The sequence below is a fragment of the Hydra vulgaris genome, chromosome 14, assembly GCF_038396675.1.
Source record: "Hydra vulgaris chromosome 14, alternate assembly HydraT2T_AEP".
Taxonomy (NCBI): Eukaryota; Metazoa; Cnidaria; class Hydrozoa; order Anthoathecata; family Hydridae; genus Hydra; species Hydra vulgaris.
The window spans coordinates 34,102,095-34,246,273 of NC_088933.1; the positions used below are offsets into that span (position 1 = coordinate 34,102,095).

The following is a 144,179-nucleotide window of genomic DNA, read 5'->3' on the forward strand; positions in this document are numbered from 1 at the left end:
TTATCTGGCTCATGAGCAAATGAAATAGCTGTGCTATAATACGCTCCACAAGCTGTTGTTATTGTGGGGTTGTGGTCAATATTATTGACAGCTGCAACAGTAAATAGTTGTTTTCGCAGTTTCAGAAGACACACAACTTGATCACTGTTATATTGATTAAACACTTCCTTTCCGAGTTCAGTTGTCAGTGCAAGTATTGGATCATATGATACACTTAAACCAAGTTTAAATAGCTCATCAATAAGCGATCGTTTTCTTGTAGCTCCATGCACAAGCGAACTAACATACAGAGGTAATGAAGTTTCTTGTGATTGAATATTAAAAGTAAGCAGCTGACTTATTGTTATTGCAGCAGGAGTGTTATTTGGCATGGTTTGTATGTCAATTCTGGGACTTTCTAGTATCATATTGACGAGTGCAAGCAGGTTTTGTGATACTGACCTTTACTGACACCCTGACTGTAATATACCTGCAAAAGGTTCAATGGTGTCAAATATAGTTTGGCATATAATCTGCGCAGCCTTTGACAAACACTGCATCACTACCACAGTCATATTGACAGGCTCTATGAAGTGCTGGACTAATGTCACAATTAAAAACTAGTAAAACATTTCGACTATCTTGTGGCGCATGCATGTTAGGAAAATGGGCTTGTAGTCTTTCTTTCAAACGTGTGCTAGTTTGAAGATGGGTGTGATACCATTCTCTGACCTTGTTTCTTCAATGTATGTTGAGTAAAAACAACACTATGTACAGAGTCGACTTTGTTATTTACTAGCTGCGTTTCAGCACGCATGCGTCAATCCAAACTACGTTTTTTGTTGTATAGGTCATTGAGACACTTATGATACTTAGCCTCTTGAGCAATTAAATCAGTGTCGCTTAGCTTGGTCAATAATGTGGAATCACGCAAAGTAATAGCACACTCGCGGACTTTAATATCCGGAATTTAATATCTTTATTCATAATGAGATCTCATTGTGATTAAAGTTTTTTCAAAGAAGACAAAACTTTTTAGAATCGTGTTTAGGTTTTAATGTACTGAAGTGGATGTTTGCTCTGATGTAACACTCAGCGATATTTTATGTTATCGAGACTTTAACCCAAATGAGATTTTCATTGAGCTTTCATTAAGCTTGTCAATTTTTTAAGCGGGAAATATCAAGTTTCATCTCAAAACGGCATTCAGCAACTATATCAAACAAAGGGTAGCTTAATATAAAATTGTTGTAAATTATTGTACAAACAATATTATTGTCTCCTAAAACTATGCAAATAGGGACTTTTTACTCGACTCCCAGTCTAGATAAAAGTCCCTGTACAAGTTAAACTAAAGAAACCTGTTTCAAATGGTTTTTAAAACAATTTCAAAAATGATAAAATTACTTTTCTTTTTTAAACAATCTTGATCAAACAATGACAGTTTTTAGACATTCTAATTCTCCGTCAATAACAAAACATGTTCTAGAATTTAAAAGATTTAATTTTTCTGAGGAACAAACTTTATTTACAAAAGTATATAGGTCAGTGCAACAAACTAAATTGTTTTAAAAAAGGGTTTTACTACTAATAATATACCATTTATAGAAATAATAAAAATTATCTAAGTAATGTGATTTTTTTATTATGATACCATAATCTTTATGATATCATTTATATTATGAAATTCATTTTTATAAATTTACCAAACGTGTTAATATAAACAATATTACTTTATTAGTTTTATTAGTAGCGGTCCGGACCTGCAAAAAATCGGCTTTTGGTATATTTATTCAACACCGATCATTTCTATACTTATTTTCTACTTTATATTTTAAAGTACCCAGCCAACATTGACAGACGGGTACCGTATGGTTTTTGTCTGGGCTTACGGGAACGGGATTTTAACGGGTAAGTGCTTTGGTTTCCGGACGGGTCCCATATGGTTAAAAAATAAAGCAAATTTGCTTGATTGGGTTTTACCTGCTTTTTATCGGGGCGGAATGATCTGGGGATTTGACGGGTTTCCCATAAGTAGGGCTACCATATTCCTGATTTTCATTTGGTCTGTCCTGATTTTCATCAGAACTGTCCTGATTTGAAGGGTCTGTCCTGACTGTCCTGATCAGGTGCCAAAATGTCCTGATTTTAAAAAACCATAACAAAAAAGAAAAAAATATCATTTTGACAAAAACTAAAAAATAAAGCAAAGAGAAAAATGTTGACTTGGCAACTACAACTTCTCCATTCAATTTTTACTATTTTCTTGCAATTTTAGGCAGTGCTGGCAGAAATGGCAGTGGTAGCAGACATGATAAGGCATGGTCAGCTTCAGACATTCAACAAAACAACTCTGAGAATTGAAAAAACAAGAGCAAGCGCATGTGATATTGTTAATGAGATAAAAGTATTGCAGAATAATCTGAAGGAGAGATTTGAGAATAAGTTTATGGAAGCTAAAAAGATACTTGCAAAACTATTTGAAGACGGAATTATTGACGAAATTGCTGTCATTGACAGCATTGTCATTTGACAGTGTCAAAAAAGAATTTACTGGTTTTTACGAGAGATGTCTTTCTTATATTGACCTTTGGAAAGATAGCTTTGCTGATGCTGAAAAGTTCATGTGGATTCAAAACAGTGCAATAACATTTCCAGAGTTGGAAGAAGCTGCAGAAAGAATTAACCGAAAAATTGGATGTACAGCAATAAATACTGATGAACTATTTGATGAAGTTGTTTTGGTCAATGCATACTTGTCAACTAATTCTGAAACTTGGAAATCTGATGATATGAGTTGTGAAGAAAAATGGGTCCTGATGATGAAACATTTTGGAGAAAAGGGCATTTCAGTAGCAATTTTTTCACTGGTGTTGGAATACATTTTCAGTCTTCCTGGAACTTCAGCTGCTGTGGAAAGGGTGTTTTCAATGATGAACAATATTTGGTCTCCTGAAAGAGGTTCTTTGCTAGTTTCTACTGTGATAAGTTTGCTTTTTTGTAAGTTAAATATTGATCTCAATTGCTCACAGTTCTATGCAAAGATAAAAAATGACCAGTTGTTCCTGAAAAAAGTACACTCTAGTGAAGAAAAGAAATATTTCTTGTAGCCATTACAAAAATGTAAAATAAAGCTGGTTTTTAATGTTGTATTTTTTGTCATTTTCACTTTTAGTGTGATGAGCTTTTGTTCTGATTTAGACTTTCTGCTTATTTATATTTGTCCTGATTTGACAGGTTAAAAAAGACATGATGTCCTGATTTTTCCAAAATTTCGTATGGTAGCCCTTCTCATAAGGTTCCCAAAAGGTTTAAACTGATAATTAAAAAAATCCTAACAAAGCTTACTCGATGGTTGCCATTTATAATTTGTATTGTGCGTGAAATAAATTTAATAATTTAACTTATGCATTATATTTTCTGTATATATTATATTTACATTGTAATTAAAAAGAAATATTTTTTTTCGATGTATTTTTTCACTGTAAAACTCCATTAAAAAGACGTCGTTTTTAAATTTCATTTATTACTATTATAAAAGAATTTTTTTATATTTTTTTTATAAATTTACTAAGTTTAACATATATGTTTAACATATGTTCCAGTAACTATTAAACAATGGAAGTAACTATTCCATTGAGACACTGTTTGCTTTTTTAAAATGATCAAAATATAAAGTTTTGTTTCTGCTAGTGATGGTAATAACTGCTTTGAGTTTAACTAAAAAATATTATTATATATATCATGACCATATGCTTATTTATTATAACTGAGTTATAGTAAGTTGAACACTGTTTTGATATGTATCTTATGTATATCTTGTATTTTGCAGCATGTTTAAGAGTATTTCTGCTTGGTGCACTCCGACTGTAAACAATATTTGCATACTGATATGAGTAAAAGTGACTTCAACAACCAGAATGTATTTTTGATAAATATTAGTAATGACAGGTTAGTAAATATAATTATAATAGTAATGGTAATAACTTTTATTTATTAAAATTAGTGAAAGACTTATGTATGATAGAATTGCATGAACTTTGAGGGACAAATGTAATGAAGTAAATATTACCTTTGTTTATTACCACGATTAGAGTAATGTAAGAAAATATAATTTTTATCTGTAGAATATTCTGCAAAAATCAATATTTTCTTAAGTATTAAATATTGTAAAAAAATACGTATTAAAAAAAAACATGTATTATAAAATAAAAAAATAAGTATTCAAGTATAAAAAAAAACAAATATATTATGATAAAGTATATACATCACATTAACTATGTTGTCTGTAAGTTAGGGGTTACAGCTGATATTTCAGCTTCAGCTTTAAACTCATAAGCTTCAAATTAAAGCTGAAGCTGATTCAAGTTAAAGCTGAAGTCAGTTCAATCAGCTTGATAGCTGATAGTAAAAGAGAATAATACTCCATAAATATTTTATATTAAAAATACATGTAGGAAAATATTCAATGAAAATCTAAAATAGTGACAAAATTAAAACATGCATGTAAAAAATTTTAAATAAAATTTGCAAAAAGTTTTTGCTGCTTATAAATGTTGCTGTTAGAGCCTAGGCCTAGGATTCGCAATTTTGGGCGGCCCTAATTGGATTTTTAAAGATTTGTTTAAAAAGTGGTGCCCAAAAACCTAATTCCATTTTTTATTATTATAAGATGCTTTTATCTGTTAAAATATTGAGTATGAAATCAATCTTGCTGTTATCATATGTGATACACCAGCTAGAGCATTTGTTAAGTGTATTAGGGGCAAAATGGTTATAACTGATGTAAGCATTGTGTTCAGAAAGGAGAGTGGTGTGGCAAGATAATACTCCCACATATTTCATCAATTTTAAGGACTGATTCAGATTTTTGTCATCAATAGCATTCTGAATATCTTAGTCGTGTGTTAAATGGAATTAAATTTTGACATGGTGACAAAGTTTCCTTTAGACTTTATGCATCTAGTGTTGTAAATAGTCTCAGATTACAGTCAATACTTTATCTGGGGAATTGTTCCAGATATGTTGTTACATTCCAAGAAAACCAAGGTCTTAATTAGATATTAAATAATGGAAAGCAACTGAACTTAGACTTTCTTTAGTATACACTGGGTTATTTAAATGGGACGATTTAGCCAAAAATTTATACAAACTTTTTAGTACTTTTAGTTGCAGTTCTAATTTATAATGTGTTATTTTGTTGAAAAAATATGTTGATTTTGCTTGTCAGTTACTAACTTATTTTGTGCAGTTATTTGGTGAACTTTATGGTAAGAATCAACTAGTTTACAATGTCCATTTTTTAATACATATAGGAAATGATACTGTTAAATTTTGAGTACTTGATAGATATCCCTCATTCAAATACAAAACTTTTTCACATCAATTAAAAAAGCTTGTTCAAAGAACAAAAGGTTGCTCAAATAAACACGTACAAGGATATAAACAGAAGTTTAGTATTCCTAATTTTGATGGATCAGTAACCATTGCATTGAGACACTGTTTACAATTAAAAATTATCAAGTTAAAGAATGTTTTTTTCTGATAATGAAGGTGATAATTGTTTTGAAATTGCAAAAAAAAGAAAGGTTTAGTTAAAAAGGTTTTAAAAAGCAAACGAATCCTGTGACGAATAGGTTATGTTTGAGGAATTTGCAGGTTTTTAATTGTTTTATATATATATATATATATATATATATATATATATATATATATATATATATATATATATATATACAGTGGGTTGCATAAATATAGTCACTACTTTGTTTGTGTGAAATTTTTGTTTTTTTCACAATTATCTTTGAAACCAACTAATTAATACAATTAAAATGTATTAAATGTCTAAATTAATTGATTCTCTATCGAATGGTCTATAATTGGAACTCGTCAGGTTAACCAGTCTTGAGAAATTATTAATTTAATTATAACATATCTGTATCTCTAATGTAGCAAAAATATAGAGTCAACTAAAGTTTAGCAACTTAAGTTGAAATATCTCAACAAAATGTTATCTGAGCGATCTAAAATTTGGTGGTTGATTTCTTTCCAACTATATAAACGTTTTCGTGAAAATAAAATAAAATTATCATTTTTATATCTTGAGTTATTCGCATTGGTAATTATTTGGTAAAGTAAAAAGACAAAAATGGGCAGAAAAGCTGATTCAGACAAGGTACGATGGCAAATTGTAGGTCTACTAAAAGATTAAACAAAAAAAAGTTGGAATATGGGGATGTTTCTCCCATTAAGAAACAGGGTCATACAACTTTTTTAACGGCAAAATTTACCAGTACAACTACAAAGAGATCCTCGAAAGTAAACTTTTTCCAACAACCAGAGATATTTCAGCACGATGGTGCTATGGCTCACACTGCAATCTTGGTTAAAGAGTGGCTTGATTGGAAAAACATTACGGTCATGACTTGTCTAGCTTGTTCTCCAGATCTCAATCCCATCGATAACATTTGGGGTTGGATAGACAAGAGATTGGTCAAAGAGAGCATAGCCAGTGTTGCTCAATTACAGCAGGCATTAGAAAAGCTTTGGAAAGAATTTCCAAGAGAGTTATGCATCCGACTAGTTTAATCTATACCTAGATGTGTTTGTGCATGTGTGAAAGTTTTTTGTTTTTTTTTTGAAAAATTTTTTTGTCTTATTTTGTTTATAAAATCACTGTTAATAAAATTTAAAACAATCTTAATTATTAACTTTTTTGTTTCCTTTAAATTTTCAAAAAACATAAAAAAAATCATATTAAAAATTCACTGACTATATTTATGCAACCCAATATATATATATATATATATATATATATATATATATATATATATATATATATATATATATATATATATATATATATAGACTATTATACTTAGAGTAGATTATATATCTTAAAAATTTTTTTTTTCTAAACCTAAATTACAAATAATTGTGTTTATGTTAGGAAAATGCTGATTGAATACATTTGTATTTGAATTTGTATTTAGAAATCTAGAGTTAACGCATTTGTATAAGATATATATATATATATAAATATACAAATATATATATTTATATATATATATATATATATATATATATATATATATATATATATATAAAGTTATAAAAAATATGTATATATATATAAAGTTATATACAATATGTATATATATATAAAGTTATAAACAGTATGTATCAAATTATATTCAATATAAATATAAGATTATATTTATATAATAGTTTTATATAAGTTATTTATCAGTAACTAAAGGAACGTTATCAATTTATCATATGAATCACAAGTATGTGCTTATTTTTTATAAGTACATTTTTAAACGTTTAAATAAATGTTGATTATAAAATTAAAGATTATATTTTTCTAGCTTTGATGGTGAAAATTACATTTTTTTATCTGAAGAGTTTTAAGAGAAATCGTAAGAGTTTTTTAACATATTAAAAATAATTTATGTTACCTATAAAATTTAAGACTAACAGTTAACTTTAATCTTTTTACACGTCATATTAAAATAAGATATTGTGTAAAGAGGTTTTCAAAGAAGTCGTTTAAACAACAATGGAAAAGCTTCCAGTTGGCGCGATAACCGTGAAAGCATTCACTACGCGATTAAAGAATTGTTTAAGTTTGCTTAGTTTCGACTGTAATTTTAATTATTTTTTTAAAAATAAATCAATAAAGTTATATATAAATTTGATTTTGCTGTAAATTTTAATCATTTAAACATAGTTTTTCAAGATTTGCAATGGGTAAACCTCGTGGGACCCTTACAGGATACCCGGCGTGCATACCCATACGGTTTTAAAGTATGGGATTTGACTGGGATGCATACAAAATACCCGGCGGACATACCCATATGGGCCCCATATGGAAACCGCAGCCAAGATCCGGCAGGATATCATTGGTCTTCCCATATTGGACCCAGTTGACGACCCGTATGGGTCCCGTGCAGTACCTGTATGTCAAGGTTGGCTGGGAAAGTAATAGAAAAATAATTTTATAAATATATAGAAAAACTTTACATTTTGTCTAACTTTTAAAGACTTAAATTCTAGAGCTTTATATATTGTTAAATTGTAGAGGTTTATATTTATTCTAAAGTAATTACGTTTGACTATTATATTTACATTCCAGCCAACATTGACATACAGGTACTGTACGATGTCAACTGTCAACTGGAACCTGTATGGGAAGACCAACGGTATCCCGCCGGATATCCTACAAGGCCATACATTATCCATTGTAAATCTTGCAAAACTATGTTTAAAATGTTTAAAATTTACAGAAAAAGCAAATTTATATAGCTTGATTGGTGTATTTCAAACCAAATAATTAAAATTACACTGTAGCAATGAAGAAAACTTTCAAACTATTCTTTAATTGACTGATGTATTGATTGGTTTCACTGTTATCTTGCAAATTGGAAGCTTTTCCATTGTTGTTAAAACAACTTCTTTGAAAATCTCTATCTTTAATCAATATCTCGTTTAAATATGAGCTGTAAAAAAATTAAAGTTAACTGTTAGTCTTAAATTTTATAGTTATCACATATTGTATATAAGAAGAGCTGAAAGAATATATTATTTTGAATAAATAAACAAAATTGATGAGGAAACATGAGGGATTTGTTTGTTTATTTATTAAAATGATGTGTCATAACTAGATCCAAAACAGGATATTTGAAGACTGCTGTTACAGAAATCATTAAAAAGTTTAGAGAACCTGGCTCGGTTGAAGATAGAAAGAAAAGTGGTAGACCTCCTAAGCTAACAAAAGGTGACAATAAATATTTAAAAACCCTATCTTTAAGAAATACAAAATAAGTATCAATTGAGCTGGCAAAAGACATTGACACAGCAACTGGGAAAAATGCCAGCTCTTCTTTTATTTGGTGGCACCTACTCAAATTGGGATTAAGAGGGTGTTTTGCAATTCGAAAACCATATTACGGTGTGGCAATAAGGAAAAACAACTTAAATATGCAAAACAACACAAAGAAATATTTAATCGGGTTCTGTACACCGATGAGTCAAAATTCAAAATTTTTGGAATGAAAGGACGCCAATATATTTGAAGAAGCCTATCATCAGTGTGCAAACCCTACTATTAAACACAGAGGAGGCTCTTTATAAGTTTGAGGCTGTTTATCTTCATATGGAGTAGATGACTCACCGGCGAACGTTATGTGGATATCTTAAGGCACCATGCTGTATCATCCGGAATGAGACTAATAGGTCATAATTTTATTCTGCAGCAGAAAAATGACCCAAAACATTGTTCCCGAGTGGCAAAAATTTATTTAAATGAAATGGCAGAGGAAGGAGTACTGGAATTGATGACCTGGCCTCCCCAGAGTCCAGTTTTGAATATAGTTGAGCATACGTGGGATTACATGGACAGAAAGAAGGTTGAACATGCTCCCTGAAATGCTGAAGAATGTTTCGAAGTACTTCAAAGAGAATGACACAACATACCCCAGGATTTTATAACTAATTTGTATGAATCTATTCCCCGGCGAGTATTGGCTGAGATTGAGGCAAAAGAAGGACATAGTAGATATTAAGAGTTTTTTATGAAGTTTGACATTAAAAAGTTTGCAATTGTTCCATATTTTGTGTGAAACACATGTGTTTTAATAAGTTTATAATTTAGAACTACAAACGTGAATATTGAAGAAGAATTTTCCAGGATTTTTTGAAAAAATGTAAGTGGTTTCAAAAACTTATTCACAGCACTGTATATTGTGTGTATATATATATATATATATATATATATATATATATATATATATATATATATATATATATATATATATATATATATATATATACTAATAATAATTTTAAATTTGCAGTAAATCATTGATCAAACTTTTTTCATTTTACACTGAGGTTTCATCAATTAAGACTCATGTCTTAAAGACAACCGCTGTACTTGTAAAACTAAAGCAAGGACTTAAGTAACACAATTTTTTAAATTTAGCTAATTTCAGAATTACTAACAAATTAAACTTAATGAAACTCTGAAGGGTCAGTCATAACAATGGCTGAAGCACACATTTAAGCAATTAACTTTAAAAAAAAGCTAAAAACAAAAAAAAAATGTTTATGACAGCTAACAAATAACTATTTAAAATAAAGAAACTACTTGTAAGCTTACCAAGTTTCTAGTTATTATATCAAAAATACTCTTATGGAAGGCACAATCCATTGAAAGCATTTTTTTTAATCTTAGTTAGGACTAATAAATTGCAAAATTTCTCAATCAATCACAAAATAAGAAAACTTTAAAGGAGAAATGACTTAAGATAGTAATAACAGTAAGATATACTAAAACAAAATAAGACATTTATCTATGAACTGAAACTCTTGTTTAGTTTCAATACTTTTTCTTTTTAATCCATTCTTTTTCTTAATGTAACTCAGGTCACTTTTTTCTGTGCAAGTTCCATACACTGTAACCATCATTAAAATAGTTTTATTTTTAACCTTAACTTTTGGCGAATTGTTTTAAAGGGGTTGATTTAGATTTTAAACTCAATCAACCCCTTTAAAACAACTGACTGAGTGTATATTAAAAAAGTCTAAGTTCAGTCACTTTCCACTTTTTAATATCTAATAAAGACCTTGGTTTTCCGGAAAATTCTCTTGGAATGCAATGATGTATCTGGAACAATTGGTCACATATTAGTATTGACTGTAATCTGAGACAACTTACATCATTTGGGCCACTTAACCATATGTTAATGAGTCTTCGCATTACCCCTTAGCATGCTAGATGCATAAATGCTAAAGGAAACTTCGTCACCACGTCAAAATTTAATTCACTTAAAGTCATCATTTAATTCAATTTATCACACAACTAAACTGTTCAGAATGCTTTTGATGACAAAAATCTGAATCAGTCCTTAAAATTGATAAAATATGTCGAAGTATTACCTTGCCACACTACTCTACCTTCTAAACACAACGCTCACATCAGTTATAACCATTGTGTCTTTTAATACACTTAACAAATACCCTAGCTGGTGCATCACATATAATAACAGCAAGATTGATTTTGTACTCAATATTTTCATAGATACAACCATCTTTTGCAAGAACTTTAAACTCTACCAAAAAATCTTTTTTTTATGATGGATGATTACATTTTACCGTTAAACTCCAGCAGTACTTGCTGAGCAAACAGGCCTAATAATTTTTTCAATTAGCTTTATTTATGAGTTCATATATATGTAAAAAATGTATAATTTTTTATATTACTCTTTATTGTTTTTTTAATTAAATACTAATAATATTTTGTCAATAATTAATAGCAACTATATAGTTGTACTTACCTCTATATATATATATATATATATATATATATATATATATATATATATATATATATATATATATATATATATATATATATATATATATATATAGTTCTATAGTTTGTTGGCTTTAGGAAGAGCGGAAGGAAAAAAGTGATTCTTACGCCAACACATACGTCACTTTTAATTACTTTTGACTTTCGTCCAACATTTCCATGTTGGACGAAAGTAAAAACCATTAATTTAATTACAAATTAATCGTTTTTTAAAAAAACCACAAAAACGCAAATTTAATTGACCAGAATGTTTTTAAAACATTCTGAATGTTTTTATAACATTTCGAATGTTTTTAACAATATAAACAATGTTTTTATTTTTATTTTTTTTAATAAAATGTTTTTATTTTTATTTTTTTTAATAAAATGTTTTTATTTTTATTTTTTTTACTGTAAATCATGCGCGGAGTGTTGCTACATCGACTATCTTATAGCCAGACTCGCAAGGGAGTGCTGCTACATCGACTGACAAATAGCCTGACTCGCAAGGGAGTGCTGCTACATCGACTGACAAATAGCCTGACTCGCAAGGGAGTGCTGCTACATCGACTGACAAATAGCCTGACCCGCAAGGGAGTGCTGCTACATCGACTGAGGGTTTGGTTGGGGCAGGCAGTCTATCATTATTAAAAAAAAAAATTCCGGTATTGCATTTTAGTTTTTACTTTTTGTCAACAAAATATCGAAAAAACTTTCGGACAACATCTAAGGGTTCTATATATATATATATATATATATATATATATATATATATATATATATATATATATATATATATATATATATATATTTTATATACAGTGATCTGTAAGTTGTTGTACTGACTTATACTTGACTTATTACATTGATTGGTTGGTTTTATTCCTTTTTTAATTTTTCTATGTAGTTTTAGTTGCTGCATTTTCAAATACAATAAGTAAGTTTTTGTACTTGCCAATAATTAATTTATATTACATTGATTGATTGCTTTTTTTGTACCTTTTAGTTTTTAATATAGCTGCAAATGTGTCTTCCAGTTTAATCAGTTAATGTAATAAGTCAAGTACAAATGAGTATAATAAATAAGTTGTTGTACTCACTTACACTTGATTTATTACATTGATTAATTACTTTTATTGTTTTTATAGTAGATTTTATGTAAGTATCATCTCAGTAGATATATATATATATATACATATATATATATATATATATATATATATATATATATATATATATATATATATATATATATATATATGTACATATATATATATATATATATATATATATATGTAAATATATATATATATATATATATATTTTTTTTTTTTTGTTGATAAGAAGACGTGGCTCAAATGTTGTAAAATACTTTACATTTTAGAGCAATTTACAACTTTGGAGCCACTTTTCATTTTTTTTTTTGTAATAATTTTTTTAATATATTTTTGTTTATTAATTTTTGTGTTAATTTTAATGCTATCAGTTAAATCATCTAAATAAAGACACTTTTATTAACAATACTCAATGACAATAAATAAAAGTCACGGTCAAACATTTGTTTAAGTTAATGTTAATCTCAAAAAGCCTTGGTTTTTACACAACCAAGTTCTATGTAGAACGTTCCAAAACCAAGACATTTTATAATTTGTTGTATAACTTTGATAAACATGCACTACAAGGTATGTCATTGAAAGTATATTACACAAATAATATTTTATTTTTAAAATAAGATATTTGTAATGGTTTTTGATAAGTATTATTATGTCACATGATGTAATAATCGCTTATAATATGTTATTTATTATATGTTAATATTAATATGTGTTATATAAAGTTATAGATTTATACTTTTTAAATATTTATGTATGTTTTTCTAATTACGTATATTTTTTAAATGTTTATGTATGTTTTTCTAATTATGTATATTTTTTAAATGTTTATTTATGTTTTTCTAATTATGTATATTTTTTAAATGTTTATGTATGTTTTTCTAAGTGTGTGCTGTTAATAGTTAAAATATGTACAATAATAAATATGAATAACTCAATAACCCTCAACAATTCGAACAAATTTTGAAGTTTTAGTTAAGCTTTTTTTTATGTATACACTTTTTTATGTTATACTCCCAATAACTCTAATATTCTTTAAAAAACTAATTTCTTTGTCCCTTGGAGGTGTGAGTTAGAGTTAACTGTAAAATCTTATGCTATTTGATTAATTGTTGTGATGTTTTATGCTAATAGACATAACTCACATTCACGTTGGTCTTAAAAGTGAGAAAAATGAAAAGTAAGTTTCTTAACTACTTATTTACATTTTTGAGTTTTAAAATAAGTTAAGTGACTGCATAACACGTTAATTTATACTTAATGTAGGTACGTGGAAATCGCGATTTACGGAACCGATTTTTATGCTAAAATTTTGGTTCTCGTTTTTTTAACTCTTTTTTAAGCAGCGTGAGACAGACGTAGTTTTGTGGAGTTTCTTTTTAGAAACATATATACACATAGACACTTTTTGGAAAGAAGAAAAGCTAATCTTGATTTTTTAAAGACTTTTATGCATGGTTACTAAACATTTTATGGGATATTTTGCTCCTGGATATTAGGTTGATATTCTCTTATGAATTTGTGGTCGAAGAAATGTAGAGTCCGCTTTTTTTATTATTAAAATAGTTTATTTCATGCATTTTCTATGCACATGCCAAATTTCAGCGAAAAATAGTTATAAGCAATTAGTTTAATTAGTGTTATACCAAGTGTACCACTTTTTTCAGGTAGCCTTAGGCAAACGGTTTTTTGAGGTGGTTTTTTTTAGAAACATATATAAACCTTGACAACTTTTGAAAAGAAGAAAGGTTTGGATTTTTATATAACTATTATGTATCGCTACCATACTTTTATATGGAGTATTTTGATTAGAATTTTGCATGAAAATTTGGTTGATGTTGTCACGTGGATTTGTAGTCGAAGAATTATAGAGTCCGCTTTTTTTATTGTTAAAATAGTTTGCTTCATGCATTTTCTATGAACATGCCAAATTTCAACGAAAAATAATTATAAGCAATTAGTCTAACTGGTGTTGGACTTTAGGTACCTTATTTCGGTTTTTCTGTTGTTGTTGTTTTTTTGGTAAGCGAAATCTGGGTGGGGCCGAAATCCGTATAAGTGGGCAATTCAAATAAAAATCTCATTTTGAATTATTTTGATTTATATTATTAGATTTAATTGAATCAGGACAAGCTTAATAAAACTGTTTTAGATGCATTAACAGATAGTAAGTTTAATTTTTTTATTCATGATAATAGTATTAAAAAATATTTTCAAATCCAAAAAATAATGATTAATGTTAAAAGTTTTTTTATGGAGCATAAAAAAAGAATAATGTTTCAGATTAAAACTGTTGGTATTCAATAGCAACAGTTTTAATATTTTAAAACACTAACATTTAATATTTTAAAAACACAAAGAAGTTTTTTGTTAAGATTAAACTAATGAAGTATGTAATATACTTATTTATATGTGGTTTATAATAGCCTATTAAACTATTGAATTGATTGTTAACTGTTAGTATCAGTAGCAATTTTATTAAGATATCACATATAAATAAAAGTATTTCATACTTCATTAGTTTAATCTTAACAAAAAAACTTCCTAGTGTTTTTAAAATATAACAAAAGATATCATTATTATTGTCTTTTATTATATTTGGATTATATTCTTCTTTATCTGTGGATTAGTGTTTAAATCATTATACAAGCATGTCTAATATTTATTTCTTGTTTAGATCCTACCTAGGTTTTGTAGATTTTTTAAGATTTCATAAGTATAAATCACATAAATTTTGGGTTTATTCATGAAAAAAGCATTTACATAATCACAAAGAGAAAATAGTATACAATAAGTAAATGTTAATAAACATTTATAATATCTTCCTAATATAGAAACACTTAAAAAACTTAAGGTAATGTTTTTTACTTATTGTATACTATCTTTATCTGTGCTTATTGTTTACATAAGTTTATAACTATTCCTAATGTTATCTTGTTGCTTATAAATATATTATCTTTATATTTTAATAGTTATATTTTATTTTCATTTTGTTAATATCGTTGTTGCACTTTAAGCAGTACAGCTTTGAAGATTGTTACATTTGTAACTTACTGTTGATAATTTCAAATTATTTTGTGTACAATTTTTTTTTGTTACTTTTAGTCGAATCTACACAGCCTATCGCTGGTAAGTTTGTATCAGTTCGTATATGTTAATGATTATAAAATTTGCTAAATTTTTTTAATCTGTGAATAGATTTTAGAGATTACTAATTTTAAAGTCATTATTAGCAATATTTATTTTTTATTACAAATTTTGAATTTTAGTTGCATCTTTGTCTTCAACGAATCGTAAGTTTGCCAATTATTACTTTTTAATATGTGTATATATTTTCGACGACTGAAATATAAATATTTTATTAAATATTTTTTAACCTTAGTTCTTTCTACATCTGCTATAAGTGGTATGTTTACAAATTTTTACTTTTCAATATGTCTATGCATATCTTGGCAATTAAAGTATTTATTTTTAATTACAACTTTGAAATCATTAGTTACATATTCAGCGACTACTATGACTAGTAAGTTTAAAAAACTATTTGCAAACATGTACACTCCTTTCTTATCAGTTGCAAGTTTTTATAAAAACTTTTTTTATCTTTAGTTCCATGTGCACAACCTTCTGCTGGTAAATTTATGATTTAGAAAAGTTTCTGAAAGATTATTGAATTTATGTTTCTATTTATATACACTATTTAATGCATTAGTATTGTGTTATCCCTTAAAGTGCAGTAGAACGAAATTTTTACTCTCGTTAACATTTTTTAAGCTATCATTGATTAATACGTTGTTCATATTAATTATTAATATTATTAAATATTAACATTATTCAGTCTATCACTTTCACAATTAATTTTTTATATTAAATTTTATATTAAATTGTTTTATATAAAGTTGTTTTATATTTAATTGTGTTATATTACATTTTAAAGCAGAACAGCTTTGACAATTGTTAAATTTGTAATTTACAGTTGACAATTTCAAATTATTTTGTGTAAAAGTTTTTTGTTATTTTTAGTCAAATCTAGACAGCCTATCACTGGTAAGTTTGTATCAGTTTGTATATGTTAATGATTATAGAATATAGAATATTTCAAATGTTGATAAATGTGAAGAGTATTTTGCATACTTATTTACTATTCTTGTTTTAGTTTATTTAAACTGTTTGTTTGACTTTGTTAATAGTTATTTGATTTTAAATTAGTTTACCTTATGTTTAAAGTTCCTAAAAATTATATTTGCATTATTGATGTTGAAATACTAGTTTCTTGTAACCGTTACTTGTTTATAGAAGGTATAAGATTTTAAAATTATTTGAAATTTTTTTGGTTTATTTAATTTAGTAAATTTTTTACATTATTTATAACGTTATTAATTTCTAATAAATTATTATATATTATTTCTTTGTTTAGGCAAATTGAATTGAAACTATAATATATTAAGTCTTTATATATACTTTTTAGAGGCATTTTAGGGTGGATACTCCAACTTGCATCTTGTAATGTGTAAGATTTGTGAAGTTATTTCTCCCTTTTCAAATTAACACAATTAAATTTTTTTTTTCAATTTTTATTGACATTTTTTTTTAAGTTTGAAAAAGGTAGGGGGGGTCATTGGGTGTGGCACACGCCGCTCCCCAGGCACATGTCCCACCTCTAATGTCAATTTATACACCACTTGTATATGCTGTAAAATAAGAAAATGTAGTTAAAACTTTTTAACAAAAAATATAATCAATGTTTTTAAGGTTATAATGTTTATAAGAAATTAGCATTTCGCTACGAGGGTGTTAAAACGTAACAAAGACACCCACCCTTCAATCTATAATAGACCACTAATATTTGGAAATGGAATGGAAGCAAATTAGATTAACTTTTTATGTATAAAGATAACATATTTTATCAGAAAAACACTCTTTCGTGTGAAAAACTTGTATTTTTTTAAGGTTACTATGGAGTTCCGGTACCCCCTCTGGCCCTCTAGACACCCCTTTTATCTATAGAGTTATGTAAACTTGTAACCTACTCTTACATCTAACTTTTGATACCAAGTTATAGGCATTTGGATAAGATTTGACAAAGTTATAACAATTTCAGTGAAAAAAAAAGAAATTTTGGAACCGGTTTCTTCAATAAATCCATATATCGAAAATTTGCTACTAAAAACGTCATAACTTTTTTTAAAATTGTTCGTTTTTAATAATTTTTTCACCATTAAAATACTGTATTGAAGGGCTTTCGAAGGATATATAACATTCTAGTATATGCTCAATTTATAAAAATCAGTCCACGTACCTACTTAATGTGTAATAAGTGTTTAAAATAATTTTGTTCCATTTTTAGATTGAGTTCCTGCTCTAATGGCTGATTAAAAAATTTTACTACAGAGAATAATTTATATGTTCTAAATGTTGATCGTTTTTTAAAAGCTCTAATAGTGTTACATTAATCTTGATAGCATTTACCAAAATCAATAGAATAATGAAACTGTTAATATTTAAGTTTCTTTTATAATTACTTTTGATGTTTTTTTATGTTAACTATGTTTTTTTTTTAGTTTTTTTTACCAAAAAATTTTTTTATTTTACTTCAAGAAAAATGTTTTTTGTTTCTCAAAAATTTTTATATTTTTTCACTCTGAAATAATTTTAGTATGGATGTATTGCCATTTTTGCTTTGGTTTTATATTTTTCCGTTATTTGATATATGGATGGAATACATTGATACTTTAATCACTTAGGTGATTACGGACCTAGATATTTCCATTCCCATTAAGAATGTTTTTGTACCGAGATTCGGTACAAATAATAGCTATAATAATTTAACAATTCGCAAAACCCGCTACTAAAAACAGCTTAATTCAAAGAATATGTTATGAGTTGCAGAAAAGTTTCTATAAGAAATGCCAAACAAATAAAACTAACTTATATGACATAACTAGGATCCGTGACCCGTTTCTGTGTCTTCCTTTGCTTTTTGAAGAAATCTTAATGAAAGGCCTTTAAAATATTAGTCTATAAAAAATTTTATTACACCCTTAAAATTAATCACAGCCTCCAAAAACACTTGAAGCAATATTACGCAAATGTAATCTCTCCTAAAGATACTTTAGTTATGTAAACGATGTTAAAGTAAATTGTTAACCAAAAGATAAGAGTTTTAGATTAAGATTTATTGAAGTAAAGACCATATTAAGTATAGATATAGTTAGTTGTGGAATGTAGTTATAATTGTACCGGCTTTGACAGCGCTTTGTAAGGAATAATGACTTCGTCATTTTATATTTTAAAAAGTGTATAAGTATTTTTTTTTATCTCAAGAAAAATATTTTTTGTTTCTCCTCAAATTTCATATTTTTTTCTCTTTGAAATTATTACTCCGTATAGATATATTCTTTACAAAAGAGTTTTTATAAAATAAAATCAAACCGATAGAGCTAACTTATTTGATAAAATTAGGAATCGTGACCCGTTTTCTGTGTCCTTTTTTTGTATTTTTAATAAATTTTAATGAGGGGATAAAAAACATTCGCTTATAAATCTTTTTGTTAAAACATTAAGATTCCAAAAACACCGGAAGAAACATTAAGTAACTGTCATCTATGGTAGAATTAAATAATTATAGTTTTAAAGTATAGTAAATTTATTGTTAACCGAAAGCCAAGAGTTTTATATTGATTGATTATCTGCTGTTTATTAAAGTTCATTAATTGATGTAAGAAGACCAAGTTAAAACAAGTTTAGATATAATCGGGTGTGGAACAGATTTACAATGACCCGTATCGTACGGGTCATGATAGCTAGTTATTATTATAGTTATATTTACGAACCTGTCATTACTAATATTTCTCACTTTTACTCGTATCAGTAAGCAATAATCGTCAGTGTGCACTAAGCAAAAATATTATTAAACATTCTGCAAAATACAAGATATGCATAAAATACATATCATATGGGACTTATTTTTGTTCCTATAACTTGGAACCTAATATTTTTATTCCAACATTTTAAAATTAAGTTACGGAAAACAAAAAGAGTTTTTAACTTATACAACTCAGTTATAATAAATAAGCATATGGTCATGATCTATATAACAACTATTGTCTTCTGTTAGTTATCGTTATTTATGTTAAAGTTATCAAGAAAAATTAAAGTTTTATAATTATAAGTATTTAAAAGTATTGTATAAGTTATTATTATATTATTATGATATTATTGTTGGTATTACAAGCGTACAATTTTAAATCAAAATCAAAAAATATCAATGATTTAAAAATGCAGTTAATACACAACAATAAAGCTACTTTCAGATTTATTTTTAAACACTTGATATTTTGGAATATCAAGATTATATCTGATATTCATATCATAAGTGACTTAAGTGATGATATCATAAGTGCTAATCTAAAAATAAAAACAGATCGGAATCTCTAAAGACGTAATCATTGAAAGAGCTCACCGCATTGGGAAAACTAATGAAGATAAATCTCCAAGAACTATAATTATTAAACTACTAGACTTTCAAAACAAAAATAAAATCTTAACGCTTTCAAAAAAAAACTCAAAGTAACCGGAATATTCATTAATGAAGACTATGCGAACGAAACGATGGAAATAAGAAAAAAGCTTTGGGAAGATGTAAAAAGATTTCGAAAGGAAGGTAAATTTGCTATTATCAAATATGATAAAATATTCGTCAGAGATTTTCGTAAATAATTTTAATTTTAACTAAGCCGAGATATGTGAAATAGTTCTGTACATTTTTTATTATGCTAGCACGTTTTAATTTACCGCACTTTACACAATGACTAACGAAAACAAAAACAAAACAAAAGATTTTGAAACGCTGCGTTGCAACGTCTTCAAAACTGCTAATAATATTTTACTAAATGATTTTTACGACTCTGATGCGCAAATTTTTCACAGAAATAATTTTGATTCGAGAAACTTTGAAATAGAAACTTTTAAAATTGAACCCGAAACTTTAAAAAATAATTTTACTGCAATACACATAAGTATAAGAAGTATAAATAAAAATTTTGATAAACTAAAACACTTTCTAATAGATTGCAATTACTCATTTAGTATGATTTGCATAACTGAAACGTGGTGTTCTGATGAATCCCAGTCGGCATATCTAGTATTGTAAATACTCGGAGTATTGATCACGTATAACATACCGCCATTGATACCAGAAAAATACGCATTTAGTTTTAAGTTTCGAACTCGAGTTCAATACCACTTATTTATCAAAAATACGTATTTATAATATTTGATCAAAATTGGATATGATATCGAACCCAATTTTGATCAAATATTAACAAAAAATGGAAAAACGAAAATCTTGGCTTTTAAAGCGCATGCTTAATCTGAAATCGCGAAAACAAAATCTAAATTAAAAAGGTCTCTCGAGAAATTTAGTAAATTATCTCTAGTACAGTTACAGTGCTTTATTGCACTAAAAGAGTTACTAAAACTTTATCATAAAAATATTTACTACTACTTTTAAATTTATTAATTTAGTTTAATGAAGTCCTAAATTAATATAGTTCAAATATATTTTAAATCCTATCATTTCATACCTTGCTTATGTTGATTATTATTTTATTGACATTTCTGTTATGCTATTATCTTTTTTTGTTCTGTTTTAGAAAATTTAGAAAAATAAGTTAAAATTTTGAGCCAACACTGACATTTTAATTGTTGCTAAACGTTAAATTTTGTTATTAGGATTGCAGTTCTTTTATCTGTTTTTTTGTTCTTTATTCAATAAGTATTTGACTTAAATTAAATATGATTATAATTTGATATTTTATTACGAGATATATGTCTTTATATATAAATTAATATGAATCTTTTTAGATTTTTTAATGTTATTTTTAAATTTTTTGTTCACGCAATTCAATTTATATATGTTTATAGTTTGCATATTTGTTTATATTATGTTCAAAATTAAAACGTTTTTGATAAATATATGTATGTGGTAATATGTGTTATATAATTGTTTTCTAAATGTATTTTTAAAGTAGTATAAAATGTATCTATTGTGTATATAAATATTATAAGAGGTGTTTATATATGTTTCATAAATTTAAATAAATATATTGTGTTTAATAGTTCGTATATATGTTTATATTATGTTGTTTCCATGTTTTCAAAGTTTAAGTAAAGTCTTTGATTAGAAAAGATCACAATTTGTAAGATTCTTTTACATTCATTTATTCAGTTATAGTAATAGTAAGATTACTGGTAATATGTTTAATGGTAATAGTTAAATTGAAATAGATAGTATTAGGCTCAGCGAAGTTATTAATGTAAATGCTTTTGCATTTACATTAATAACTTCGTTGAGCCTACTTGCAGGCAACTTGAAAATAGTAGTCAAATGAAAAAAAATAGATCTAGGCAGGATGAAATTAATAATTGTTGAAATACTAGAAATGTTGCTCGGCTAGCAGAAAACTTGACAGAATTCAGTGTCAAGCAGTGTTAATGTCTGTTAATTTGGTTTTACTTTAGAACAAAGCAAAGTATGAGTTTAACTATTTATAGTATCAATTAACACTTTTAAATTTAAATAATTTTAATTTTTTTATAATTTTTAACATAGTTATGTTCTTTTTTTCATTTTTAGTTTGTCTTCCCTTTGTCGTACGACGATGTACCAACATGAATTGTTTTCTAAAAGCTAACATGAAATAACAATATTTAACAACTACTACTCTCTTATCATGACATCTTATCTCTATCTGATATTTTGATTTGCGATTCATATATGATGTTTTTCTTTATATTTACTTATCCATTACATTTTTTCATTTCAGATTTATCATATGATGGATTTATGCGATATAAAAGAACGAATATATGTAAATCTTTATGAATTTTTTAAAAACATCTTCTAATAATTAGTCCAGTCAACGTTCAAACTTCAATTTTGCATATGTCATCTTTAAGTAGTTTCTAGGCTTTTCTAAATGTGTTTCTTATTCACATGGTTTTGCAAGCAAGGTATGCAAGCAAATTTGAGCTAAAAATTTTTTTTTTTTAGCCTTTAAGGAGAATTGGTGTTACACTTTTTTAAATTTAATTTGTTTAAATATAGTAGTTTTTTACAAATAAATGTTTGTTTGTTCTTTGTTTTTTTACTTATTTGTTTTCAGATTCTTAAGAACTTGGCAACTTATCTAAGTAAGTTTTTTTTTTCTTTTTAGTGCAATTGGAAAGAGCTGAAAGTTATTTTTTAGAGCAATTGAAAAGAACTGAAGTGTTTTTTAGTTACTTCACACGGTATAACTGATCCTGATTTGAGTAAGTTTACTATTTTGTTTTATTTTATATTGGATTTATTTGATATTTGATATATGTTATATTTGATATATATTTTATGTATTTAACATGGAAAACTGACTGTAATTTGTTGACACAAAAGTTTATAAACATAAATCTGCCTATATTTCAGTATATTTTATATTTCTCTGTATCTTTATAAATATTCTTTCTTAGAAAAAATAACAGACTGGAAAAAATAAATAAATTCGTTGAAAGTAGTTGAAAAAAATGATGATGTATTTCCATATTTCATTGTGTAAAGTGTAATACCACTTTTTAAAGGTATGTGAATAGATATATATAGGGTTGCCAGATGTCCCGATTTTACGAAGGAGAACTAAGTAAAAAAAATATTTTTACATATATGGCGCAGAATTCTCCTTCGTAAAATCGGGACATCTGGTAACCCTAGACATATAGGGGAACATGGGGCAAGATGACAACTGTTTCGAAAAACGCCTGTATCTTAGTCTCTCCCAAAAATTAAAACTTACCTTTAGCTGGTGATGTAGCGATGTAATAAATCAAGTCAAACAAGGATAAAAAGTTTTTTTCTCAATGTTGGAAAAACTTTTTTAATACTTAGCTTTCGTCACAAAAATAATATTTAAAAAGAAACCATTGATAAATCTAGTGAAATTAATCTACTTCCCTTTCAGCTAAAGTCAACTGTTATATTTAGTTTTGCTTAAGAGATAACTGTAGGTCGTCATCTTGTTCCATTCGTCATCTTGCCCCATTTGTCATTTTGCCCCATTCGTCATTTTACCCCATTTTCCCCTATATATATATATATATATATATATATATATATATATATATATATATATATATATATATATATATATATATATATATATATATATATATATATATATATATATATTTAAATAATTAATTTAGAGTAAAATATATTGATTGACATTGCTTCATTTTTTTATACAAGATTGTGCATTTATTATTTTTGTGCATTAAGGTAAAAATAATTTTGTGCATTTTAGTCTAGATTCTTTTTTAATTAAAAATCATTGATGTAAATTAATGTTGTTTAATATTTTTAATAAATGACTAATGTATGTAAACATATAAAAAGATATGGATTTCAATAAATCTTTAGTTTAAATAAAGTCTTTGATTAGAAAAGATCACAATTTGTAAGATTCTTTTACGTTCATTTATTCAGTTGCAGCAATAGTAAGATTACTGGTAATATGTTTAATGATAATAGTTAAATTGAAATAGATAGTATTAGGCTCAACGAAGTTATTAATGTAAATGCTTATAGGCAACTTGAAAATAGTAGTCAAATGAAAAAAATAGATCATTTTTAAGAAATATTTTACGATTTGCTTGCTATTTTATGGTATAATTGTTTAAATTGTTTAACTATAATTGTCCCTCGATTGTTCAAATATTGTAATAAATAAAATCTTTTCAGTCCAAGTATTTAAGTTAATAAAATATTTTATTAAGTTGTGGTATTATTTGTCAGTGTTACTACATTGTATTGTCTAGCCTTTTTATAATCTTTTTTAATTATACTGTAGTTACAGAATATATACTTTCTGTTATTATTATCCTAATTCTACTAACAATAAAATGCAAATAGTACTTTTGTAATTAAAAATTGTAATTTTTTTTTTAATTTCATTTTTTAGGTATTTGCAGGCTTTACTTGACTTTCCGTTTCTGGTACCTGTGTTGTGACAGATTTTAAAAAGAACTCGACTGATGTTAATGCGGTCTTCGTCGTTAACTATAAGCAATGACGTTGCTGATAGGGAGTCAAAGTTAAAATATTTATAGATAAATTTGTATTAAATTTTTTAGATAATATATCAAGTTATTAATGTGTTTTTATTGTTATTAAAGATTTAATAACTCATAACCCGTATTACGGGTTGCTTACTGCTAGTCATTATCATTATGTTATGAATTCATATTAGTTAATAAAATTGTATTGAATATTTTCTGGTTATCGTGTTTTATACGTGTTCAAATGTGAGTTTGATACTCAATAGGCGTCGTATTGTATACCTGTCTTTATACGCATCTGACGTCTATTTTTAATGCGCGTTTGACACGATAAAATGGCTAACAAATATTCGTAAATAATGCGTATTCTGGAAAGTTTTAAATGCGCATGTAATACCAGGGAAATATCGTATTGAATATTCTCTGGTTATCGTGTTTTATACGTGTTTACAAGAGTTTCAAATGCGAGTTTGATACTCAGTAGGCGTCGTATTGTATACCCGTCTTTATACGCATCTAATGCGTATTTCTAATGCGTATTCGACACGATAAAATGGCTAACATACATACCACATCGATACGTATTTAAATGAGTTTCTAATGCGCATTTACAACTAAATTTGCCGACTGGGATCATTTCAAACGAACTCAAATTTTCAAATTCCAAATGATAAACCTTTTTAAATTATAAATCTTTTGAAAGAAAAACAATCAAAAGGGGAGGAGGGATCGCAACGTATATCCGAGATAATCAAGTGTTTAAAGTAAGACAAGACATCTCCACCTCTGACACTAATAGCGAAGTCTTTACTATTGAGATAACAGGTGATAAATCAAAAAATATTATAATTTCCACTTGCTATAGACCTCCAGAAGGTGATATAACTAAATTTTCAAATTTTAAATGAAATCTTTCTTAAAATAAATGACAAGGGAAAAAATATTTTCTTTATAGGGGATTTAAATATTAACAGTCTAAACTACAAAGAAAATGCGGTTACTAATCTCTTTTTTGATAATCTGTTTCAATTATGTATCCTTCCTATCATCAATAAACCTACTCGGATAACCCTAACCCCCGTCTCTGCAATAGACAATGTATTAACAAATACATTTCTTTAAAAGCAGGAATTATCAAAACCGATTTATCAGACCATTTTTCTATTTATTTTTCATTATCTCAAGATTTAGGAATCTATAACAATCCTAAAACTAAAATTTATAAAAAAAAAATCAATCAGTTCTCTATTAAAATTTTTAAAGACTCGCTATCGATAGTAAATTGGGATGAAGTGTATCAAGAATGTAACCTTGGACAAATTCCGCATACAATTTATTTATAAATATTTTTCTAGATCACTACAATAATCATTTCCCTGAAGAAGAGAAAGAAATAAAGCTTAAGTATTTAAACTGCCCATGGATAACTAACGGGATTAGAAAATCATCAAAAACAAAGCAAAAACTCTATATCAAGTATTTAAAAAACAGAAACGAAACTGACTTAACTACATACAAGGAATACAAAAATCTATTTGAAAAAATTGGAAAGAATTCAAAAAAAAGTATATACTTTTTAACCCTAACCCTGACAAAAAAAAGTATATACTTGATGCATTTACACTAAATAACTACAGACCTATCTCAGTGCTTCCTGTATTTTCAAAACTTTTGGAGAGAGTAATATACAATAAACTGTATAAATATCTAACAAATAACAAAATCCTAAATGAAAAACAGTGTGTTGCGTGTGCGGTTGAATGTTGCCTTTGGCTTCCAAAGGCAACATTCAACCGAACACGCAATTCTTGATCTTATAAATAATATAAATGACTCCTTTGAAAACAATACGTCCTTGTGTCCAAAAATACGTCCTTGTGTCCAAAAAATAAGTCTTTGTTGATTTATCTAAGGCATTTGACACGGTAGATACACGCTATCTTAATTAGGAAAATGGAAAAATATAGGATAAAAGGTGTTGCACTAAACTGGGTTAAAACTAGACAGAAAACAATGCGTTATTGCTCATGGAAAAAAAATTTCAAAATTACTCAAAATAAAATGCGGTGTCCCCCAAGGTTCCATTTTTGCATCTCTTTTGTTTTTAATATACATAAACGATCTTCCTAAAGCCTTAAGTAAATTGGATTTCATAATGTTCGCGGACAACACCAATTTATTTTATGCATCCTCATTAATTACAGAACTTTATGAAACTACAAATACTGAACTTGAAAAAATAAACAATTGGTTAAAATCTAACAAATTATCGCTAAACACAGAAAAAACCAAATACATTCTTTTTCATTCTAACCATATAAAAATACCAACCGATTTACCTTCGCTAAATATAGATACTAAAGAAATAGAGAGAACCCAAGAAACTAAATTTCTAGGGATACTTATTGATGAGAACATCTCATGGAAATCACATAAAGATATATTAAATACCAAAATATCAAAAAATATTGGTATCCTCTACAAAGCTAGTCCTATACTGTCTCCTGATAATTTAAAGTTTCTATACTTCTCGTTTATACAAAGCTACTACATATACGCTAATGTTGCATGGGCGAGTACTCATAGATCCAAACTAACCACACTATATCGAAAACAAAAACATGCTGCAAGAGTAGTTTTTAATAAGGATAGACTCTCGCATGCTGAGCCACTTTTAAAAAATTTGAAAGCATTAAATGTATATCAAATCGAGGAGGCTGAATAAGTGCGAATTTCATAACTGCGAATCTGCATAAGTGCGAAGCAGTTGCAAAGACTGGCATAAGTGCGAACTGGCACAAGCGCGAACTGGCATAAATGCGCCGAAAGAATTTTCAAACATTGGCATAAGTGCGAACTGGCATAAGTGCGAACTGACATATGTGCGAATCAATTGCAAAAACTGGCATAAGTGCGAACTGGCACAAGCGCGAACTGGCATAAGTGCGCCGAAAGATTTTGCAAACATTGGCATAAGTGCGAATTGGCATAAGTGCGAACTGGCATAAGTGCAAACTTGCCATATCGCCACTTATGCTAATTTGCACTTATGCCAATGTTTGCAAATTCTTTCGGCGCACTTATGCCAGTTCGCGCTTGTGCCAGTTCGCACTTATGCCAGTTTTTGCAATTGATTCGCACATATGCCAGTTCGCACTTATTCCAGCTCGCACTTATGCCAATGTTTGCAAATTCTTTTGGCGCACTTATGCCAGTTCGCGCTTGTGCTAGTTCGCACTTATGCCAGTTTTTGCAAGTGATTCGCACTTATGCCAGTTCGCGCTTGTGCCAGTTCGCACTTATGCCAGTTCGCACTTATGCCAGTCGCACTTATGCAGATTCGCAGTTATGAAATTCGCACTTATTCAGTCGCCCCATCAAATCAATATATTCCAAAATTTGTTATTTATGCTCAAATATAAACTTGGACTTGTTCCTTCTTACTTTTCAAATAATTTCTTCCAAAATAGCAAAAATAGATACCATACCAGAGGAACGGGAAACTTCAACGTTCCTTTTAAAAAAACCAATCTCTCGCACTTTTCCATTTTGTTCAGTGGTCCTTATCTATAGGGTAAAGTAGGGTAATTTCGGCGTATTGATATATCTATTAAATAATAGTTAAAAAATTGTTTTAAACTTACAAAGTTTTATGTAAAATTTGTTTTACAAAATACTCAAAAATGACGAAATTAGCGACCTAGTATGGTATTTTCGGCACTATGATATCGTAAATTCGGCATACTTGAGAAAATTAAGACGTTTGTTGAAAACGCATTTATATAATTAAAATATTATAAACAGCTATAAATCTCCATTGTATAAAGTAATTGTCTCTTAAATGGAATTTGTTATGTAAATAAAAGTATGAATATATCACCCAAAACAGAAACCTTATTAGAAAAATGTGCTTCCAAAGCAAAATTGTAAATGAAATGATTACTAATTTCTATGATTTCGATGATTATTTCTAAATTCTGTTTAAATAAGAATTCTTGTTTATAAGCTCATATGAAGTAAAATATTTTACATAACTTCTATAGTTAAACACAAAAAAATATTTTACATAACTTCTATAGTTAAACATAAAAAAATAATATTTTACATAACTTCTATAGTTAAACATAAAAAAATATTTTACATAACTTCTATAGTTAAACAATAAAATACAAAATTCAAAGAAGACTTTATAAAAAGAAATTTTTTTAAGAAAGTTAAAAAACAGTTTATCAATATATGACATATAACTTTTTTTTAAAGAATCAGTGTTTCATACAATCATCTCAAGTAAATACTTTTTTAGCATAAAAACCACATATAGCAGCACATGTTTCATGCCACCATCTAGAGCATTTATGGCATTTATCCCAATTATCCTTTAAATACGGATCGACAAGATCACCATAACTGTATTGACACATTGCACAAAGTTGTTTATTATTCGCACCTTTTGCATCAAGGTTATTCAAATGTGCCTTTTGATGTGTAGATATATCTTTTTTAATACACTTTTTACGTGGCTGCCTGTTCTTATATTTCAAAGTTAAAGATTCCTCTAGCTGAGATTTATATGGTGATCCAGTAATTTTTTCAGCATGATTTACCCTCCTTTTTATACCTGTTCGTTTTGTATTTTTAATTTCAAGTCCAGCTCGTGATCCAAATGTAACACCATGAGGTTGTGAGGTTTCATTAGAGGTGGCTAATTCTAATGACTTCTGAAGTGTAAATGATAGGTTTGGTGAAACAGATTTTAAATAGAAATATTTAACTAAAAAAGATGAGTAAAATTAGTTTATAAAATGTAAATTAAAAAAAATAGTTAAAATGTTTTAAAAAAATTTAAAAAATTTTTTAGGCTAATAAAACAACAGAAAAATTATTAATTTGCTTGATATAAAACAAATTAAATTTGTGTTTAAAATATATGGTGGAAGATGGTAAAAATAATACACCTTTTAAAATGATTTACCTTTTTGAGAAGCAATAATACATTCTGTGACAAAATCAACATGATCTAAATCTTTAGCAGAGTCTAACCCATTGTCGAGAGTAGGATGCATTTCAGAGGTAATATTTGGTTTTGAAATTTTTGATAAAATATATGAGTGATCAGTAGCCTTAGCTGCAGCAAAGTCTTCTTCAGTAAACACATTTCTATCAAATGGATATATTCCACATTTTTTAAACCCTGACTGACAATTTTGAACAGTTGCAGCTTTCCCATAAGCTATTCCAAATAATTCACTAACCTCTAATTCAGTTACAGGACGACCTGGATGATGACGAAGCCAAGTACCAACTTCTTGACCATAGAATATTTTGAGGCTTTTAAAAAATGAAACATCAAGTGGTTGCAGTTAGTGTGTGCAATGAGACGGAAGTGATAATATAATAACATTTGTCTCGCGAGTTTTTATAATAACACTAAGATTTTTTTTATGACTTGAATGTCCATCTAAAATTAGAAGAACTGGTTGGTTTCTTGACTGTGACTGGACTGCTAGTAAAAAATGATCAAACCATTTTTCAAACAAACCAGTTGTTATCTACCCATTTTTGCTGCCACCAGAATTAGAACCAACTGGGGCTTTATCTAAAAATTCAGGTCTCCCTCGAATACGTGGATAAATCAGCATTAGAGGGACATAAAATCCGCTTGCTGATTGGCAACAAACTATTGTGATTATTTTTGCTCTTTCCGAGCTTGTTAAGCCACCAACACTAACGGGTAATGCGGAAGTTATCGGACAAAATAAAAACGTCAGTAACTTATTTATAAATAAAAAAACAAACTACTATTACATTTTTTTTAAATAAAGCATTTATCTTTTGATAAAAATATATTATTTTTTATATGAAAAAACACCACCATCTGCAATTGATCTCAATTTTGCTCTGACGCCTTTCATATGCGACTGTAAAAAGTTTAAATCAATTTCTTGTAGTTTTAGTTTAACGCGATCAATCAAAACTTGCTCTGTTGAAGCTTGCCAATCTCCCTCGTAAACCATCTGTGCCAAATGTCCCCAAAACTTTTCAATTGGTCGTGCTTGAGGCACATTTGGGGATTGGATTCTTTATCAACGTAATAGACATATTGGTCCATCCAATTTAGAGAATCTTTAAAATAATGAGAACTTGCTAAATCTGGCCAAAATAAATAGTTAAAGTCTCCATGATACTTGTGAATAAATGGAAGAAGTCGTTTTTCTAAACATTCATTAATATAGATTGATGAATTGATCGCTACAGCCTTGGAAGTGCGAAACAATGGCTCGGACATACCATGGTCAGATATGGCTATCCACATTAATAATATTTTTGGAAATTTCTCTTTTCCTATAAAACGAACACTTTCTGGGCATGTCTTTTTGTTGTTTGTGTAGTATCCAGAATTTCCAGGCATGTTGTCCCCTGCAAAACAAAAGTATTTTTCGTCATCGATGACTAGAAGCGATTTCGTGTTATAGAGTTGGTTAGCTAGTTTCCTGCTTCTTTTCTTTGCCTTTATTTGTTGTTCTATAGTGTATTTTGGAGTCTTTTCACGTTTTCTATATTTAATATTCATTTTTTTTAACTGACGACCAATTGTCGATTGATTTACACCGAATTTATTACCTATTTTTCTCTGACTGACCCCTTTTCGATTGTTGACAAGTCTCGTTAATTCGGCTTTCTTTTCTCTAGTCCAGGATGTCGGACGACCAGGGTGCTTTCTATCAGAAAACGATTGAACAGTTTCAAGTCTTTTAGTTATCATATATTGTACTTCGAGAAAATCCTTCCTTTTCAAAATGATTTACAATTTTTTTTTATTTTATATTAGGTTTATTTACAAAAAACATTTTTAGTCGCTTTCGAAAAGATTCTCGTTCAGCTGCATTTAACCTCATTTTAAATAATTGTGTTTCAAATAATAAAGTTTATATTTTATAGAATGTTTATCTCTACGCATAAAACCACAAAAGCTAATTATTATGCTCAAATAATAAAATTAGGATTTGTCCGATAACTTCCGCATCACCCGTTATGCTTTCCCTTCAGGGCAACAACTTTTCCTGGTTTATGGCATATAGACAATCCGGATTCGTCTACGTTGAATAAGTTTGATGGTGGAATAATCTGCATTCCATTGGCATTAAACATTATTTTTTCTAGTTCATCATAAAAACGAATATTTTTTATTCTATTAAATCCAATGGCTTGATGCAATGACGTTGATTCAGCATAATAAACTTTTTGAAACGTCATAATAAACTCTTACGGAGAGTTTATTATGACGTTTCAAAAAACCCCTAAACCATTCTTTTTCCTGCTGACTTAGTTAGCTGCCACAATTAAACTTGTGAATAATACCATTTTCTTCACAAAACTGGAATTCCATTTGTTTCACATCTTTTGGAGACAGGCCAAATAATCTCTGTGACATGGTCAGAAGAACTTCTACAAGCTCTTTTTTTTGAAAAGCTGAGAGTGTTGTTGGTGTCCTGCACTTAACTTTTTAACACAATTATCAACAGAGGCTCGTTTTATATAGTCATGTAGTGTTTGCCTTGGTATTTTATACTGTTTAGCAGCAGAATATTTCGAGCAACCATCGACTAAAACTGCATGTACTGCTAGTTTTAACGATTCATTTGACCAATTACCATATTTTACACGTTTTGAACCCATTATATGATGCTGTAAAATAATGTTTATATATATATATATATATATATATATATATATATATATATATATATATATATATATATATATATATATATATATATATATATATATATATATATATATATATATATATATATATATATATATATATACATATATATTATATACATTTATTACAAATGTATTATTAATATCTTAATAATAATATACACAATATAAATTAATTTTATGACATATAATATATATAATAACGTATATATATAACAAAAATAATACATATATTAATTAAATTATATATATATATATATATATATATATATATATATATATATATATATATATATATATATATATATATATATATATATAATATGTATATAATAAATTATTAACTTTTATATACATGTTATTAAAATAATTTATATTGTGGGGAACTAATATTTTATCAAGTTTCACAAAGACACTAACGAATTCACTTTTTTACTAACTCGTTATTATTTTATTACTATCTGAATTACTAAAATCAACTTCTATACATAATAGTTCAAACGTTTATTTCCATTTTGGTTTCAAAGAAAGAACAGGTCGGCAAATTCGGCACTGCCGAAATTAAAAACTATTCATAAGCCGAAATTATCTCCTTAAAGCAGTCCTTGGGGAAACTTTAATCTTGTAACATTCTCTGTTTCATCTTATTGTTACTCACATTTTATTCAGTTTATATTTTTGAATAAAATAAATAACAACTTTTGGTAAAAATTTCAGAGAAAAAATCATTTATCCTACATTTAAAAATAGGTAAAAATGTGAGGAAAAAGCTAATAATCATAAATTAACGTACTGTAATGTAAAAATAAAAGTTTAAACTAATATTTTTAGAAAAATTGTTTATCTTACTACAATACCCAACTGTAATTTTAATATTCCAATAAATAAATATTTTTAGGTATCTTTTTTTTTTTTTTTTTTTTCATATAGTTATTTTAGGTGCTCCCAGAAGTCCTTACGGTCTTATCACAGAGCACCGCGGGAGAGCATTTAACAAGAAGTTCACGCCTCCTTCCGTACCAATGTCGCTTATATGGCTAGAGCTGGCATCGAACCTCGGACCTCTGGGTTCTGAGCCAGAACTCTAACCACTGCACCACGGCTGCTTTTGAAGGGGTGCCTAAATTATCTCCCTGCCGAAATTACCCTACTTTACCCTATAACAAATTAATATCCAAAAATACTCAACTGAAAAAATCGAATAACTTAAATACTCCGAAAACGTTATTAAAAGATCTCATTTTAAACACTAACAACTTTATGAATTGTTCCGAAACCAGTGCAAACTCTTATAACTCAAAAAACTCTAAATAACTTAAAAACAACAGCAAAAACAAAAACAAATAATAGGCTTATTTATCAACACTTGAACGACTATATATTACCTTTTTAACAAATTGTGTACCTACCTATATTTATGTGTATTGAAATAAAATTAAAAAATTAAAAACTTCTTTTTGTCTGCATTCTTTGTTTTTTGCATTTTGGATTTTTATTCTCATTCTGCCGAAAACCGATAACATTTTTTTTTTTTTTTATATATAAACTTACTTTAAATAAAAGCATCCAAAAATATTAGTAACGCATAGCGGTTTCTTGATGACAAGACCGTCGGTCTTCTGCAAGTTTTCCGCGTTCTTTGAAGTAATTTCTAATACTTTACAGTTTTATTTTATATATTTTTTTGTATAACGTAACTTTGTAATTTTTTTTTTTTTTTCTAAAATTTTACTTAATCTGTAAAGATTCTATTATATTTTACGAATTTGTAAGGATTAAAGTACAAAAAATTTAAACTAAAAAAAAAAGAAAAAGAAAGTAATTTTTTAAAGAGATTACACCCAAACAAACATGTGGTCTAAAAAAGACGTCTTTTATGCGTATAAAAAACGTCTAATACGTTTAAAATACATATTAAAAACGTCTTTTTTAATCTTAATGTTTGCTAGGCAATCTCTAAGGTTCTTTTACGTTTATTTTTCACTACAGTAGTAATACTACTGGTAAATAAATTTTTAAGAGAAATCACATTTTTCATGTTGCCAAAATCACATTTTGTATGTAACCATAATGGGAAGGTAGTTTTCATTACAGTAGTAATACTACTGGTAAATAAATTTTTAAGAGAAATCACATTTTTCATGTTGCCAAAATCACATTTTGTATGTAACCATAATGGGAAGGTAGTTTTGCCTCCATTTTCACTGTTTTCACGGTGTTATATAAATCATAGTTCTAATATGAATTTTTTTTTAAACGTTAAATGTTATTAATTTTGTCTTTCTTTTGCTTCATTTACAGTTAATGTGGTTCAACCTATGAAACATGGGCCGCCATGTTTTAGAATAAAATACATTATATGCTTGAGTCTCCGATTCTGTTTCAAAGTGTGGCAATCCGATAATAAAATTTTTTTTTAATTTTAAAATCCTCAAAATGTATAAGTACGCACCAATGCTCTTATTCAATGAACCTTTAAAGTAAAAAAAAATGAATAAGTATAACTTTTATAAATAAAAAATAAGTATAACTAATCAACTGTTATAGGAAATATAGAAATGTTACCTCATAAAGTAGACTTTGAGACGTCTAGTGATCTACACAATCTTTAATTCAGATTTATTTTTGATTAATTTTATTTAATATTAACTTTATTTGTTGCAGCCATTTCAAATGCTGAAAAAATTTACTCGTTGAAAGTTTGTTGTTTTAATTGTAAAACTTTGACCCACTCATTTATTGAGATCCTTCCATATACTTGGCAGACGAAAGTAATAATTTTTTGTTATATTTCAAACAGAAATTTTAGGCTTAAGTCAAAATAATGCTAATATAAATTTCCTTTCAACATAAACCATATTAAAAACCGTTAAAAAAGATAAGCCAATGATGACATTATAAAAAATTTTAAAATTTTAATTAAAAATTGTCCCCAACTGTTGCCTCGTATCTTATTTCGTTTTCCCTGTTTAAAAATACTGCGGGCTGCTTTATTTTTGAAATGTTTAATATTCCGAGTTTCCATTTATTAGAATTCCCCTGTTTGTTAGAATTTATATTTATATTTCTGACCCGTCCTGTTTATTAAGATCCTTCCTCTTTTTAACAAAAAATTATCAATTTACTTGTTATATTTCTAACTGAACAGTTTAAACTTTCATCAGAACAAAACAAATGCCAAAATAAAAGCCGTTTTAGCATAAAGTGTGTATAACGTTTAGCATCTTAAAATACATAACATAAAGTTTGTATAACGTTTACCATCTTAAAATACATAACATAAAGTTTGTATAACGTTTAGCACATAAAGCTTAAACATTCGTAAGCAAGATCTCAGGAAAAAGGTTACTTTTTTAAAAAAAACCATTCTTATTACTTGCTATGAATGAAATCTTCTGTTACCAAATTGTAAAGATTGTAAAATAATGATATATATGCATTTAACCACAATGATAAAATCGTTATTATAGTAGTAATTATCAAATAAAATTAGTTTAAAATCTTAAGGACTAATAGTTGTATGTAGTTATGAATATAATACTGTTTGTAAACCGTATATGAAAAATATTTACAGTATATCAATTATTTCATTTGCGAAAAAAAGGGTATATATTTAGAAACAGGGCCGCCAAGAGGAGGGGGGAAAAGGGGCAGTTTCTTCCGGGCGGCAGATATCCAAGGGGCGCTAAATAAAAAGTAGGTTCCTAAAACCTGCTTTTAAAATGTTCCTTTATTTGTAATATAAGGAAATTTTCATAAATAAGGGCGCCAATCAGAGTTGCTGCCCCAGGCGGCGTGACGGCTCTCGGCGGCCCTGTCTGTAAATATATATATATATATATATATATATATATATATATATATATATATATATATATATATATATATATATATATATATATATATATATATATATATATATTAGGATCAAGAGTTAATTGTTATACAAAAAGATGAAATAAACAATCAAAATGTCAAAGTTGATAAAAAAAAACAAAAAAACATATAATAGTTACCATTTTAAAAGGTGGCTACTTAATCTTGGCGATTATCTTAAAGGTGTAGCATTATTTTACATTACGAGACTCTTAAATTAAAGTTTTACAATATTTTCATAATGGAATGAATCTCATAATAGATTTAAAAGTTTGAAATACAATATTGTCTATGGTGACACAATAAAAAAAAATTTAAAAATCCTAAACTAGTATTTTTTCATAAAAACTTTTTTATGGTAAATATTAAGAAGCCATATGCTGTAGTGTGAGGTTGATAATGAAATAATAGAAATTAGGTGCATTGAAGAATTCAGTAATATTGACTAAAAAAAAAAAAAAAAGCAATAAAAGGTATTTGATAAATCCAGTAATAAAATTTTTATGAAAAAGGACCATAGCTATTATGATCAGATTCAAATGCAAATTAAATCAAAAACTCAAACATGGTGTGATTTTGTGTTTTACACTCCAAAAGGATTGTTTGTTGTATCTAATTTGAGAAAGTACATTGGGAGAAACTAACGAAAACAGTAATAGACTTTAATTTTAACTATATGTTGGACAAATTAATTCAATGTATATCGTGAGCTCAGAATTTTTTTTTTCGGCTCTTATCAAAAATTTATCAAAGTTATATAAAAATATGTAATTATCTGATATATGTAAATTTAACATTATTTTAATGAAAAATGTTTTTTTATATAACCTTATATTGTAACTATATATAAAAATAGTTTTTTATATTTACATAACTTTAAATTTACATAAATTACGTTATTACATAATTATGTATAATTTTAATAAATTACGACACATGCATTCCGAGCTGACAATATATATATATATATATATATATATATATATATATATATATATATATATATATATATATATATATATATATATATATATATATATATATATATATGGACGTCATACTATTGGACGTTTTTGGACATTTATTGGACGTCCAAAGACGTACCATTTTGGACTTAAATGAAAGTCCAAGGACGTCCTGTGCCCATTGGATTGACAAATATTTTTTTCTATAAGTTTCAGTGTTTATTATTATCGCTATATAAAAATTAGTTAAAATTCCACAAAGATTGTTTGATTGAGAGAACCAATCAGGTTTAGTAGAATAACACGATCTAATATATGAAAACATATTATATCGTGTTACAAGACTTTGAATTATTCTAATAATATAAATGCGTTCACTTGCGATTTGCTGACTTTGAATTACCTAAGCTTTAGTGAATTATTTGCAACTTCAAGAAATGGTGGAATAATTAGTTTAACTCCTAGAGAGCTTAAAAAATCTTGTATTGTCAATCCTCTTTCTGCCATAAATTATTCTTCGTGATTGTATAAATCTTAAGAACAGATTTAAAAGTAAAACTACCACCTTGGGCAGTGCCAACTAAAACCTTTACAGTAGTAGGACTTTTATTATCAAAACTAATGCATTATTAATAAATGAGGTACAGCTACTTTTATATCTACACAATTGATGATACTTAACATTGGAAATGTTTAATTTGTATCTATTTTAATAAAGAACATAAGCTTAGGCTAAACAGCTTTATCTACATAAAATTCAACCAAGTTATAATATGACTCTTAAGTGCTTTACATGCAGGAAAAAGTTACATTAATAATATTTCTTCCTAATTGTGCTAGTTTGCTTATAATGGTAACAGAAATTATAATTGAACTATTTATGCTTATTAGCTAAAAAATAGTACACGTTTACCAAAATAGTAAACAGAATTCAATATTCTACTTTCATTCTCTTACACTTTCACTTTCATTCTCTTGTAAATGCTTGCTATCCTATTAAAAAATTTTCTCCAAAATCAAAATGTATGAAAACTGCACTAAATTTTTTTCTACTGGAAATTCTGTGAAATATCAATAAATTTAATGTCTTCATTTGACATTGTTGCTTTGTTTTTCTTGTTGTCATTTTGAAACTTATTTAATTTATAAATTGTTGTTGATGAACGATTCCCTATTTAAGCAACTACTTGTTTTTAAGATGTAGCCAGTCGAAACTTTTATTTTAGGTGGAGGATATTGTCAAAAAGCTTTGGTTTCCTTTCTTTTCCACTAGCTTTAAAGTTATTCCTGTCATGAATAAATAATGTAACATCTTTTTGTAAAGAGTATTTAGTAATTTCAGCCTCATATTAAACTCCTCTGGCTTAAAATACAAGTACAAATAATATGATGAGCCATTAATTTAAAACCATCTAATTTTTTTTTTTCACTTTATCAAATTGCGCTAAGCAGAAACTTCATTTTTATATTTTGGAAAAAGTAAAAACTTACTGCCAGAAACCTTTAGTTTTTTGCATTCAATTTTATATAATATAAGTTATAATTATAACTTCGGTTGCAGCACAATTAAAGGCAGCACAATGTTTTTCAAAATAATTTTTTATAGATATTTTTTATTAGAAGTCATATGGTTTGTTTATCAACGGTACTTAACGGTAACTTAAGCCTCGTTTAGAGTCTTTGGAACGTTTATTTATGAAAAGGTCTATAGCGACAAAAATTTACAATTTTGTCTGCATAATAGGTTTTATTTGTTTACATAAAATTTAATTACTATAGAAAAAGCGTGAGAATTTTAGGAAGTCGCATTTACAATTTTATATTTTAATTTCATCTGCTTTTTTTGTTATAAAAGTTTAACAATTAAAGCTCTAAAACTAACAATTAATAACAATAACAGACAACTTAAAAACAATACAAATAATATTATATGCTTAATCATTAAGCATAAATAACAATTAACTGCGTATATTTTATAATTATATAAAATCAGCGCCGTGGCTAGTAGTTCGGAGGCCCCCCTAAATTTTTTCTTTGTTAAGTTTTCAGACCACCCGCCCTCTTGGACGAAGGGTCAACAATTTGGGGGGTTTGGGGGAGCCTAGCCACGGCTCTGTATAGAATAACAGCAGTGAAACAGTTTATCGATGGATTATCGAAACTGAAGTTGTTAAATAATGAAAAATGTCTTATATTTAGGAAACACTTTCCACAATTAATCAGAAAAGAAACTTGTTTCTTAAGTACTTTTTTCCAGATTAAGCTACCTTTCTAATAGTAAAAAAATTGAAAAAGTAAATTGTTCAACTTGCCCCGCCCTACATAAAAATATAAAATATTTATGTGCAGTACGGTTCAATATGTTTTTAAATACTTAAATATTTTAAGAAAGTGTTTATCTGTTGCACTTCAACAAAAAAGTCAATTCATACGAATTTAAATTGATATATTGTAACATCCTATTATAACATAAAGTCATAGTAATAATAATCGTTGTTGTAATACAATTTGTTTTATCCTAATGAATGAACATTAAAAAAAAATTATTCTGAAAGTTTTTACGCAGTTCCACGCTTATTCACGCAAGTTTACTCACAATCCCTTTAAGTCGGTTGATATTATAAGTATGCAATTATGAGCTTGGCAACGAAAAGAACTTCGTCAATTCCAATAATTTTTTTAGAAAATGAAAACTTTATAAAAAAGACTCGAAAAAAGTTTTAATTTTTGCACCGTGTGCATAAGGCAGATATTTCAATATTTGAATTAAATTCGTTGCCGCGTTGCCATAACAAAAAAAAAGACATGTTAAATTTTGTTACAGATAGATAATCCGAAAAATTAACGACGATTTGTCTGCGTACGTTTCGTCAAGTTATAAGTTTTAACAAGATGTTTTTTCATCTACAGCTAAGTTTGAAAAAAAATAATTTGATTTTATTTCCGATCCGAAAACGAAATTCATGAGTATCAAATATAGTTTTAAAAATGGTACTGGGAACAAACGGATCAATAATTATAGGAGTTATAATTGGAACGTTGGTCTTGGTTGTTGTAGGAATTTTAATATTTTTTGTTCGAAGGAGAAAATCTAAGTTAGTTTAACTTTAGAAGTTTTGTAACGCGTTGTACGATTGTCGTCTATAGTTACTTTTGTTGCATATCGAGTTTATTTGTTCGTATAAATATTATTTTATATTGATTCCTATAAATGCTACTTTTAATTTGTTTTTATTTTACTAGAAAAGCTGTAAGTCCAAAAAGCTTTGTCGAAATAGCGGTATGTTTTTTTTATTATGGTTTATTTCTACTTTGCTAGTTTATTTGAATACAATTTAGTTTTTAATGATGATAGGTTATGGCGTATTGATTTGATTCTTAAATAAGATAACAAAATTCGTAAAAAGTATCTGTTTTTTTACTTTAGCTTATTTTTACTATATAAAATTCAATGTAAACTTTAATGCATTTTTTTTTATTAATTCAAATAAAACTATTTAATGAACAAATGATGAGCCAAAAATATAAAAGTTTTGACAAACGACAGTTTAAACTAATGAGATAAAAGATATGCATCAATTAATCAAAATAAAATGTTTTATTTCATTTAAACACGCGTTACGTAAACCATAAAGTTAGAAATAATTAAAATAGCTTAAACATGATAACAAATAAAAAAAATTCTTTTATTCGTGAAATATTTAGTTGTTTTAATTTACAACCATTTTTATTTTATGTATGTAAAAATATCGACATCATAACCACCAATTATTGATGGTGACAAATTATTTTCTGCGAGGTCTTCATAATTGTAACAGAGTTTCTTTTAGACACTTTTAGAAATTTTTTTAAAGAAGAGAGATTATCTTCAACCATATATTTTTTAATGATAGTTTTTTGTAAGTTGATTTTTTTGATGATAAAACATTTTATTCTGGATAAAATGTTTTCTTGATGAAGATAAATGGTGTCTTCTTGATGTCTGCCTTAAAGATCATGTTTATACATTTTATTATGGATAAAGATGTCTTCTTGATAAAGATGAGCAACATCTTGTTGATAAAGATAAACTTTCCTTTAAGGAAAGTTAAAACCTTAATTTTCTTTTCGGATATTAATTTTGGATATTAACAATAGCGTATGCAGAGTTTTTTTGATGTTACAGATATGATAAAAAGAATTGCAGCCAATTGGAGCCTAAAAATAAAACAACTTTAAAAGTTTGCTTTCTTTGCCCCAAACATGTGTGCAATTAGTTATTAAGACATTTTTTTACTAAATTATAGTAAATTTAGTTTTATCGACAGGCTTTCAATTTCATCTAATATTCTTTTAACGCTCAAAATTTTATGACCATGAGAAGATTCCCCAAAATTTCCTTTTGGGGAAGTTCTCTCATGGTCATAAAATTTTGAAAAAGGGGAAAATTTAACATGGTTATAATTTTTGAAAGTTACATGTTATAAGGTAAAATTTAAAACCAGTTGATGAAATTAAATTTAGTATAATTAAGTAAAAAATATTTCATTAATTCATTGCCTTTGTTCCCAGGCTCCGATCGGCGCAATACTTTTGAAAAAATGTTCTCATTTGACATAAGTATATAAATAAGTATATTTGAAGTGTGCGCTCTGTCTAAAAGTGACATATATGAAGAATAAATCCCGCCTACACCACTAGATGTTGATGGAATATTTTCTTCAATGACAATTTTAAATGTTTTTTGTAATAAGAGATTCTTTTCTCGAAACTTTTTGTTGTTAAAAATGAAATAAGAATTTTTTTTTTTATGTCTTAACTATACATTTGTAGTAACTATATATTTGTAGTCTGTCATTGTACTAGCAAACGGTGTTTTTTTAATAAGACTTGCTGTGGTAACGTTTGTAAAAAACTACGAAGAAAAAGCACTTTTTTTTATAGAAAAAAGTGAACAATAATGTATGCAAATACCTAATAATAATGTAATAATGTAAGTTTCAAATTATGTAATGGTAAAAATTATTTCAAGTTTTACAGTTAAACTTTTACTTAAAAATTGCATAGCCGCAATATCTTTTTTATAATATTTAATTTATAACATCTCCTGTTTTATGAAGTTATAGTTTTTTGCTAATACCATTATTAAATAATGTTAGAAACCTTTAAAAAGTAAAGTATGCCTGAGTGACCGAAGTAGTTAGCTCGCTGCGCAACGCGGGGGTTCAAATCCTTTTGCTGGCACATATAGTTTTTTTTAAATCTTTTTAAAATTTATAAAATACAAAGCAAAATATTCTTAAAGTTATATATATATCACTCACATATATATATATATATATATATATATATATATATATATATATATATATATATATGTATATATATATGTATATATATATATATATATATATATATATATATATATATATATATATATATATATACACATTTTTTTTTTGCCTTTAAATAATATATACAGTTTCGAAGCTTATAAATAAAAATTAATATTGGCGGGGCAAGAAAAAAACTAATTTAGCCTTATCACCGAGCCTTATAAAGTTGCAAAAAACATTTGAATTCTATACAAATGTAGAGGTTTTTTAAACAAAAAGCAATTAAAACAATTATATTACTCTTTTATTCACTGTCATATTAATTATGCAAATATTATATGGGGAAGTACACATAAAACTAAACTTAAATCTCTTTATCGGCATCAGAAACACGCAATAAATTTAAAAAATCGTTTTTCAAACTCTGAACCGCTTTTTAAAGAAATGGGCGCCTTAAATGTTTATCAACTAAATCTATTTATAATATTTTGTGTTTTATGTACAAATGTAAAGAACTTCTGTCCCCCGATGTTTTTATAAACCTTTACAAAATTAAACCCAAAAACAAAGATTACCCACGTAATAATAGCATTTTAGAAAAACCTTTTTGCAATAATAAACAAGCTCAATTTTGTATATCTTATCGTCGAATTTTTCTCTGGAATGAAATAGTACGGCCTAATTTTGTTTTTTCATCTAAATTGACCTATTTCTTTTTCAAACAATCTATGAAAAAAACCATTTTTTCAACCAAAAATATTCTTGATTTTTTTTGATTTTTTAAAAAATATTTTCAGTTGCTATACTGCATATGGATTTGTTGTGTTTTATTTTGAGTTTCACCTCTGAAGTATGTAGAGTATTAATTTATGACATATTTAGTGATTATATATTCTCGGTATATATTTATTTCATATATAGATGTTTTTATTGTAGAAGAATATAGAGTTTTGTTTAGGGCTTCGTGATAAGTTCATTACGATCTTCTGGAAGTACTGCCCGTATAATATTAAAAATCTTAGTGAAAATAATATTATACGGCAAATAAAATAAAAATAAAACAAAAAAAAAAAGTAAATAAAAAATAAAGTTATCATTAAAGATATTTTAAAAATTTGATACATCAATATTAAGTACATCAATAGTAAATGTTTGATAACTCATGTAAAAAGATAAAAAAAAAATTAATAATATTTTCTTTACTAGTAAGGCACACATTGTGGCAAACACTTTCCCTCTTGATTTTAACAAAGTTAGTCCTTCTTGAGTAATTGGTTTATAAAAGTGGGCTAATTCTACTGACTTTTTAAAAAAATTTTCAAAATTTTAATTAATGGTGTTTTAAAAATTAGAACGTCTCAACTTTTTTTAAGATTAATATAAGATTAGTGCTTTTTTAAAGGTATCAGTAAAAATATTTTTAATTTAATTGTGCCTTTATATACTTTGAAGTATATAATTCAGCAACTATTTTACATTGTAACTACTCAAGATAGCAAATCTACTTTTTTTTTTTTTTATAGGTTTATAATAATAACTTATTTCTCGCTGTTGATAGTTTTATGAGATCAACAGCTAAAATAAGGTATGGCAGGTGCCAAAACTTCTTTAATATGTTCTAGAAAAAGATCTATAATTCGACAGGCAGAAAAATTCCGAAGTATGACTTCACATTATCTATATATCTATGTATAAGAATCACTTTTTTTTCAAAGTATTAAGTTAAAATGATTTTTTTCAAAACTTTTTCTTATTAAGATTCGAATTATACTCTAAAAATAAACATTCTACAGCTTTGTTGGACTCTTATTTTTTTCTTGCTAATTTTACAACTTCCTTTCCATTTCACTTTTTTCCATTAAAACTGGTCTGGTAATCTCTTTTTTAGAATGATTCAATTTTCTCAAACATAAAAAAATAATTTTGAACAACCTCAGGGACATAAAAAGAGCTTTGGTTGTAAGCCACGAATTTTATTAAATTTATGAAATACTCCATTCCAATTATGAAATACTCCATTCCAATTATGAAATACTCCATTCAAATTATGAATTACTCCATTCAAATTATGAAATACTCCATTCCAATTATGAAATACTCCATTCCAATTATGAAATACTCTATTCCAATTATGAAATACTCCATACCAATAATGGGCGTAGAGCTCAGGATTCTTTAAGAGGAAATTTTTCCCAGATTGGGAAAGACATAATTGATAAGGATATTATATATATTATAAACATAAGACTTAGAAATTGAATATATTTTTTTATTATTCTTTGAGTCCAATTTAATTAAAGAAAACACGCGTTTCGGTTTAAAAATAAAGTAGTAAAATAATTTTTCAAATGTAACATGTTGGCCAATCACATTGACGCAAATGCAGCAAAATCGATATAAAATACAAGTTTTATTCAATTATCATACTTTTTTCAATTTCTATTTATTAGTTCATGCGACTTCCTTATAACTATAATGTAGTGAATAGTAATAAAACAATAACAACTAACTAACATTACATAATAAAATAACAACTAAATAACATTTATTGCTTCACGGGGGTAAACACAAAGCTTTGTTGATGAAAAATCAAACAATGAACTTATGTAAACGCTTTCAAAAATTCCCCAATGGACAAAAAAAAACTTTCAGTCCTTTTAGTCCACTATATGACTTAGTACTAAGTAATACTACTTAGTGCGATCTAGACTACTACTGGGCTACAAATACTAGACAGCATAGACACCACCTTTAACTATTTTCAAAACACTTATTGAAATAAATGATCGAATGAATCAAATAAACCAGCAGCTCTCAACCTTTACATTGCCGCGACCCTTTTAATACAACCCCTATGATATAGCGACCCCAACCGTAAAATTATTTACGCTCGTAGGCCTAAGTAACTGTACTTTTGCTATTGTTATAATATAAAATTATATATCGCAATATATATTTCCGCATATACAGGAATTATTTTCATTGTGAAAAACTGAACATAGCAAAATTTTTATTTTTAATCACAAAACAATATGTAATTACATTTTGTTCAAAATAGATTTCTAACTATAATTAAATTACAAGATAATGAATTTTACCTTTATGACTTGCATTTATATTTACTTTTCTATATCACGTATTCACCATATTCATGTTGCATACTTATGTGAAAATTTGAAAAGCATGACGTATAATGGATAACAGTCTCATTTATAATACATTGCAAATGACTACATTCCTACAATATTCTTGCGACAGTATGTGCACAAAATGTCAATGTCATTGCGAAGGTTGAGCTTGTTTTTGTTTCACCAGATCAGAAATTCTTGGGGCAGTCTTTGCAAGAGCACAACGAAGGTCATCTTCTGCATTAAATCTATTTGTGTATTTAGACTTGATAACTAACAGGCTGGAAAACCCTGTTTCGCAAAGATATGTTGTTGGAAATGGAAGAAGAAGGCGCAACACAATCTCAGACAGAACAGGATATGGTTGCAAACACTTGATCCAAAACTGTGTAACTGACATTAAAGAGAAATCATTTTTTGCTGCATCGCTATTTATGAGTTTAATAAACTTTTCCTACGATGTCTCAGGAACATCTTCAATTTTAACTGTGAATGGATTTCTGGCAAGTGCAAACGGGATGTTAGGTAGATTTGGAAAGTATGATGAAATTTCGTCCGCAAGCATGTGCAAATGTTCTTTCACAGAAATTATCATTATACTCCGTTTGTCAGGCTCAATGCCGTTTTCCTCATAGAAAGCAGATAAGGTTGGCAACATGTAATTTTTATTTTCATTCAATTTTGTTTGCCAAAGCTGAAGTTTCATTTGGAAGGATCGGAATTTTTCAGACAAATTAAGGCATGTTGCATTTGGTCCTTGCACTGATAAATTTAACTCATTCAAGATGGAATAAATTTAAATGTGATTGGTTAACTTTAAACCTAATAACTACGCGGTGTTTTATAGAAAAACATTTTGTGTCCGGACAAACAGACAAACAGACAAGAAAACAAGTTAAGAAAAACGTGGTAAAAATAGTAACTACTGTCATACCTCATACTCGCGAGGGTGCCCACCAAGAAGTTAATATATATAGATCGTAAATTTCTAACACTTTTATTGAAACTTCTCTTGTAATTCTCCATCCCCTCAATAATTCTGTCATATTTATATTTTGAATAATCGGGTCTAGTTATATATAGATCTCTTAATTATTTTCTTTCAAGTATGATTGCATTAATTAGCCTCCTCATGATTATATTATTCAGTATTAGCCTATTCAATCAGTCCCATTAAGTTTGTCGAGTGATTATTTTCGACAAGTACCACAGAAAAAAATTTGTACAATAACATCATGTTTTATCCTTAACATTTTCACAAATATTACGTTCAGCAAACCAAGTAGTCTCAGCCGGCATAACTCAGGAAAAATTTACGTTTGGTTTTTGTTGTGTGTTTATAATCTTCTAATATAAAACAAAAAGAATAACACTTGCCTAGAATGGTTTTCATTCCGTGAAATTAACTATTACTATTTACCGAAAATATCAGTTAAAATAATTATGGTTTCACTGTTACAGAAAAGAAGTATTATATTATAATAAATTTCCGTAAGGAACCTAAAACCACTGATAAAAGTATGCGACATTTAAATTCGACTTTAAAACCTCAAAAAACACCTGCTACAATGCACGTATTTTTTTTTACGCCTAGAATGTGACAAATACTCGACTTTACATGTTTTAATTCCGAAAAACAAATTAGATGTGCCGGTTGAGTTATTTCTTTTAGAATTTCTGAGAAATCAAATTGTATTGGGAGTCTTTATTGATCTTAAAAAAGCTTTCCATACGGTCAACCATAAATTGAAAAAATGAAAAAGTATTGTATAAAAAAAACTAATAAATGGTTCACCAGTTATTTAAATAATAGACAACAATGTGTCATAATCGTAGATATTTCTAATTCAAAGCTATTAAAAATAAAATGTGGTGTTCCACAGGTTCCGAAATTTTTGCCCCTTGTTGTTCTTTATATACATTAATAACATTTCTAAAGCCTCTACAAATCTTGATTGCATAATGTTTACAGATGATACAAATCTGTTTTATTCATCTTCTTCTATCGATGACCTTTTTAACAAAGTCAACCTTGAGCTTTAACAACTTAAAACATGGTTCAGTGCTAATAAGTTACCAATAAACGTACTAAAAAGTAAATATATTTTGTTTCACTCAAAGCAACAAATAAAAGACACTTCCGTTCTTCCTTCTCTAAGTATCGATTTCAACAATATTGAAAGAACCCAAACAATTAAATTTCTTAGAGTGGTCATAGATGAATATTTCATGGACAGCCCAAATAAAGGCCATCAACACTCAAATATTAAAAAAAAATGGTTTACTTTTCAAAGCTAGACCCTTTTTATCACAAAAAAACTTAAAAATTCTTTACTTTTCGTTTATACATAGTCATCTTACATACGCTAACATTGCTTGGGAAAGCGCACACAAGACAAAACTTATCTCTTTATCTCTTTACCGACGGCAGAAACATGCTTCTAGAATAATATATCATTAAAACAAACATACGTTAAACCTCTATTAAAAGAAATGAAAGCGCTAAACATTTATCAAATTACTATCTACACTTATATACTATTTATGCTAAAATATAAAATGGGATTAGTTCCTTCACAATTTACAGAAAACTTCTTTCATTCAGTTACCAATAAGTTTAACAAAAGAGCAACTGGTAACTTTATCGTACCCCGAAAAGAAAAAAACTCTCAAATCTCAATCTCTTATCGTGGCCCCTATTTATATAACAAATTCTTAAAAAGACTTTAATTGCTCTTCCTAACAATATACTTTCTTTAAAATCAAAACTTAAAAATCTTGTTCTTACATTGAGATTCTTATACATCAAATATTTAAAATATTTGTGCATAAGAATCACAATGTTTATGTGCGTATTACCCCATGGTTCTCAATAATAAAACTTTTTCAGTCTTCTACAAGTTCCCTATAACAATATAATCTATCTTAACTAATCATTAATAAGATACTCAACTAATGCTTCCTAATTTAAAAATTATTATTTTTATTTTCTTATGTTTTTTAATTTTTTCTTCATTTATAGCTGAGTGTTATTTTTTCGTTTTTTTTTTATTAGATATATTTAGCAGTATTTGGTTATATATAATCTTTTAAAACGGAAATATATATATATATATATATATATATATATATATATATATATATATATATATATATATATATATATATATATATATATATGTATATATATGTATATATATATGTATATATAATAAAAAAAGTTATACCTTTTCAGTTGCTTCATCCCCTTTTTTTAAATTCATAAATCCGGAGATTTTAGCTTCAAAACTGATAAATAAATATATTTAAAAATTGGCTAAGGCCTGTCATCCAGGGTAGACAATGCTAAAAAATAACTTTGAAGACTTCACTAGTTTCATTCATTTTTTGCAGATTTTTAGAGTTCGATTTTTAGCAACTACATTTGGATAATTTGTCAAAACCTTTGTAGCTGCAGTTCAATGGAATTTCGCGGGACTATGCAAAATAAACCTTTGAATTTTTGTGGGGCTTTCTTCTAATATTTGAACCCGTTAACTGAAATATTTAGACTTACTTTAAAGAAATAAATTTTTTTCACTATCTTACTACTTCATGTCGTTTAGCATTTTAGAGTCTGACAAAGATGTAGGATATTTTTTTGAGAATGGTTCAGATTTTAAAGTGAAAAATATTTGAAAAAATCTACATCAATGCACTGAAACAAATTTAATTCTCCAGAGACATAAAGGTCACTGAAGAATGAATGTTAATTGGCAATGGTTATACTAACAAGGCACAAGATAAACATAAGATTTTTTTTTTTCGCTTTATGTCCACTAATAGGCGACGCAATTAAAAGAAATCTTTTACTCAGCATTTTTGGAGTAACAGCTCAGCTTTACATAAATGAATTTTTTAGCAATTTTGCTAAAAAAAAATTTATTCACGTAAAGTAACCATGAGCGAGATCTCGTATCGTTCTCGTTTTTCGTGAGAAATGGGACTTCTCGTGAGAAACGAGAAATAGAAAATTCTCGCGAGAAGTAGAACGAGACTTAAATATTATATTATTTTCCAAATTAAAAATTATTATATTTTACAAGATGCTTAATAATTTGTTTTTTTAATTAATTGATATTTTGCCTCCGTGATTTTAATAAATCTAATTAAAAATTTAATTTGTTTTTGACAAAAACAAATTAAATTTTTAATTTGATTTTTAATTAGATTTTTTAATTAGATTTTTAAAAAAAATCTAATTAAAAAATTTCAATTAGATTTTAAATATTTTTAATTAGATTTTGGATAAAAAAAAAACTTTTTGTATAAAATGGTGCACTTTCGACTTAATTTCATTAGTTTACCAGGGGAATTCAACTTGACACATATTGTTCATATTGAAAAGAAATATTCTTGCCTCATTTCAACGATCAAAAATGTCACCAAGAAAAAACAAAATCCGGAGATATTTTCAAAAAACAAGTGACGGTGCTGAATGCAAGGCGTGCAAAAAGTCTTTGAAAACAAAAGATGGAAACGCAAGCGGACTTCATCGTCACCTCGAAAAAAAACACAGCCAAGATTACGTTGAGTATTCTGAAAAAACTGACGACTCTCTTCTTCCTCCTCCTAAGAAGAAACAACGAACCATGGTCGAGATGCTTGAAACAAAGTCCAAATATGACAAAGACAATTCCATTCAAAAACAGTTTGACTCTGCAATGCTGGATTACTTTTGCACTGATCTGGCATCCTTTTCAGCAGTCGAAAGAAGAGGTTTCAGAAATTGTTTGACATTGCAAACCCTAAACTGAGCCTTCATCACAGAACTACATATTTAAAAAAGCTTTCAATTTGGTCAAGAGAAGTTCAAGCTGGAATGAAGAGCATAATAACGGAGATTACGCCAAATCTAAAAAGTGCTGCATTTACTTCTGACCTTTGGACTTCTAGAGCTCAGGACAGCTACATCTCTTGGACTTTTTATGCTATCGACAAAAATTGGAGACTACATCACTGTAAATCCCATGTCCAACAGTTCCCAGGCAGACACACAGGTATCTTAATTGAAAGAAAGCTGTATTCTTTCTTAGAAGAACTAAATTTGCCTGCTGATTTGCCAATGTACTACGTGAACGACCAGGCAAGAAACATGAAACTTGCAGTCAAATTGTCAAAGCGCCTTGACCAATACTTGTGCAACAATCATATTTTGCAATGTGCAGTTCGAGACTAATTTGGAATGACTGCTGGAATGGATGATGCGTTGCAAACATGCAAAGATTTAGCACAAACCAACAGTTGCAGCTGAGTTGCTTAAATCAGAATCAGACGCTCAAGGAATCAATTTTAGGCAGTTACGCCAATCTGTTGACACAAGATGGAATAGTGAACCGGATTGCATGGCTTCTGTCCTACATCTAAATAGTGCAATTATCAGCTTATGTGCAAATGAAGATATTTTTTCTTCAAAGACCATCAGTGCATCACAGTGGAAATCAATCAAGGGAGCAGTAGAAATAATGGCACCACTTAAAGAAGCAACAAAAACGTGGTCAGCTGAGTCTATTCCAACAATTAACTCTGTCACCGATTCTCTTTATTTAATCCATGACAAAATTGATCAATTTATTGAGACAGATGGAAAAAACGGTGTCTTGTTTGCAAAAAACTTGAAAAGCTGCATTGAGAACAGATTTCCTCTTTGTCACATTGGAAACTTATTGAGTGCTGTAGCAAACTACTTAAATCCTGCTTTAAAGGGACTTCACTTGGAGCTCTTCAAAAAATTTCAAACAACAAAAGAATGATTAGCCTCACTGGTTAAGGATAATGTTGAGTGCCAGAGTCCTTTCAGCAGATTTGTCCCCTAATTCAAAACTGAAGCGCAAGTTAAACGTCAGACTTGAAACACAAGAGCCAATATCTGAACTGAATCCTATTTTGAGCAAAATGTGCCAGTATGAATATCTCCCTGATGCCAAAAAAGACTATCCGATTCTTAATTGGTGGAAATTGCATTTAAATACATTGCCAGAACTCTCTTCATTAGCTAGACAAATTTTAGCTATTCCAGGAAGTTCAACTAAATCAGAGAGAGTTTTTAGCTCAGGTGGAAATGTCGTCCGATCATCCAGACACAACTTACACCCAGAAAAAGTAGAACAAATCATCTTAATCAGAGAAAACATTGTCATGTTGGAAAATTTTGGCAAAAAAATTCTGAATTAATATTTGAAAAAGTTTTTTACATTTGACAAATGTCGTTTGTGTCTATTTGTCAAAACCATGTTTCCATTTTTTTTTTTACTTGGATTTTAATAAATTTGTTTTCAAAAATTGTTAAATTTCTCGTCTCGTCTCGTTCTCGGTCTCACGAGAAGTATTAACTTCTCGTCTCGGTCTCGTCTCGGTTTGAAAAAACCTAGTCTTGCTTATGGTTAACGTAAAGCTAAGCAATTACTTGGCGTTTTTTGGGGACATTGCTCAGCTTTACGTAAATAAAAATTTGAGCTATTTTCATCAAATTTTTATTTACGTAAAGCTGAGAAATTACTCCAATAACACTGAGTAAAAGCAATTGCTTTTTTCTATTCACCCGGTCATTGCTATTCCCAGCAAAACAAACATTGACAAGAGTTTGTCACTTTTTTGGTAAGGACCTTTCATTCTGAGACTAATTATTATTTTTCATATAAAATATAAACCTGTGTTAAGACTGTAAAATGCTTGTTCAGTATGACTTTAAACAAAATATCAATAAGCTATAAGGGTATACTATTGTAACAAAATTCAATGAATCATATTTTGCACAGTCAAAGCAGACCAAACCCTTCAACCATTGAGAAGATTTGCGATGAATGACTAAAGAAAAATAAAAATAAAATTGAAAAAAAAAAAAATTCAAGTTTTTTTATACAAAATGTTTATCCAAAACTGTTCAAACTGTTTCTCGTTAAGAAGAAAGCATACTCAACGGTAATGGAGGGGAGTAGGTAACTGCTTTAAAGTACTATATTCTCCGCCTATAATGATTCCACCCGGTTTTCTACGATCAAAGTTTATTATTATTTTTCATGATGGTTTCTATTTTTAGGAATATTATTCCTAAAATATAAAGAATTAAAAAGTAGTGCGAGTGTTAAGTATTTCTGTATAGTATAAATATATAGTATTTAGGTATTGCATGAGACATTCGCACTTCTCTATAACATAAATATATTGTTTTTACTTATAGCCTGAAACATCTGTATTAATATCAAATAATAACAAAATGTGTAATAAAACAACGAGTAAATAAATTTTTGAGTAATTTACTAATAAACTCAAAAGGTGAGTTTCCTCGCATCCATTTTTTCATGGGAACAGGAAAGGGAAGTGAAAAATCATCACATGGGCATGCGTATTATAACTCACGTGATTATTTTTTCTTTTCCTTTCCCGTTCCGTAGAAAAACGGAGGATTGGAAACTCACCTTAAGTCCTATTACTTTACTTAGTACATGTTACCATAGCGATGTATTATTAAATATGTATTGATTTGATACTTTTGATTTTTAGGTTATTTCGCCTGCAGTTGAAGCTACAAATACACATAATGGCAACACCAACGATAAAAATAATGATGTCGCTGTTCAATTTGACGACAGCTTGGGAAAAAATAATCCTTTTATTGAATCAATCGACTTAAGTGTTGAGATACAGAAGCATTTTAATACACTTCCAAGATCTCCTGGTCGAATTAGGGGAAAATTTGAAAATATTTTTCAAACGGAAATTTTAACTGCAGACAAAGTAGAATAGTTTGCTTGTTTTTAATTCGAGTTAACGCAGATATTAAAAAATATATATAAATGTAAAGAATGTAGATAAAACAAATAGTAGCTCAAAAATAGAGTTGAATATTTATGATGCAAAGAACAATAACCTCTTCTGCTGATGATCAATCGATAATCACTAACGATTTCTAATAAAATAAAAAGCAACCAACTATATTCAAAAAAAAAAATACTAAAATGAGATCATGAAGAAAAATTTAAAAACAATTTATTTTCAGCTATCTGCAATATTGAAACAATAACGCTATTGTTATGACGTAAACAAGTATCAACACTAAAAGTTGAGGCATTAAAAAGTAATACTGAAAATTATCGAGGCATAGAAAAAGTAATGAGGAGAGATGAAAAGTAAATTAGAGGAGAGATGAAAATTAGAGGAGAGAAAATTAATTTATCTGAAATTATATTGGAAAAAACAAATAAAATAAAAATATAGGCGTCAAGTTTAAGAAATTCTTATAATATTATTTAATTGTTGACAAAAAGCGGTTGTTTAAATATCATTGAATATGTAATGAATAATAGTGTAAAGTTTTAAAATGAATAGTAAATAAAATTAAGTAGCAAATATTATAAAAAAAAAAGATGTAAATAAAGTTAAAAAAATGTTATAAAAATAATAAATATAACATTTTTAATTACATTTGTAATCAACTATTTTGTATTTATTAACTATTTTTTTATCAAAATCTCTTGCAACCAATTAAGGACGAGGTGTAACGCGAACTTATACGTTAAATACAAATACGTTCAACGTATAATACAACATCCTAACTTTTAATATGTACATATAAGTTGTAAATACTTTTATAACTTCTATACTCATGTCATGTCATTAGACCAATGTGTACCCCTTATAGTTTTGCATGGGGTATTGCATAGGCCCATGCAATTAACCACTAGATAAAATCAATGTGTACCCATGGGGTATTGCATGGGTTTATGCAATAGGCTACTATGGAATCCGACTTGTGTGAAAAGTGACATTAATTACATGTTTATATGAGTGACAATAATAAACTGTTTTTATATTGCTATTCCTAAATGCTTTACATGTTTTTGTATTTGTATATATATTTTGTATTTGTATATATATATTGTATATAAACCTTACTAAGGGTATATCACATATCCTACCCTAAGGTAGAGAGCAAACAGAAGACAATACATCTTATCACCTTATTCCTTTGGTAGCGAAATAGTTTACTTTACTTACACTTTTAAGTTCATAAAATATATAAGTATAAAATTAGATCTAACATACTTAAGAGTTAATTATGCACATAAATATTAGTAGATATATAACAGGATAAATAAATACATAACAAAATAAGTAAAAAATACAAAAAAATGTTTTTATTAGTTAGATTTAATAAATGCTGTTTCACAGTTTTTTAAAAGATTCAATTTTGTTTACAGATTTTATCTCATTTTTTAGGATAGAGTTCCATAGACGTAGACCACGACAAGTAATTGAGTAGTCCGATTTTTTAAGTGTTGTTGACAAAATGTAAAAATTGTTAATAGAATGCCTTGCTAAGTATCTGTGAATAAATAAGGAGAAATGTGGCTGAAAATATGACGGAAGCATGTTATTTGTGAAGTTTAAACATAAACAATAAATTTTGATAAATACTTAGTTCGTATTTATTTAAAGCATTAATTTCTTTTAGTAAAGGCGTATGAATATCATGCATATCTGTGCATGCATATCTGTTTGCATTAAAAATTAACCGAGTCGCTTGCTTTTGTTTGCTATAAATTTTTTTTAATGAAGACAACTGGTTAGTTGTCCAAGCTTTATAACAGTAACTAATATAACTAAGGATAAATGAAAAATATATACCTTTTAGGCGTAAACTATTCAGAAGGCGTCTTTTTTTGAAAATGATCCCTAAAGTTAAAAAAACTTTATTTTCTCGTAATTTAATATAATTTTTCCAACTTAAATGTTCGTCAATTAATATGCCAAAATTTTCATTAAATAGACTTAAACTGGAAGTTTAAGGGGTAAGATATTAGATTTTTAAGAGTTTTGTAAACATGTATTTCGTTTTATCATTATTTAAAAAAAGTTTATTGACTTTAAACCACATCGTTAAGATTTACTAGTTCAGTGTTAACAGTAGAAAAAACGAACTTTAAATCGTTACCCAAAAAGAAAATATTGGTATCATATATATATGTATATATATATATATATATATATATATATATATATATATATATATATATATATATATATATATATGCATATGTATATATATATATATATATGTATATATATATATGTATATATATATATATATATATATATATATATATATACATATATATATATATATATATATATATATATATATATATATATATATATATATATATACATATATATATACATATATATATATATATATATATATATATATATATATATATATATATATATTTATATATATATATATATACATATATATATATATATATATGTATATATATATATAAATATATGTATGTATGCAGGCCCGTAGCAACCGGTAGCGAAAGGCAGCAGTAGCATTTGTCCCTCAATGATTTTTCAAATAAATAGTTTTAAAAAAAATGACTAAAAAAATGACTTAAAATAGGTCCTTAAAACTATTTTGGGGTAGTACTGCTCCCCCAATATAATTTTTGTTTTTACGGCACTGTATACTTTATATATATATCTATGTATGTATATATATAGATCTATGTATGTATATATATATATATATATATATATATATATATATATATATATATATATATATATATATATATATATATATATATATATATGTACAAATAGTTTCAATTGTATTCTACAAAAAAGTGTTCAATAAAGTTGTTCTGCTTAAATCATTGTTTAAGAAAGTTTTAAATGTTTATAACCTTCATGAAGATGACTATCAGAAATAGCTCCTTATTACAAAATGCAAGCATCTATCCGTCTCTTCATAAAATTTTAACTGAAAAAAAGAAATGCTATCCTGATAATACAATTTTTTCAGAAACATCTGCAGTTTACTCCCTTCAAACTCTTTTTAATCACGCAATGTGTAGAACTTTGAGTCTAAATAGTTGCAACAAAATGTTTTCTGAATTATCGGTAAAAGATATCTATCAATAAGGAATGATGCATTTCAAAGGCGGTTTTGATGGAGCGTCTAGCCAGAATCAGTATAAGCACTAATATTTAGATACAACTCTTGATAAAGTTATTAAGAATAAATAGGGTGTTTTCTAAACATATTTTGTTTTTTAAACTGAATGTTAATGATACAGTAATATGTTACAACAAAAAACCATCTAGTACACATTTCTGCAGACCAGTATGTTTGCAATACAAGAAGGAAACAGATGTGCTAATTGAAGAAGAAGAGGAAGGATTACGAATTGATATTCAGAAACTTGAACCGTTTATAGTAAGTTTATTAAACTTTAAACTGATTAGATCTAAATCTGTCAATAAAAAAGCTTTATATTTTGGCCTTTCACCTCTTAAGTGTTAGATAAGATGCTTTGAGTATATTCTTCATCTTGAATATAAATTGAAAATTAGGCCATTTTATGCTAAAACCTCTGAGCAGAAAGAGTCAGATAAAGAAAGAAAAGCATTTATCCAAAAGAAGTATAGGGAAGAACTAAGTCTTATTTTTGACATGTCAAAACAAAGTTTTGGAAACACTAATGATGGTAATACTGCCAGAAGAGCCTTTGAGGAATCGAATTCCTTCTCTGAGATAACTGGTGTGGATGTTGACATCATTTCTAGACTTAGAGCAATTTTAAAAGCAGTTTGTCCAGGATATGATTTAGATACAAGCTCTTTTCAAAATTATTGTAATAATACAACAGATAAAATTATTTCTGAATAAAATTGGTATGTTAATCCTCAAAGCGTTCACAAACTTTTAGAATATGGTTTACAGATTGCTGATGCATTAGAACTTCCCATTGGAGTTTATTCAAAATAATCGTGGCTCTTAAGTAGTGGCTCTTAACAAAAAGATTAGAAATGCAAGACTAAACCATTCATGCAAAATTTTAAAGATAAATATTATGAAAAACTAATTTAACAATCTTATGATAAGGAGTGATCCAGTTATATCAAGCATTCAATTCACAAACCATAGATATGAAAATGGGAAATTGCTTCCAATAGAAGTTCTTTCTCTTCTTAAACAGTCGTGATTCTTTTGTGCAATTTTTTATTTATAGTTAAATTTGCCATCAAAAATTAAATTTTTCAATGAATTAAAATTCAAAATAGTTATAATAATAATGCTCAGAGTATAACTATTATATACTCTTTGTTGATGTCTGAATTTTTTTTTTTATTAATGATAATTCTTTTAATCATTGTTTTTATCAAAAGAGGAGGGTGACAACTGATGACATAAATTTGAAAAAATTAAAATTAAAACTTTCTATGAATTAAAATTTAAAATATGTATAATAGTAATGGTCAGAGCATAACAACTGCATACTTTTTGTTGATGTCTGAATTTTTTTTAATTGAAGATAATTTTTCAATCATTGTTTTTATCAAAAGAGGCGGTTAACAATTGATGAAATTAAAATTTTTTATGAATTAAAATTTAAATTAGTTATTATAGTAATGCTCAGAGCATTCTTTTCTATACTCTTTGTTGATGACTGAATATTTTTTTTTTGAAAACTCTTTTAATCGTTGTTTTTAGCAAAAGGGGAGGGGCCTGGTAATAATTATGACTTATATTTGGATGGCAGTGTACCGAGTGATCACATGTGATTACAAGTTGCAGTGAGTTAGAAAGAGATTTAAAAATAAATTATCTATTATGCGAACTATTACTTGATTCAAAAGTAAAATTTAATAAAAAAATCTGTTTGCGCGTGTAAAATTTCATACGCACGTGTTTTTTTAGATGCGCGCACGTTTTGCTGGTTGTTGCGCGTAAAAACAACTTAGAATCACATAATTGATTTTTAGACAAAAAACAATACAAAAAACAAAACAAAAAACAATCACTTTTCATTTAATACGTATTATAATGCGATGATTATATAAATTTTGCCGTTTTTTCTTCATTTGAGTCACTACGTCGTATGAGTCATTTGAGTCAGTACGTCGATAGATCTACAAAAACTCCCAGTGTATAGTTGTTACCATTAAATCCTTTTAAAATACTGTTAATCAAATTAAATATTATATGCTCAGTGCAATGGTTTATTTGAAGGGTATTTAAGTTGAAGTCTATATTATTTAGTACTATCTAAAAAAATGTAAAGTTATTCTAAAATACGCATTTAAAACCTAATACACACTGGAGTTGTACGTTTTAAAACAAACCTTAACTAAAAAGATCTCATTCAAATTCTCATTAACTGAAAGATCTCATTCATATATATGAAAGCAAGCCATGTATATACTATCAGCATATATATGTATAAAATTTTCAATAGTTTAAATATTTTAAAGTTTATAACAACACGCTATTTAAAGTTAACGAAGAATGAATATTTATTAAAGTTAACAAAAAAAAAAGGTTCAAACAAGATTTTTATTAAGGCTAAAGTTTACAAGATTAGGGGTCGTCCATAAATTTAGTCACACACCTTTGACAATTTTAAACCCTCGCCACCTCCAACTCGTCCTAGTTACAAATCGTAATGTTTTACTGACCCCTCACTCCTAAAATAACACAACGAATTTGTATCCCCCTATAATTTTTTCTTTTTACTGTTTTAAATACAATAATAATTTTAATTTTCTTAGCTAGTTATAGTTATCTAAAAAATGCATTTTAATACGTATAAATTTTAATTATTATTAGTTAAAATAACTTTGAAAGTCGTTATTTGTACGCGCTTACAAATAAAAGTCATTACTTGTACGCGCTTACAAATAAAAATACCACAAAAATACTCATACAAAAAACGCTTAAATATTTAACATTATATAGTCCCAGAATGGGACTGTAAAAAGGTAAATGTTTAAGATCCGTGGATGATCAATTTCTCGTATTTTGAGGCGTGCCTAACAAGTATTGAGGATACTAGCTTTAAGGGTGATTTAGAATTTTTTTAACGGTGTAAAATTTTGGATTTTGATGTTTTTTGTATTTAAGAGAACTTGTTTTTGTATTGTGTGTTTTGATGTATTTAAAAGTTGTTTTATACGTTTTTACTAATATTGTCGTTTAACTATAACTATTTTTATTTACTATTTGTATTTTTTGAAGTTTCACAAAATAACCATATGATTATGAATATTGTGTGTAACTTTAAAAAATACAAATAGTAAATGCGTACATACATAGACTGATATGGTCGTAGTGAAGTTACATACATCGACTGGCTTGAATATCTATGGAAGAAGTGGAATGTACATATATATTATTTTCTGCACTCCTATAGATTGATATAAAGTTGTATAAATTATCAGCGACTTAACGGATAATCTCCGAAGAAATATTAAATTTTTTATAAATATATTATTCAAATAACTTCTATAGCAATAAGTTAATGGCGCAGTGCAGGTTATATTAACATTATTTTATTCTAATGCGTGTTAACTATGATTGTTGTTGAATAGCTGCTATATAACTATTTTTATTTAATAATTATAATATTATTGATTATTTTTTCATCGAATATATACCGGCTATATAAATGACTCATAAAGCCGTAGACGTATATATTAATTGAATAAAAATAAAATTAAAAGTCAATTTTATTTGATTTTTAGTTGGAATAGCCGCAGTCAAGTGTTTTAGGCTCGGCACCCTTTTAATTAATAGAAAAGATTTTCTAGATTTGAAACTTAAAAAAAAAAGTGTTGCGTCACAAAACAGTAAAACCTAAACCCAATTTTATTACTCATATATTCACGTCTATATAAGTTAGGCCAACATAGCTTAGTTACAATGCTTTTATTGCTGTTAGAAACATGCAATCCGCTTGATTAATTTTGCGGATCTATTTACTCACTACACTATTTGTGGAGATGAAAATACTTAATATTTACGAGCTTGATGTTTATAACATTTAATGCATTATTTATATGTGGAAAAACGATTTAACTTTACTTATCTTTAAAGACCTTTTTTTCTAAACCCAATTAACAAGTATATACTTGAAAATAAAACTTTTATTTATGAAACAATTTACAGAAAAAACTATGCATTACTTTCAAGCACCACATTTTTGAAATAAAAATGTTTTACCTAATTTTGATATATCTGATTTTGATATACCCTCTAAAAAATGAAGTGTTGATTTGATGTTGATCAACGTTGATTTTGCGTTGATATTAGCGATCAACGGCGATCAACCATAAATGGATGTTGTTGCAACAGCAATGTTATCAACAGCAAATCAACGTTTATTTACAAACACTGAGCGTTCGTTGATTTACTGTTGACAAAAAACAAATTTATTGAGCCGTTTACTAACAGTAATTTGCTGAGCATTTTCTGCTGGGATATTTTTGTTATTTTTGGTGGTTATAAAACGTTTGTTCAAATTTTAATTGTATTATACTGTATAAAATGAGTATAAACTTATTGAAAAACATATATTTTATTAAGTAATTATTTTTTCAGTTCTTGAATAAAGATTATCCTAATGAAATTAGGGTAGTTTTTTAACTATTTGAGGATAATAGAACATCTTAATATAAATATTTTAACAATTTAACATGAAAAAGTCACAACTTAGCAGCAATTTGGCTTATTAATGCTTATTATAATAACATTACTATTATCATAGCAAATTATTAATGGCTGCAAGTATTTGCCTGATAAATTCTGACTGCAAACTTAAATCATATAGTACAAAATGCAATTTAAATTGATTTTTTCTGTATAAGAATAATAATGCCTTTATTTTTTTTTCTTTTGTGATGTAATAAAATAAAGATAATAATGCCTAAATATGACAGAAGCCTATATATGAGAGAATTTATGAAAGAAAAACGAAATACTGAAAAAAGAATAAAATATCTTCTTGAAGAGTGCAACATTGTTGGTAGAGGAAATTGCGTTCATCTAGATTTAGACATTCAAAAGATTTTTGAAGTTTCTGAAGATGTGCACAGTGATATATTGATGTTTTCAATCACTTCGCCAGAAAATAAATTTTGTTTAAGTAAAGTTGAATCTAATTATTGTGATGTTGACGACATTGCATTTAAAAATAGTTTATACAGTAGTATTGATACTCTAACTTCAAAAAAAGATTTTTTATATGAGTGGTTATTAAAATACTGTATAAAAGATGATGCTTTAAATGCACTTTTATTTCACTTAAATAAATTTACTCCATCTATACCAAAATGCTGGCAGACATTACAAAAATCTCTTCAAAAAGTTAATGTTTTATATGTCAGTGGAGGCGATTATATATATCTTGGAGTTAAAAGTGCAATTGATTATTACATATCAACAGTTGGAAATAAGGAAAAGCTTGATCTAATTGTAAGTATTGATGGTGCACCTATGTGCAATAGTAAAAAGACTTCCATTTGGCCTATACTAGTTACAATTAACAGAAAAGGATCCTATACTGTTGCAATTTGGCATGGTCAGGGAAAACCAAACAATTTGGATGAGTGCTTTAAAGATTTTATTCTTGAAATGAAAAAATTGCAAACTAATGGGTATAAACAGCTGCTGGTGACTATTAAAGCTTTTGTTTGTGGTGCGTCTGCAAGAGCATTTGTTAAATGCATTATAGGGCATAGTGGCTATCATAGCTGTGAAAGATGTATGGCAGTTGGCACACAAAAACATGGCGTAAGATTATTGGAAACGACTACTTTACTTTGTACTGACATGGCTTTTAAAAATAATTTTTATAAAGAAGGTCACCAGCCTGAGAGTCTTTCTCCACTTGTTCAGTTAAATTTCCCAATGGTAACTGAATTCCCATTAGACTATATGCACCTTATATGTCTTGGAGTAGTTAAAAAACTTCTAATAAACTGGTGTAAAGGTCCCCGATGTATTAGAATAAGTCAATCTGTTAAAGACAGTATTTCAAATGAACTCATAAATTTACAAAGTTATACACCATCCAATTTTCAACATAGACCACGCTCTTTAAATGAACTTGAGAAGTGGAAAGCAACAGAGTTTCGATTATTCTGCTTTATGCTGGACCAGTTGTTTTAAAAAGGAAAAATAAATAAAACTATGACTTATTTATTTCTCTTTCAATTGCTATGCACATACTGCTTTCTAATAAAATGGCCAAAAATGAATTGTCAGAGGCATTTGCTAAACAGCTGCTTATATAGTTTGTCAGAGAAGTACAAATTTTGTATGGGGAGATCTTGGTAACATACAATGTTCATAGCATGATTCATTTAGCTGATGATTGTGTTAACTTTGGGGAGAGTCTTGATCATCTATCAGCTTTTCCTTTTGAAAACTTTTTGGGTTGAATTAAAAAAATGGTGCAAAAATCACATCAGACTGTTGCCCAAATAGTGAATCAATTAGATGAGAGAAAAAAGTTGGATATTTTTCTTAGAGAAAGGAATGGTAAAGAAATTTCTGCCCAAGTGGTAAATAAAAAGATCACATCAAATCTATGAGACAGAGTTTATTTTATTCAAGACAAAGGGTTTATTTTAGTAGAAGAGGTTTTGGTAGATCTTGTAAAATGCAAGGCTCTAAATCCTCATTCAGTTCGAAAGTTTTTTCCTGATTGTTTTGAAACATCTTATTTAGACGTTTGTTATGTAAATTCATTAGCCAACCTAAAAACAATTTTTCCGAAAAAAAAAGAACTTTTGAAGAAAGGCTTGATGATACCTGTTTAAAAAGGTGGTTATGCCTTTTTTGTGCTTAGAAATTGTGATATTGCTTATGATCACTGATTTCTTGAATTAAAAACACAAACTTTGATTATACTTGCAGACCATCAATTTTTAAAGAATGTCTGTGCATGTGTCATTTTGTAAAATTTGTTGTAAATTTGTCAAATATGTAGTTCATTGAAAAAATTTAAAGTGAGTTTAATGCATTTTAATTTATAAATTTTTTGTGTGAAACAAATACCTGGTATGTTTATAGAAATAATAAAATATTTACACTAGTGTTTTACATTAATAAATCTAAAAAGCGTTTTACAAAGTTCATTGTCTTTAATCTCTAATGTATTTTTAATTTTATTTTGTAACTTATATAAGATTGTTTAGAATTAAATTGCACCAGAATATTGAAATTTCATTTGCCATTGTTGAACTTTAAATGGAAAAATTAAAGAAGTGGAAGTGATTGCTAAAAGTTGGATGAAAAATGATGGGAAATGCTTCTGGCTGCCATTTAAAAGTTCCGCTGCGATTCGTAAAGCTGTCACAACCTTGCAGGCATCAACCTCTGATTGGAAGATATACCCTGCTAGGATTTTATACACTACAGGTTTGCATATTACTATAAAAAAATGTAAAATAATTGAATTAGATATTGAACTGTATGTTTTGACCAGGGCACTGAAGAGGATAATCATGTGCTGGTGCAAATTTATTTTAGGCCTGCTTTACAATATGACTATAGTCTCATTTAATATCACTTATTTTAAATCCAATATTCCAACGGGCATTTGTTTAAATTATATGTTCTGAATGTCTTTAGAATGTTTAAAGAAGATTTCCAACGATTAAAAAAAGTTTTTTAAACTATGTTTTTAGTTTTTTTTTTAAACTTTTAGTGTTTTTTAAAAACTAAAAAATTCATTAATTTTCATGGGTTTTTCATTAAAATTCATTAATTTATTATAATTTATGCGGTGCACCAATTGCACTCCATTCTCATAGGGCCTGCTTTTGCCGCAAAAATTTCAATTACATCTTCATTAGATATTGATAAATGATTTACGTACATAGATTTGTGTTTATGAAGAAGCTCAGTCACACTTAGAGAAAGCAGCAGATACTTCAAATATTGAAACTGACATCGAAGAGAAAAAAGGGACAAAGCAAAAGTAAATTTTACTAAAATTAGTTTTTAACAAATAAAAAATTTTGCAATAAAGAATTACACAAATCATGCACTTTTTTTGTTTATAAAGTAAAGTTTATATTAAAGGAGAAAGACAGCAATGACATTTTGTGAAAGTGATTAAGATATTGTGATTGGTGATGAAGAACTATACGGAAGATACTATTTTGATAGTTCAAATAGCTAAAGAACATCTAACGTGATTCCAAATAGCAGGTTAACTATTTTTGTAAAAGTAAAATAATGGTTTGTTAAAATAAAATGCTTATTTTTTTACTGAATTATAGATGTTTTTAAATCAATATTAACTCCCCATTTACACAGAGAAATAGCAAGCTTTTCAGTTGCTGAAAATAACAATGACTTCTCGAAAGAAACTATCTCAAGGGAAAATGATGTTGTCTTCAAATATATTGGTAAAAAAAAGTCCTAATGTTGCTTTTGTTCTAATTAAAATCTGTGTGCGTGTGCAGTAAAAAAATTAATAGAAATCAGAACTATATGTTATAGAATATAATTTTGTTGACAAATATTTTATAAATACATGTTTGTTGACAAGTTTAAATAAAAATCACTATATAATGTTTAAAAATTTTATTTAATTTTTGTATGTATAATTTATCTATACCTAGGTAGAAAATGGCTCTAAAAATTGTGTTTTGGATAAAGAGGATAGCAAAGAAAGACATTTGTCTTGCCAGGGTAAATTAAATAAAAGTTTTATTTATTTTTCCCATTTAGGTATTTTTTCATGGTTAATTTTTTACAAAATATTTTACATAAATAATAATAATATTGTTTATTTTACTACATTTTTTTTAAAAGATTTTCAAAAAAGATTTGCGTTGAGTTAGATGGCAAAAATAGATAAAAGAGAAAAGTGATTCAAGAGTCAATTTTAAAAATCCATGTATTGAAATTAAGATAATTTCATTCATATAGAATAAACATAATATGTGTTCTGACCCTTAAGTAATTTTTATTTTTTTAATAATAGATAAGTTCTCTTAGTCGTTGTGGAGGTAATATAAATTGGCTTTTGCTTTTGGAAAGTTGTTGATGAGCGAGGACGCTGGGGCCTGTTTTAATGTCTCGGGTGGTTCATTGAAGATAAATTTTAAAACATACACCCTGTATCATATGATAGTGGGTAAGAATGGTTTTATGCATTTTTTTAGATTTTTTATTTCACAGGAAATATATTTTGTTTATCCTAGTCAGTCATTTATGTAACTATTTGCTATAATTTCTGCAGTTTGATTTTTTTCAAATTTGATTTGAATTTTTGATTTAGATGCGATTACACGACAGCATCATGATGCAAAAATTTGCGAATGTTATTCAGGCATTTCGAAATTTTTAAGTCAATCAGGAACACGACTCAATCGAAAAGTTTTGAAAATGAACAATGCTGCAAACGCTAAATAAATTGTTTGAAAATGTAAATTTTGTGTTAAATTCAATAAAAAAAACTTTCTTACTTAATGTAGTGCCTACTTTCTTTCATTATTCTTTTGAGTTAGCTTTGAATTGCTCTATCAATAAATTTTTTGCTAAATCCTTTATTTACAGCCTGTTTTTTACAAAACAAATTAAGATTTGAGCAATAAGTATAAATTTTATATACAAATATTTTATATATATATACATACATAATATATATATATATATATATATATATATATATATATATATATATATATATATATATATATATATATATATATATATATATATATATATATATATAAATTATAAATCAGTAGAAAATCACTTAACAAAGTTTTTTTTCATTTAACACTGTGTTTCATAAATAAAAAGACTCATTAGAAATACTGAGTTTTTTATTGATGAGAGCATTTCTAATGAGTCTTTTTATCGATGAAATACAGTGTTAAATGAAAAAAAATTTTCTTAAGTGATTTTCTACTAATTTATAATTGCTCAGTTCTTTTAAGAACATTGAGCACTCTATTTTGTAGAATACATTTTAAAGTTGTTTAAATATATATATATATATATTTCGTAAACTGTTGATATATATTTTTTTGATATATGCATCAAAAAGCGATATCAAAATACCGTCGGCTATTATAAAAATTAGTGTTGAATCACCAGGAAAAAATGATTGTTGATTAAACGTTGAAAAGCAACATTCGATCAACGTTTTTTGTAAACACCAAATCAACGTTGATAAGTGGCTAACATTTTGGACAAAAAATCAATATGGAATCAATGTTGACGAGAAACATTGAATCAACATCAAATCAACGCCTCATTTTTTAGCGGGTATTTCCGTTCTTTAAAAATAAACTAAAAAATTTTATTTTATCTATTAATGATATGTTTAAATAAACTTTTTATAACAACCTTGTAATTTTCTTTGTAATTGTAAGACAATTATATATTATATATATATATATATATATATATATATATATATATATATATATATATATATATATATATATATATATATATATATATATATATATATATATATATATATATATATATATATATATATATATATACAATTGGGCCATAATTTGTGAAGAGAGGATTAGTTTAAATCACAGTTTCAAGCCATTAGGACAATTGTTAACTTAAAAAAAGATATTGGAAAGTGAGAAAGTAATGCTATTCACTTTGGAATGTCACTAAGGAGAAAGGAGATTGATACTAAAATCTGCAAAGAGCGCAATTCCAAATTGGTTAATGATCTATTAAGAGAAATAATTGTAAATAAAAATATAGTCAAAGCAGTTTATCATTTCAAACCCAGGAGCAATGCACTAAGCAGCCCTGTTTTAGTAGAATTAATCAACAATGCAAACAGAGTAGAAGTTTTGAGCTGATACAAAGCTTAACACATTAATAATTTTTAAAAAATGTGCATTGATCTGGATCAAAATATGGTTGAAAGGAAACAAAAGAAAGAAATAGTTTCTGACAAAAAAAAAAGAGGCAACAGAAAACATGCTGTAGAAGGAACTATTAACAAACCCTTTTAAAATAGTATTTGAGGAATTAGAGTCTGCAATACCTGCATCAATAAAATACTGTCATCTGTCTTGCTGGTATACTAATACAACATTACTAAACAACAAGTTTGATGAACAATTAATTAATATTGAAGTTAAGCAACCACATAAAATGATATATGAAAAATGGCATAGTAAATCTTCAACAACAAATATTTCAAGTTGTTCTTTTTCCAGACAAAACAGACTGATTGTCTGGAAAAAAGGGGACATGGAGTATGCATTCATAGTCACTTTTAATTTGGCTAATAGTTATTTACATAATAACAATATTGCAATATTGAGTAAATATGGTGGTCGGATATTTCAGTTTTGGAAATAATTTTTTGTTGCTATATCTATAGAGTAGACGGTTGTAGTGAGGGAAATTACAAGCAAGTTGCAGAATCAATCAAATACTATAAGTTGTAAAAAAAAAAATATCTAGGTTCACATATATTTTTTTGAATATTTTTTAAAACATTTTAATATTCCTTTTTTTTTTGATTTTTCTTTTAAAGAATAGAATTTTAAAGAATAATTTTAATTATATATATATATATATATATATATATATATATATATATATATATATATATATATATATATATATATATATATATATATATATATATATATATATATATATATATATATATATATATATATATATATATATATATATATATACTTATAGTATCGCTTACGGGGACAGATTTTACAAAAGAGCGAATACTTATGGGGACATTAGTATTATCGGTATTATTTTTGTGTACCCGTTAAATTTTTGTCCTTGTAAGCATCGTTTTTTTGTAAAAAAAAAAGTCTCCGTAACTTTTATAAAGAGTGAAAAGTAAATTTATCGACTATCAAATAGCAAGAGAATGCTGCTACATTGACTAACGGTTTGGTTTGGGTTAGCATCAAGTTCAGGCTTAGAGTTAGGGTTACGGCAAGGTTTAAACAATGTTATATTTGTGTAATTAATCGTTCTTGTAAATAGATGAAAATGTAAAATGAAATATAATATATAATAAATAAATAAAAATAATAAAAATAATTATAAAAAATATATTTTTTTAATAAAATAATGAATTTAATTATGTATAAATATAAATATAAATAAAATAAAAATTAACAAAAGTATATAAATATGATAAAAATAGTATAAAAAAAAGTAAAAAAAAATACATAACTTAAACAAAAATAACATGTCCTCTTAAACGCCGAATATATATATATATATATATATATATATATATATATATATATATATATATATATATATATATACATATATATATTTATATATATACATATAATGATCTAAAATGGAATCAACACACATAGGTTGCAACTTAAAAAAAAAATTTAGATAAAAAGATTGAAAAAAAAAATGAAGCTTTGGAATAAAATATACACTTCGTGTGTTAGGCTGCACATGGAATTTGTTGTTTAGGAATAATGTCCTTACTTAAAAGGTGATATCAAGGAAATTGAAAAAGTTCAACACAAAGCAACAAAAGCACCTCATGGTTAAATAGGATTTCGATTAAAGGTGTTGGCGTCTCAATTTTACAACTCGCAAACGACGTGGCGACTTGATCTAACAGTTTTAAATAGGAAACGGTTTTGAGATCATTACTTGGCTTAATCCACCAGTTCGCAGATAACCATCGAACGTCCTTATGTGTGAATTCATATATAACAACGCTTGTCATAATTTTTACACAGATCGTATTATCAATGATTGGAATAACTTGCCGATAGCATGCAAAATGGTTTCGTCAGTTAATGCTTTTAAGAATAGATTTGACAAGTATTTCTTTTCTACAGCTGCAAATAGTACATCTTTTACTGCAGATGAATAGCACTTTTATTAATTAATTCGTGCTTTAGCAGCTAAAAATGTTGACTTTTTAGAAGTTACTTGTAAACTATAATTAAATGAAAGCAATCTTTTTATTCTCTTTTTCTCGATTTTAATAACAAATTACTTGCTATGGAATAACAAGTGCATTTTTTTAAATTAAAGTTTATATTTTACAACTTATAAATTTTAGTTTCATTTATTGGTTTCGTTTTTTCTTTAATTTTATTATTTATCATGTAATCTAAAAAGCCTTTTTTTAATATATTACTTATTACAATATATAAAAATGTGCGTAACATATAAAAAAGTATACTAAATACTTAAACTACTTTACTTTAATGATATAATTATACCCTTTATATCATTTAGTTTTGTAATTTGTCAATAATGAACAAAACAAAATAAAAGGAATTAAAAAAATGCGCCATTTTATTATTTGTAAGATACCCCAAGCGAAAAGTGATAAAATTGTAGGCGAGACTTTTTGAAAAGTGTTGTAAACACCATTTTATAGAACTTTTGCGTAAGTAATAACCAAGGAAGTTAATTAAAATTAAAACTTTAGGGTAAAAACTTAAGAATTTTGTTTTTGTGAGCCAGAGGTTACGCAAGCTTTGTGAATACGACTTGGTGTAGCATTTAACTTAACCCCTTTCTGCATACTGTATCATATATGATACAGTTTATAAATTGTATATCTCTGGTTGAACGCACAGCGATTTTAAATGAAAATTAAGTTTATTTAAAGCATGCAATATTTAAGTGAGTGTGGCCACCGTACTTGAAATGTTTTTGGGAATTTTACTTTTAATTTTATTTCTCATATTATCAAAATGGCAACCGGCAGCAAATCAACTAATTATTGTAAGTACATCATTTTGTTGGGATAGATTCCTTTCAATCATAAACCCACAAAAATTCCTAAAGTTTCTTATACATATTGGTAGTCCTCTTGTCTATTTATTTACCTATTTTCTTAAACTTTCATTCCTCAACAACTTTTTTTGTAAGTGTATCATATATGATACATCATGCATCTAAAGAAAAAAATTTTAATTTTATATTTTTGATTTATTGTTATATCTTTTGTTATAAAACGTTTTTATTATTTCTTCTAATCTTTAGCAATCAAGCCGACATCTTTCTATGGCAGAAAGTCTTCTGGTATCCACAGGATACAGGCACCTGTCTTGATCAAGTTTGTTGATGATGACACAGATTTCTGCTCCTCAGGCGAAGATTCCAGCGATGAAGAAGATATAACCAATCACGAACTATTTTTGCCACTATCTTCTTCGTCCAGTGAGGAAGTTAATAGCAGTGATGAGAATGCTGACAGCAATGACAATCAGTCACTTTCAATATTAGGAATAGCAAAAAAACACGGTGCAGCAGTGGTGCAAGCTACAAACAAACCAAATGCAAATGGAAAAAAGTCTGCATAAAAATCTCAGCAATTGTGGAAAGATAAAAATCTTCCCAATAAACAAAAAGACCGCAAATTTAAAGGTAACTACCAACAAAAAATGGACGAGTTATTGGATTGTCTTGATTCAGAACTGTCGTACTTTTATCAGATTTTTCCTAAAGAGCTTTTTCAAGAAATTGCCTATCAGACAACATTGTACTCCATGCAAACCAATCCTGAAACACCATTTGCTGTAAAAGAGGAAGATTTAGTTAGTTTTGTTGCATGTGTTTTGTATATGTCCATTGTCAAACTCCCAAGCACAAGAGATTATTGGTCGTCTTCCATTGGAATTGCTCATGTAACTAATATAATGCCCGTCAACGGCTTTGAAAAATTAAAAAGCATTATTCATTTTGCTGACAACAACTCTGCTGACAAAGACGATAAGCTTTTCAAGATACGCCCTCTCATAAACAAAATAAATGAACAGCTGAACAATATTCCATTTGAAGAAAATTTGGCGTATGAGCAGATTATTCCGTTCAAAGGGAGACATTTAATCAAACAATACATCCCTAAAAAACCGCACAAATAGGGTTTAAAGTTTTTGTTCTGAGTGGTGTCTCTGGCTTCAGCTATAATTTTGAAGTTTACTATGGAGGAAGTGACAACATTTGCCTTGAGAATGAATCAGACCTTGGAGCAAGTAGTAACGTTGTCATGCGTCTAGCCTGAATCCTGCCCGATGACGTTAATCATAAATTGTATGTTGACAATTGGTTCAATAGCATTGGTTTAAATGTTTATATGTTCAAGAGGGGAATTCAAATGGTTGGAACTGCACGTAGGAACCGTGTTGGAAATTGCCCAGTCTTGTCAGATAAGGAAATGAAGCAAAGGGGTCGCGGAGCATTTACCGAACATGTTGCCAAGGTTGACGGAGTTGATGTATCGGTAGTTTCCTGGTTTGACAGCAATGATGTAACTTTGCTGTCCAATTTTATTGGAAGTGAACCTTCAATTGAGGTTAGAAGATTTTCAAGAAAAGATACGTGCCATATCAACATTTCCTATCTGGGAGTAGTCACTATCTACAACAAGCACATGGGGGGAGTCGACTTGCTTGATTCTCTGCTTGGCTATTACAGGAACAAGATTCGGTCAAAAAAGTGGTATGTCCATAATCAATGCCTAGATTCTTTAGCAAAAGCGTAATCCGTCAACTCCACTTGTCAAATTCAAATTGGCGGTAGCAGATTTGTTCTAATTACCAGGTGTCGCGTAAACGAAAAGCAGGTCGCCCATCGCTTGCTGACATCACACAACGTGTTGGTCCAAAAATTGCCATTCCCCATTAAGCAATTCGGTGTGATCAAGTTGGACATTGGCCTATTTTTAATGAAAAGCGGGCTCGTTGCAAATATGACAATTGCTCCGTCTTAACATATTCATTTTGTGAAAAGTGTCGAAAAGGACCGCAACTGTTTTAAAGCTTTCCATCAATAGATTTTGTATTTATCATGATATCTTTATTGAGTGTATTTAACTACCAAGGTCCAAGTTCCAAGATAAACTCTCTGAATAGCAACAAACACTAGTTTATAATTTTTTCATAAAGTTCCACTACTGCATGATGAATCATATTCAGCAAACTTTGGATAAAACATTTTCACACGATAAAAATCAACCACAGTTATTAAAAACGTATGCAAATGTCGTAGCTCAAATAAAATCAACCGCAAGTACCAATGAAAAAACAAAAAATTTAAATTCGGATATTATTCTAGCATCACCAAAAACAAACAATGATAAGTTTATTTTAGTTGGTAGAAAAAGTAAGTCAATTCAAAAAACGCAAAATTTGCCTATAATGAAAAAACATAGGGTGTCAGAGGCCGTTTTTGGCATAAAAATTTCGGAAAACAAAACAATTGCTGGCAAAAGAATTGTTCGTAAATTTGAAATTTTTGTTGGAGGCATAAGCAACCATATTAATGAAGAGCTTTTTAAAATCTATATGGAGACAGAAATAGGAATTACCCCGTTTTCGGTATGTTTAAATAAAGAAAACGAGTATAACAGGTCGTATATAGTTACCATAAATAACGCAGAACAAAATACAGTATTTAACCCTTCTCCATGGGATAACAATATAATAGTCAAACCATTTCGAAAAAAGCGCTTAAGTTCTAACTTAGCCCAAAATCTGGAAAACAACGGCAACCAGGAAAATTTCTATAAATCAAAATGGCTTCCGACAGCGTATTAAAGAAAAATAAATTTCCCATAAAACTATGTACTTTTAATTGTCATGGGCTTAAATCAAAAATTGAATACACTGAATCCTTGATAACTTCCCATGATATTACTTTTATATGCGAACATTGGATATCAAAACTTGAACATTCAATAATCAAAAATATTTGCAAAAACACCCACTCTTCGTATTTCCACCAGACAAATAAACGCGAGCAAGGTCGGCCGTTTGGCGGAAATGCGTTTCTGGTTCGGAAACATATGTTTCAAAATGTCATTATTTTATATGAAGATGATCATATTCTTGCTATAAATCTTGTTAAAAATAATACTAGCATTGTTATAATTGGTATTTATCTAACTTCATTGCGGAATAATCGAACATCATTAGATGAATACACAAATCAATTAGATATAATTAAAGGCCTTGTTAATAATTATGAGGGTGTCGGCGAGGTAATTGTATTTGGTGATTTTCAATCTTTTCCTCTCGAAATATACGATATACTAGAAAGATCAAGTCCCACAAAAAATAAATACTCCGCGGCTCTATCAGAATTTATAAAATCGAGTGAATTTGAACTAGTGGACGTAATTAAAGGTTCAGGCCCTAAGATAACATATCAACATAATACACTACCAAATGCATCATATATTGATCACATAGCTATCTCAAAAAACACTTCTCTTAGGTATTACAACTGTTTTGTTGCCCCCTTTTCACCTCAGAATATGAGTGATCATTTGCCAGTATCAATTGTAATTGAACTCATCGGAAGATCTCTCAAAGAGAATATTCACAAAATGACAGACAAAATTAGCATTCCAAATTATGTTTGGAATAATCAACGTTTTATACAATTATATAATGATTTCGTAAATAATAATATTAAAAGTCTTAGCCTTACAAATAACAATTACGATAAAGAACTTATCAAAATCTATAATTTGATTACAAAAAGTGCATCTGAGGCTCTTAGCCAACACTTATCTGAGAAAAAACAATCATTATATTCGAAATCTTGGTGGACTCCCGAGTTAAATAGGAGTAAAAAAGTTCTTACATTTCATTTTAAGAAATGGCGTGACACGGGTTTCGTAAAAGATTTAAGTTCGCACATCTTTAACCAATACCTAATGGCACGAAAAAATTTCCGAAACGCTGTTAAGAAAGCACAAAACTATAACCTTTACAAAAAATACATAAAAATCGAGATGTTAAAAAATACCAATCCCAAAAACTTCTGGAATACTTTTAGAAATATACAGACTGATGCAAACTCAAAATTATTTACAATAAATAATAAAAAGGACAAGGAGTCAATCACAAGAGAATTCGCCGATAGTTTCGAAAAACAGTTGAACACTTAATCTATAACGCATACCGCGACGAGTTTTCAAGTTCCACCTTGTACAAAATTTGACTTTGTAATAATATCAGATGAAATTATAAGAACGGCTATCTCTTGCCTAAAATTAAACAAAACCAAAGATGGATCGATTCTCTCGCTTTACACTCAAAACCTACTAGAAACCTTACAAAATGAAAGTGTCGTAGGAACATCAATAAATGGAAACTACACGGGTGTTGTAGCATATGCTGATGACATTATACTTCTTAGTTCCACCCTCTCTGGCCTACAAAAGCTAATTAATATCTGTAACATTTACACAAAAGAAAATTGCATAAAATTGAATGCTAACAAAACCGAGTTTTTGGTCACCGGAAAACATCAAATTAAAAAATGCACGATAACACTCAACCACCAAAAAATAAAACTAGACAATAAACTTGCTCATCTAGGCTTTATATGGGGCACAAAATATTCACCAATTGCCTCACTTAATCGTTTAAACATTGATAACCGAATATCCCATTTCCGGGCAGTAATACAGTCTTTAATTCAAGCTGGAATTCGTTTTGTTCACCCAAACTCTATTGCCCAGTTATATATAACTTTAGCTGTTCCAACACTAACGTATAGTCTTGAGCTTTGCGACCATAAAGAAATGTTATTGCAAAAGCTTGATATAGTAGGAAGAATTGCACTGAAGTCACTTCTAAACGTTTCAAAACATAGTAAAAATTATATACATCCCCTATTTTGTATTGAAGATATATCTATAATTACGCAACAAAATAAGATGAACTTATTTATTCGCCTGTTGAAAAATAAAATGACATTTGATATTCTTAAGTCGCAGTTGAACAACGAATTTGTAGATAGCGTCAAGGCTCTGTGCAATAGTCATAAATTAAATATAGAGAAACTAATGCAACACAAAGAAAAAATAAAAATTACTGGTTTAAAAAATATAATTCCTGAAACGGATCTTAAAATCTTAAAATGTGCAGTTGAGTAGTGGAACTCAAAAGAACAAAGAACAATCTTCAAGGATGTTCTTGAAAATAAAATTCCTAGATCCTAGAGATTTTTTTTGAAACTTTTTATTTACCTTACTTGTAATATATAGTGGGTGTTTAACAAATATATAAATAAAAAAAAAAAAAAATGATACAATTAATTATTTTGCAATTAATTGACCTAAACATTTTTTTTTTTTTTTGGATGTTAGGTCATAGAATGCTTCTAGAATCATTAGTTTAGTTCGATAAAAAAAAGTTATGCAAAAAGGGGTTAAGCAAACCTTCACTAAGTTAAATCATTTTTTTTTTAAGAAAATGTTATCAATTCGCACCCAGAATTCGCACCCATGACCCAGTCATTGAGTTATTAAACTTATATATTGATTAAAATGAAAAATCATATATATATATATATATATATATATATATATATATATATATATATATATATATATATATATATAATATAAAATAAAATATGAAAAGTAATATTATTAAAGTAAAATTGTCACATCTATTAAAATGAAATTAAAGTTTATTTATCCGCTAATAATATTAAAGAATAATATTTAAAGTTTAGGTCTTGAAATGAATCATTTAATTAGAAAAATCATGTAAAAAGATTATATGTGGTAATCAACACATTATCTTTTTTTAAAACCACATAAAAAATTTTTTAGGAGGTGGAAGGGGGAATTCTTTGCATAATTTTAAGGAGGAGGAGGGGAAAGTAAAGCTTGACAATTCTTTACTAGGAGGGAAGGGGGAGGTTTCAGAACTTTCAAAAAATGCGTGACGTATTTTGTGCACTATATCTAACGCATTAATCTCTCAACATTTAAACAATTTTTTAAAAATAACTTTTTTAAAAAAATTTAAATTTGTTTTTGTGAAGGCCTATGATTTAACCTAGAAAATATTTCTAATGCAAAGTTATGTTTCAAAAATGCGTGAATTTTTTAATTTTGTTAATTTTTTTAAATTATCTTTTCAGGCCTTCTGTAAACTTTAAAATTTTTTTAAAAAATAATTCATTTAGGTTTTTGGTTAATATAAGTGATTAAACTTTATATTTTTACCTTTATATGTTTTCAGTTAACATTTTACGCTAATATGCGGGATAAACATCTGTTCACGCTGTCTACCTTAATATAACGTATATTTGATATAAATTTTATTAGCACTTGAAGGTCCTTTAAAAAAAACGTTTAAATATTGTTCAATAGTTTTTGTTTTTTTTCATTATTTCAAAAAAAATTCCTTGATTGTCTCAAATTAATATTTTCAAATAGCTAAATAAAATAGAACATTAATTTACAAAAGTATTTTCGCTAGTTACGAAAAGTGCAAAACCCTTCTCGATTCATGTAAATTCTTGATTATAATTTTCTAAAAACCTAAATTGTGAGTTGCTATTTTGATTCAATTGATTTAAATAATTTAGAGAATTATTCAAATCAGAGCCTCAAAGTGAATTAAAAAAAGATTAACTGATTTTTTAAAGATACTTTTCAATATTGTTAACCAATGCATATAAATGTTCCTGGTTAAAAAAGAAAACTATTCAAAATTAAAAGAGAGATATAATATTGTCAGAGAGATAAACTAAAAAATCTTTAAAGCTTACTTACAATATTTTTACAAGGAAATTTTTGCGACATGTTGCAACATATATAAAAGAGAAATTTCAAAGTTTACATGCAACTTTATACTTCTGCATTTGATTAATATTGTAAGCAACAGTGTAGAAAATACAAGGCCAAACTTTGCAGTGAATGGAATCTATAAAACTAGTGCTTCAAACAACTTGTATAAAGTTAAACTCAAAGAATAATACAATTTACAAACGAGAAAAAAATTAAATAGAACTATTTATTTCAAAAGAAGCGATCAGAGTTTTTTAATTTAAAAAATAATGTTTTTTAAATCTTCATTTATCATAAACTTTATGATTGCATGGTGCGATTTCGAAGTATGGCGGGAAAAGTCAGGAGATATTTTGCTTGGTTCAACTTGCATAAACCGTACTGCTATTATAAGACAAGATGAAACACACTCAGTTTATTGTGCAACCCAAATGAAAGAAGCAGGTTATATAAATATTTATTTGCAATAATTTTGGTAAATTTTTTTTATAAGAAAACATATACTTAGGTCGTTAGGAAAGTTCGTTGAACTCCCCTATTAAAAAAAAAAAAGAAGAGTTTTTTTAAATTTTATTTTATCAAATGTTCAAAATAATGTCCATCGTTATCTATACAAAGTTGCATCCTTTCAAGCCATTTGTTAAAAAGTTTTTTTATACTCTTCTTTGGGTATACTTTGAAGTAGCTTCGTTATGCGAGTTTTTTGACTTTCGACGTCAGTATCGTCATTTTTTTTTATCAAGTCGATTAGCCAATAATCGGATAGAACTAAGTCTGGTGAGTATGATGGGTGGCGAATTATTGTAATTCTAGCTTGGTTTAGACAGTTTGTGACGGTTTCAGTCACATGTGGTCGAGCGTTATCGTGGAGATATTTGAAATTTTGAGTGCCTGTTTTAGGTCTTTGCTTATTTATTTCGCATATAAGAGGTTTCAAATTATTTTTTATATAATATTCACTAGTAATAAACCCTTTTCAACATAACCAAAATAAACAACACCTGTTGTTTTGAAGAAGATGTAGAACACGTTTTTCGGATGAAACCTGTCGCATCTTACTATAGTTCTTGGACTTTCACCGTCACCGACCCAACTAGCATCAGCCGATTCGTGTCCAACTTGTCTCAAATAAAACCGCGACTCATCCCCTGTAATAATAGTACATAGTCTCCATGGGCCGTTTCTGAAAAGGGCTAAATTTTTCTTACATGCCTCAACTTTATTCTTGCGATTTTGATCGGTTAACTCGTGGGGTATCCAACGTGATGTTAGTTTTCTTTTTTTAAGTGCGTTGTGAATTATTTCGTTGATTGTAAAACGATTAATCGATGTCAGGGCTTCAATTATATCATGCGTTGCATGCGGATTTTCTTCAATAATGGCTCGCACACGTTCAATATTCTCAGCTGTATACGTGGTTCGAGGGTGCCCTGAGCGAAGATCATCTTCGAGACTCTCTCTACCATCTTTAAATAAAGTAGCCCACTAGGCAACTGTACTATATTTTGGAGCTTGGTTACAATGAACTAAAACCAACTCATCGGATATGGCTTGTGCTGAAACTCCAAGTAGAGCACGGGTTTTAATATATGCTCATTATTCAAATTTTTCCATTTTTTAATTTTTTTTTTAACGTATATAATAAAACTTAAATAAATTTTTTAATTAATATTCAAAATATTTCAACAAGTACTTAAAATGTTCATAATTAAACACAGTTTAAAATGATATATAAATATTTAATTATTTCCTGTCTCATTGTATCTTTACAGATGAAGTTCTACGAACTTTCCTAACAACCTAAGTAAAAAAATGCGTGGCAAATAAAAGGCGCAGAAATTTAATTATCTAATACAGTCTCCGATTTAATTTTAGAAATCGTAACCATACAATTTTACAATGTTCTAACATTTTAATTACCATAATATAAACTAAAAAATTGTTATTGCTAACGGAAACAGATACCTGTCTCAATATCTCCAATACAAAAATAAAATGAGACAGGTTGTTAGTTGATTATCGACATATCATTTTAAAAATTATAAATTTTATATTTATGTTGAATAAAAAGACACAAAACTTATATTATCTTAACCAGTTACGTCAATTGCGTCGAATATAATGACGTAATAGACGTTACAAAACGTACATAAGGCATTCTCAATTAAAATTTTTATTATAATTGAATCGTATTTTTAGTGACATTTCTAAATCATCATACTGAAACGCATGTAAACATTTGAAGTACGGAAAACAGAACAAAGATTTTGGGAGCCTTTAAATAGGTTTTTAAAACAGGTCTCTAAGATAATTAACAGTTATCAATTTAGCCAATTCTTTTCATTGAGAAACTTGATTCTTGATAATTAATTTTTTTCAGAATCGAAAATAGTTATCAAAATAAAATGTAAAATACATTACATTTATGTCATAATAACATTTATTTTTAAATATAATAAGTATTTAAATATTATACATACATTTTAAAGTGAAGGATAAATCATGTAAATATGATATAGTATATAATGCAGCTATATGATATTTAGGATATTATTTTTAATGTTTTAGAAAATTCCTTTGATAGCAATTTTAACTCCAGGGTATAACAGAGTTAAATTTGTTGTCAACTGCTTCCCGATAACTAAATTTTTTCCTGCAGTTGAACAAACGGAGGGCATAATAATACGAGTTTATTTAAATGCTGGCTTTAAAAACTGTCGTTTTACCTTTAACTAGCCAATAGCTTATTGCAGGGTTTAACGAATGAAAGTTAATGTGAAACTTGATGTGTCGGCTGGGATATATATATATATATATATATATATATATATATATATATATATATATATATATATATATATATATATATATATATATATATATATATATATATATATATATATATATATATATATATGTGTATATATATATATCCTAGCCGGCACATCAAGTTTTACCTTCGGAACTAAAACTTGTATAAACGCGTGTTTGTCACGATCCAAGCATAAACCCAAAACACATTTATGTCTTGGGCACTTATACGCGAATTTAACACGTGGTTTTTAAGGTTTTATATTCAAATTTAGATATCACGTGCTTTTATCACTAGTTTTACATTTTTTTCTCAAATTTAGTATAAAATAGTACTGCGTTTCCGTAACGGTGAAACCATTATTATTTTAACTGGTGTTTTTGGTAAATATTAATACACAGTTTGCCTCAACTAAGTTTAGGTTTTTTGAACTGTGTCAAAATTAATTTCAACGTTTTCTAAAAGAGTTTAGTTTATTTTTTAATATTTACATAGAGTATAAAATATAGTCCACCAAATCAAAAAAGTATTTATAACACTTTTTGCCCTATTTCACGCCATTTCTTTGCGCCTTTTTTGTAGTTGTGCTTTTTCTTGCAATTACTTTGCGCCTTTTTTTGTCCGCCATTTTTTTTTTCAAAAATTTACTTTCAATTTCAGGTAACAGTTACAGAAATTTTACAGGAAATGAAAAATAAAATATGTATTTTGTTTTATAGATTGGTAATGAAAATTAATATTGAAAGTAAAAATTCGAATCATTACCGTGACGGTTAGTTTTGATAAATTTTCTCTCACCCTAAGATTTACGAGGTTTAGTATAATAAAAAGTATTTAGTTACGGATGTAACAAAAACATATTTACTATGTTTTAAAAATTACAAAAAAGGAGTACCATGCATTTTACCAATTTTTTCACCACGCATTAACTTGGTACAATTTGCAAAAAAGAAGATTATAAAAAGTCATTTTCTTTTAAAAAAACTGATTTTTGCATACTCTCATTTACTTATAATATTACTTATACTAATAGTATAAGTAATACTAATAGTTCTGGGGTATTTTTCTTTATAAAGTAAGATACCCTAGAACTATTATTGTGTAAAAGTAAGGTATATTAATAAATTCAAAAAACGTATTTACATTTAACAAATATATTTTAATTTGTGAACTGAAGTTCATTCATATTATTAATAATAATAATTAAATATATAATATTTAAAAAGTAAGTATATAAATAAGTCATTAAATGGTGCTATAGAACAATATTGACAGAAATGTTATGCAAAAGTTATTTGAATTAAATACTAAACTTTTCTAAATACTTTATATTGAAATAAAGTCTGCAAGTTTAAAATTTATTGACAAAATTACAGTTCCTGCTCCACCACACGTATGATACAATATCATTATTTATATTTTTCCCATTAAATAATAACATATTAACACCGACAATAATATTTTAAAAATCCAAAATGGTTTCTGAGTCATCTTTTTGATTGAAAAAAAACTAACTAACAAACTTCAAGATGACGAATTATATGATCTGAAAATTACTGTGCCGATTCCTAATATATGCATCTACAATTCCAGTTTACAACCTATATTGTTATTTGAGTGATGTCGTAAATGTATTTGTATTTCATTTAAAAACAGACATTTTGATGAAATGTTTGCTTGAAACTAATATATATCTCTAGTTTAGACATTGTAAACTGGAATTTGAGATCCACTAAGAAATGCTTTCTAAATAACTATATTGATACTTGAGATAGTCGTCATATAGTAGATCAAGCTGATTGAATAATATTTACATAAAATAGTTGATCCCCGTTATAAGATATAGAAACCCTATTGAATATCTTATAAGCAGATAAGCACAAGTCTTCAGCTAGTTTAACGTTTCACTAAAAACTCCCTAAAAACGTTTTACTAGAGCTTAAATCAAAGAAAAGTAACAGTTAACCACGCAATTATTACAATGGAACAAATTTGTTTGGAAATGAATATGAGGGAGATTTACCAACAATTACAAATTGTCAAAACTTGTCAGCATTAGGATGTTTTTAAAGAAATAATTTAATAAAAAATGAAAACCGAACAATTTTTAACAAATTAGTTGTGTTCGGAGATATTTAAGCCCTTGCTATTTAAAATTTATATTTGGAAATTATATTACTTTAACGCTAAAGTTTCCTATTCTGACCATGTTTTCAAACTCTGCCATACAAAAAAAAAGGTCTTGGATTTTATTATGAGCAATTGGTAGAAAGTCTTCACAATCTCTTCAACGTTGCACCGCTGATCCGTTACAAGGACTATTCAAATAATAAATTTAAACATGGAAAGAATTTATATAGAAACTTAGCTCTTATAATAAAAAACATTTTATTTCTCTTGGTAATTTGACCAAAACTTTATTACATTCAGTTGGAGCTGTTTTGTCGCCAAGGATAACGAGGTCGTGGTCTTGGGTAGCTTAATTTCACTGATCCTGGGAGGGAGTTCGTTACAACGTATTGCTTATGTCCCTTACAATTTACAAAACCGATTCAGTGACTCAGGTGATAAATAAATGATTTAAAATTTTAATTTTTAAACTTCGTTTTAATAATTAATAGGAATAGTTTATAGGAATATAATAAAGTGAATTTTCATTACTAATGTAATAAAACGTTATACCTTTTGTATTTTTCATTTCCTGTAAATTATCTGTAACTTTTAACTGAAATTGAAAGTAAATTTTTGAAAAAAATATGGCGGACAAAAAATGGCGTGAAACATTTTATCTACAAAATGGCTCAAAATTGTACAAACGGTACATAAATCATAAATAATCAATAGGAGTTTTTTGATTTAGTGGACTATATACATAGTGATAAGTAAAATATACTCTTTTAAAAAACATTTAAATTAATTTGGACAAAGTTCAAAAAACCTAAGTTTAATTAAGGCTAACCGTGAATAGTTAATTTCACAGAATGGGAACCATTCTTGGCATGTGCTATTCTACATATATTCCCAATATTAGTACAACCAAATTCCCAATTACCGCGGCGTTCCATTTTTTTTCGTTTAAAACCTTATACATTATGCTTCTTTGAACTGTGGTGTTTTAAACTGTGGTGTTTTGAACTGTGGTGTTTTGAACTGTGGTGTTTTGAACTGTGGTGTTTTGAACTGTGGTGTTTTGAACTGTGGTGTTTTGTACTCTGGTGTTTTGAACTGTGGTGTTTTGAACTGTGGTGTTTTGAACTGTGGTGTTTTGAACTGTGGTGTTTTGAACTGTGGTGTTTTGAACTGTGGTGTTTTGAACTGTGGTGTTTTGAACTGTGGTGTTTTGAACTGTGGTGTTTTGAACTGTGGTATTTTGAGTGTTATTGTTTTTATATTACTTTCTTCTTTTACTATTATGATGAAAGTTTTTAATATTGAAATATATAAAAATAAATTTTATAATTATATATAAATGTATTAAAAGATAAAAATTTTTGATATGAAAAAAGTTTTACAATAAAAATATTTTGCAATTTTTAAAATATTATTTAGATTGTTATCTACTGTTTGATGACTCGGATGTTATAGGATTTATTCCAAAAATTAATGAGTCGGTTACTCTGAAAATTATTCCGGAAAATGGAAAAGATCAATTTTGTATGTCAAGTTATAAACCGTCTTTAGGTAAAATTCTTCTTCAAGATTATCCGATGAATATATATAAAGAAGTGTGGAACAATAATACTGGTGTTGCTATGATTAATAAAAGCATCCATTTGGAAATCTCAAATAGTGTGGTAAGTCATGAATCTTTATTTGATACTTTAACATTTAAATATCAACAACAATAACTACTACTACAGTAATACCTTAATCTTGTTTGTCAGGAATAGAATACTAATTCGATATTGCTTCTACAGCGAGACAAGGTAAAGCAATGTTTCATTTAGATAATCTTAACTGTATTAGAGCACTGGGACGGAATTCTCCTTAAGTTACACGTTAACTGTAAGAATGAAGCAGATGCGGACGTTGAACAAAGATGTGTTCTAATCAAATACGAAGGATCAGTAACCCGTAAGTTAACTTCATAACAACTAGGCCTTAATGTACTAAGCGTTAATAATATGCTTGTTTGTTGAGGTTCCGCAGAGTTTCTGTATATTACACTTAAAAAGAAGGTTCAAAAAATTTTCCACAAAAATTAAAAAGTTAAGTTGTTCATTATCAAAGATTTGTACTTTCATACATCTCTTTGAAGAAATTTTCAAATTTGAGTGTTATGAAAGGATTACATTTCTATTTTTCTGCTTTTGTCAGAAGTAATTAAATCAAAAATAAAAACGGCATTTGAAAAATGAATTTTTAGCTAAATTTCAAACAAATTGTAAATACTACAATTTGTTAAGTCAAATGTGACCCAGTTAATTATTTTTAAAAAGGTTGAAAACATACTATACGACCTCAGAAATTTTATTTTAGCAATTGACATTCAAGATTACTGACAATCTCTCATAATTGTATATTTTAATGAAGTCTATCAGATATTTATTAGAAATTAGATTAAGATATTTAAATACGAACGCAAAAGATTCTTTTTTTTCAACCCAAATTTATTTTAGTTTGTTTGGATTAATGGGTGGGTTAAGAGCAGCTTAAATATTTAATTCTTGTTAAAAATTTTCTAAACCTGTTTTTTTTAAGTCTATCATAAGAAAATACTGTTGAACCTGAACAAACAAAAATTACTAATGCAAAATACTAAAATAGCTAGTTAAAACAAAAAGGTCATACTAAAAAAACAATACTCAAACGCAATTGTTGTTTTAAATATTTAAATAATTGAAATATTTTTTACAATAAAAATATTGCGGTTTTGCTCGGCCTTATTTAATTTGTTTTTCGTGGTATACCTTGCAGTATGAAATTAATTGAAAAAGTTTACGTCATATATCTCATTTATTCCAGCCAGCGCACCACAGACCAACAACATATATATATATATATATATATATATATATATATATATATATATATATATATATATATATATATATATATATATAAATTAGTAGAAAATCACTTAACAAAAATTTTTTTTCATTTAACACTGTGTTTCATGAATAAAGACTCATTAGAAATGAATGATCAAGTTACAGGGTTTATGCGAAATATAAAACATTTTTAAAGAAAATATAAAACATTTTTTAAGAATTTATAGAACATTTTTTCAGAAAATACAAAACAAATTGTAAGAAAATAAAAAACAACTTTATAAAATTATAAAACATTAAAAAAATATATATAAAACAACTTTTAAGAAAATATAAAACATTTTAGTTATTTAAGAATGCATTTATGATGTATAAAGTTATTTATAAATTTCTAAATAATAAAATGTATTTTTTAAATATAACTAAAACTCACTATATTTAAAGATATAATATAAATAACAAAGTATCCAATTTAATAAAACTCTTGCCTTGCAATGCCTTTCAAAACCCATCTTCTCATATTACAATACCAACCACAAAAATCAATGCCAATTGTCGGTATAAGCCAATTTAAAGTAGCCTTAACTTCATTGCTGGTTTTTGGAAACGGCCTTATAGAAGTATAATTAGCTTTAAGACAATTAAAGTGTTCCTCGATCGGGTTCAATTGCGGTGAATAAGGTGGCAAAAAGTAAACTGAAACATTGGATTGGCCGAGCAAATTGATTACATCTCTTCGAGGATGAAATGCACAATTATCTAATACTAGTGCAAAATGAGGATTTGTTTGGAAATACGGTCTTAAATTATTGGTTATAAAATCACAAAAAATATCGCCATTATAGGCACCATCCACTATCTTAAAGCTTAGAATACCATTAACTATTATAGCGGCAATTAGACTTACATTCTTTCCACGATTTGCTGGCACTGTAACAAAACATTTTGTATTTTTTATAGAATAGCCATATTGCTTAGAAGTATGTAAGTTAATGCCTGTTTCATCTAGAAACACTAAGTTATTGTCAGTTTCTATAACAGTTATAAGTCGTTTTCTAGTGAACTCCATCGACTTCAAATACTTAGATATTGTTGGTATAGATACATTAATATTCCTTTCAATGAGAATGTTTGTCAATGATGCTAAAGTATGAGTTAAATGTTTTATATTTTCTTAAAAAATGTTTTAAATTTTCTTAAAAATTGTTTTATATTTTCTTAAAAATTGTTTTATATTTTCTTAAAAAATGTTTCATATTTTCTTAAAAAATGTTTTATATTTTCTTAAAAATGTTTTATATTTCGCATAAACCCTGTAATAAAAATTCAATTTATACCAAATATTAAACTATAGGAAGTCGGAAATGTCTTAACTACTGTAAATTTTTACACATTTGTGGAAATTGCTGACGCTATTATAAAAAGTATTCTTTTCTTTTTTATTTCTTAAAATAAATAAATAAAATAAAAATAACTATACATTTATTCAATTTGACATTAATGATTTTTACCCCTCAATAATTCCAGATATTTTAGATAATACAATTAAATTTGGAAAAACCCACACAGTTATTCCTGATGAAACAATCTGTATAATAAAACATTGTAGAAAAACCATACTTTATATTAATAAGGAAACTTGGAAAAAGAAAAACATACATGACTGCTTTGATGTAACAATGGGCAGTTATGACAGAGCAGAAATTTGTGAATTTGTTGGACTATATACTTTAGATTTATTAAGTAAAATTATCAATATAAAAGATTTAAGCCTTTATCGCGACGATGGTTTAATAGTAATGCATAAAAAATCTGGTCCGCAGCTCAATAAAATTAGAAATGGCTTTCAAATCGAAATAAACATAAATTTAAAAATTGTGAACTTTCTTGCCGTCACAAACCTCTCTAAAAATTCATATAAGCCTTTCAAAAAATCAAACGATGAATTATTGTATATTAATATTAACTCAATTCATCCACCCCGAATTCTAAAACAAATCCCAATTTCAATCAATAACAGGCCAAACCAAAACTCCTTTAATGAAAATGTATTCATTTCCTCTTAACGAATATTTGAAGATGCCCTTAAAAAAGTGGCTTTGAAAATTTTGAACTAAAGTTTGACCCTGAAAAAAAGAATACAAAAAAGCGAAATAGAACTAGAAACGTAATTTGGTTCAACCCCCCATATAGCAAAAATGTTTCCTCTAACATAGGAAAAGTATTTTTAAAATTGGTCGATAAGCATTTGCCGCCGTCAAATAAATTACATAAAATTGTTAATCAAAATACAATTAAAGTTAGCTACAGTTGCACAAAAAATACGGAAAGAATTATAAAAGGTCACAATAATGCTTTGTTGTACAAAAAAGAAATTCTAAATGAAAAAACTACAGAAAATTGAAATTGTACACAAAAAAACAATTGTCTAATGAGTGGAAGTTGTTTATCAAAAAATGTACCTGGTAATCTAAAATACCTGATAATCAAAAAATGTACCTGATAATAATATATTTGCATAACAGAGGGTGATTTTTTTATCGTGATTTTTGAACTTTGGAAGAGATATTTTTACCATTCCAGTAAAAACATCTCTTCTTTTTTCTCCATCCGAATATAATTTTATTCTTCCTACTTCAAGAGTATCACTAAAATTTTCTTCGACTTCTGGAATTATTTCGGTTGCTTTTTTCTCAAAATCTTTTAATTTTAGCTCGGAATCTTCACGTAGAGATATTATATATAACTCCAGTGAATAGAGTAAAGTGTATTCTTTACATATTTTTGAACCAGGAGTTATATTAAATCGCTCTAAGGATATTTTCCATTTTACAGTTAAAACTGTTGTTTCCCGTTTCGTAAATCTTTTATATAAACCTTTTACATTTAATTTACATTCTGCTTTTTCAGAACTTTCAACAAATATATATTTAAGCGTATCGAGTATTTTTTGATAGCTGTCTTTAACCGCATAAACTGATTCATAATGAGAAGACCATCTATTGGTGCTTAAATATTTTAGTAAAAAAAACTATTTTATGCTTTTTCACTCAAAATATTCCAGCGGTTTGAGGATGCAGAGAAATATGTGTAAATGTGTTGAATAGTTCCGAAATATTCTGTCTCTTCTCCAAATAAGTATAATGAATCCGCAACACAAGGGGAAAAATCCGCAAATGCATTCAATATTTTTATTCGTGCTTGAAAGGCTGTATATTTTCCACACACATTTGAGGCGTTAATGGTCACCAATTGCAAAAACATTATATTCATTACGAAACATTTTACGATCAGCCGATAGTAAAACGCTTTGTAAAAGAATTCATATATGTAAAAAGTGAATTTTTCTACACACATTTGACGCGTTATTGTATAATTGTCCACTGATGTTTTCAATAGAAATACCTGCATTTATTTAAAAACTGAAATACTTTTATATAGTACGTAGTGTCTCGCTGGTGTGATATCTTAATATTATTACCAGCTGATCTGTATAAGCAATGTCTGGCATAGAATCTACAACAAGGATATAATATTTTGTATCAACATTGCTTAATAATTCGTTTTAAAACATTTTTTCCATGAGCTGCACTATCTCTTTATATACAGTTTTGGATAAGTATGTAGGAGATTTTATCGCCCCAGTTTGTTATATTTTCTTTTAAGACAAAAATCGAGTTCTGAAATTAGTTCTATGAGGCCAATAAAATTTCCATTGCTTGGAGAGCCTTACTTTTCGTTATGACCTCGTAGTGGCGAACCTCTTTCAGATATTATTTTTGCTGCTACTACCCGTTCTAAAATACTGTAGTAATATTTTGCAGTTTTAGTAGCCTGATTTTTAACTGAATACCTATTATGCTCATATTCGATTTTCGTGTGAGGTAGACCATTATGGCTTTTTTATAGTCATCAGATTCTTCATGAGATACAAAAATTTTCTTATTTTTTTACAATCTTTACAACTGTCTGATACCAACGCTGAAATATTTCTTGAATGGGGAAATAATTTGCATGGTAAACAAAATTCTGCTTCTTTGCATAAAGAATAACAAAGCCAGAATCTTACAACCATTATACAGTATTTCATGAGTTTACTAAAAAAACTGTTAAAAATAAATTGCATTGATCTTTATAACTTTGCTTTAATTCTGGATATGAATCAATTTGCTATTTACTTTGGAAAAAAAAGATGGCTGGTTTAAGCAAAAATTGAATAACTCAGAACAAATTAACCATGGCCAATATCCTAATTGCTAGTGTTTAATCTTACATCAACAATCAGCAATTGCATCAGTAATTATTTCATTTCTTTTTGCATGCAGCCCTTGTCTCTGCCCTGAAAAATATTTTTGGCTTGGCATTCGGTAACTACGTTGCCCTCAGCAGTATGCTCTTCAATTAGTTCTGCATCATCAGTTACATATACATCTTTAAACATTTCACTCAATTTGACAAAATTTGATTGGAAAATACAGGTTAATATTGGAATTGGTTAATTTCTATTTTCTTTTTGACTACCACTTCAATATTTCCTTTCAGATATTTTTAATTGTACTTATAGGCACAAAACCTTCAAAATAAATTTCAAAGAAATACAAGAAATACTTTGATTGCAAAAAATATGGATGTGCTAGATCGCTTAAAAGTGACTTTTAGTATTAAAAAGTATTTTTCATTTAAATAATATATATTTCCAAATTAATACAAAATCATTAAACTCTTATAGTCTTATTAATTTTTACGCCTCGTTTTTGTTTCGATAGACTTTGCTGAGATTGCATCCAAATTACACTGCTGACAGCTATTTATAAAGTATAATTTCAGTGATGGTTAGTTTGGATTATTTTTTATTATCTTATTCCTTAGTGCAGTGCAGGCGGACATTACTTTGTAGTTTGGTGCTGGGACTCTTTCCTAGGCTTCAGCTTACTCAGCCTAATGGCAGATCCACTACTGCTTTTAAAGACACAAGGTTTTTTAAAAATACTTTTGTTTTGCATGTAAAATTTTCTTCAAAACCCTTTTTTATAACAAATTAACATTTCAAAATTGACCGGTATTCATTTCATAATCTTCCGTTTTACAAATTTTTCAACGATAAAAAAGAGACTATCGAAACGATAAAAAAACAAGAAAAGAAAAACAGCAAGTGAAAAAAAAAGGATTTACAGGTAAATATAAAGTCAAATCAATCACTCGAAGAGTCTTTCGAAGCAGAATTGATCACTCGAACCTGTTGTTTAAAGGAACCAATCAATTGGTTGCTTCATTAAATCCATCCAGCCGCACGAAGATTTTGCGAGAAAGCTTAATTACAGCCAAGCTTCGATAGAAAAATTTTAAAAACAAAACAAAATTTAAATATTGAAAATTTGAAGCATACCATAAAAAAATCTCCAAAGTGATCTATTGATAGAGAATTTGAAGCAATTTGTTGTCCAATAAAGTTATACAATTTTTTAAACCGAGAAAACCTGTGTATAATTGAAAATTATGAAATCTATTGTAAACAAAATTTCTCAAAATATTTAAGTCCACAATATTTTTATCAGTCAATAGTAAAATGTTTCGTAAAAGAATTCATATATAACAAAACTGAGTGAATTTTTCCCAAAATTCATGAATGGGAAGAAATAAGATGATGCGGTTTGAAAACTGTACTCGGACTCGTATATAGAAAGATGCTTTGAGAAGCGCTAATTGTTTTGATATACAATGTGTGTATATATCATGCATCAAGGATAAAAACATTAAAAATAATAATAATAAAAATAAGTTTCACATTTTAAAAACGAAGAGAAGGCTCAGCCAAGTATCCTGTTTAATTTGTTAACGGAATAGCTAATAACTTGTGGAAACTGAAAAGTCAAAGAGCATAACTATATTGCGGCAAATTTTATGCCAAGTGATACTCATATTTCCTCTAATCACATTTAGTTAGGACTGATAAAACAGTTCGTAAAAGTAGTAAATGAAAAAGATAATTGTTTTCATTATATTTGGAAAGAATTTTTTGGTTTAAGCAATACAAAGTTCAATGTTGGGGTATTTTAACGGACCTTTAAATTGACAGTTTAATTTAAAGATGCCAATATCTATCGATCAATTAACAATGTTAAAATAGGTAAAATAGGTTAAAATAGGTCTTTGTAGAGGTTATATGGAATTTTTTACTTTTTATTTTTTGTACCTCAAACACGTTTTAATTAGATACCTGTTTTACTTATTATATAAATTATTGTTTTTAAAAATTATTGTATTATTACATAATAGTAGTTATTCTAGACATCCCTAAGTAAGTTTTACTGCTACTAAAAAATATTGGTAGTGTTTGGGTCGTAATGCCAATATTGGTTGTATCACCAATAGTTACGCTTTTCTATAAAACGAAAAAAGTCGATTGTAATAAATAGGTGCCAGTTTTCAATTTAATATTCTTTATATTGTATCAAGAGCTTCTCTTGCAATTTTTCTTCTTTTATTTATTTGTACCTTTATCTTACATATTGTAATAATGAACAAAAGAAAAAAAAACTAAATAAAAAAAAAAACTTTCTAATTTATATTTGTTTACTGGGATGGGGAAAATATTTTTTTCAGCTTTTGTTTGCTTATTTGACAGTAATGGTGCTTGTTTTAAATGCTTTTTTTAAAATCAGTTACGAATGTCAAAAAACCACATAAAATTTAAGAAAGATTAGTTGTTTCAGTAGTTGCTTCTAGAGTTATAAATAAAATTGTATTTATGGAACTGTACAAACTAGTTTCTATGAAACTTGAGCAATTTTTTTTGTATTTAGATATTTATGTGCTCCAAGAACTCCTAACGGTCTTATAACAGAGCGCCACAAAAAATCATTTAAGAAGGAATTCTGCGCCTCTTTCCTTACCAATGATGCATAAATCACTAATACAGTTTTTAAACCAGGGACCTACTTATCAATGATGCATAAACGAATGTTTTCATTTACTCGACTAAATTATATGTTTACTAGTCGAGAAGGAAATATCGTAATAGCAGAGCTAATTGAGACGAGTTCCCTTCGTACCGAAGTACTGCTCATACGCTGAGTAGGCGGAGCCGGGATTTGAACATCCAATCCTGCTGCTACGGCCAATAATTATTCCGAACATTTTAGTAGAGCTTTAACCAACTGAGCTATCCCGGCTAATATATGGCTATAAATGATTAGTACAGTTATATATACCCACGAATGACTTGTACAGTTTTTAAACCTCGTGTTCTGAAGCCAAACTCTAATCAATACAACACAGCTGCGTCAAGTTCAAAAAAAGCTTTGTTAACCAAAAATTTGTAAAACTCGCGTAAGCTTAAGTATTAGAAAATGAAATACCTCAACAATATGGTGATTGCTTTTTAATATTAAAAACAAACTGACATCGCTTTCGTGGACTCCGTTTGTTTCTTGACTCGTTTGTTTCTTAATTTGACATGCATTTCTTTTGCTTCAGAAACATTTTTAATTTGGTCTTCATTGTCTCCACAATCTTTCTACAACTGTTTCCCACATCTATTTCCACCTCAGGAATAAAGCTTAATGACTGAGTTTCATATCGAGGTCTAATGTGTTTCACGTGACGCGAAACCAATTCATTTCAAAAAATCCTCGTAAAACGTCTTTGTTACTGTTGCTGACTTCAATTTAGCGTGACACTTTGCATAGATGGTTTCAACCAAAAATTATTACAAGTTCCAAATTTTTTGTTTACGCTGTTTTCTCCCAAAAGATTTTTTTTTCTTAATCTCTTAATTACGATTTGATAACTATGTATTATTTCAATCGGTCTTAAATCATTTTTGTTGCTAGCAATTTGTATCAAATATATTGTTTTGCCGATTTATACCGGTGTTAATACTATTAATTGCTTTGATATTTTTTCTTTGTAAGATGGTTTCTTTCAACAATTCTGTTTTCTCCAGGGTAATAAAGAGCTTGAAATGTAGCACGCACTACTCAACTTAATCAAAAAAACTCCTCATTATTTCAGTCTTGAACGTCTAAAAATTTATAAAATTTACGTTAAATAAGAGATGTACCAAAAAAAACATGTGCAGACATTTTAAAGGACATTTATTTAGCTATTGGATTTCGATATTGAATGCTATATATATTTTAAAAGTAGATATATTATTATTATTAAATTTTACTTAAGAAAGTTTGTGAAGTTTTGTACGTGAGAACGCACGCATTTTGCGTTTTACACTTGACATCAGCTTTTGCACAGTCTTCGTATGGACTCTCTCTTTGTAGCTCTAATCCAATTATTTTTGAAGTCTTTAATGTTTTTTATTTTTTTTTTACATTAAACCTTAGTTTTCTTTTGACAAGTGCCCAATATTTTTTTATAGGACGTAGTTCGGGACAATTTGGTGGATTGCAGTGTTTTTCAAAGAAATCTACTTTATGTTCTCTAAGTCAGTTTGAAAATGTTCCAGAGTAGTGATATGAAGCTAAATCGGGTTAAAATAACGGGTTACCCTTGAGTGATCTTAAAAACGGCAAAAGACGTTACTTAAAGCATTCTTTTATGTATATTTTGGTGTTAATTGTTCCCGTAGTCACAAAACAAGAGCTTCTTTCATCACATTTACAAATTGCTTGCCAAACTAAGAATTTTTGTGTGAATTTTTGCATTCCAATGCATTTATAATTGGAATTCAGTTTCTTGCAATTAATTGCTGAATAATATTGATGTCCTGGAGATGAAGGTGTCCTGGAAGAGATCGGAAATATGCAGCACAATAAGTTTCATCAATAATCAAACAAGATTTTTTGGCGCATAATTTTATATAGAGCAGCTTTGAACAATGAATTGCGACATTTTCTTGCTTTTCTTCACGACGAGGAACTTTTTTCTTTTTATATGATTTATAGCAACAATTTTTCTCTACTATTTGTATAGTGGAAGCAGTTGTGTTAAATTTATTCGCTAAGGTTCGAACAAAGATCTCCGGTTTTCTGTCTAGGGCATTTTTCTTTTTTTTACCAAGATCTCGTCTAACAAAACATTTTTTTCTTCCACTTCCTGATTTCCTTTTGATTGTACCAGTGTCTTTAAATCGTTTCACAACGCTCTGTACTGTTCTCAAAGCAATCTGCAACTCTTTATAAATTTTTTTGTTTGATACACCAGGATTTTCATCGAGAAAATGCAAAATTTTTTCTCGCTTCTTTGATTTTCTCGCTTGTGATTTGATGACATATGAATTAAGACTATTTATTTTGATAACAGAGTTGTTTAAATTTTGAATAGCACTAATACAATGACATTTTAAAACAATTAGCTATTTAAAATGATGCACGGTTTCCGAAACACCACATCAGAACACGCTCAGTTCAAATCAAATCAAATCATCTTTGAGATATTATGTTTGCAGTTATATATAATTAAATATGATAGTTAAAAATCCAATGAAATTATTGTTTATTGAGTAGAAAGGTAAACTCCACACACAAAAAAGCTGCGAACAAACATATAATGAAACTCTTTAGAAAAAGGGCATAATCTTATAAATAAAAATCAGTTTCAGCTGTATAGTGTTAACTCTAATTTCCATTAACGGGATATTTCTTGCAGAACGGAATGGAGAAATTAATCTAATTATGTAATAAACAATTTAAGATACACACTTTTTAAGTTAAGTAATTCAAAAGTTTACGATTCGCGGAAACCTTTCTGTTAGTAGAAACCAACCTTTAGTTCTATTACCTGTTTTTTGTTTGAACATAAATCAAACTAAATAAAAAGTCAAAACTTAAAAATAAAAATAGTATTTTAAAATTATTACCAATATTTTAACGGAGTTTAATTTTTTTTTTTTTAACAGTTCCTCTGTCACCAATGTCGTTTAATAAAGACGATTCTATGTCAACAACAACAACATCAACAACAGCAACAGCAACAACAACTTCTACATTAACATCCGACTCGTTCGTAAGTACCAACAGTGTACTTAATATAACATCAATCCTAACTTTGTTACCGGTATCAAATTCAGCTATAATAAACGATGCCAACTCAAGCATTGTTATCGCCGTTTTGTCAAGTGCGTGTATTGGTACATTAGTGATTGTTGTATTCATTCTGCTGTATATATGCTTTTGTTCAAGAAGAAAAGAAAAAAATGTAATTCAGTAAGTATTATTTTGTTGTTTTATTTATTAAATTTTTAAAGTTATTTTTAGTATCAAACATTGTAAGGGGTATATTCAGAAATGTTAAAAACGTATTTAAGCTTATTGTTGGATGGTGCTAAATGTAATTAAGTTCAATGCAGACACTTTGAAACACTTTGAAAGGGAGAAAATAAAAAAACTAGCTTTTTTTGTGTAAATAGTTACAAAAAAATGACAAAGTCAGCACCTGATTGGTTGTTTCTTTTTATTGTTATTGCTATACTTTTTACTCTATATTTCCACCTCTGTAAATCTCTTATTCGTTCTTGTATGGAACTGCTACTAACCTGGTCCTGCTAAGGTTGCATCTCTCCTCTTTCTACAAATGCTATGACTGTGAGATGTTAAACATTTAAGTCATTTAAATCACAAAATTAAACTTGCATAAGTCGTCACTTAACTAAGTGACACCCTTTTATTGTAATTGTTCTTTCAAGCCTAAAAAACTTTTCATCAGGTAGTTTTTTCTCAAAGACTGATGCATCGAAATTGCCTTTTTATCATCTGATGTCTTCTGTGAAAGAAGATTTACTTGTAGCTTAGATCTCTAATTGATTTTCTGTAAACTCCTAACTTAATTGATGGTAGCATGTTAACTCCTACTTAATTGATGGTAGCATGTTAACTCCTAACTATATTTATGGTAGCATGTTAACTCCTAACTTAATTGATGGTAGCATGTTAACTCCTAACTTAATTATTGGTAGCATGAAACTTTGTTAGTAGTGAATAAGTTTAAGAAGCAACTCTGATGCAAATGCTTTATAAGTGTTTTTTTGCGTGTTAGGTTTTTATTTTTGAACAATTCTGACAAAAATATGCTCTACTTTTTTTCAAATTATGTTTGCAAAAAAAAAAGGGACAGCATATTTTTATTAGAGTAGTTTTTAAATAAAATTTTTAGAATACACACGAATCTCTAAGGTCATCGTTCAAAGCTTTTGATGTGTTTATATTTTATCACTATATTTCTATTTTTAGTTTAATTTTTTTTTTGTCATACTTCTAAGTAACTAACTAGACAACTAATAAGACAAAGAGTAAATAAACTAAAAATAGAAATAGAGTGATATAAAAAAACACATCAAAAACTTTTGAACGCTGACCTTAGAGTTTATCACACCCAAATTAATTTATGTAAAAGAATCCACTCTTGAACCTATTAAGTTTTTAAAAAATACTATACTTGCTGGATCTTTACGCAAAACAACTTTTCCTCCAATGTGTCAATTTCTGCTATTGATGTTAGAATCAAATTTTAGCCTTTAAACAAGTCAAACATTTTTTTTTCACTTACTAACATTTAGTGGTGCATTAATTGTTAGCAGATTGGTTTAAACCAGAGCCTCAATGAAACTTTAATTTAAAATAGACACGTTTAAGTCTAAGCGTCACGTTTAATAAAGTATCACTCAAACTTAATTTTTTAGGAATATTTTAAAGTTTTTAAAACGTAATAATTCCAGGAATCAGCTCCCTAACGTTAAAGGACTCCTAGAAAAGAAACATCGCAACAGTATTTTCCTAAAGATAAAAAACGAGTTGAAGACTAAGCTAAACTATTTAAGCTTTAGCGCTTTATTTAAATTCAAGTTTTTAAACATTAATAATAAAACAAATATTCTTATACAAAAAAGATTTATTGTATTATAAAGGCATTTTGAGCATTTTAAAAGTTGGCATATTTGATTTGCAAAATGTGTATATTCATATTTACCAAAAGTTTTTTATGCAAATATTTTAAACATTAAACCCAAATTTCACAGGTTAAGAAGCCTCGCCAATAGGTTTGTATTTCTATTACTTTTATGATTTGATTATTTAAAAACTAAGTTTCACGTTTTAAACATTTGATGATAAATGAGAAATATAACAGTTATAACAAATTCATTATAAATTTACATTTTATATATATTTTTTAAAGTTTTTTTTTTCTTCTAAAAACAAAAAAATTTATTAAAACAAATATGTTCTGTTTTTAGACGTCGCTCTCAAAGCTCTGCAGTAAATGATGTAAGTTAAAATTATTTTTTTCCTGTCATGCAATCTTTAAGTAGTTGTGCTTCTTTTTTGGACAAATTGCGTGTTTAAATAACATGTTATGGTGTCATCTGTTCTTTCAAAAATAGTTTAATGCTTTAAATTTGAATTCTAAACTAAAATTTTTTAGGTTAATCTCGAACAAGCAAGCATCGCACGTGAAGCCGAAAATCTTTCAACAAAAAGTTTTCAAAATTCAGGTAAAAAATCTCATAAGATTGATACACAAAGTTTCTATCCTGAAAAAAGAGTCAAGTTGAACCAACAAAAAATCCCAGTGTTTGAAAGTTTTAATGGCACGAAAGAAGAAGAAGACAAAAATCCCATCCAGTCAGGTTCTAATGTTAGTAAAGAGAATGTTACAAAGCTACCTGTCACCGGTAAGTTATCTGCTGATCAAACGTTACAAACTCGATTTGGAAAAGGTACTTCTATTAAAAGAAATTCCTTTCTTTCTACACAATCATTACCTGTTGATCAGTTTTCTCAAATAAAAATGTCCAACTATATGCGTGAAAATAGTCCCGAAAATTCAAACAATTCTTTCGAAATATCTGAGGTCACCCCAGGTCATAGTTTAGATATTGAAATTGATGAGATGTTTATGTTTGATGTAGAAAAACATAGTGATTTAGATTATGAGTCAGCAAAAAATATATCTCCAGTATATGACATAGTCACAACCAACAACATTAAGCAGTTTTCATCAAATAAGTTTAATACTGAAAGAAAAAAATTTAAAAAAATTGTTAGCATAGCAACAGGTGAAGAAGAAGAGCAACCAGAAAACGAGTTTTTAGAATTGAGGCATTCAAAATCCGATCAATCAGAGTTACAATTAAATAAAAATTTTAATGACCAAAATAAAGATCCAAGATTTAAAGTCAGTTTTGAAGAAGACCAACTAAAAGACTACGAAGTTATAGAAGAAATGATTCATCACTATCATTCAGTCAATAGCGTCATTGCACCTCAATTAGCGAGAAAGAAAAGCCCCTCGTATTCAAAAGAAATAGCCCTAAAATCACCTTTAACACCTGAACTAGCAAATAGAAAAAAAAGCACAAAACTCGAAGACAGTGTAAAAGGAGTTCCAATAAACAACTTTTCTCTAAACAGATTTTTGAATACTTCAAATACATCATTAGCTGCTTCAAATTCTACTTTAAACAGGTCACTAAGCGCTTCAAACGCTGCTTCAGATAGATTCTACGAACTAAATGTTGCAGACACAAAATTTAAAAGTGTAAGCAAGTTGTCAGTAAATGATTCGGAATTAAACTTTCCTGAAGTTTACAACCGAACTAATCAAACATTCCGGCACAAGAGTGTTATAACTGACGATAATATGTTGACACCAGAACTTAAAACAGTATCATTTGACTATAAAAGTATTGTAAATAAAAACAAAAACAATTCAGATAGTTTCAACAAAAATCAAGAAAGTTTTTATAAAGATAATAAACCATTAAATAGAGAAAAGCTAATGTTATACTATGCAAATATAAAAAAAACCATGAGAGAAGTATTCCAAAACGAAAATCTAAAAGCTATGGATAAACTTAACATTCACTCTCGAGGTTCCTACAATGTTGCAAAAAATTCTAAACAAAAAATAAATCCCGAAGTTTTTGTTATTAACATAAGTAAATCGTCTAATAAAGATAGTTCTTCAAGGGTCAAATACATAACAGATGAATTTGAAAAAGTAAAAGAAAGTAAATCTTTGCATAAAAATTTAGAACAAAAGTCATATGACAGTGTTGCTTCAAATCTTTTTAGATCTAGCACAGATTTAAATGAAAATCGTTTAAAAGATTTTGAGAAAATTAATTCGTCAGTAGATTCAGCAATGACTTTTAAATTTAACAATCGCAAAATGGAAAATGAGCAAGCTAACTTATTAAAACTAAATGCTACTAACAAACTTATATTAAATAAAAATCCAGCACATATTAACAACATCGAGGCCAATTTCCACTCTAATGAAACTTATTTATTAGGTCAGAGAGAAAAAACTCGAATATTGGGTCAGCAAATTATTTCTTATGATAACGCCTCAGATTCTTTCAATGAATTACCAATAAGCACCAGTTTGAAAAAAGGACATTCAGGAATCATGTCCAAAGAACTGTTTTTACAAAATAATATGCCGCCTATACAAAAGCACCATGTTCTTCCAAGTAAACTTTACGAAGATTCAGGTTTTCAATCTAACGATCATTTAAAATCAATTAAATCCAATACAAAACTTTTGCATCCGCAACATAATGCATTTTTACAAAATACTAATTTATTAAATAAAAACTCAGTAAATACGGAATCAATAAATATGTCATTAAATACGTCAATAAGTACGAGTTTTAAATTGTTAAATACTGAAAACTCATTACAATTTGGGAGCGTAAAAAATATATCCGATAATGATGAATCAAAAAGATTGGACTTTCTAGAGCAAAAAAAAGTTAAAGAAAATTCTTTTGAAACTTTTTCAAACTCATATTTTGATCGCAGTTTCAACCCGGAAAACTACGAAGGACCCCCTGTTACAAGAAGATCAACTAAAAGTAGAAAAGAGATGTTAAATACTCTTTACGGACAAAACCGTTCGATACCGTCAAAAAGATTAGAGAAATTTACATTATCAAAAGAAGTGGTGTCTTTGGAAAAAACTGTATCTAGAAAAGAATCAGTTTCTCAAGAGTTGAAAACCTCTCATCTTGACATTAAAAATTCTAATAATGATATTAGAAGCCTAAACATTCTAACTTCAAACTTAGTTGAAAAAAATAGTTTTAACGAAAATAACGTAGATAACTTTACGGACTTTTTAAAGCAACATAAACTCAATAATAGAAATACGGAGCATGGCTTTGACCGCAAAACAATGAATGGCAATTCAGAAATTGTGCTTTTACCTGCAAACATACATTTCAATAAACATACAAACCTAAATAGTTATAACATTGAACTAGTAAACGAGGTAAAACCTGTAAAGTTATTAAGTGGGTTATCCCACACAAATATAAAATAAAGCCTAATAAATGAAGATTAAATTATTTTTAATTATGTTATTTATTGCGCTGAGGTATCTTAAAATCTGCTTATTTCTGTCTTAGTTTTGCCTTAGACAAGTTTTATTTTATTTACATATCGGTCCTCGATATTTTATCATATACTAAAATGTAAAAATAAATTTATAAACAAATCAATTGTTATCACAGCAGCCGTAGCGCTTTGCCTCAGAAGCTAGAAATCCCTGGTTCAATGCCACCTTAAGGCAAGTTTTATAACAAAAATTGTGACGCATTAAATTTGTTAGTTCAGCTCTGTGATAATTGCTATGTGATTTTGATCTACACCTAATTATCTAGTTTTTAAAATTTTTATGCTTGATGTATGCCAATTAATACTAATGCCAATTAATACTCATCGGAGAGGGGGGTGGAAAACCCCCTCCTTTCCCAAAAGAAGTTGATTTTCAAGTTATAGTTGACTTTCATATAAATTTAGTCGGATAGCCAAGAGTTTGACACAATTCAGTTGGGTAAATTTTAGTTTTGAGGACATTTATTTTTTTATATAAGAAGCCAGTCAGATACATTTTAAAGATTCACCTCCCCCTTCCTCCTCATTTTATTCTTAGAATCGCCTCTGATCATAAATATCAAAAATCTTTCGTATCCATTCAATGTTTGTGAAAAATTTGAATCTCACTCTCACAATGGTATCCCAAACAATCTTAAGTTATCTCACAAGTATCCCAAATAATCTTCATAATCAAATTGTCAAAAAACTATTATTAAAAACTTGGCAAACATTTTTGTTGTGGATTTGCAGTTGAACTATATAAACATATATACGGACTGATAAAAATGAAGATTATTATGGATACTGGTGATTGTAAAACTCAATATTTTTAGAAACATTGATTAACCACGATATGTTTTTAATACATGATGATAAATATTTTTTGGCGTACCACAAACAATTAAATTTATTCAACTTTAAAGAATCAAGTTGCTTAAAACGTATTTCAATGTTTTTATTACAAAAAGCTTATAATTAAGTAAATATTTAAACAATTTCAGTAAAATTAAAATGATTTACTTCATATTTCATGTTAATGCAACTAACACCCTTTTAATGCAACTAACACCCTTTTTTACTCTTATAATTATATAGAACTATTTAACAACGTTTTTCTATCAGAGTAGCTTTTCTGCCATTAAAATTATATCTGTATTTGCATTTCTTTTAAAACCCAAATATTTTTAATAACACTTGGTTGCTATTTAACAATGTTTTATATATAGAAAAAATGAATTTGGATTTGAAAATTAAAATAAATATAATTTAACTTTTATTTATATAGAGTCATCCCAAAAACAAGAAAGTTTTGTATTTGTTTTATAAATTACAAAACATGCATGTATCTTACAATACAAATACTATTTCAATCCTCTTCTATTATAATCTTGAATTTTCTATATGAACATCTAACATATGAACATCTATTTTTCTCATACTCACACTATATTTTAACATAACACACTATATCTTACTAATTTCAAAAGGATTGAAAATCTAAATCACAGTTCTAAATCCTTATGATGTATTGTAATTCTAATCTTTTTAATTCACTTTTTAATAATCTTTTTAATTTCACTGAATAATTGAATAATAATAATAATATTATTCAACTATTATAATAAAATAAATTACTGAATAATAATTTTTAATAATCTTTTTAATTTCACTGAAAAAAACTTTCCTAAAATAAATTAAAGTTGCAGCATTTTGTGTGTCACAAACAGCCTTTAACAGTCTGACAACTTATATACTTTATTTATAATACTTATGATAACTTATATCCCGCAGAAATTATATTATTGTTACTTTCATTGTTGTTATTGTTATTATTATTATTGTTAAATATATTGTTATTTCCTTTATATATAAATACCAAACCCTGGTATTTATGAAAAATTAGGTATTTAAGAAAATTTACAAAAATCCGCACAATGTTTCTTGTGCGGATTTTTGTAAATTTAACATCTTTAACATCTTTTTGAGATAACAATTTTACGCTAAGATTAGTGTATTTGGTAGATGTTTTTTGATTTTTATCTCAACCAATGAAATTTTAGAATGCAAGGACCTGGTAAAAATATTTTTGAATTTTCGAATGCTCTAAATGTCTTTAATTGATAAGTCTTTTTGAGCTTTTGGGGATAAAAAGTTCAGAGCACTTACCTTGTAACAGTATTCGAAATAAGAATTTAACTGAAAGTTACTAAGAATTTGCTAAGAATTTGACTGAGCTTATATGAGAGTTTAAGATCAAAACAAGTTTTTTTTCACACTATTGTTTGGTTTTTTTTATTTATTTTTAAACATCTTTGCTTCCAACAAGGCTGCAAACAGCCACCAATTAAAGTTGGAAGTTACTGAAAGAAAAAAGATGAAGATTGTAGAGCAAGATAACGATTGACGGACGACTTAAAGGATTGCAAATTATATGAATCAGGAAAGATTAAAGAAGCGGATTCCAAAGAGCTGATGTTCGAGGAAAAAAACTAGACGAAGAAACATTTTTGGAGCACTTAGGAACAAAAAAAAGATGACACTTAATTGAATGACGAGTAACACGAGAATGAATTTTAGTAGATGGCACAAGAGACGCTAACTCTATAGAACTACGACGATGTGATAATAGTTGGAGGTTTGCTGCAAGAGCAGGTCCAACTATGTTTACAATGCATTTTTGCACCTTGTCTAAAAGAGAAAGGGCATCATTAGAAGATCCGCCCCAGATATGGCAACAGTATTCCATACAAGGCCGGATTTGAGATTTATAGAGATAGAGAATAGAATCCAGAGTAAGAAAGTGACGAGCTCGATAAAGAGATGTAACCTTAGCAGATGCTTATTTTGCAACTGATTTGATATATGGTTTCCAAGAAAGATTGGAAGTAAGAGTTAATCCTAAAAGATGAAGAGTAGATGACTCGTCGAGTACATCACCGTTCATAAATATAGGAAGATCTAAATTATTGCAATAACGATTGGCTAAAAAAAATTGAGTTTTATCTAAATTAAAGTTCACCATCCACTGTGAGCCACATGCTGTAGCAGAAGTGAGATCTTTTCAAGCTCAAATGCCCCCTCCAAGCAATCAGAGGGTGTTGGTTTCTTATCACGACAAGAATAAATGGTAGTATCATCAGCAAACAATGCCACCTTAGATTTGAGAATATCTGGAAGATCGTTAATGTAAATTAAAAAGAGAATAGGGCCAAGGATAGAACCTTAAGGAACCCCTGAAGTTACAGAATAAGAAAAAGAGTGCTGTCCATCGATGACAACTTTTATACTACGATTGGAAAGGAAGGATTCAATAATCTCAAAGATATTGCCAAATACACCATAAGAAGAAAGCTTATGGAGAAGACCAGCATGCCAACCTTTATCAAAAGCTTTTGAATTGTCAAGAGCGATGACCCTAAGCTCCCCACCCTTATCTAATGCACGATAAAACCTATCAGTTATTACTGTTAGCAAATCAGCTGTAGAAAGAGAAGATCGAAATCCATATTAATGATCAGAAAGTAAGTTATTAGATTCAAGATGAGAAATTAACTGTTTGTTATTTAAAAACTCAAAAACCTTGCTTATGATAGGAAGAAGACTAATGGAACAGTAGTTAGATAAATCAGATCGCTCTCCAGAATTTTTGAAGATAGGGATAACAGATGCCGCTTTCCAGCAGGCTGGAAAACAAGACTTTGATAAGCACTTGTTGAACAGTTTTGAAAGTATAGAAGACAGCTCCGGGAACATTTCTGCAAGACAATAACAGGTATGTTGTCCGGGCCACAAGCTGTAGAAGAGTCTAGGCAGGAAATCACTTCAAATACAGAAGATGGAGTGATATGAATGTCAAGCAATGGATCAACCTGTTTGTTGGCAATATCAGGTGAACACAACTAGTGGAATCAAGAGATGATATTGATGAAAAGTTTTTAGCAAACAGTTCGGCTTTGTCTTTAGGTGAGGTGACAAAGTCTGAACCATACAAAAGAGGTGGAATCAAAGATTTGCCCTTATTATTAATATTATTAAAGATTCTGCAGAAGTCACGAGAGCCTAATTTTTGAGATGAGAAACGAGATTTCATGACCTGAGAATAGCGGGCTTTGGCGTTAGGCAAAACCTTTTTACAATTGTTTGTAGCATTAATAAACAGACGTCTGTTTTCTGGAGAAGATATGGAAGTAACGGTTTCGATTGGCAATTGCAGCAGCACAGTGTGAGGAAAACCATGGAGGAGATTGAGGCTTGACCTGGAATCGGAACAAAAGATTCAATGAACTCAATTGACCTGGAAAGGGAACAAAAGATTCAATGCCAGCCTGACTCCACGAAGTTATGTAAGAAGCACATTTGTCGACAGGAAGACAAAAGATTTCTACCCAAGGGCCATCACGAAGAATAGAAATAAAATCAAAAAAAGTGCAGTCTTGAGATAAAGGAGAGCGATATAGAACAAAGAGAAAGGAAATAGAGTGAAGTGGTGCTAAACGAAAGCACATTAAAGAATAGTCTGTGGATTCAAATCTAGTTTCTCAACAAATGGGTGAATTCTTACGAATGTAAATGCCCAGGCCAAGCATGTGACTATTGGAGTCTTTACGAATTAAAGGAAGATAACCATCAACACTAAGATCACAAGATGAGACAGTCGAACTCAAATTAGTCTCACAAAGAGCAAGTAGGTCTGGTGAACCTTGCAAGAGATAAGACTCAAGAGAAAAAAAAGTTCCTTCGAAGACCACGAATATTAGTGAATGATAGATTTAGAGAACTTGGTGGTGATGATGGTTTTTTGTGTGTTTATAGTTTTTGGTACTTTATTCATTTTTAAATTAGATTGAAGAACTTGACTCAAAGCATAGATAGCACTCAGATAGCACTCACTCTGTTTAATAGTCCAAGCAATTGCTTCATTACTACTAATAAACCCTAAGCCGTAACAAAGGGCTCCAAATGTGGCCTCCGCAATGCACACCAAAAGTACAAACAGGGACACCATCCATGCGCAATAATTTTATATTGTAATTCGATTAATAACAATCAAGTAAATACGAAAGTTATTTACAAAAATAAAATAATGTAACGCAATTTCACATACAATTTGTTTATAAAAACTCTTAGTGACTTAAAAATACCGTGCAGGATCTTCAGCACATTTTCATTTGCATTATTTTATAAGAATTTTTTTATCGTTGCCGACTTTCATAACCTCTTGCGTAACATAAAATTTTCATTTTTTCCTTTCGTAAATATCATTTTAACCAAGAATATGTTAAAAACATGATGATAACCCTTTTAAAATGAAAAAATAGATAACAAATAACAAAAAAAAAAAAATGGAAATAATTTTTTCATTCAAATCCCCCTCAAACACTCTGAACACACCTGAAAACACTATTTTTCCTTTTTTGAAGTACAATTTCTTAACAACATTACTTTTTGAGGGGGACTTAAAAGTCACACGATTGACATAAAAAAAACTTTGACTAGGTTTTAGCATATTTGCTCCAACTTTAGCTGGGTATGTACTTTGTTTTCAAAAATTCCCTCAAAATGACTACCCTTAATATATATATATATAAATATATGTATACATATATATGTATAAATATATAATACATATATAAATATATGTATACATATCTATATACATATATATATATATATATATATATATATATATATATATATATATATATATATATATATATATATATATATATAGGAGAAAATAGAATTAGCCTTACTTTGTACTAATCCAATATTTTGTAAATCTGTAAACGAATTTGTACATTATATATTTTGTATCTACACATATATAGTTATTATTACAAACAACAGGTTTTTTGATTATAATATAGCATAATTGAACTGCAGTCTATTTCATAAAAGCATAAAATGTATAATATTTGATATTTGCTGTAACAAATAGAATTAGCCTCAGTAATAATAAATTTCAGTTTAATGTAAATTTTGATTTGGTGATATATTTTTTTGAATTAATTTTTTTTTCTATTATTTGTAAGTTAAACAAAGACAATGAAATCAGTCCTCATAAAGTTTTTAACATTTTTTTTTTAATACCTGGTTGCTAAATGTGACGTGATAAGCATTTAACAAATGAAGAATTAGCTTTAATCAAAATATACAAAATTACAGACTTATTGAATTGGAAAATTGCAAAAAAAATAAAAATACTCCAAAAGTGGTTAATAGTTACTTCAAGGTGGGGGTTAATTATGGGACTTATAAGGGAAGTGGTGCGCAACGTAAAATTGATAAATGCACTAAATGAGCTATTGTGCTTCGTGCAGCTGCTCAAAACATGACTGCATCTCGAATTCTTGCAGATTTACAAATACCTGTAACTGTTCAATGTTTGCAGTAAATCTTTCTTGAAGATCCAAACGTAGTTTGGAAAAAGCGAAACCGAAACCAAAATTTATTGTTCGTCATAACGAAGCTAGATTACAGTTTGCAAAAGAACATGTGTCTAGGTAGGATGAGTGGCACCAAGTTCTCTTTAGTGATGAAAAAAAGTTCAATCTAGGTGGTTCTGATGGCTATTAATATTACTGGCACAATCTTCGAAAAGAGAAAGAAACTCGGATGGCACGTAAGTTTGGTGGTGAAACTGTTATGGTTTGAGGGGCTTTTTCCTTTGCTGGAAAACTTCCACTGACATGTATTTCAACAAATATGAATTCACAGAATTACTTTGATTTACTAGAAATTAGTTTTGTTAAAAACGGGAAAGAATTGATGGGTGAAAGTTTAACTTTTCAACAAGACAATGCTGCATAAGTCAAAGTTTACAAAAGCTTGGTTTAAAGGTAAAAATATCCCCGAAATGGAGTGGCCTGCAAGTAGTTCAGATCTAAACTCGATTGAAAATCTATAGGGAATACTTTCTAGAAAGGTTCATGAAAATGGTTAACAATTTGAATTCACATTGAAGCTGAAAACTTGTCAGAGAAGCTTAGAATAAAATATATTTAGAAACCATCCAAAATTTTGTGACTAGTATTTCAAGTTGCATATTTGAAGTCATTAAGAATTCAGAAAGCAAAACTTAATATTAAATGAGCGTAAAAACAAAATATTTTCAGTATTATCTTGCATATAACGTATATAAGGCTAATTCTGTTTTCTTCACAAATTGAATACTTTTAATTTTTTTTCCTTTTGTAATTAGTTAAACATAAGAATTTTCTCTCTGTCTTTCTCTCCCTCTCCCCCCTCTCTCACTTTCTCTCTCTCTCTTTCCCTCTCCCTCCCGCTCTCTCTTTCTCTCTACACACACACACACACACACACACACACACACACACACACACACACACATATATATATATATATATATATATATATATATATATATATATATATATATATATATATATATATATATATGTATACATATATATATATATACATATATATATATATATATTATATATATATATATATATATATATATATATATATATATATATATTATATTTCTAAGGCTTTTTGGTACTGGTATTGATGAATTTGTACTTATTAGGAAAAAGTATTATAACAAAACGAGTAATCACTATCCAAAATACATTAAAAACATTTTAGGCCGCAAAGTATTATTATGGAAAAGATGGACAAACAAAAAAACCATTTATAATAAATCAGCTTACAAACAGTACGCCAGGAATTGGAAACTAATCTTATCTAATTACCAATCGAAAGTTGAATTAAACCTAGTAGAGGGAAATAATATTAGCAAGTTTTATAAGTATGTTAATAATAAAATGAATATCCTTAATAAGCACCACCATCTAATAGACAAAAATAACAATAACAAGGTCACTTCCAGTAATATAGAAATTGCTAACGTGTTTAATAATCATTTTGGAAGTGTTTTTACGGACGATAATTGCTATTTTCCTAAAATTGCCACTTATGTTAATGATCCGACAAGTATTGATACGGTTCATTTTTCCGTGGAGTCAGTGTATAAAACCCTTTTGGGAATTAATCCAAGTACCTCGTTCGGTCCTGATGGTCCACCTAATGCAATTCTTAAAAAGTTAGTTTTGGGTTTTCCTCTTTCATATATTTTTGAGGCTAGTTTTACATCAAACGCTTTACCTAATCAATGGCGCAAAGCTTTCGTCTCCCCAATTTTTAAAAACGGAGCTACATTGGATCCTAACAACTATAGACCCATCTCTTTAACTTGTACTTGTTGTCGAATCATGGAAAAAATTATCAACTCACATATTATTGAATATTTAAATAAATATAACATAATATCTCCTAGTCAGCACGGTTTCCTCAATAAACGTTCTACATGTACGAATCTTTTAGAATCTACTAACGATTGGAGTACCGCACTTGACAATCATCTGATTACAGATGTTATATATATCGACTTCCGAAAGGCGTTTGATTCCGTATGTCATTCAAAATTAATATTTAAACTTTCATTATACAATATTCGTGGTAATTTTTTAAAGTGGATCACTCATTTCTCACAGACAGATCTCAACAGGTAAAGTGCTTTATCAGATCCGATTCAAATTGTAAGTGGTGTACCTCAGGGTAGTGTGCTAGGACCAACTTTGCTGATGATTTAAAGTTATACAGTTCGTATCGCGATATGAATCATAGCCACGATTTAACTGTTGCTCTTGACAGATTATTTATTTGGTCGGATACTTGGCAATTGCCAATTGCCAGCAAGAAATGTTTTGCACACTAAATAGCACTTTCTCCATTGCATAGTATTAGTTTTAATTACAAGTTAGGTGATTGTATTCTAAATTGGTCATCTAACCCAAAAGATCTTGGAGTAATTATGGACTCCCGCCAAAACTACAAAAAACACATTGCCAGAGTCATTCATGTAGCAAATACTGGAGCATACCTAATCTTAAAATGCTTTAAAACTCGCAATCCTATTATATTAGTACGTGCATTTACCACTTATATAAGACCAATTATTGAATATTGCTCACCAGTTTGGTCGCCACACCAAACTATGTTAATTAAATGTATTGAAAATATTCAAAAACGATTCACAAAAAAAATTGCTAATATTAGTTGTTTAAGCTACAGTTTACAGTTGCTTGGTTTGGATTCTCTGGAACTCAGACGTTTAAAACATGATTTAGTCATATGTTTCAAAATTATGCATAATTTGGTTTGCATAGATAAAAACTTATTTTTCCAAATTAACAATAATAATTATACCCGCGGTCATACTTTTAGGATTCGAAAGCAACGATGTCAACTCGGCATTCGCAAATATTGTTTTTCTCAACGAGTTGTAAATATCTGGAATAATCTGACATCAGAAGCTGTAAATGCTGATAACATTTGTATTTTTAAAAATAAAATAAAATCGTGCAATTTCGATAAACATTGTTTTTATAAAGTAAATGAATGAAATCTTGAATGTTTTTATTATAATATTTTTGTTCCTATGTACTTTGTTTTCTTCTTTAAGGGCATATTGTCAGTGTCTGTTTATTGGACCGGTATGTCCTTTAGAACATCTATTTTTTTTTTTCAAACTTGCTCTAATAAATCTTTATTTATTTATTTGTTATATATATATATATATATATATATATATATATATATATATATATATATATATATATATATATATATATATATATATATATATATATATATATATATATATATTTATGTATGTATATTAAATCAACAAAATCATTTCAGCCACTATCTCTGGACGGGCTAAACGCTTTGAAATGTATTTATTTAAATGCGACCTCTTTAGAAAATAAATTTGATAAATTTAAGGTATTAGTAGATACGGTACGTATCTACTAATACGTTTACAAATTATAGCTGTTAGTGAAACAAGGTTCAAAAGCATCTTGGTTGTAAATCAAATGGCTACAATCTGTATAGAAGAGACAGAAATGATGGGCACAGAGTAGGTGGTGTGTGTCTATATACACTGAAACTATCAAATCATTATGTATTTTGAAAACAATAAGTATTTATTTGGTTGTAACTCCAGACCAAACGATTTTATTGACAAGAAAAATTTTGATTTGGTTTTCGAAAAGACTAAAGACTATGTTGATAGAAAAGGATACAAAGGCTTTAGTTTTTTTGTAATTAAACTTAATTTAAGTTTAATTAGAAAAAAGCAAAAGTTTATTAAAATTTATAAAAAAGGATTAATAACTTATCGCACAGCTACTTTAAGTAAAGTTTAATTATAAAAAAGTTGACACCAATAAAATCTCTGAATTTTTTACAAATGTTGATTCGGTAATACTATTTGAAACTTCATCTGTTCAGGAAATGTACGACAAACTAATTCACTTTTCAAATGTAGTTTAGCATGTAATCAATTCATTCCAGTGCTTCATGTATCTCAAATAAAAAAAGGAATTGCTCCATGGGTTACAAATGATCTTAAAACTCAAATAAAAAAAAAAGCGAAATCTTAGATAACTGAGCTGTGATTGAAAATTGAAAGATCTAACTATGTGTAAAGAGTACAAACTGACTTTCAAGTTAATTTAAAAAAAAAAAAATAGCGCGTCTTGCATATAAATATTTTATCGTTAAAAGATCAAAATCAATTCCGAAATTTCTCCATAAACACCTAAAAAATTAACAACCAGTAAAGAATCAATCAGTGTCACAGCTAATGGTAATCTGACCTAAGATCCTAGAGAAATAATCCACTAAATAATAGTTAATCTACTTAATAAATGTTTCTAAGATGTTTTCGTAAATGAAAAAGAAGGGGAACTTTCACATTTCAATGTTGAATTTAATGAAAATAACTCAAAGTTTTCTGATCTAGATTTAAATGATACCAGCAACGAAATGATATTAGATAAATTAAAAAACCTTAATCAAAATAAAGCATGTGGTCCTGATAATATGCATCCATTTCTGCTCAAAAACTATGCTGAAGTATTTGCTATTTCTCTAACATTAATTATTAGGGCATCTTTAACTAATAGTCAGTTTCCAGTTCAATTTAAATCAGTGAACGTAACGCCACTATTCAAAAAAGATGATAAAACTCTTCCCTGCAATTATCGTCCAGTTTCATTGACTTCTGTTCCATGTAAAATTATGGAAAATATAATTAGAGCTAAAATGGAAAAGTACTTGTAAAAAAATAATCTACTAGCAGTAGAGCAACATCGTTTCGTTAGAAACAAATCATGTACCACTAATCTTTTAGAAAGCATTGACTACATTTCATCAAGCTTAGATATTAGTATTCAAGTAATAGGTAATTCCAGTTGGTATTCTAGTTGATTTAATTTTTTTTGGTTTTGCTAAAGCCTTCAACACAGTTCCGCAAAAGAGACTGTTGTTCAAGGTGAAATTATTTCTGACTGGGTTAAGATTTTTAGTGGTGTACCCCTAGGTTTGGTAATTGCAGCACTTTTATTTGTTTTATACATTAACAACCTTTCATAATAATTGCTTAATGTAACCAAGCTATATGCTGATGATACAAAAGTGCTTTCTCAATTATCCTCAGAGCTATATTAATCTTCAAAATGATCCTGATATTGTCTACAAATGGTCTTGGCTTCTTTTGTTTAACATATCAAAATGTGTAGTTATGCATTATGGCCGCAATAACAAAAACTATTTATATAATTTAAACAGTATTCAATTAACGGAGTCAGATACAGAAAGAGATTTTGGAGTACTTTTCAATACAAACCTAAAATGGAAAAATTTAGTGACTAATGCTTCTAACATAGCAAATCAAGTGCTTGGTTGTATCAAAAAATCGTTTGTTTATTTCAATTATAAATTACTTTGTTTTCTTTGTAATAGTTTTATTCGTCCATCACTAGAGTTTGCAGTTTCGGCATGGTCTCCATCTCTTATATCGGATTGTGAGTATATCGAAAGAACCCATCACAAACCTACTAAACTAGTATCATCAATCAGAAATCTATCCTATATAAAAAGACTCGAAGAATTAAACATGACTACACCAATAGAACGGAGACAAAGAGGAGATCTAATACAATTGTTCAATATTGTGAATAATATTGACAAATTAGAAAAAGGCATTCGTTTTAAAATCGTTTACAATCATACGAGAGGTCACTGCTTTAAAATTTCCAAGGAAATGACAAAACATAAGCACAGAGAAAACTTCTTCTTTAATCGAGTAGCAAATTTATGGAACTCTCTGCCAGAAAAAGTTGTTAAATCGCTTTTAGTCAACAGCTTTAAAACAGCAATCGATTGCTGAATGAGCCGCAAACAATCATTGTGGCTGTCAAAGTGTGCCTGATAACACACTCACTGACTCTGATAGTTTCAGTGTTTACTACTAACTAATATATATATATATATATATATATATATATATATATATATATATATATATATATATATATATACAGTGGTGTGAAAAATATTAAGACCACCAAGAAAAAAAGCTTTTTTTTTAGTTTATACCACTTTTTAGATTCTAAAAAAGTTGCAGCACTACTTTATTTTATTATAAACGTGCTGTGGGTGTGGCTGAGTATTGAAATTATTAATTTTAATTTTAATTTATTAACTTTTATTGTAGAGTTATGTGTTTTAGTAAACATTTGGTATATTTTGCCTTGTGAAATGTAAGTTGCAGACAAGTGAATATGTATGGTTCAAACGAACTATAAGTGATTTTTGTTAGATTATTGCTGTTGTTAGTGATACAGTTTAATATTTTTCTGATTTTAAATATGTGATTTTGATTATTTAAGCATTTTTTTTTGTCAGATTATATTATATTTTCAAAATATGGGTAAAGTTGCTGACCCTAGTCCCAGAAAGCGAGGCAAAGTTAAAGCATTATTAAAGTTGGAAACATTTTCACAACGGGAAATTGCCAAGAGATGTGGACTAAGTAAAACAGCAGTTTTTAGCATCAAGAAACGATTGGACTTTGGTTTTACATCCTCTCCAAGACGTTCCACTTCAGGACGAAAACCAGTCATGACGCCACGTGCAAGAAGGGTTCTGCTTGCAAACGTTCGAAAAAACAGAAGAATGACCAGCAAGCAGCTCCAGGGTGTGCTGCAGGAGCACCAGATCAATGTCTCAACAAGTTGTGTTCGGAGATGGCTGATACAAGATGGATTTGTAGCACGTCGACCGCGCAAAAAACCGCTCTTGACCAATGCTCAACAAATGCGACGGCTGCAATGGGCCATGGATCACAAAGATTGGACCACAGAACAATGGAGAAAGGTATTTTACCCTTTACCATTTTTTATATAAGAGCTTACAATCATGTACTTTAAGTTGAAGCAAAATGTAACATATTTTTTCATATAATAATGATGTTTAATATCATTACCCACTAGTGCAATTGTTTTATGTATCGAACATTGTAGCAATGGCTATGTTTATTGCATGAATTCAAAATGAATTGAACATGTAACCAGTGATTACAGGATGTTAATCTAATGTAAGCTCAAGGCTTTTACAGTGTGTTTGTATTTTTAGGTTTGCTTTAGTGACGAGTCTATGTTCGAGATACTCGATGATAAATGTCAGTACGTGCGCCGTCGTTCTGGGGAAGAATTTCATCCGCAATGTCTGGTAAAGACCGTCAAGCATCCTACCTCAGTAATGATATGGTCAATGATAAGTTCCCATGGTGTAGGAGCCCTTAGAATTGTTGAAGGCAGAATGAATCAACATCATTACATCAACATATTAGAGAAAAGCCTTCTACCTCAACTTCCAATTCATTTTCCTGATGGTGATTTCATCTTCCAACAAGACGGTGCACCGTGTCATCGGGCACTCTCTGTTACAAACTTTTTGAATCGTAATAATGTTCCTATCCTACCATGGACTGGTAATTCACCTGATATGAACCCGATAGAAAACTTGTGGATGATAGTCAAAAAGAGAATTGCCGACAGAAAACCAACAACAAAAGTCGCATTGATTGAGGCGCTCATAGAGGTTTGGACACATGATCCAGAAATACAAGACATGTGTCCAAGACTGATTGATGGAATGCCTAAGAGGGTTGAAAAACTTATTGCAGCTAGAGGAGCATCCACAAAATACTGAACTATGCCCATTTTATGACATTGTGTGCGTGTCTTTAAAGGAAATATTCAAAAAATTTACTTTTTCAACAATGGTCTTAATAATTTTCACACCACTGTATATATATATATATATATATATATATATATATATATATATATATATATATATATATATATATATATATATACATATATATATATATATATACATATATATATATACATATGTATATATATATGTATATATATATATATATATATATGTATATATATATATATATATATATATATATATATATATATATATATATATATATATATATATATATATATATATATATATATTAGTTAGTAGTTATAACTCTTCCTCTTCCTGATGATCCAGCAATGGTGAAACTTCAAGTTGAAAAAAATGTTAGATAAGTGTTTTTCACTAAATTATTATTGCTCTGTTCTTTAAGAACATTGAGCACTCTATTTTTAAAATACATTAACATAATTTGCATATATATATATATATATATATATATATATATATATATATATATATATATATATATATATATATATATATATATATATATATATAAAATATATATATATATATATATATATATATATATATATATATATATAGATATATATATACATATATATATGTATATAGATATATATATATATATATATATATATATATATATATATATATATATATATATATATATATATACATATATATATATACTTATATGTATATAAATATTCATATGTATATAATATAAATATAAGTTTTTATATGTATATTGAAAATAGAAACTTCTATATATCTTTTCACCACATTTTCACCTTAAAAAATAATAACAGCAATTTTATTTTTATTTCCATTTTACTTCAAGACTGTTCCGAACATCAAAAAAGGACTTGAAATCTGATTTTTCAATAACGAATTTATTTCAAATTCTTTTCTTGCATTACACTTTAGTCAGACTTTAGATTTGAAGTATAACTTGAAATTTCAAGTAGAATTTGAAATTGAAGTTCACTTCTTGTATTCGGAAAAGATCTAACTAATAAACAATCGTCATAGCTACTCTCGCCTGCCCACAGTGGGCCGGATATTCGACATATGGTGGACAAAATTATTTTGATCTTTTTTTTTTTTTTACTAAAACCCTTTATATGTCTAAAGAATCACTTTTTATTAAGATATATTTACTTTCATTATAAATTTTAGTTAAATAGTTGCCAATACTAAAAATTATTTAACAAACTTTATAAAACTTTAAAAACGCGGATTTAAATTTTTTTAATTTCCAATCATATAACTTCTTAAAATCGTGGAACTGAATAACAAACTTTTCTGGTGGAATAAATCTTAAATAAAAATTGATGCAACAAACTTTAAAAATAAAAATGCGCTCTAAATTATACTTCGAAGAAAATGAAAATTTATCACTAGATTTGAAACTCAATAATCGATATTATTATATAACCAATTTGAAATATATAAATATATATATAGGAATAAATAAAAATTACAAATAAGTGAATAAATTTCAAACTCTATTATTGATATTATTACATGTTGACGACGTTTTGAATAAGTTTGTAGATTATTTATCATCTCTATATATCTTTGATGGGCAGACATAACAGTATAATTGCATCTTTGACCATTTAACGATTTATATGAGAAAATGTGTCTTGTGTAAGCCGGCATCAATGGTATTAACAGTATAGTTACACCATTCGGTTCAAACAGAATAAAAGTAATAACCCATTTCTCAAAATAGGACTTCTGTAGCAAAATAACTGGGTTCAGTAATAATAAAAAAGTTGTGACAACGTTTTTATTATTACAAAGTCTACTGAGTTTTAAAGGTACTATACAAATAACCAACAGGCACTCTTCATACGTCACTATTTTCATTTTAACTTACCTGTTTGTAAACATTATATCCTGTAGCACCATCAAAACCAGCTTTACAAACGTTAGTTTAGTTAGTTCCTTAGCATTGTGATTAGCACAGTAGTTTGTATATCACTTAGCTTTTTAAGAGTGTGTTCTAGATGATCTTTTAGCGATATTTGTACTGACTAGCCATCTATTTCAATGTTCTTGGGATAGCATTTAACTTTTGAAGATCTTATACCATTATATAAAGGATATGTCGCAGCCTTTTTTTTCAGCACCATTTTTTAGAAGCTGGCATGTTGATTTTGATATATCACCATAAATAGTGATATATCAAAATCAACACCTGGCTCACTGTGCTGCCGAATAAACTGTATTTATGCTCCGGATGACTATAGTGTTCTCATAATGCCAGAGGTACAAGAGGCATGGCTAAAGAAAGGTTAAGTGTATGTTGGAGTTATTCGTGGTATTAAAGTAAAGGGCATATCCTAATGACACAAGCATTCTAAAAAAAAAAGTATTGCGAGCTCGAACAGATGTTTATGATCAACCAAGTCTTGATGAAGGTGATGGGCTTTTTAATTGCAAAGGCGATAAAATTGAATTAGCAGATGTTAATGAAGAGTTTTCTAACGAAGGAATTTCTGCAGAAGAACAAAATACAGTTGAAAGTACTACCAATCTAGCTATGAGCAACATTGGGAATACTGAACAAGCGCCGAAGCAATTTCGATAACAAATCGAGCTAGAACCACAATGTCAAAATGAGGAGTTAAGGATAGATGCAAAATTTCTTGACGAGTTTGGTTTACTGTTTACGACGCAAAAAAAAACCTTGACAAGGCTTGGAAAAAAACCACCTTTGTTACCTTTATCAAAAGGCAATATAATTTAGCGCGCCGCATTATGAGGTAACGAATCAGAGAAAAATTCAAAACTTGTATAGCTTTTTTTTTTTAAAAAAAAAAAAAAAGATTGTGCTTCTCAGTTTAATAATTTTTGTGTGTGTGTTTTTGTGTTTAAAGAACAATTGTAGCTTTTTATTGTCCGAACCGCTTATTTATTAAAATATTTTTTATTATCTTATCCCACTCACTTTAGTGTATTAGATTTTAGAAATATTTCCAATCCTCCTGTTTATAACCCCTCCTGCCCTTCTCGTTTATTCGGCAGACAAGATTATTTACAACATCAACAGTATATGTTAAACAATATTTTTACATTATGCTATGATTTTAAAAGCATGACATAAACTTTCATAAAACAATTATTTTGGTTTGTTGAATTTTTTTTTATTAAATGTTTAATATAATGTAAAACTGCAAACAAGTTTACATTTATAGGTTACAAAAATATTATTTTTAGCTTTTAAAATGTTTTAATCTATTTTAAAGAATTAGCTACTAAACATCCGATATACAGTAAGTTCTTTAAAAAAAGCAATTTATTTTTATGACAAAATAAATGTATTTTATATATATATACATATATATATATATATACACATATATATATATATATATATATACATATATATATATATATTGTTGTTTTGATTATGTAATAATAATCAATTTTTTCGATTTGAGAGTGATCAATATAAAGTGAAATAATCACAAAATAGATCAATAAATAATTAAAAAAGTAAGATGAAAAAAAACCGTAAAAAAGTTGTTTTTTTTCATCTTACTTTTTTAATTACATATATATATATATATATATATATATATATATATATATATATATATATATATATATATAATGAATTAAACTTTTTTAAATTAAACTTTATATATCTTTAATCCATCGTAAAAGGAGAATAATAATGAATAAATTGTACAACGACATCAATTGTATGAGTCGCTGACTCATTATTATACATATTACTTTATTTTATATGTTAACTTAATTTAAAAAATCTAATCGATTTATTTTGAGATTAAAAAGATTATATACAAAATTAATGTAATAAAGAGCCTAATGGTTGCGTAAACAATACCTTTATTGATATTAGCTTCCTCAGCTCAAGATAATGAAAAGTATGGTTATATTTCAAACGTAAATCATACGTCGTATTAATTTACCGATTTGTCGTTGATAATACCTTATTTAAATGAGTTGCGAACATCTCAACGGAAGGAATTAATTATTTCTTTTTCGATTATGGCAATAATTTTAAAATTAAATTAGTATATACTAACATTTTTAACAGATAAAATTATTTTTGCTATCGTAAAGTAATTATTACTACCGTTATTGTTTTCATTTTTTTTTTAATTATTTTATGAAATATGTTTTATATATTTACAAAAACATTTCTTTTCCATGCTGTTAATAAAAAGTCTGATATATATGTCATTAACTCTTTATTACAATTGTATTGTTATTAACAATATATTAAATACATTCTCTGTAACACCCCTGTTATTTGCCAACCTTTTACTTCAATTTTGTCAAGAACCTCGTATAATTTTAGTTTTAACTTTTAAATATTAACTAACATATCGTAGTTTGATCTTAGGATGCACATTGTAGGATATATATATATATATATATATATATATATATATATATATATATATATATATATATATATATATATATATATATATACATATGTATATATACATATATATATATATATATATATATATATATATATATATATATATATATATATTAATATATATATATATATATATATATATATATATATATATATATATATATATATATATATATGAAAAAAAGATTTATAATACTCTTTTTTAAGAGTTGGTTTTATTATCTTTTCAAACTTTAACTTTAGTTTTTATGTGAAAATAATGTTTATAAACAACCAATAAGACTAATTAACGATGCAAGATCAATCGCCTGGATTGAACTCCACTTATAAAAATGATGTCCAGCAACATCTTATGATTTTTTCGCATGAAGAAAAATTGACTATTCACATAAGATTCACTATTGTGACTTTGATAGGTAAGAAAAAATTTCAAATAAAATTAAAAATAGAAGCTAATGTTTTGATAATTTTGACGACTTTATTAACACCTTTATTAACGTTGACGTAAGTAAATGCATTATATTACATTTACTTACGTGAACGATAACGCATTTAATACGCAACTAATGCAAAAGATAAATTTATTTTTATCTCTTGACAAAAAAATTAAATTTATTCATCCCTTTTTTTTTTTAATTCCTAGAGATATCAGTATATACAGTTTAAAACAAGTGATTGTCTTCTTAAAATTATTTTTGTTAATAAAATTATTTTTTTTTAAGCTCATGTTGTTTTTGATTTCTAAAGTCAATTTAACATATAATTACATATCGCTATTTGAATAATTGTCGTTCGAATACTACCGGTTTTATGAATACTAGAGGTTCCGTCGTTCGAATAATCGTTCAAACTATCAAGAAATTTTATTTTTATTTTAAATAGTTATTGACTGATAATCAGATCAGCAAACATGTTGCCTCGTCTATTATCAGTTACAAAACCAGAACTAAAATATTTCTCTGTAAAAGTTAAGTTGATACTGAGTCTTTAATTTAAATGAAGAAATAAAAAAGTTAGCTGATTCTTTACCATTTCTTGTAATTACATTCGTTTGTGCGGGAAAAACTTCAGCAATTGATGAAAGATTCGCTTTCACAATTAAGATGAATTGATATGCGGGAAAGATTTATAGGTATAGTACAATCTAATTCAGTTATTTTATATGTCGAATGCGTTTTTTTATAAGCACTTCAAAAGCTCATAGAATTAGAAAAGTTGTTGACCATCACAACTTTTTTGTAACCTGGTTTTATTTTGTATGTGATATTGAACACAATATATATATATATATATATATATATACATATATATATATATATATATATATATATATATATATATATATATATATATATATATATATATATATATATATATATATATGTATATATGTATATATATATATATATATATATATATATATATATATATATATATATATATATATATATATATATATATATATATGTACATATATATACATACATTTTTATTATTCAACCATATCACTAAAAATTTACAAATGCTCATTGTAAATTATCGGAATTAGGTTAGGTGTCACTCATTTAGTTACAAACTAGTCAATGTCAATGGAGTGACGCCTAAAAAACATAAAGTTTTCATCAACAAAAAAAAAAAAAAAGAAGAGAAAAGAAAAGGAAAAGAAATATAAACAAGAGAGAAAATAATAATAATGATAACAATAAAAATAATAATAGTAATAACAATAATAGTAATATTAACAATAAAAATGATACTTGTAAAGTATAAACAAATTATAAAGATATTAGTAAAGTATCAATAACATTAGATTTTGAATGCTTATTTTACGCAAACATTCTTGCTGAATTCCGTAATAGCATGAGCATTTATGATATAACTAAAAGTTAACTAATTATAAATCAACGTTTGTACAGAATCTATTGTATCATTCGTGTAAATTGCTTAAAGAACAACTTCAGAAGTCAAAGGGAACTTGTGAGCGTACTTTCTTGCGTGCACTTGTTTTGCAAATTGTGCTATGAAAGGCTCTGCTTCTGGACCCAATTAGCTTCATAAAATTCGTTGAAATCTTCCATCATCTTTGCAGGTTCTGATTCTCAAATACATTTCTGCTAAATAAAAAGTTTGTGCTACAAGATATTTTCAACATAGAAGTTGATCTGTTAGAAGGTCTCGTTGAAGTTTTGGACAATGATAAATAACGTCATTAAGTAATTTATCATTGTATTTTGCAACTCCATCAAACACAATTTTAACTTTTGTTGTTGATTTATTGGGATGAAGAATTGGAAAGTGTGGTAAGTACCAACCATCACCTAAATTTTCTCGTAATTATTTATTCCAAACATCCCTTTTTGATACTGCCAAATGATATTCTTGTATTCATCTCAAAGACTTTTTTTTCATTGGGGGTTTTTCTGTGTTTCTTAGTCGATTTAATGCCATTGTATAATTATTAGGGCTGGTACTGATTAATATTTTTTTGTTCGATTAATCGTCTAAAATGTTAATCGATTAATCGATTAATTTCGATTAATTCTGAAGCCGACAGAATAACCTGCTTTTCACCACTGGCGAGGTGAAGTTGTTATCGGTAAACGTTAACTAACTACAGTATTCACAAACGTTAACAAACAAGACACTTAATGCCGGCTATACTGTATTCAGTTTAATTGACTAGTACAAGTAGGCATCACTTTAGCCAGTCACGTAAACAAACGAGGACGTTAACGTTTTCTGGAAGTAGACAAGATCGCAGTTTGTTGACAATGTACCCTGACGAACTAAACAGTCTTTCACAAGGAACAGAAGTGGCAGGTACACACAAAATTGTCTGCACAAAACTGCTCAGGTTAGGGTAACGATGCCTGTTCAGTTGCCACCACATGAGGGGATTCTCAGTTTCTGGAATTACACCTTCTTCTTGATATCGTGTAAGCTCAGCCAGTGAGCCATGTACTGTTTGTGATTCATCTGATGAGGATTGCGATTCCGAGTCGCTGACCAACAGAGTAAGTTTCAGTTTCTTACGCACAGGTTCTGATGCCTCGCCAGTGCTGGTAGTAGTTTCACGTTCAGCTCTCTGTCTTTGGTTACAGTACACCCGAAATGCATTAGAAAGTATTGTCCAAACTGCTTCACGTTTCTCTCTTGAGAGGCAGCCGAGTTTCTTGTAACGTGGATCTAATTCCACAGCCATTTGTAACGTTGGCAATGCATCAATGTTTTCAATGCGACCTGAGAAGTCATTTAGTGTTGCAGATTTGAAACGTGCTTTATACCCTGGATCGTCATCATTAACCCGCAGAAGTCTGCGCAAAAATGCTTCTAACGGAAGTACAGCCGAACATGTAGCATACTGTTCACTACCAATATACTCAGTAGCATCTGCAAGTGGACCCAATACCGAGACAAATTTTGACATTTTCTCCCAGCCCAACTCCCTTAGTTTATCTCCAGTGTAATTCTCGGGATGGTCAATATGATACTGCTTAATGGCATCTTTCACTTCCAGCAATCTGGCTAACATTAGGTAGGTACTGTTCCACCGCTTAGCTACATCCTACTGCAATTTGTGAAACTTCACATCGTCAGACCTGTTAGAGGTACTGGCTTGGCTGGCCTTTAGCTCTGATGTATTCCTTGAACTGCGCTTAAAATGTCCAACTAGGTGTCGACATTTAGCCAGAATAGGAGATGAATCAGCTGCTTTCAAACCTGCTAGTATGCTCAGTTGAAGACATTGTGCAATACACGGTATATGGCTGTAATCCGTCCGTCCTATAGCAGCAACCATATTTCGTGCACTGTCCGTTACGATACAGCTAATTTTTTCAGCTATGTTCCACGTTGCGGCAAACTCTTCATAGAAACTGGCAACATTATCAGCAGTGTGCCTTTCTTCAACATTTATGCAAGCTAAAGCGACAGACGTCAGTTTCCACTCAGAATCAATCCAATGACCTGTTATCCCACAGTACGATTCATTGTTGGTGGAGGTCCAAAAGTCAGTAGTTAGAGCAATACTCTGAATGCATTCTAGAGCTTTCTTGTGCTCATTCAACTTCTCATTGTACATCTCTCCAATGACAGTGTCGATTGTACGGCGACTGGGCAAAGTATAAGTCTGGGTTTGAAGGGCAATACGAAGCACCGCCTCTAGTCCAGCATCTTCTACAATTGCTGTTGGACGTCTAGAACTGGCAATCCAATGAGCTATTGCCACCTTCAGGTCGGCTGAGACCTTTTCACTGACAGGCTTGTTTGACTGACACGTAAATAAATTGGTGATTGATTTTATCTGAGGGGTCATCTTACGTTCACTGTCGACAACCTGTTGATATTTCAGAGGATGCTTGTGCTGAAGGTGATAAGTCAGCGATGTGTTTGAGCCACGGAAAGCAAACTGTTTATTGCAGTGAACACAGTATATTTTGTCACCTTCGTCTACTTTACCATCAGCATTCAACTTGAAGACAAAATGCTTGCTTAACTTTCCAGTTAAATGTTTGACAGAAACGTTGCTTTCATTAGTTGCCGCAGCCATATTTGCAAAACAAACTTTGTTTACTTTAGAAACGGATATAGAAATGTAAGATAATGTTTCCAGGTCAGTAAGTATTTTAAAATATGACAAAATTTTTAGTCGAGATTTTCAAGATACGCGCTTTCAAAATTAATTTTATATTTATCGAATTCTATTGAAAAATTCTAAATTTAAAACTCTTTTTCGTCATGGCTAATGACTTTGAAACGATTGATTTTGAAAAGTTGCGTTTAGACGTTTTTAAAACTTTTAAAACTGAAAATAACTTCTTTGCGAATGATTTATATGAAAACGATATATTTTTTTTATAAATTTTTATGCTTAACATTTATCAAATTAACAGATATCAAAATATATTGTTCATGCTAAAATTTAAATTAGGCCAAGTACCATACCACTTCACAAATAATTTCTTTATAAATAACGTTAATAAATATAATATAAGAGAAACAGGTAATCTTGAGTTTATTCTAATTGAAGAATATTAAAGTTAACTTAATATATAATATATTAAGTACAACTAGTTGTACTTAATATATTATATATTACCTATATTGAACATAATATATATTATTCACTTGTAAGGGCTTCGTGATAAGATCAGTACGATCTTCTTGAAGTCCTGTCTGTACTATTTTAATTATAATCTCGTTTATATATTTTGACTAAGGAAACTTGTAAATATTACTATTATAAATTACGAAACTTGTAAATATATATATGTACGGCAAAAAAAAAAAAAAAAAAAAATAAGTAACGGAAAACCGGCAAAAATTAATCGAAATATTACTGATTAATGAAATTTTAATCGATTAAATAAATTAGCGATTAATCGATTAATTAATCGTTAATTTCCGCAGCCCTAATAAATATCATTTCAGGAAAAAGGTTCAATAGAATTTCTACAAACTTTTGAAACATATAACCTATAGATATTCTATAGAATTCTATAGAATTTCTATTGAGTCTCTTTTAATTTTTATAGAAATTCCAATTGAAACTTTTTTTCTACTTTTTTTTTTCTATAAAAAAAAACTTTTATTGCAATTTTTATAGAAATTAATAGACATTCTATCAATATTCTATAGAAATTCTATAGAATTATTATAGACCATATGTTTCTAAGGTTTATAAAAGCTCTATAGAACTGTTTTTCCTTGATCCAACTGCTTATTTTTTATCGATGGGTAAATTTGACTCATACCTTCCGTGTTCTGTTTGAGCGAACTTGTTAACATTGTCAGTGCGGCAAAGTCTTCTGGGTTTGTTATTATGTTTTTAAACTGCATTTCTTTATCGTCTTCAATTTCCCATGACATTGTGTTGTAATTTGGTCATTTGGTGAAATGGCTTTGAATATATCCTCCAGAACTACTAAAATATTTCCATCAAATAGGTGTGAGCAACTGGTTCATAAAATTCCCTATCAACTTCATTTGCACAGTGTAATTTAGCCTTACAATATCAATCTATTGTTTTGGTCCAATGTTTGGGAATTCTATGTTACTCAGATGTCCCCACCTTTTTGACATAATTGCCCAACTAACTGTTTTTGAGTTTCCAGTTACACTATACACTGTTAAAGCTTTCACTTAAATTGTCGGTTTTCCATTCTATAACTATTTACAATCGTTTCTGCAAACAATACATTTTTTCATCAAATTTTTTTTTCTTTTTTTCATCATTGTTACCAAAGTATGAGTTTCCTTCGCAAGGTTTATAAGATTTATATATTGATTTTTCGTTTAGATTTTTTGTTTAGTTTTTCACCGATGTAGATTTTTTATTCATTTTTTGTTGTTTTAAGCAAGATTTTTCCGTTACACTGCGCAATATTTATCAGTTCGCGTGTTCCATTATTTGGCAAACTCGTCATTTATTTTTAAATTTCTTTATTGAGTTTTTCTAAAATTTCTTTTAATGCCGGAAACTCGCATTTATTTGAAAAATCAACGCATACTGCAATAATTTCGTAATTGTCACTTTAGACGAGCATAATTCCGCAACTGCTACCTTAAACGAGTTACAAAATTGATTACTCAAATTTATAACTCGTTTTTAGACGTGGGCTCATTGTCTCCAAAAAACGAAATAATATGTTATATTTGTGTTAACGTAGATTTTAAATTTATTTTCTTTCTATTTAATGCTGACACTTTATTTCAAATCGTTAAATGATCTTCCATTTGCTAATTTGAATTTCGATTTCTTCTTTTTATCATCCGTTGAAAAAAAACTACACTCTGCTAATAAGTTTTGATTTGATGGCATAAACATAACAAAACATATCATTTATAAAACATTTACTATATTTATATAAAATAGTAAACCGTTTAATAAATAATTTAAAACACTTCCCTATGGGTATTTGTTTTTCAAAGTTACGTTCTAAAAATTTTTTAAACGTTTTATAAACGTCTTTTAAATGTTCTTTACGTTAGAATGTTTAGAAGACGTTTAAAAGACATTTAAATACATTTAGAACGTATCTTTTAAAAACAAATGCCCGCTGGGTATAGTTAAAATAAATTATTGATTAATTATCGCCAACTATACCCATTAAAAAAAACGCTTGTCCTACATGGTTTCCATGTGAGTTAAGAGTGGTATTAATGGGAATCCACATTTTTCTTTCGGTCTGTTTCATTTTAACCGTGAAACGGAATGTGGAAGTTCGTTCTTAAATCTTCATGCTTGCTTGCATCGATCACATGAAGGCCAAACGAAGGTCTTAGTAGACATTGTAAACAGTAAAATTTATAGGAGGAACTACAAGACTAAGTGCAGATTTTTTAATAAGAATAGGAACATCAAAGTCATACTGCTGCAAATAATTGGCATCAAAAGAATTACCGTTGTTCAAAAATTGAACCAAAATCTTGCAATCAATAGATTTTTAATTGTTTTTAGTTAGTGAATAAACATGACCAACCCTCAAGAGATTTGCTTTGTTCCTTCATGTATTTTTGTTTTAGTTATGTGGTTTAACATTTCATCGTTTTTTCAACACTATTGGGCAACGAACCTCACACTTTGTACATCGATAATCTTCAATGGCTTGCGCTTAGTACTTTCAATTCTAACACAAGACCTATGAAACTATTCACTACATTTTTAACATTCTATTGTAAATTTCCTTTTCTTATACTCTTTATTGCAAAAACAATGTCGATGTCATGACAAATAAGTCCAACCAAGTGTGTCAATAGAATAATTAAAAAGTATATAATTTTAATTTGTTTAAAGTTATTAACACGTTATAAAACAGAAATTTCGGGTGTTTTTTTTTGTATATATATACACCGGAAAAAATAAAAATAGCCTCACCTTGTATTAACGCAATATTTTTTTAAATATGTAAGCAATTTTGTACGGTACATATTTTGTATCCACACATATAAAACTTATGTTACAAAATTTTAGATTGTAATCTAACATAATTGAATTGCGTACATTTGATAAAAACATAAAATGTAAAACACTCAATGTTTGCGGTAACAGATATAGTTAGCCTTAATAGCATTTATTTTCAGTTTACTTGTATATTTTGATATGATGAATCACATTTATGACTTAATTTTTTTATTATTATTTGTAAGTTAAACATAGACTGTGAAATTAGTGCTTGTAAATTTTAACAACTGGTTTTTAATATCTGAATGCGAAATGGGACGTAGTAAGCGCTAAACGAATGAAAAAACAGGTGTAATCAAAGGATACAAAAATACAGACTTATCTAATCGGGAAATTGAAAATAACATTAAAATATCCCCGAAAGTGCTTGATAATTACTTCAAAATGGGCATTATTAATGGAGTTTATAAGGGTAGTGGTGGCTTTTAAAATTGATAATTAAACTTAAAGAGCTATTGTACGTCGTCCAGCTGATAAGCACACTATTTAATCTGATTTACAAATACCTGAAACAAATTAACGTGCGAGACAAATCTTAAATAAAGATTCGAACCTAGTTTGCAAAAAGCCAAAACCAAAATCAAAACTTATTGTTCTTCATAAAGAAGATTACAATTTGCTCAAAAACATATGCTTAAGCAGGAAGAGTTGCATCAATTTCTCTTAAGTGAAACAAAGTTCAATCTACCCAGCCGGCATTTGGTCCTAAAAAGACGTTTTTTGAACGTTCAAATGACGTTCAGAGCGTCTTTTGAACGTTTATAAAACGTCTTTTTAGGACCAAATACCGGCTGAGTTGATGGTCCTGATGGTTATCAATAATACTGACACGATCTTCGAAAAGAGGAAGAAACTTGAATGAGTCGTAACTTTGGTGGTAGAACTGCTATAGTTTCGGGGTTTTTTGCCTTTACTGGAAAACTGCCACTGGAATGGATTACAACAATAATTGAATTCACAAGACTGTATTGACTTACTAGAAATTAGTTTAATTAAATCTGAACTGACGGGTAAATAATTTACTTTTCAACAAGACAAAGTAACTATCCATAATTCAAAGCTTACTGATGCTTGGTTTAGAGAAAAAAATATTCACGTAATGGCTTGGTCCGCATGTAGTTCAGATCTTCACCCAATTAAAAATCTATGAGGAATATTTTTTATAAAAGGTTTATGAAATGATATGCAATATGAATCCACATTAGAGCTGGCAGTTTGTATCAGAAAAAATTTCAATAAAATATCTTCAGAAACCATCCAAAATCTTGTGACTAGAATGTCCTGTCGCATATTTGAAGTCATTAAGAATTGTGGAAGCAATAATAACTATTAAATTAGCGTAAAAACAAAATACTTTTAGTATTTTCTTGTATATAACATACAGAAGGGTAATTCTTTTTTCTCCACAAACTGTAAACTTTTAATTTTTTTTTCTATTTGTAATTAATTAAGCATACCATTCTTTAAATTTTTCAACTGCAGGAGAATATAATAAGTAATAAAGTATATTTAAAAATTGTTTTACCTTCTTTTTTGTTAAATTAGAACGAAAAGTATTGGTGAGACTAGTTCTATTTTCTCCACTGTTTATACATAGGGCTTTACACTCCATATGTAAACTGTCACTGTCTCCACTGTTTATACATAGGGCTTTACACTCCATGTGAAATTTTCTTTCTGTATGTAACTGTCATGTAGCCTAAGGTTAGCCCTCCATTTCTGGATTCTTTCCTTTTCTTGATAGGCAGTTAATGTAAAGTATCAACATTGTTGCTTTAGGTTAGCCATCCATTTCTGGATTCTTTCCTTTTCTTGATAGGCAGTGATGCCAAATTTTTTTTAATAGTTTATTTTTAAAATTTTTTATGTTAATTTTTGTAATTTTCACTAAATATAAGATAAACTTAAATATAAAATAAAATAAAGTGCACGAATATAGTCAATAAACAAAAAAGAAATTATGAAATTAATATTAGGTAAAAACCAACTCTAAGCGTCGTTCCCCTAAAATTAGATTTTGATAAGATCTAACTTCCAAAAACATTTTTTTTTTTTTTTACAAGAGTTACAAGAATACCAGATAAACCTTTGTAAACAACCATCTTACCTTCATCAAATCTATCTTCTAGTTTAAATAATCTAGAAGAGGAGATGTGATTGAATATTTGAAATAATCTGAAACAGAGTCGGAGGGAAAATTATCTCTATAAATTTGTATCCCACAGAGCCTTGATTTAACTTCTGAAATATCAAGAGTCTTGCCAAAATCAACAGCAATTAAGTATCATTCGTTTTGATAGACATCAGTATTTTTTTAGATCTAAAATTTAAGTTTTTAAACAATTTAATTCATTACACTCATGTGTATATATCAAACGCTTTAGTTTGTAGAACTACAGCAATGACATAGAAATAGTCCATTATTTGTTTCGTTAAAGCTAAACTTAAAATAAAAGAAAAATTTGTCATAAGATTTAAAAAACATGAAGCTTTTGGAGAAGTATCAATATTATAATTCTTATCTTCATTGTATGCTATTTCTTCGATTGAATGAAAAACGGATATGTAGTTATCAAAAAAAACATCCAGACCTTCAAGTTTGTGAACCTATCTAGTCTAACATGTATCAAATAAGAAAACTGGCATTTTTTGGTGATAAGTTAAAAAAATATGATATATCTTTGGTTTGATCAAGATTATTTCTAACACTCTGAACATTGCATGCTTTACTAACAACTAAATTAAGTTTATGGCATGCACAATGAACATAAATTGCCTTTGAATTGATTAATTTAATTCTAAATGAAATACCTTATAATTTACCAGACAATGCGCCGGCACCATTATAAACTTGACCTCTACATATTTGGATATCAAGACCAAGATCATCAATTGCAAAATTTATGTTTTGCACAAGACGAAGACCAGTTGTACCAGATTTACATTCAATAAACCGTAGAAAGTCTTCACAATTAACATTATTTGTGAAGACTTTCTACGTTTCACAGTCAATGTATCTTATAACTAGAGATAGCTTTTCAACATTAAAACAATCAGAGGCTCCATTACACAAGATAGAAAAATGTCCTGACTTTTTAATTTTCTTAATTAGAACTTCCATTGTTTTTCCGCAGCATTCAATAAGTTCTTTTTGTGTGGTTTTAGATATATAGGTTGCATTTTTAGGAACAAAACCAATGTGGTGCTCAAGAACTTTATCACCTACTTCAATACGAAAATTTAAAAGCTCTACAAAGTTACGTATACCTATGTTGCCTTTTCATGTTTCTCCGATCTCTGGATGATACCAACTGTCATCAATTTGACCTTGAAAAGCAATATCATTGCGGCCAAGAAAAACAACTGTCTTTATAATTGCAACTAATTTATTTTGATTATTTGTAATAAGTTTTTTTCTAAAATTATTAATGTCAACTTCAATCAGATTTTTTTTTGAATTACATCTAGATTGTAGCATGTTAAGACAATGCATTGACATTTGATGAAGTTGACAATTATTATTGTGATCCATATAAGCACGAGTTGTATTACACTATATTGTAAAAGGTTTTAGAATAAAGTTGATTATTGAGGTATTGTTTGGAATACTGTTACCCAACAACAGTGTACATGATAGACAGTATACTCCATCTTCAATCTGTGAGTAAGCTGGACAGAAATATTCAAGTAGCCATTTTTTGTAAAAATTATCATAAATTTTTTAATTAACTAGATCTAATAACATTGAATCATTATTGCACTTAAATGTCTACCGCGCTCATAATAAGTAGAAACATCATAAAAAGAAAGGCTTGAAGACTGATCTGATGTATAAAGAATACAATTTAGTAAGATTGGATGAAGAATAATATTAATGTTCATATCTATAATTTTAGTTTCATCTATGCAAAACTTTATGTGAGATTGAACTAATGACTTTTTTTTGAAAATAGATTTTTAAGAGGTTGACAAGATAAATTAAGAACCTTAGTGGTTACAGAAGAATGCCAAAAAACACATGGCACAACTAAACACAATCCTCTTTTTAAATCACTTTTGAAAAATTTTTTTGAGCATAAAACTTTCCTTTTCACAATAGGGATAAAATGATTTGGTGACCACCTATCTTTATCCTTGGAATTAGAGCAAGAATCTGTGTTACTACATAAAATACTCAGAATTTCTTTATTTGTTTTGTGATCACCACGTGGGTATATACTTACATTAAATAACTTTTTATATTTTTCAAGTCAAAATTCAGGATAATAGACCATATTTGTTTATTTCACACTGAAGATAATTCAATTAAACAAAGAAAAGAAGCAAATTTATTGTTTCTGCAACTGTTTTAGGCTTCTTTTTTTATAAGTTCAGAAATATTTAGATCATTTAATTCTGTAAAAGAATCAGAAGATTTAAATGAAACACATGCCATGAAAACACTAGAGAGCGAAGAAAAAAAACTTTTAGATTCCACTTGGTTTAAGATTATTGGGTATCTTGAATAAAAGGTTGCTTTCTCAAACTAATTAACAGAAATTAATAGTCGAAGAATTTCATGTGTCTCATCTAATGAATTTATCAATAAAGCAGCAGAGTTGTAAAGACAGTTATCATTCTCCATTGACCTATAAAGTCATAACATTTATAAATTAAATATAAATAAAAAAACCATATTTAACTAAAGATTATTAGTCAAGAATTATTGTTTTATAAACAAAATAAAACATAAAAAAAAACGTGTTTAAACTCCTACTTTAAAACAATATAGCCTTCATTTTCCTTTTGTATAGGAATGAAAGCTTCCATTTCAGAGTTTCTTTAAGAAAGAAAGTCTTTGTTTAAAATAGGAAACTTTAAAATTAATTCTTTGAGATTATTACGAAGTTTTACTTTGCAAGTCTTAATATTAGGCAAAAGGCTTTAATGCCATTGTATAACAACAAATCCATAGTTGCAAACAAAAATAAAATTTGTATTAAAAATTACTTTAAGATAATTTTTGATAAACTTCAATTTATTCGAACACTTAAGGCTTTATTTGAATAATTAAGGCGTTATTAGAATAATTAAAGATTCATTTTTATATATAAACGGAACCAAGAGAGCCCTTTTGATCAAATGTTCCTCCAACTTTTGTTGTTGTCTATCGGAAATTCGGGTCAAATTAATCCTGAAACAATATGGATTTTTTTGGGCATTTATGGCAACCAAAATAAATACATAGCAATAAAGATTGATTAATAGGGTTCTTTTGGTTCCATTTACTTTAAAAATAAAATCCTGATTAATAGCGACGTTTTGAAACATGACGGAGGAGAGCTAAGTCTTTAAAAAATTGATAGTGCTGTATGTTTTTCTATAAATGCAATATTTATTTTTTAATCTCATATGTACGTTTTAGTATACTATAAATGTAAGCTTAGTTTTTTTTATATTTGAAATGGAATTTTTTAATATTTTCTTAGAATATTTTCGGTGAATCCTGAGCAACACAGGATACCCCTAGATCCGCCCTTGAGGTCACAATTTTTAAACGCAAAGAGATAATTGGATGATTTTTAAAATTTTTTTTATAAATATAGATTTAGTTGAGATTGATAAAAAAATATTTTATCAACTTGTTGCTTTCACATTTGAGGCAGGTATTGCTAAAACTTTAGGGTTTTTTGTTCCTTATTATCCCTATCAAAGCATTCTTATTTTACACTTATTTATAAACATGTAAATATTTGGAGTTTGCTTTAAGTCTGGAAGTTATTTATCTCTAACATCAATAAATGCTGTTTATATATGTGTGTATGTTTATATATATATATATATATGTATATATATATATATATATATATATATATATATATATATATATATATATATATATTTATATATATATATATATAAATATATATATATATAAATATATATATATATATATATATATATATATATATATATATATATATATATATATATATATATATATATATATATACACACACACAAATATTTATATATATACACACACACATATATAATATTTTTTGTATAACAAAAAATATTGCGAATATACATTAACAAATTTCTGAGTTTATATTAAATTAAAAAAAACCAGTCATATCTAATGTATGTAAAGTGTTTTAATTTTTGTAACACTCTTTATGCATTTTGTTTTTTGCCTAATTTTTTCTCTTTATTTTCAAGGTATATTTTCAAATGGTATCGTTTCTTACCTAATTATTCGTATTCGCAAACTAAGAACTACAAACAATTTATTTATTTTAAATCTTGCAATTTCAGACATAGTTGCGTGTTTAAGCATGTACCCCTTTATCTACTTTAACTTATCTGAGACTAGCATACAAGGTACTACAGCAAATGCGTTATGTGGTTTCACAGAAGGTTTGTATGGTTTCTTTGTTGCAGCTCTAGTGTCATTATTAACCTTAAGTGTGCTTTCTATTAGCAGATATTTGGGTATAAACCATCCGCTAAAAATAACTTGGAAATTTGAAGTTAAACATATGAAATGGGTGTTTGGATTATCTTGGTTATTGAGTGTAGGATTTCTTATACCTAACCTTATATCATTTAAATATGATGAAATTTTAAAGCTATGCATAAGGAGCTGGGCCAGTGGTGTTAATCCGCTGATATATTTTATTTTTACAGGCATTTTTGGCGTGTTTTTGCCGTTATCTTCTCTCTTGTTTACGTATATTACCAGTTTATATACTCTGTGGTTCAAAGGTCGGTTAAGTATAAGCAGAAGTAAAAGCAACTCAGTTGCATCAAAATGTAGTATTAAAGTAAAACAAAGAGCCCTCAAGTCGCTAGGTGTTCTTGTGTTAACTTATTTAATTTGCTGGTCACCTTTTGCTACATACTGGTTTTTATCTGTAGCGATTGGTAAGTACTCGGAAAGTAGTTATGAGGATAAAAGGAAAAGCATCCGCATTACAAGACTAACATTATTTTTTGCAGTATTCAATACTGTACTTAATCCAATAGTTTATGCATACAAAAGCAGACAGCTTAGATCCACGTTTAAATTGCTCATTGGAATGCGAGTTCATGCTATATTAAATTTGACAATAAGTAGTCGAACATCTTCAAACTATCCAACAGACACCTAACTTAATAAGTGTGAAGTATCTTCTAAATGCTTTTCAGCATTGTTTTAGAATTTATTAAAGGTTTACGAACTTACTTTTGATAAAAATGATATTTTAAGCGCTTTATGATAGTGATTTGAAAATATCACTTATACTTTGTTGGTAAGTTATAGTTTAAAATATTCCAAGCCATATATTATTGGTATTCTTAACTTTTAACAAAATAATACCAATTAACCAATTGGTTCATTTTATACAACTTTAATTTGTTCAATCAAATTCTCTTTAAAAAAATCATAACATTGGTTTATTTTATGCATACTTACACATAAAGGTATCGATATGATACCTTTATGTGCAAGTTGGATAACTTCAAAGTAGTTATCATACAGGGTGGACAAAAAGTTACAACGGCTTCTTACACATTTATGTTACTGCTGCGACATTGTTTAAAAATATACGAGATATAATGATAAAAATATACGAGATATAATGATAAAAATATACGAGATATAATGATAAAAATATACGAAATATAATGATAAAAATATACGAGATATAATGATAAAAATATACGAGATATAATGATAAAAATATACGAGATATAATGATAAAAATATACGAGATATAATGATAAAATTGACTGTAGCGTTAGCGTGTTATTAATTTTTATTTGCACACATATTTTAACAAAATTTTCAAAGATCAAAACTAAAAAAAATATTGTTGTTAACAATAAGATTGCTTAAATTGATGATTTAAAGTTGTATGTGGAAGCTAAAATGTTATTCTTCATTTATTGACAAGCTTGCAAAGTCTGTTTTACTTTAAACTTTAAAAATGCTGAAAAATACTTATCTCTAAGTTTAGGTTTAATAAAAGCTTGGTTTTAAATCACGTAAATGCAATTATCAAACCATGATTAAAAACTACTTTCGTTGCATTTTTTTAAAATTTTTTGTGTTTTAATAAATTATAAACGGCAAAAACTCCTTTTATTTAATTATTTTCGTTTTAAAATAAAATTAAATATTAAAATATTAAATTATTTTTTGATACATAAATATTCTAAACGCAATTTGTAGCATTTGTTTTATTTCGGTTTTATAATTTAACTTTGGGCTTAATAATTGAAGATTACCAAAAATTACATTTGTTTCATTTTTTTGTAGTTTTTTGTGTACAAAAAATTTTACAAAAAAAAAAATTAATAATTTTTATTTAAAATATTTTTTCTTTATATAAAGTTATAATGGGGTACTGACAAAAGTCTATTTTACTGCTGTATGTAGATGCCAGCAAACCCTTGTTGATGTACTCTGTCTCGCTCATGTAGTTATAGCCAAAGATAAAAATAACTTTACTGGTTTAAAAAATTTTTATGCTGAGTCATATAATGCATAATCTTACCATGAGAACATCTATTTTACAAAAATTGCAAAGCAAAACAATTCTTCTTTAAAATGTATGATTACAATGAACCTTATCGTGAAAAAGATCACTGTGAGAAATTCAACAGGAGAAAAATATGTCATCAGGATTTTTGTTGATGCTGGAAACAATTTATTGACTGCGGAAAATTTTATGAGACTCTTAGTAATGGTAAAGAAAATCAAAATGCTGATATTGCTGTTGTCAAAACAGACTCCAAAGCCTTTTTTTCTGACCGCATGTTTTTGTGGAGTTACTTCTGAATCGGTTAGGGTAAAAAATGGTACTCTACAAATGTAACATTCCATACTTCAGTTGAAAATATTAAGACCTTTGTTCAATTTGCAAAAATCATACTGCACCAACAATTTTCAAAATACTTCGTACTGATAGAAGTGATAATACTCTCAAGTTTTGTACACAGTTCGGTTGTACTAAATTATTTATTTACAATGAATCATTAGAAGAACACATGCTATCAGAAAATCACAAAAAAATTGTGAAGAAATCTACGGTAGGCTGAGCATAGCTATCTTATATCAAAAAATGGAAATCTGTAACCTAAATTCTTCTGCTTATCTGCATTTATCCCATTCTGTCATTAAAGAAGGGATTAAAAACTTTACAAACATCACAGGATGGGCATTATCAAGAAAGAAAGTGTTCAGATATTCTTCAGAACAAAAAACATTGTTAATGCAGATTTTTGTGTTTGGAGGAGAATGTGCTAAAAAAATGAAAGCCGGGTAAAAATGTTACAACTCAACAGGTTTAATAAATATTCTCTAGAAAAGTAAATTAACTTATTTATATTTACTATTATTATATTTATTGTTACTTATTATTATTATATTTACTAATAATTTTTTTATTTTAACCAGTATATTTACTAATAATCAAAAAACGTATATAAAATTTACGAAATGTGACTTTATTCTTTACTTGGGATTTAAATAATTTTGCAATTACTTCATACTTCGAGTTTACTTTTTTTTAAATGAAATTAACAAAAAAGAGCAGGAAAGCTGATAATGATTTTTTTTGAGAAGGTTAATCTAACTGATGACGGGATTGATGCAATTCATGATGCGAGACAAAAATAACGATTATGATTTAAACGATATTTAGTTGATAGCAAAGGAGTCAGCCGCTGATTTTCAAGTTTTATTTCTGGCAATGACTAACGTTATTAGTTACCAGAAATAACTTTCATTTTGATTAGATTGGTTTTTAACAACAACCACGCTGAATAAAAGAAGCCAAAATACAAAACTTAGAATAAAATTGCAAAATGTTCTAGTTAACTAGAATAATTGTTAGATAATAGAATAATAAAGGAATAATTGTTGTCTAGAATAGACTAATTGAAATTAGTTCATTCCAGTCTACAGTTTTATAAATAGCTATTAAAAAATTTAAAAAAAGGGGTGAAGGGGTATCCCCACCCCGAAGCGGTTATATATGCATTTGAGTTAGCACATTTGTACATTTAGCATTTCAGTTAGGAAATTTTGAAATATAGTTAGCAAATGTCAAATATCGAGCACCTTTTTTTTTTTTTGAGTGTGTTCCCCCCACCCCTCCTATAATAAGAGACCTCTTAGAAACGGCTCTGACAACTACCACGCTGAAATAGAGAAGCAAAAAGCAGCAGCATAGCTACAAATATGCACGGCTTCTTTACGGTAAATTTTTATCAGGGTCACTAACCTATTTCTTCCCGACAAAAAAAATTATACTGAAACAACTAGATCATAAAAATGCCTTCTCCAAGCATTTTTGAAAAAAATCTTTCTTTCCAAAAAGTTATACCCGACTTTAAAGAAAAACAAAATAATAGAGAGAAAAAATAAGCGAACGATCCTCCTTTCCCAGGAAAAAAATTAAACATGCATGCTCATTGGGAATGCAGTCAAGATAAAGTAAAATCAAAGTAAAGTCTGAAAGATAAAGTTATATCAAAAAAAAAGAGATTCATAAAAGTGGAGCTCTCCAGTTGGCTCTGAAAACAATTTTAAGATGTAATTTTATTAAACTTACACAAATGCTAGAAGTTTCAGAATTCTAGATAGTCTGGAAGGTAGTGAAAAACCAATCGCAAAATTCCAGAACCACTGATAGTCGAAAAACATCTTGGGAAGTCAAACTAATGTTTGAAAAAAAATTACAAGTTTATTCTAAAGCAGTATCTTAATTGAATGAGATTTTATTTTTCTAATAATCCTTGTTCGGGTTGGAGACTAACGCAACAAAAAGGAGGTTATTAAGGTGCCCACAACCTATAGTAGAAGATTGAACAACTTTCCAAACCATCTTTTTTCAAATAGATATATATGATAAAACGCAATAAAAGATTATATCTGATAAACACTACTTTAATCATATAAATTATATCAGATAGTTTAATTGACTTATAATTTTTTGAAAACTGTTTTAGCAGTTGATGTCCTTGCGGATACCAAAACTGTTATATTGCGTCATATAACCATAACAAAATAATGGATTAAAAAGGCAAATACAAAGAAAAAAAAACTGGAGAAAAAGTGCGCTCTAACGAACAGCGACTAAGTTAAGGTTTACACATGCATAAAATACCCATAGCTTAGAAATTATGCCCCTTCCCCCTCCTCCTAGCCAAAGTTTTATTGTGGCCACTAACCTATTTCTGCTCAACAAAAAAAAGAAATAAAAAATCAAGATTATTGAGCAGCCCCTATTCGCATTCATGCAGCAGGGAGCCCGTCTCTACACCACTGGTATATCCGCATGTTAACTATATTTTCCCCTAATTATAATAGAACTACTCTTTATATTAAAATTAAAAAGAAATTATATAAAAAATCCTTTTCTGATGCATCACCACAAACACTACCCACATACATCAGAGTATTATCTTAAGTATTACCCAGAAGTGCCCTCGAACACGCAATGGATTTGAATACGCTACCTTTCTCAAAATTTATGTTAAATCAACATGAAATGACTGTTCTTTGAGAAAGTAAATAATATAACCTAGATTTTACTTACTTACAAAGTAAAGTATAAAATTTCAAAGAAAAAATTTACTTTTATTTGTAATTTTAAAAAACAATTTTGTTGAAATTACTTTTATGTAAGCTGTTTTTGCTAATTAGTTACTTTTACACGTCAAAGTAATTTGTTGTTATGATTTAGTTATTTTACTTTGTAAAGTAAGTGCAATATTTTTTAAATATTATAATTACGTGAGTTTACTTCATAAATAGCTTTTTTTACATTTAAAAAGTAAATTACATTTCGATGTAAATTTTATACATGATTATAAGCAGAATTACTTTTCAAAGTAAATTACTTAACACGACTTACCATTAAAACTAAGTTACATTTACAAGTAAAAGTAAAAATGCAAATCACTTTTACTTGTAAAAGTGAATTACTTTTTTAGTAACAGTTACTAATTTAAAAAACTTAACTTAAGTAATTAAGTTTTACACGTTATATAATTTATGTAAAAAAAACAAAATTACTTTTAAAAGTAAGTAAATTATATATTTTTATATGAGTTATGTAAAAGTGGTTCGCGTTTTTACATCAAAGTAAGTAAAAGTGCCATCCCAACTAAGAGTTTATAATTTCTGAGGAAATTTATAGTTGTTGTTTCTATTTGATCTTAAATTATATTTTTCATTTAGTTTTATTTCAAATTTGTTGTTGAAGTTTGCTGGCAAGTGGTTGTTGAAATATCTATAATTAAAAATAATGATGCTGATAGGTATTTGTGAAAAATATATCCATAATTTTAATATCTTTCTGTTGTTTCACATTAAAAAGAATATCATAAGATGAGCTTAAAACGCCTTACGTATCTTAAAGCAATTCTATATAATTTATATACAAACTAATTCTCTTGATATTTGCAATTATGTCTTTATTGAATATAAAATTATTTACAAGTAAAGCTAATTGATCGTTAGCTTGCATTTCTTAACCACTTGTTTTACCTTTACCTTGCTCACTGACGGGTCAATTTTACGAGCAAAGTACAATGTTTTTTTCACGCTTTAATGTCCTATTGATCTATGAACATGCTAAATTTCTTTGAAAGATAGCAATGTTGTAATAAGGCCACTTACTGCCATTTCGGAAGCTTTATCAACCAAAGCATCAGCCTAGGTAACCTCCTAAGTGACAAGTCTAATATCTACTTTAAGTTGGTATTCTTCTACTCTATTTGCAATAATCTAGAGTCTTCTTCTTATCACCATTTTGTTTTAACTTTTGTCCTCAATCTAGATTTTCGCATTGGTAACCAAATGGAATATCCTTTCGAAACAGAGCAGATATGCAAAATTTTCATTTTTCAGTAAAGGCCCTTATCTAATCCTTTATTTAGTGGATCAAGTTCGGACATGTTTATTTGTGTTGTGTCATCTTTTCTTAACAAACACGCGTCTTCAATTATATTGCCATCAACCTTGACCATCACGCTTATTGCTATTGAACTAGCCAAAATATTGAATCTACCCAAATTTTTGCCTTGTTATTATAAACAATCCATATTCCCTTTGCAGGATTGTCATTACGTGTTCTTTTAACCATATGATTCGGCATTTTTTCCAGATACGTGCATTTTTTTTTATCCCATGTTTTTGTCAGGGTGTTTGCTGTTCTTTTAACATATGTCATTTTTCCGCCAAAAGAAAAGATGTTAGTAGTTTTGTTATTGAATTCGGAATTTCACCAAAATCATTATCTCTTCTCCAAAACAACTTTTTATTTTCCATTTCAATCTGTAAACCAAGAGCTTTGGCTCTTTCGGATACGTGGACCACCGGCTTACATTGTAGCCCATTCATTTTCAAATGATCAAGTAGGCGACAAACAGATATTATGTCTTCATTAACAATACTATCATCAATGTATGATGACGTACCTTTCCAGATGGTTTCATCTTGCGATAGCACTTTGTCCAACAACGCTTTCATTATGACTGGCGCAACGTTTAGTCCAAATCCTAAACGTGTCCAAAACGTTTGGGATCCCAACGTTTAGTCCAAATCCCAAACGAACACAACAGTTTGGTAAGTCCAGAGTTCCTCTTCAATTTTTAGTTGGATGTAAGCTGAAGATAAATCAATTATGTAATTAAATAATGCTTTAATTAACGTATTCAGCTCCCTGAAGTGTAATACTGGTCTTACTTTTCTTTATTTCGCTGCACCACTGCCATGAGAGGAAACTAACCCTTTATTGGACAGTTTTTCTTCAAATTTTAATTTTGCAGCCCTTTTTTCTCCATCCACACTTCAATGTCTTTTTCCGAACAGTGATGTATTTAGCAATATTATTCAGAGTTTAAGGTTAGGAAATATTATTCCATTTCCACGCAATTATCTATTCTCAAATTTGTTTCTCAAACGATGCTATGAAATCCCGAGCTATTATATTCATAGTACTGACATCTTTTGGAATATCACTTTTTAGTCCTAGTAAACATGATTCGATTTTTTCCATAAAACATCACGTGTTGCAAATATTGATACTCCACCAAAAGCCACTATTCCATTCATACCCATCAAGAAATAATGACCAAGAGGTTTGAAGTAAACTACAACTGCTTCCACAAAAACTTCATTCCTATTTATCATGTCAACTCAAGTTTGGCTAACGTCTTTGCACTGTTGTTGTTGTCCATTTACAACTACTACCACACGCAGTTTTCAAACAATTTACTTTTAAGAAGATAGGATAGTGATCACTAATATTCAAACGTTGTATCTAAAAGATTTTTTATAAAATATTGTGAGTTGCTGTACGTGTACCATATAAGATAGTACATACCATTTAAGTTAGTAGTTGGTATTTGAGAAACATTGTTAGACATTTATTTTTTAAATAGATTTTTTGGAGACATGTACCCCTAATCCTCCTTTTTTTTACCGCTGGCTCTTGGTTATCAAACTAATTAAGATGCAAACTATAGTTAGAATTTAACTTAACATAACTTTCTGTGTCAAGCCAAGTCTCTGTAAGAGCTATGAAATCAAAATCATAATTTATAAGGCTTAAAAATTCTTCAACTTTTTAATACTTTGCTGCATACTTGCATGTTTACTTATCATACAAAAAATGTAAAATACAAAGTATGATCTTTTGATACTTTAAAGTCAAAAGGATTGAATTAGAAGGTTTTTTAATTTGTAATGCTAAAAACTTCTTTAAACTTTTCAATATTTTGATGCATACTTCTAATTTTTATGGGTAATACAAAAAAAAAAATTATGATCTTTTAATTCTTTGAAGTCAAAAGGATTAAAATATGGTGTTAATTAAATTCAATTGAGTTTCTTGAAAAACATTTAAGTTTTCGATACATAAGTTATTAATAATACACTCCCAAAAAGGGTCAAGGTTTAACTTTTCAAAATCTTATTTGATTAGAGTATTTATTCCCATTTTTAAAAATGAGCAAATAAGGTTTTCAATGTTTTAACTCAAATGACTTAAATATAAACAAAAATTCACCAGTTCAAAACTTTAAATTTTGAGTGTCGTTGAAATTCTTATTTTTAAATTCATCTACAACGAGCAAAACAAAACATCAAATTTTCCTTTCTTTTTCTGTATTTAAAAGATCTACAAGACATCGAATTTACTTTCTATTTCCATATTTAAAAGAAAAATATTCGATTTAAAAAAAACAACAGTTTATTGTATTTTTTTTATTCATCCGGATGAGTCCGGTTCATCCAGACTAATCCGTAAAACTAAATAAGTCTGGATAATTTTATTAAAATAACAGAAAGCGCCAATATTTTATAGAATTCTTTAAACTATATCAAAAACACAATTTAATATTAAACACAATTTAGTATTATTAATTTCATTGAATGTAATGAACAAATCTGCTATCATCTGATTCTTCTCACTCTTTGTCTTCTTACAACATTCTATTTTAATAGATGTTTTTATAATAAAACATCTTTTATTTGTCATAAATTTTCTGCAATAAATTTACTTATTATAAGTGTAATCAGACATGGTAACATGGTATAAAATCAGTTCAACTTAAGTGGATTTTATTAAAAACAAATTAGTTATCAGTTTAAGTATAAGAAACAAAAATGGATGCAGAGTGGCACATTCGTTTCTAGTCTTTAAGCTTTAACTTCTAAGTTAAGCGTGCTTTAATGATTTAAAATGGTACTCTCAGCAAGATTTTGTCTCGTGATTTTCCTACGAGGCATATTTTCACTAGTAAAAATGTAACTATTATATTTAGCAGTCCAAGTTTTTTTAACTTTTTGCTGGTTACACAGTGAATTTTAACATTTTCAAAAGTCTGGCTGTAATTTAAAATTTGTAGAAAAAGAAAAAAATTGTTACTTACTAAATATAAACATATTTTGGTCAAAAATCAATAATGAAAATATCTCTTGTGAGTATTATATATCTTATGTATTAAGTTGTTATTATTAAAAAAGTTTACGAAAAAAACACCGTATAAAATTTTTTTATAGATTAGCACTGTATTCTCCTTCGTGAAACCGGACACCTGGCAACCATATATATATATATATATATATATATATATATATATATATATATATATATATATATATATATATATATATATATATATATATATATATATATATATATATATATATAAAAGCCTCTTCTAAGTTTGACATTTTAGTTGTTGTTGTATATATGTTTTATTATATATTTTATTAATACTGTACCACGGAAAGCACCTAAATTAGAATGATCAAGTTGTTTCGAGACTTATTGTTACGACCAGCGCGACAACAAGGCTGGATGTATAAATTTTAATGTATGGCTATTTTTATAGCGACAAACTATTAAATTTAATAAACTATATCAAAAACACGATTTAATATTAAACAATATTATTGAATATAATAAACAAATCTGCTATCATCTGATTCTTCTCACTCTTTGGCTTCTTACAACATTCTATTCTAATAGTTGTTTTTATAAAATCGTCTATTGTTTTAGTCATATTAAAATCACCACTTTGTTGCAACAACTTTCTTTTTGACAACCACCACAAGTAGAAACGCTTTAAAGACCATGTTTTCAACCACTGCAAGTATTCGAACCACATTGTTTTTTGAAGACATTTAACAATTGCATCTTATTGCACTTAAAAAGTTTTGAGGTGCCACATCATTTTTTTTATTTAATTTTTCCTCCATTTTTTTGCCGTATAAAAATATAAATACAACAAACATTTCCAATATACAGATGGCCGGGGCAAGAAGAAGACACAATTTGTCTTATCGCCAAGCTCCGAGATTGATTTCGTAAAAAATAAATAATTTCGTATAGAGTATATAAATGTTAACAATATATATAAAATAAGACTTTATTTTTAAAAAGATAAAACAAAAACAAAAAGTAAAAAAAAAAAAAAAAAATTTCTTTCAGAGTAATAAAATAATCAATAAAAAGTAAAGTAACAAATCTTAGAAATAAATATTAAATAAATAAGTATATAAAGATTAACATAAATTTGCACAAAGTAAAACTTGCAATAAAAAAATAAAAAAAAGGTTTTTAACAACTTTTTTTTTTTTTTTTTTAATTAATTAAAATTAAATACTAAAATTATTAATAAAACACAGAATTGAGAAGAAATTGAACCTTTCCAATTAAAAAATATATATACATTTATATGTATTTAAGCATGCTTCAACCAATATCCATAAAAGGGTTGATAAAGATAAACTTTAAACTAAATCGAAAAAACTTATCTGTGTCACCCGAAAAAGTCAAGCACTCCATCACTAACTAGGAGCATTTGCTTCAATTTTACTTTAAATTCGTCAAGAGTTTCAAGAGTTTTAAGTTTATTAGATAGGATTTTATTCCATACTTTTGGTCCTCTAATGGATAATGAAAAATCAGTTGTGGCATAAAAACTTTTGTGCTGAATATAGGTGTTGTTTGAGTATCTGGTTAAGTATCTATGTTTATTTATTTTGAATAATGAATTAAAATTGTTTAGTGTTGTTCTTTTAT

At 28.0% G+C, this 144,179-nt stretch overlaps 6 protein-coding genes across 10 annotated transcripts; all 6 read left to right on the plus strand.

Annotated features, from left to right (window-relative positions):
• Positions 1 to 39,844: 39,844 nt before the first annotated feature.
• On the plus strand, positions 39,845 to 53,616 carry LOC105845907 (uncharacterized). The gene is made up of 3 exons (XM_065817381.1): positions 39,845 to 40,195; positions 40,344 to 40,380; positions 53,086 to 53,616. Exons 1-3 carry the CDS (start codon positions 40,089 to 40,091, stop codon positions 53,326 to 53,328), a joined length of 387 nt encoding a protein of 128 aa, XP_065673453.1. The 5' UTR covers positions 39,845 to 40,088; the 3' UTR covers positions 53,329 to 53,616.
• A 6,747-nt stretch (positions 53,617 to 60,363) lies between these two features.
• LOC136090540 (uncharacterized) lies at positions 60,364 to 65,860 on the plus strand. Of its 3 annotated transcripts, none has more exons than XM_065817314.1 (7): positions 60,364 to 63,796; positions 64,261 to 64,358; positions 64,463 to 64,591; positions 64,700 to 64,791; positions 65,008 to 65,077; positions 65,373 to 65,525; positions 65,670 to 65,860. In XM_065817314.1, exon 1 carries the CDS (start codon positions 61,295 to 61,297, stop codon positions 62,540 to 62,542), a length of 1,248 nt encoding a protein of 415 aa, XP_065673386.1. In that variant the 5' UTR covers positions 60,364 to 61,294; the 3' UTR covers positions 62,543 to 63,796; positions 64,261 to 64,358; positions 64,463 to 64,591; positions 64,700 to 64,791; positions 65,008 to 65,077; positions 65,373 to 65,525; positions 65,670 to 65,860. The 3 variants fall into 3 exon arrangements, with proteins under 3 accessions (XP_065673386.1, XP_065673387.1, XP_065673388.1); XM_065817315.1 differs by having other exon boundaries at positions 65,012 to 65,077; XM_065817316.1 differs by lacking the exon at positions 65,670 to 65,860 and adding an exon at positions 65,201 to 65,285 and having other exon boundaries at positions 65,373 to 65,512.
• Positions 65,861 to 70,797: 4,937 nt separating this feature from the next.
• Positions 70,798 to 71,277, plus strand: LOC136091075 (piggyBac transposable element-derived protein 3-like). The gene has a single exon (XM_065818059.1). The coding sequence runs from the start codon at positions 70,798 to 70,800 to the stop codon at positions 71,275 to 71,277; it is 480 nt and encodes a 159-aa protein (XP_065674131.1).
• Positions 71,278 to 76,800: 5,523 nt separating this feature from the next.
• On the plus strand, positions 76,801 to 100,063 carry LOC101239581 (uncharacterized protein MAL13P1.304). 2 transcript variants are annotated; one of them, XM_065817299.1, is made up of 6 exons: positions 76,801 to 77,396; positions 83,314 to 83,558; positions 83,712 to 83,838; positions 94,609 to 94,915; positions 96,940 to 96,970; positions 97,128 to 100,063. In XM_065817299.1, the coding sequence occupies exons 1-6, from the start codon at positions 77,222 to 77,224 to the stop codon at positions 100,029 to 100,031; spliced, it is 3,789 nt and encodes a 1,262-aa protein (XP_065673371.1). In that variant the 5' UTR covers positions 76,801 to 77,221; the 3' UTR covers positions 100,032 to 100,063. The 2 variants fall into 2 exon arrangements, with proteins under 2 accessions (XP_065673371.1, XP_065673372.1); XM_065817300.1 differs by having other exon boundaries at positions 76,810 to 77,396; positions 83,649 to 83,838.
• A 7,817-nt stretch (positions 100,064 to 107,880) lies between these two features.
• Positions 107,881 to 112,355, plus strand: LOC136091076 (uncharacterized). The gene is made up of 4 exons (XM_065818060.1): positions 107,881 to 108,424; positions 110,844 to 111,237; positions 111,421 to 111,511; positions 111,624 to 112,355. The coding sequence occupies exons 1-4, from the start codon at positions 107,881 to 107,883 to the stop codon at positions 112,353 to 112,355; spliced, it is 1,761 nt and encodes a 586-aa protein (XP_065674132.1).
• A 6,532-nt stretch (positions 112,356 to 118,887) lies between these two features.
• LOC105847415 (5-hydroxytryptamine receptor 7) lies at positions 118,888 to 133,958 on the plus strand. 2 transcript variants are annotated; one of them, XM_065817292.1, is made up of 3 exons: positions 118,894 to 119,062; positions 132,811 to 133,166; positions 133,279 to 133,504. In XM_065817292.1, exons 1-3 carry the CDS (start codon positions 118,939 to 118,941, stop codon positions 133,363 to 133,365), a joined length of 567 nt encoding a protein of 188 aa, XP_065673364.1. In that variant the 5' UTR covers positions 118,894 to 118,938; the 3' UTR covers positions 133,366 to 133,504. The 2 variants fall into 2 exon arrangements, with proteins under 2 accessions (XP_065673363.1, XP_065673364.1); XM_065817291.1 differs by having other exon boundaries at positions 118,888 to 119,062; positions 132,811 to 133,958.
• The last annotated feature ends 10,221 nt before the right edge of the window (positions 133,959 to 144,179 follow it).

Bases quoted from the DNA above. Each gene is read 5' to 3' on its own strand.
- LOC136091075 (XM_065818059.1), top strand. From the start codon at position 70,798: ATGGACGAGTTATTGGATTGTCTTGATTCAGAACTGTCGTACTTTTAT.
- LOC105845907 (XM_065817381.1), top strand. From the start codon at position 40,089: ATGGTACTGGGAACAAACGGATCAATAATTATAGGAGTTATAATTGGA. The intron at 40,196-40,343 runs GTTAGTTTAACT...TTATTTTACTAG, and splicing joins GTTCGAAGGAGAAAATCTAA to AAAAGCTGTAAGTCCAAAAA. The intron at 40,381-53,085 runs GTATGTTTTTTT...TTTGATTTTTAG, and splicing joins AAAGCTTTGTCGAAATAGCG to GTTATTTCGCCTGCAGTTGA.
- LOC101239581 (XM_065817299.1), top strand. From the start codon at position 77,222: ATGTTTTTTAAATCTTCATTTATCATAAACTTTATGATTGCATGGTGC. The intron at 83,559-83,711 runs GTAAGTCATGAA...TGTTTCATTTAG, and splicing joins TGGAAATCTCAAATAGTGTG to ATAATCTTAACTGTATTAGA. The intron at 96,971-97,127 runs GTAAGTTAAAAT...AAAATTTTTTAG, and splicing joins AAAGCTCTGCAGTAAATGAT to GTTAATCTCGAACAAGCAAG.
- LOC136091076 (XM_065818060.1), top strand. From the start codon at position 107,881: ATGAATATCCTTAATAAGCACCACCATCTAATAGACAAAAATAACAAT. The intron at 111,238-111,420 runs GTACTTGTAAAA...GTTTTGCTAAAG, and splicing joins ATTAGAGCTAAAATGGAAAA to CCTTCAACACAGTTCCGCAA. The intron at 111,512-111,623 runs GTAATTGCAGCA...AATTATCCTCAG, and splicing joins GTGGTGTACCCCTAGGTTTG to AGCTATATTAATCTTCAAAA.
- LOC136090540 (XM_065817314.1), top strand. From the start codon at position 61,295: ATGCCTAAATATGACAGAAGCCTATATATGAGAGAATTTATGAAAGAA.
- LOC105847415 (XM_065817291.1), top strand. From the start codon at position 118,939: ATGCAAGATCAATCGCCTGGATTGAACTCCACTTATAAAAATGATGTC. The intron at 119,063-132,810 runs GTAAGAAAAAAT...TTTATTTTCAAG, and splicing joins CACTATTGTGACTTTGATAG to GTATATTTTCAAATGGTATC.